The following is a 144,179-nucleotide window of genomic DNA, read 5'->3' as shown; positions in this document are numbered from 1 at the left end:
ATTATGTAGTCAGTCCTGAAGAGCAACACTCCATTTTATTTAATTTGGCCCAAATCTTGAGTTTAAATATAGTGAAGTATTGGCAATCAAGTGTCTTAGGTTTATTTTCAGGTGTGTACCAAATATTATGTAAAGCCATTTCATAGCAGTAATGACTTATATCCTATAGCCCTGTGTATTTGGACACTAGGGATGCTTTATCTCATAGGCTTGAGGTTAATTTACAAAATTAGCATTTATTTAATTAGATTGAGACTCTTCCTCCTTTTACGAGTATGTCCTATGCTTTTTCTAGAAAACTGATTTTCATAATGAGGGTTGTTAGGGCATAGGCTAGCTTAACACAGGATACTGTAAACCTCAGTCTTATTTTTTAATTTATTTATTTTTAATATGAATCTTCCCTTGTGATAAGTATGAAAGAGACTTGGGTAGGCAAGGCTATAGTAACCTTGTGGAAGGCTCTATATTTGCCTTTAGGCTGAGGAAGTCAGTCTTTAAATATACGGCTCCAAATGCCAGATATTTTTTTCACCACTTGTTCTTAAAAAGAGGTGATAAAATTTGTTAAATCCTGGCTAATGGGAGCAAAGGGGAAAGGCCTTTTGGAGGTTTTGAGGAAAGCTTTTCTTTGATAATAAAGAGAGGAGAAATGCATTCACACTGCTTGCCTTTTTGGATGCAGTTATATGAACACATGATGCACATATTTTCTGATGAGGGGAAAGCCAAGAAAATGGAAGAGGAGAAAGATGGGAGTGTGTGGAACATGGATCAAGCCATTTTATTGCTGGCTCAATCCACATGGAAAACGCCTACCTCCAAAACTCCTGTAAATTTAAGCCAGTGGTTCTCAAAATGTGATTCCTGGACCAACAATGTCAGCATTACCAAGAAATGTGTTAGAAAGTTGAATTCATTCCACTCCTCACCCCAGAAGCTTGCTGAATTAGCAACATTGGGTGTGGGACCAAGCATTCTGTGTTGTAAAAAGCCCTCTTGTTAATTCTGATACACTCTAAAGTTTAAATTACATATTGTCAGCTATTTTGTTCATTGTAATTCAAATAATCTCAATTTGATTATGAGATGAGACACTGTAAAATTATGACTTTTAAAAGATTATACTTTATTTTAGTAGTATTTCTTGACAACACACATTCCTACAATTAGAAATAAGTGAATTTAGCATTTAGTTAATGAAAATAGTTTAATTAAGAACCTATCAGAGAACCTGACTAGTAACCATGAGGACATGGGTTCGATCTCTGGCCTTGCTCAGTGGGTTAAGGATCCAGTGTTGCTGTGAGCTGTGGTGTAGGCCAGCAGCTGCAGTTCCAATCCCACCCCTAGCTTAGGGACTTCCATATGCCACAGGTACAGCACTAAAAAAACCCAAAAATCAAAAAACAAAGCAAAAACAAAACAAAAACTCATGCCCCGTGTTCATTACAGCATTATTTACAAAAGGTAGGATACAGAGACAACAGTGGATGAGTGGAGAAGGAAGATTTTTTACATATATACCATCAAATACTATTCAGCCATAAAAAAGCATGACATCTTGTCATTTGTGACAACATGGATGAAACTTGAGGGAATTATGCTAAGTGAAACAAGTCAGAGGAAGACATACTGCATGATCTCACTTATATGCAAAGTAAACAAACCAAAGCAAATCAAACAAGATCATAGATACAGAGAATAAATTAGTGGTTCCCAGGGGAGGGAAGGGTGGAAATGAGAGGGTAAATGGGTGAAGGGAGTCAAAAGGTGCAAACTTCCAGTTATAAAATAACTCATGTGGATGTAATGTATGGCACAGTAACTGTAGTTAAAAATACTGTAGGGAATATTTAAAAGCTGAGAGTATTTTAGAGAGCAAATGTAAAAAGTCCTCATCACAAGAAAAAAAAAGAAAAAAATTTTGTTAACTATGAATGGTGAGGGACAGTAACTAGACTTATTATGGTGATCATTTTGCAGTATGTAAAAATTTTGAATCACTATGTTCTATGCCTAAAAACTAATATAATATTATATGTCAGTTATTACCCCAACTGCAAAAAGAGAGCTTGTCATTTTGCTCATAACACCCATATGTGAGAATTTTCACATTCAGATATAAAGTTGATTTGATATATTATTATTTATCTCATTTTCAAAACTGGTACTTATATCTTTGCCTCTCCTTGAGGATTAGTTTTTATCTCAATGGGAAAAATTAGGGTAAATAGAAATACTAGCTATAACAATGTATAAAATATGCTATGAACAATCTCTTTGTAGACCAATAAAACCATCATTAGATTTGGGTGCAACATCCCTGAAATGCCTCTAATAGTATTCTGTTACTTCCCAGTATCACTCCCACATTCTTCTCAGTATTTTTGCATACTCTTCTGTAAGCTTACACTACCTCAACCGTAGCTTGATCATCTGCACAAGACCCCTCAATTGCTCCTCTCTGCCTACAGAAGTCTTCAAAGTGAAGACATGTACACTCCATATATTGTCAAGATTATAAAATGATGTGGGAATAATTAGTAAACATACTTTTTTTTGTTCACTAATAGGAAACAAATCTTCACTAATAATACATTATATCAACACATGTATCAATATATGGATCAATACTCATGTACTGTGTGGTCAATTTTCCAGCACAGCATATGTCATATACAATTTAAGAGCTATCCTGAAGAGAAAATGAGAGTGACACATTGGGTAAGAGGGGAACAGCAGTGCCTCCTTATTTTATATCTTCTGCTGTCAGCATACTTTTTGAAAAAAATTTTATTAGAGTATAGTTGATTTACAGTGTTGCATCAATTTATGCTATAGAGCATGGTGATTTAGTCATACATATTATTTTTCTCATGTTATCTTCCATCATGATCTATCCCAAGAGACTGAATATAGTTCCCTGTGCTATCAAGTGGGACCTCATTGCTTATCCATTCTAGATGTAATACTTTACATCTACTAATTCCCATTTATCCCACTCCCTCCCCTCTCCCCTTTAGTAACCAGAAGTATGTTCTCTATGTCTATGAGTCTGTTTCTGTTTTGTAGATTGATTCATTTGTGTCATATTTTAGATTCCCAAAGCAATCTACAGATTTAATGTGATCACTATCAAATTACCCATGATATTTGTACAGAACTAGAACAAATAATCCAAAAATTGATATGGAGCCATAAAAGACCCAGATTTGCCAAAGCAATCCTGGGATAAAAACTGAGCAGGAGGCATAACTCTCTCAGATTTCAGACAATATTACAAAGCTACAGTAATCAAAATGGTGTGATACTGCTAAAAAAACCAGACATGAGGATCAACAGAACAGAATAGAGAGCCCAGAAATAAACCAGATACCTACAGTCAATTAATCTTCAACAACAGAGGCAAGAATATAAAATGGGAAAAATACAGTCTCTCTAGCAAGTGGTGCTGGGAAAACTGGACAGCTGCATCTAAATTGATGAAACTAGAACACATCCTCACACCACGCATAAAAATAAACTCAAAATAGCTTAAAGACATGATACCATAAAACTCCTAGAAAAGAACACAGGCAAACATACTCTGACATAAACTATACAGATGTTTTCTTAGGTCATTTTCCCAAGGCAATAGAAAGCATATTGTTTTTAATGCAGTGTATTTGTACTGGTCTTCATGGTATCATTGATTATTTCATATAGCTTTAACTACATGAATTTTCATGAACTAAGTTAGTTAAGGTAGTCCTAAAAGAAATTTCAGATTGAAGGAATCATAAATAATATAAACATGGGTGAAAATGTTAATGTTGCATCTCTCCGTTTCGTTCATAGGCATTTTGTTAGCCTTGTTACAGGATAAAAACAAGTATGTTCCAATATGACACAAGGAGAAGTTACCAAGTATTTATTAAAATAATAAAGGAGTTTATTTAGCATATGTATTTACCTCTACAATTTTTAGTAATGTTCCTTACTCTACATGAATATTTGCCTATGGGTATCAGCCAATGATAGTTACAACTATCTCTGTAACATCTATTACAATGTATACTATATACACAGTACTGTTTTATTTTTTACTGATTTCTAAAAATTTTTGGTGTTCCCAATTTTATTCTGATTAATTTATTTAACTGATAGAGGGTATTTAGTCAAAAAAAGTGTGTAGGCTCTTGACTCACAGAATGAGATCAAAATTTCTTGCTTTTGGCATCTGAGCACAATCTGCCTTTCAATCATAATTTTCCTTTACTCTTCCTTCATGGTCTGTGTGCTGCTGCTTTATGGAAGAAGCTTCTTGCTCTTCTCCATGTCCAGCTCTACACGCTTTCTCAAACGAATCTCAGCCAAGAGTCAATGCAACTTCTCTGAGTCCTCATAATGCGAGTTGATACTTTATAGCCTTTTTAAGTTCCTTTAGGGCATAATTCATCATCTGATTCACTTTACATTTCTCTTAATGCATAACATATGCATTCCAAGAAAATGTGTTAGAAGAAAGGAAGACAGGAAGGAAGATGTATCAACTGTATAAGCAAAAAGATAGTTCTTTGCCTTTTCTGTCTGAAGGTTCAGGCTGATAAGGAGTTACCAAGCTATTCAAATTAATTCCTCAAATCATCTCATTTTGAAGCAACGCTGAGTAGATATGCTGTGAGCCACATGGGAAGTCCTTGAATCATCTCATTTTGAAAATGTACTTCTTTTTACACTATATTTCATGACTAGAGTAAGCTTAAAATATTACAAGGCTGCTGTCTTTCTGTCATGTAGTAACATATGAAATATTACTTTATTCATAAGGCTATCCCCGTATGATAGAAACTACTGAGCTACAGCAAACACAGAAAACTTAGTGGCAGGAGTATGTGGGTCAGAGACTTTTTTTGCCATCAAACCTAGGTGACAGTCCCAGCTTCATTGCTTACTCAGTGTGCACATGCCATTGTTCTCCATAATCTTTGTTCTCTAATGATCTCATCTTTAAAATGGCTATATAAATTCAAATAAATGATATGTGCTTGGACATAATATATTTCCTATATGCTACTAATGGAAACTTTAATTTCTTCTACTTACAACGATTCTGATACCAAATGTGTGGGGTTTTTTCCTCCACACCAACCAATTCTCCAACTTCCTTAATTCAAAGTAGGTGTCCTACAATTCAGTTATGACACTGTCTACTCAGAGTTACGCAGATTCCACAGGTTAAGGGCTCATTTTCATATGACTGACCCCAACTTCGGATGCCAGTTATAAATCCAAAGTTGTCCACTTGTTCTTCTGATAAACTGTCTATAAATCAATGGTTCCCATAACTCCTTCTTAGGTTTAATAATTTAGTATAATGGCCAAAAGAACTAAAAAGAAAAACTTATTTACATTACTGGCTTACCATAAAGGATACAATGAAGAGGGGATACAGATGAACAGTCAGAGGAAGAGGTATATAAGGGCAAGAGCTTCTGCCCCTGTAGATTTGGGGTGCACTACCCTCTTGCATATGTAGCATTCACCGACTTGGAAGCTTTCTGAAAACCATAGTTTAGGTATTTTTTTTAAATGAAGACTTCATTGCATAGGCATGGTCAGTCTCTGATCTCTAATCCCTCCCCCTTCCCTGGAATACTGGGAAGTAGGGCTGAAAGTTCTAAACTTCTAAGCATGTTTGGTCTTTCTGTTTATAGCCTCTATCCAGGAGCCCATCAAGAGTTGTCACATTAGCACAAAAAAGTGATGCCATCGACCGGGGAATTCCAAGGGATTTAAGAGTTCTATGTAACGTGAATTTATCATGCCAATTACTCTGTAAATTGCAAGAGTTTTAGGAGCACTGTTTCAGGAACTGTGGGTAGAGACCAAATCTATAATGCTTATTATGCCACAGCTATCTGTTTTGTTAATTATTCTTCCCATTTTATGTATATTTAAAGCCTAATTATGATAATGTATATACATAAAATATTTACTTTGATTTGTGTTATTTAATATGCAAAATTTTAAAGTTAATTAATTATCATTGGTACAATTAGCTTACATTTCATTCATAGTTTAAAAATTTTTTTGGCTATGCTCAAGGCATGCAGAAGTTCTCAGGCTATAGATTGAACCTGCACCACAGTAGTGACACAAGCGACTATAGTGACAAACCAGATTCTTAGTCCACTGCACCAAAGGGAATTCCAATAGCTTAATAATTTTATGCTTTGATTATTTTATTTTCTCAGGCTTTCTAATATAAATCATCTTTCATAATCAAAATTATTAGTTCTACAGCTTAGGTCTCCTCTAACATTCACCATATCTACCATTTGATATGCTGGGAAGTGAAAAAGAAAGGTTATACACTTGCAAGTAATAGGAGTTATAATGAAAAGAGAAAAAAATGAAAAAATAAAGGAATAGTGTCAAATTAATAATATAAGAAATTCCTCAGATCTGAAAGACACCAGTCCTCAGATCAAGTTTCCATTGACTGCCTAATAAAATAAGGAAAACAAAAAACAAATAGACACCAAGGCACATCTTTGTGTAATTTCAGCATGCTAGGACTAAAGAGACATTTTTTTTCTGCTTTTTTAGGGCTGTGCTCACAGCATATGGAGGTTCCTAGTCTAGGGGTCTAATCAGAGCTACAGCTGCTGGCCTACACACAGCCATGCCAGATCTGAGCCATGTCTGTGACCTATACCACATGTCAGGGCAATGCCAGATCCTTAACCCACTGAGTGAGGGCAGGGATTGAAGTTGCAACCTCATGGTTCCTAGTTGGATTTGTTTCCGCTGCTCCACGAAGGGAACTCCAAGAGGCATGTCTTAAAGATTCAAAAGATTCTATGAGTGGAAAACTGGTTCATTACAAATGATAGGAAATCAAAATGTCATTCATCTCTCAATGCTAACCTGTAACCTAGAAGTCCTTGAAATGATGCCTCTAAATTCTAAGAAAAATGATTTTCATTCTATAATACGATAGTCAGGCTCAATGTCAATCAATTTTGAGAGGAGTATGAACATAATCTCAAAAGTGTAAGAACTCAATAATTTAGCTCTCTTGTAATCTGTCTTAGGTAGGTTCTAGAGAATGTACCTAAGAAAAATAAGTGATAAACCCACATGTGCACAAAAAAGCATGCTACATAGGAAAAAGGCCCCCAATATAGGAGAATGAAAAATTGAAATTCCAGAGTAACCGCTATGTCTCAGGCCCAGAAATAAGTAATCCTTCATCTTTTTTTTATTACTCGAATTTATTACATCTATAGTTGTATAATTATCATCACAGTCCAATTTCAAAGGATTTTCATCCCACAACCCAAGCACATTCCCCACCCCCCAAACTGTCTCCTCTAGAGATCATAAGTTTTTCAATGTCTGTGAGTTTGTGAGTAATCCTTCATCTTAGAGCAGGTGGTTAGAGGACTGTGTGGAAGAACTTCAAATTTTCTAAAGCATTTGGATATTTTGGAAAATTATTACAAGGCATTTGACAGCTTTGATGGAACATCTGGACAAGTGTCAACAATGATATACAAACCACAAAGAAAAATTTTAAAAGCAGAAATGTATTGAGAAGGAAACATAAACTGTTTGGCATAGCAGTAAATAAACAATCTTTCCAAGAGTGTAATTGTATAAAAATTGACTAACGATTTAACCAAACATAATATTGCAATATTGGAATGCTGTGGGAGAGAAATTAGGGAGTTGGGGAGGTGGAATAAAAGAATTTAAGCCTCCAAAACTGAAATAGGAAGTCAATAGTTTCTGCCAAAAATAAACACCTACAATTTTTAAGTATTTTACTTAGAAAAAAATGGTGATGAATACCAAGAAAAAATAGCTAATGGATTTGAAAGCCATTTGAAGAGAGAATTCTGGAATTGATATTCTGGAGTTGGCTTCCTCCTTCCCTCCCTCTTTTCCCCACTTACAACTTACATGCATTCCTGAGACCATTAGGCAACTCCATATGCCTGAGGTCCCTCTGCATGAGATCTTTGGTTTGTTGAAGTTTTACAGTGTCCTGGTATCAGGTTCTCTTCTCTTTAAGCCTAATAATGATGTAGCCACTGGGGATGGAGACCAGGGATGAGGCCTGAAGCAGATTATAAGAAAAGCTTTGCTCAAGCCAACTGTGGCCCCAAGAGGCAACTGGTTGTTGAGCTGTTAGTATACTGGGTATCACAGATTCCTAGAGGAATGGGAAAGAGTTGAGCCAGTGGGCTGAACTGCATCTATATGTGAAGTCATGAGAGTATGAGGAGACTGGAGAAAAGATGGTTTCTTAAAGAGGCCTGTGCCTTTGGGATGGGGCAGGGTCCATGGATGACATTTTATTTTTCAATATCCATAGGTGTCTTATCATTTAGGATATTACAACAATGAGATCTAACCTAAATTGATCTGACATGGAAAAGCAGCTGCTCATCCAAGAAGACCAAGAGAGGCACAACAATCAGTTCAAAACACTTAGATGTAAGCCTAATGAAATAGAATGCCTAGGGAAATATCTGGATAGTTGAATTAACATAGACATTTGGGAAAACTCAAAAGCACAATAAGCAATACTTTTAGGAACTCATAAACATGACTTGGGATTAAAAAGTTATTTGAGTCAAATCATTATATATGATCATTGCTGAGACTCAATTTAATGCCCTTGAATAGAGAATCCTGGAGTTTCTCACAGCAGAAACAGGTGACATACACCACTTTTGCTTACAGCTCTTAACTGGATCAGTGTCATGATCCTAGTGAACTGCAGGGGGAGGGAAGTGTATATCCTGCAATGTGCCTAGAAAGAAGGAAGAAGGTCACAAGGGTGAACAAAGAAAGTTGCTATCACCATCTGAGGTCAGAGAAGAGTCCAACTAAAATGCATATTAACAGAAATCTCCAAAAGGAAATATTAGTGAACAATGGATAGGAATATAAAGATATAGATATCAATACAGAGACAGAAATACATTGATTAAAGAAAGATTGCCTGGGAATACATGACACAAGTGCTTATTTAGATCACTTAAAGCAGAAGATATATTTTGTGAGCGAAATTCTAACTACAAACTTCTATAAACCCTACCAGTGTGAGGTTGGGGAGGAAAGGAATAAAAATGTTCCAAATGTTTCACTCAACATGGGGAAGGAGAGGAGTATATCAACATGGTGGACAATAAGACGTCATGCTCACCTTCTCCCAAAAACATATCAAAAAAACACATCTAAATGTAAAACGACTTGCACAGAACATCTATTGAATGGTGGCAGAAGAACTGAAAGCTCCAAAAAGGGCAAGAAACTCTTGACTTAATTGGGTAGAACAAAAGAGAAAGAGAGAGAAAAGGAATCAGGGTGGGACTAGGATTCCTGAGAGGGAACCGTGAAGGAGAAAAGGAACACACACCCTGGGAAGCCACCTAACTGACTGGGAGATCAGTGGAGATGGAGAGACCTCAAAGTCACTAGAAAAGAAAAGCAGCTGGACTGAGGAGGGTAAGGTAGAGTGAGAGCCACACAGATCATCTGAACCATCAGCTGGGACACCACAGCCTGAGATGCTTGGTGGGGGCTGAGCACTGAGACTTAGGCTCCAGAGGTTAATCCCGGGGATAGGACTAGGGGTGGCTGTGTGGGGACAGGCTAAGTGACTAAAGAGTGCTGGACCATGGGTGGGGGAGCTGTGTGCTATGGGCTGGGGAGTGGAATGCCATGGCAGAGGGAACCCAGGAGAAGGTCTGGGGCCACAGGAAGCAAGGTGCATTGTTGGGGAGGGTGAGAGGAGGAGGGGCGGACTGCCATAGGAATCTCCCTGTACATGCTTGGGCTCTCAGAGGGTGGGGCACCTCTAGTGCAGGATACCAGTGGCAAGAAGCCACTTGCTTGATATGCAGGAGACCTGGTGCTTATACAGGCTACAGGTGGCCAGGAAATTTGTGTGGGCTAAGGGCAGTGGGAGCTAAGTGCAATGTGGTGCCTCTTGTGTGATCTACAAGTGGCAGGGATGGACCATGGTGGTTATCTCAGAGGCCAGAGGGAGGCGTGGCCTGCCATCACAGGGAGCCTCTGAGTGGTATCCACCTGAGGCCCCAGTCACCGCAGGGGTTGGCAAAAAAAAGGAGGGCACTTCAACCAGGCACCACATGTTATTGCTCTTGCCCCTCCCAGAAACACACCCATCCTGCAGCTGCCACTGCCAAATGCTCTGGGCAGTGCCCAGACGCTTGATCACTGTTCCTTCCCAGGAACCTACAACTAGGAGCACCTGGCACAGTACCTCTTGTGGGGGCTAAGTGCGAAGAGGTGCTTCTTGCATGGTGTGCAGGTGGCAGGGGAAAACCACCACAGTTATCCCTAACTCCAGAGGTGGGTGTGGCCCACCACCACAAGGGGTCTATCAACAGGCACCACTTTCAGCCCCAATCATCTCAAGGGTACCACAGAAGAGGGCATTGTGACCAAATACTATCTGTTGTTCTCCTACCCCTGGGAGCACACCAGCCCTGTGGCTGCCACTGCAGTACACTCCAGGTATTGCCCACATGCTTGATCTCTGTCACTTCCCAGGATCCTGCAACTAGGAGAAGCCTGTGCAGCAGCACCTCTGTGGGCTAAGTGAGACGGGGTGCTTTTTGCATGGTCTACAGGTGGAGGGGCAAACCACCACAGTAATCATTGACTCCAGAGGTGGGCTTGGCCCACTACCACTAGGGATCCCTGAACAGGCACCACTTGCAGCTCTAATCACCTCAGAGGAGGGCATTGCAATTGAACACTACCTGTTGTTTCTCTCACTCCCCTGGGAACTCACACACCCTGCTGCTGCCACTGCCAAATGCTCTGGGCACCTTGTAAATCTGCCTAGGCTCATTACTACAGCCCAGGGCCCTGCAACTAGGAGTAGCCTGCATCACCTTCCTACAGGTCCTTGCTGCTATTAAGAGCCCAGCAACCAGGCACTGACTACTAGCCCTGCCCATTGCCTCCTTCTCTCTGGAAACACACTCAGCACCCTAGGGATAACAGCCTGCTCACACCAAAGAAAGAGAGCAAAATATTGAAACTCCCATGCCAAAAATAAATAGTAACCCCCCACAAAAAACAAAGGGGCTCTCTTGCATAGAAGTAGCCCTCCAAGACTATAGTTTGGCTTCCCTAAACTCACAGAAAAAGAAAAACATAAGCAAGATGAAGAAGTTCAGGAAACATTCCCAGTTAAAAGAACAGGAGAGTTCACCTGAAGCAGCAAATGATAAAACAGAACTCTGCAGTCTGACAGACACTGATTTTGAAGAGGTAGTAAAAATACTGAAGGAAGTAAGGCTGAATATCAAGGAATTTAAGAGCAGATATGAATAGTAATTCAGATTCTTTTATAAAGGAACTAGAAAATATAAGGAGGAACATGGAAAAATTAGAAAATTCATTTGCAGAGATGCAAACTGAGCTAAAGGCACTAAAGAGCAAAGTGAATATTGCAGAGGAACGAATTAGTGACTTGGAAGATAGAATAATGGAAATCACCCAATCAGGACAGCAGACAGAAAACCCAATGAAAAAACACAAAAGCAATATAAGAGATCTATTGGATAATACAAAGCAGGCCAATCTATGCATAATAGGAATTCTAGATGAAGAAGAAAAAAGAAGAGGGAAATGAGAATATATTTGAGGAAATTATGTCCGAAAACCTTCAAAATCTAAAGGAAATTTATATCAGGATACAGGAGGCACTGAGGGCCCCAAACAACTTGATGCCAAATGCATCCACACCAAGACATATTATAATAAAAATGGAAAAAAAATAAGATAAAGAGAGGATTCTAAAGGCAGCAAGAGAAAAGCAAAGTGTTAGTTATAAGGGAACCCCATAAGGCTATCAGCTGATTTCTTTACAGAAACACTACAGGCCAGAAGGGAGTGGCAAGATATATTTAAAGTGCTGAAAAGAAAAAATATGCTAGAATACTCTATCCAGCAAGAATATCATTTAAAACAGAAGGGGAAATAAAGAATTTCTCCAACAAACAAAAGCTAAAAGAGTACAGCAATACTAATCCCATTCTAAAAGAAATACTCAAAGGGCTTCTCTGAATAAAAAAAGACATAAGAAGAAATAGGATGGAGGAAACCACAATTGGAAAGCAATCACTTAAATAAGCCAGCATACAGATCTAAAAAGAGGAAAACAAAAGCAAAAACAAACAAACTACTGTAAAAGAGATGATAAACACAAAGAATAGCAAAAGGACAAACATGAAGATGTTAAAAAAAAAAGAAATGAGTTCAAAATCATACATGTGGGAAGGAAAGGAAGAAAATACAGATTCTTTTTTTATTATTTTAATAATGTGTTTGAGCCAATATAACTATCAGTTTAAAGCAAGCAGATACAGGAAGGGGTTAACATACTTAAAAAAAAGGGCAACCACAAATCAAAACCAAACATTACATTCACAAAAACTAAAAAGAAAAGTATTTAAGCATAAAATAAATGGAATTCATCCAAACAAAAATAGGAAGAAAGGAGAAACATAGAATCAACTGTAAAACAAGGTTTAAAATGGCAATAAATACATATCTATCAATAATTACCTTAAATGTCAATGGACTGAATGCTCCAATCAAAAGACACAGAGTGGCAGGTTGGATAAAAAAGCAAAAACACACAATCTGCTGTCTATAAGAGACTCACCTTAGGGTAAAAGACACATACAGATTGAAAGTGAGGGGATGGAAAAGATACTTCATGCCAACGGATGAGATGGGAAAGCAGGAGTTGCAATCTTCATATCAGACAAAATAGACTTTAAAACAGAGGCCATAAAGAAAGACAAAGAAAGACACCATTTAATGGTTAAAGGATCCATTCAAGAAGAGGATATTACAACCGTCAATACATATGCCCCTAATATATGAGAACCCAGATACCTCTGAAAAAAACTAAAATACATAAAAGGAGAAATTTATTTGAATATAATAATCCCAATAATCCCATAGGAGACTTTTAACAGCCCACTCACATCAGTGGAAAGATCCTCTAGATAGAAAATCAATAAGGCAAAAGAGATCCTAAAGGACACAATAGAAAATTAGACTTAATTGATATTTTCAGGACATTACATCCAAAAAAATCAGAATACACATTCTTCTCAAGTGCACATGGAACATTCTCAAGAATTGATCACATATTGGGGCACAAAGCTAACCTCAACAAATTTAAGAGGATAGAAATTACTTCAAGTATCTTATCTGACCACAATGGACCACAATGAAACTAGAAATCAATCACAGGAAAAGAAATGAGAAAAAACTAACTACATGGAGACTAAACAACATGCTACTAAAAAAACCAATGGGTCAATGAGGAAATCAAAAAGGAAATTAAAAAACATCTCAAGACAAATGACAATGAAGACACAACCACTCAAAATCTATGGGATGACACAAAAGCAGTACTTAGAGGGAAATTCATAGCAATACAGGCCTTCCTCAAAAAGAAGAAAGATTTCAAATTGACAACTTAACCTACCACCTGAATGAATTAGAAAAAGAAAAAACAAAACCTAATGTCAGCAGAAGGAAGGAAATCATAAAGATCAAAGAAAAAAATCAATAAAATAGAGATTCAAAAAACAATAGAAAAAAATCAATAAAACCAAGAGGTGGTTCTTTGAAAAGGTAAACAAAATTGACAAACCTCTGGCTAGACTCACCAAGAAGAGGAGAGAAAAAAACCAAATAAACAAATCAGAAATGAAAAAGGAGAAGTCACAATGGATGCTACAGAAATACAAAAAACCATGAGACAATACTATGAACAATTGTATGCCAACAAATTTGACAACCTGGAAGAAATGGACAACTTTATAGAGACTTAGAGCCTGATAAAACTGAATCAAGAAGAAACAGATCAACTGAACAGACTGATCACTAGAAGTGAAATTGAATATGTCATAAAAACACTCCCTACAAATAAAAGCCCAGGACCAGATGGCTTTACAGGAGATTTCTACCAAATATACAAAGAGGAACTTATACCCATCCTTAAATGTTTCCAAAAGGTTATAGAAGAAGGAACACTGCCAAAGATATTCTATGATGCCACCATCACCCTAATACCAAAACCAGACAAAGAAAATATTAAAAAAGAAAACTATATGGCAATATCTTTGATGAATATAGATGCAAGAATTCTCAACAAAATTTTAGCCAATTGAATCCAACAACATATAAAAAAGATCAAACACTATGACCAAGTGAGATTCATCCCACATTCACAAGGATGGTTCAACATAAACAAATCAATCAACATCATACACCACACTAACAAAAGAAAAGCCAAAGACCACATGATCATCTCAGTAAATGCAGAAAAAGCATTTGACAAAGTCCAACATCCATTCATGATAAAAAATCTTACCAAAGTGGGTATAGAACATACCTTAACATAATAAAAGCCATTTATGACAAAGCCACAGCAAATAAAATATGCAATGGAGAAAAGCTGAAAGCCTTTCCCACTAAAATCTGAAACAAGACAAGGATGCCCATTCTTACCACTGTTATTTAACATAGTATTGGAAGTCCTAGACATAGCAGTCAGACAAACAAAAGAAATAAAAGGTATCCAAATTGGAAGACAAGAGGTAAAATTGTCACTGTATGCAGATGACATGATACTATATACAGAAAACTCTAAGGACTCAACCCAAAAACTATTCGAACTGATCCACAAATTCAGCAAAGTAGCAGGATATAGGATTAACAATCAGAAATCTGTCACATTTCTTTATACTAAAAATAAAATATTAGAAAAGGAATAAAAAAAATTCAGTACCTTTTAAAATTGCACCCCAAAATATCAAATACCTGGGAAAAAATCCGACCAAGGAAAATAAAGACTTATATGCTGAGAACTATAAACATTAATCAAGGAAATTAAAGAGGATTCAAAGAAATGGAAAGATAATCTCACGCTCCTGGTTTGGAAAAATTACTATTGTAAAAATGGCCATACTACCCAAAGAAATCTACAGATTCAGCACAATCCCTATCAAATTACCCATGACATTTTTCACAGAACTAGAACAAACAATCCAAAAATTTATATGGAACCACAAAAGACCCAGAATTGCCAAAGCAATTCTGAGGAACAAAAACCAAGCAGGAGGCATGACTCTCCCAGACTTCAAGCACTATTACAAAGCCACAGTCATCAAGACAGTGTAGTACTGCTACCAAAACAGATGGACAGACCAATGGAACAGAATAGAGAACCCAGAAAGAAACTCAGGCACCTATGGTCAATTAATCTTCAACAAAGGAGGTAAGAATATAAAATGGGAAAAAAACAGTCTTTTCAGCAAGTGGTGCGGGGAAAACTGGACAGCTGCATGTAAATCAATGAAACCGGAACACACCCTAATACCATGCACCAAAATAAACTCAAAATGGCTGAAAGACTTAAATGTAAGACAAGATACCATCAAACTCCTGGAAGAGAACGTAGGCAAAACATTCTCTGACATCAACCTTACAAATGTTTTCTCAGGTCAGTTTCCTAAAGCAATAGAAATTAGAGCAAAAATAAACTCATGGGACCTCATCAAACTGAAAAGCTTTTGCACAGCAAAAGAAACCAAAAAGAAAACTTTCAGAATGGGAGAAAATAGTTTCAAATGATGGAACTGACAAGGGCTTAATCTCTAGAATATACAAGCAACTTATACAACTTCACAGCCAAAAAACCAACAGCCCAATGGAAAAATGTGCAAAAGACATAAATATGAATTTCTCTAAAGAATATACACAGATGGCCAACAAGCACTTGAAAGAAAGCTCAAAAATCACTGATTATTAGAGAAATGCAAATCAAAACTACCATGAGATACCACTTCACACCAGTCAGAATGGCCATCATTAATAAGTCCACAAATAACAAATGCTAGAGAGGGTGTGGAGAAAAAGCAACCCTCTTCCTGCACTGATGGTGGGAATGAAAATTGGTACAACCACTATGGAAAACAGTATGGAGGTAACTTAGAAAACTATACATAGAACTATCATATGACCCAGCAATCCCACTCTTGGGCATATAGCTGGACAAAACTTTCCTTGAAAAAGACACATGCAGGGAGTTCCCGTTGTGGCGCAGTGGTTAATGAATCCGACTGGGAACCATGAGGTTGCGGGTTTAATCCCTGCCCTTGCTCAGTGGGTTATGGATCCGGCATTGCTGTGAGCTGTGGTGTAGGTCGTAGACATGGCTCGGATCCCTGTGGTTCTGGCATAGGCTGGCAGCTACAGCTCCGATTAGACCTCTAGCCTGGGAACCTCCCTTTGCCACGGGAGCAGCCCAAGAAATGGCAAAAAAGACAAAAAAAAAAGAGAGAAAAAGACACGTGCACCTGTATGTTCAGTGCAGCACTATTCACAATAGTCAAGACATGGAAACAACCCAAATGTCCACTGACATATGATTTGATTAAGAAGATGTGGTATATATTCACAATGGAATACTACTCAGCCATAAAAAAGAATGACATAATGCCATTTTCAGCAACATGGATGGAACTAGAGACTCATACTGAGTGAAATAAGTCAGAACGAGACAGACAAACATTGTATGATATCACTCATATCTGGAATCTAATATACAGCACAAATGAACCTTTCCACAGAAAAGAAATCCATGGACTTGGAGAATAGAGTTGTGGTTGCCAAGGGCAAGGGGGAGGGAGTGGGATGGATTGGGAATTTGGGGTTAATAGCTGCAAACTATTGCCTTTGGAATGGATAAGCAATGAGACCCTGCTGTATAGCACTGGGAAGCAAGTCTAGTTACTTATGATGGAGCATGACAATGTGAGAAAAGAGAATGTATACATGTATGTGTAACTGGGTCACCTTGATGTACAGTAGAAAATTGACAGCACACTGTAAACTAGCCCTAATGGAAAAAAACAAAATCAAAAAAAAAAATGTCGAAGGAACAAAAATTGGGAAAAAGAGAAGAACCTTATTTTTACAGTTTTATTTTACATGAGGAAGGAGTAAAGCAAATATAGGATTAGAAATCATGTTGAGAGAGGCAGTGGGTTTTAGTGAGGAATTGGTTGGTAATACAATAGAATGAATAATAATAGGTTTTAATATCTGTGTTTAAGAATGTAATGAGAGGGATCATAGCTCAAGAAAGGAAAAATATAAAATATTCAAATTAATTGGGAGAAATCTAGAAATCAATGAAGTAGCTGACAAAAAACATAAAGAAAAAATAGAATATAATAAATAGGGTAAGGTAGAATGTATAAAGTCAAAGATATCATTAATTATACTAAGTGAGAATAGACTAAAACTATCCATTAAAAGAGAGGCATAGGGCGTTCCTGTTGTGGTACAGTGGAAATGAATCCAACTAGTTTCCATGAGGATGTGGGTTTGATCCCTCGCTTCACACAGTGGGTTAAGGTTTGTGTCACCAGGAACTATGGTGTAGTTCACAAACAAGGCTCAGATCTGGCATTGCTGTGGCTGTGGCATAGGTGGGCAGTTGCTGCAGCTCCAGTTTAACCCCCTAGTCTGGGAACTTATATATACCACAGGTGCAGCTCTAAAAAGCAAAAAAAAAAAAAAAAAAAAAAGAAAGAAAAGAAGTAAAGAGAGAGAGAAATGCAAGAAGCATAGATTACAATAGAAAACAAACACAGATATGTGCTGTTTCCAAAGAAAACACTTAAAATGATGGTGATGCTGACAATGATAATAAGGAAGAGGGGTAGAAGGAAGAGAAAAAGCAGGGAAACAAAGGTATAGATAAGAGACGTGAGGTATCTGAAACCAAAAGAAAATAAAAATGTAAACTTATTATTGTCCAGCAAGGTGGGGTATAAAATTAATAGCACTAAAGAGAATTAAGAGGGACACTGTACTTGTTAAAAATATGAATGAAGAAGACATAATAAGTGTAAATACATCTGAAACAAATGATGAAGTAGCTGAAGATAAACAAAAAGTATTAGACTGTAAGAGTTAGAAATATATAAAATTGAAAAAAAATGCAAAATACTTAAAGATTTTATTAGCTTTATCTCAGCATTGCACAGAGTAATAGGTAAGATTTGAAAGTGGTTGCTTTCCTAAGAAGTACTGGGGTTTGTGTGAGGTCAGCAGAGAACTTCAACTATATAGTTACATGCCTTTAAGCACTATTTTATTTTTAAAAATTATAATTATAGGAGTTCCTGTCATGGTGCAGTGGTTAATGAATCTGTCTAGGAACCATAAGATTGTGGGTTGATCCCTAGCCTCCCTCAGTGGGTTAATGATCTGGTGTTGCCGTGAACCGTGGTGTAGGTCACAGACACCGCTCAGATCCCGTGTTGCTGTGCCTGTGGCGTAGGCTAGCAGCTATAGTACCCACTGGACCCCTAGCCTGGGAACCTCCACATTCCTCAGGTGTGGCCCTAGAAAATACAAAAAAAAAAAAACCCAAAAAACCAAAAAAGACAACAGTTAAAATCATGGGCATTTCATAAAAGTTTGTGTTTATTCCAAATAAGAAATAAAGTTTAAATTATGTTAAACTTATGACAAACCAGTAAGCAAATGTCTTTACAAAATTTTCACTTTAAGATAAATTTTTTTTTCTTTTTTGATGTTTTGAGGCTGAGCCTGTGGCATATGGAAGTTTCCTGGCTAGAGGTCGAATGGAGCTACACCTGCCAGTCTAATCACAGACACAGCAATGCCAGATCCAAGCCTAACCACAGCTCATGGCAACACTGGATCCTTAACCTGCCGAGCAGGGCCAGGATGGAAACTGCATCCTCATGGGATGCTGGTTGGTCTTGTTACCAGTGAACCACAATGGGAACTTCCTAAAACTTTTTTTTTTTTTATGTTTGGCTTAAGTTTTCATTTCTGTGGGCATGTTATTAAAATCCCTGTGGGCATTAACGAAATTATAAATCTGTTTCCCATCACTGAAGGCTATTTTGTCAATGCTTCTTTTTAAGCAACTAACATTTCCCAGAAGTAAACTAAGTTGCTACAAAAAGATGAATTGAGAGAAGACAGAACATTTCTTGGTCTTCTTGCCAGGCACATTTTAATTAAAACTTTAACGACATTCTTTTTTATGAGATATGTGGATGAATTCATGGAAATTTAATTTGATTCTTATTTCCCTTTATGAGTTTCTTTTTCAAAATTCTTCTGTTTTACATAATCATTTTTAAAAATGTGACTTCTATCAAATTCAAACTGACTTAATGAGGATGTTAATTGGAATTATGTTAAACTGGAGGAAATTACCATATTCATAACACTCATTATTCCCATCAAGAACTTTCTGTATCTCTTTTACAGTCCAACGTGGTTTTTTTATTTCTCAGCAAAATTTGATACTTTATACATTATTCACATATTTTTGTTTATTTAATTTCTATTTTAAGGTATATTTTTAATTCTTATGAATTGTTATTGCTACTTTATTAGATATATTTTGGATTTGTCATATTAGTTTTTCTGCCCCATTACCTTAATAAACTTGGTTTTTAAATCTAATTGTATTTTAGTATATTTTCTTAGGTTTTCTAGATAGACCATTAATCTTAAATATAATAATAACTGTGACTTTAAAAAATTGTTATTTCTATTTCTTGTCTTATTGCATAGGATACAATGAAGTTAAATAGTAATTAGCACAGCAGGTATCCTTATTATGAAACTTAAAAACTACTAAAAAAAAAGCCTCTAATGCTTGTTCATTAATGTGTAGTTGTTTGCTCATTTAAGGCAGATATGGTATTTTTAAGGGAGTGCCTATATACTGCTATGGATCTTTTGAGATGAGCACATAGTTTTTCATGTAGGGTCTATTTGTGTTAATGATTTATACAAAAATATTTTTGCATTTTAGAGAAAAAGGCCAATTTGATTGTAGTAGATTAATTTTTATTAAATTACCGAATTTGATTTATGTTTTATTTAGCATTTTATATTACATTTATGTATCATTCCATAATGTTTTATTTGTGGTACTTTGTCTATTTTTTTAATTCCAGGGGAAATATATAACATTCAATCCTACTGTGTACACTGAAAGATTATAATGAGTGGGGATTAGTCAATGTTGTATTAATATGAATTCACCGGAAAACATACTCTTTTAGAGATAATTTTTCTTAGATTTTCTAGTTCTATTGTCTGGCTTAATTTGATTTTCTAATTCTTGAAATATTTTTGGGAAATCTAATTTTGTCAGAAAATCCGTTAGGATGTAAAATATATTAAGTTCATGGATACTAGCATTTTATAACTTTAGAAAATTTTTACTATTTTTTCTTTTCTTTCTTTTATTTATTTATTTTTCTAATGCCCACATCCACAGCATGTGACAGTTTCCCACCCAGGGATTGAATCCCAGCCACAGCTATCACCTATGCCACAGTTGTCACAATGCCAGATCCTTTAACCCACTGCACTGGCTGGGATCAAACCCACACCTCCTTAGCAAGCCAAGCTGCTGAGTCAGATTCCTAACTTACTGGACTACAGCAGGAACTCCTCCAATTTTGTTTTCTTACTTCTTATTTCTATGTTCATTAAAGATGCTAAAATTGTTATATTTATAAATAGTATATGAATATAATACTTTCATTACATTACTAATTAGTTGTTTAATGAATTCAGTTGCTTAAATAATTTTTTTTTGTCTTTTTGTCTTTTTAGGGATGTACCTGCAGCATATGGAGCTTCCTAGGCTAGGGGTCGAATTGGAGCTACAGCTGCTGGACTACGCCACAGCAACGCCAGATCCGAGCGGCGTCTGCAAACTACACCACAGCTCATGGCAACACCAGATACTCAACCCACTGAGTGAGGTCAGGGATCAAACCTGCAACCTCATCGTTCCTAGTCAGATTCGTTTCCACTGCACCACAATGGAACTCTGTGAATTAAGTTGCTTAAATAAGTTTAAAGTTTTATTTTCCAAGTGTTTATTTTTATTTTTATTTGTGTTGTTAAATAACTTTTGGACTTACTGCGTTATGGTGTAAAAATATGGTCACATTCTTTATCTTCTTTGTGCTCACTGAGTTCTATTTTCATGAACAATGTCACAAATTTTAAAAATTGTTTCAAATAACTGAAAAGTTGTATATTTTCTATTTATAGAATGTATACGTATTATCGCCTAAGCTTTATTGTCCATATTATTTCATTTGTTTTTGTGTGATTTCTATATATTTTGTCTTAATTTTGCTATTATGTGGGTTTAAAAAGCTGTTCTAATTACTATCAATTTTGTTTTTGCATATGATAAATATCTTTTTAAAGTAATATTATTCAAACTTTCAACTTCTAAGAGAATATAGTTATATGTCTGTTAGAAATGAAACCAAAGCAAAGCCTGGATAAGAATTTTTGGAAAGCTAGAAAAATGGGATGGTATTGGGAAAACTGGATAGCCACATGAAAAATAATGAAACTGGGCCACTATCTAAGACTGCACAAAAATTAACTGAAAATGAATTAAAGACTTAAATGTAAGACTTGAAACCATAAAGCTCCTAGAAAGAAACATAGACTCTAAGATCCTATATAAGTCTTGGCAACAATTTTTTTGAATCTGACATCACAATTAAAAGCAACAAAAGCAGAAATAAACAAGTGGGGTTATAGCAAAGTAAAAAGCTTCCACATAGCAAAGGAAACCATGAAGAAAATTAAAAAGCTGCCTATTGAATGGGAGAAAATACTTACAAATCATATATATGATAAGGGGTTAATATCTAAAATTTATAAAGAACTTCTTCAACCCAGTAGGAAAAAGACAAACAATTTGACTGATAAATGGATAGAATAGCTGAATAGACATTTTTCTGAAGAAGGCGTTACAGTTGGCCAACAGGTACATGGAACAGATGCTCAATGCCATTAATTATGAGGGAAATGGAAATCTAAACCACAGTGAGATAATCATTTCACACTTACAGAAATGGTTAATATCAAAAAGACAAGAAATGACAAGTGTTGGTGAAGACAAAGAAAAGGGAATCCTTGTGTACCGTTAGTGGAAACATACATTGGTATAGCCATGAACAGTCTGAAAGTTTCTGTTAAAATAAAAAACAAATGAACACCATCTTTTAAAACTTCCTGAGCAGATAAAAGTGGTTTATACAATTAAAACTTAATTTGTCTTACTTTGCAAGACTAATTTGACCTGGGTCATTTCTTGCTTATGTCTCTAGAAGTCACAAGTGAAACTTAAACTGTTTCCCAAGGTTGATATGAGGTAACCACTAACCAATTCCCTATCATTAAAGAAAATTCTAATATTATAACCAGTCACTGTGAAGAATAAACAGTCACTGTATAAGCTTTTTTATGACAATATACCACTGTGCCTCATTCTATGTTTTGGTTTAATTGTTTCGGGTTTGCAAACCGTCTTTTTGATAAGTGCACAATAAATTTTCTGCTAATTATTACCTCAATGATTCATTGGTTTTGCTTTTATGTTATTTGCGAACTTGTGACATTCTCAAAAAATTAAAAATAGAATTACCATATGATCCAGCAATTCTACTTCTGGCAGTTTATCCAAAGGAAACAAAAACACTAATTTGAAAAGATACATCTACTCCAGGTTCATTGCAGTACCATTTACAGTGACGTAGATACGGAAAAAACCTGGGTCCACTAAAGAGTGAATGGATAAAGAAGATCTCTGTCTCTCTCTCTCTCTCACACACACGCACACACTAGATATTATTCACCCAATAAATAGGGAAATCTTGCCTTTTGCGACAACATGGATGTACCTAGAGAATATTATGCTAGCGAAATAAGTTAGAGAAAAGGAAATACTTTATGACCGCTCCTATGTGCAGAATATTTAAAAAAAAATAAATAAATAAAAGGCAACTCAGAACTGAACTTACAGATGCAGAGAACAAATTGGTGGTTGCCAGAGACAAAGCTGAAGTAGGAGAAATGGGTAAAGACGGTCAGGGTTAAACAAAATTTAACAATTTAACTATGAATTCCCCTTATATGAACTTCCAAACCCCTAATGTTTGCTTTAAGACTCTAAGATATTTATGTGGGAGAATAAATCAATTTTCAAGCCTTAATTAATATTATTTTTTGAAGAAGGAAGTTTATCTACTAACTTACCTCCCATTGCCTAGGAAAGTAGTTCAAAACTACTATATGTTACAGACATCTCTTTTAACTGCCATTTATTTTCCTAAAGTAGTATTTTAGTTATTGTCTTATTAGATTATTGTTATGGAAGTCTGGATATTTTTATAGGATACAGTGAAGACTCAAATCGTTTAATCTTGGAGGAAGAAAAAAAATATATTGGTAGAGAACTTACATAATAAGAATTCACTTCCATCATGTCCACCTTAACCCATAGAGAGTAATGAGCCTCTAAAAAGGTCATGTGCCAGCTTTATAGCTCTTGCCCTTGCCCACTATTTCAGCCATGCTGCACTAATTCTGTGCCAAAGCTTTATATAAGTTAAACTGACTGCACCTTGCCTTATCTGCATCCCTTGCACCTCTCACTTCCTGCCCTGCAGCTTCTCTGAACACACAGTGTAGGAAGATAGCTGGGAAGCCTGCAGAAATTGCTTGATCCTCAAGAATGCCCTGCTTGGAAATGTGGGAGAGTTAACAATCCATAGTGCAGCACTTTTATCAATGGAGAATAGGAGTCAAGAGATAGATAAACACCTCCTTCATTTGTGCTCTGGTTGGATAGTTCTGAGATAACATTTTATAAGGCTCCTTAGGAAGTTTGGATGGCATTGAGCACTGAGTCACCCTTAGTTGTAACCACTGTCATAACCACTCTAGAAAGAGAGAGAGAATAATGTTGAAAACAGATATGTCTAGCCTTTAGTATTTTAAAGTAATGAGATGACAGTTTTGAGTGCTATCTTTGAGTTAAAAGATCTTTTTCCCAATCATTTTTCTACATCTTACTGGTAATTTCCTTTTGGTTTCCATGAGTGACGTTAAAATTTTCCGTTGGAAGATTGATTTAGTTGTGCCACAAAGTAAAAGCCTGCTTATTTGGTTACATTTGATGCTGACCAAATGTTCTTTTGAAAAGTAATTCTCACATCTGCCAACTAAATTCTATCATACATCAAATTAGATGTTAGGACTATTTCTTGCCATCTGTATTCTGTAAACTCTTTGAATGATAATTTACCATGATTATACAGAATATATTTTTTAGATGAGAAATCTATTTTGTTTAATCTGTGAAGGATTTGTAATGTGTTATCATGATAATTATGAAGAGTTTTACAGTTAAAAAAATTAAGTGTGGTTGTCACTTCTCTAGGCACACAAAAATTTACACCTTCCAACACCTTGCAGTTAGGTGAGATCATGTAATTAGTTCTGGCCAATAAAATGTATGCTAAAATGATGTGTGCCACTACCAGGGCAATTAAATTAAAAGCCTCTCAGTGATTAGCTTGTGTTTTCCTTTCCTTGCCTGTGATGGTTGTGGATGTCCTGAGCTGAGATGTCAGAATCAAGGTATTAAAGCCTCCTGGATATCTGAGTCACTGCATGGTGGATAGATGCCACAGGAAGTAGCCTGAACTGAAAAAAACTTTTCATGGATGAGGAATAAAACTTTGCTGTCTTAAACCACTGAGATTTTGGGTTATTGTTATTGTTGCGTAGACCTTCTGATAAACACACTGAGAAATCTGCCAACTTGAGCTTTTATTTTGCAGTAGAGAGTTTATGGAGGTATGGTTATACTTATTGCTATTAAGATACTATTTTTGACTGGGTCTGCCTTTTAAAAACATGCTTCTCAATATACATATTATGGTGATTTAATAATTTATCTTCATATACATGATATTAATCTAAAATATACTTTATACCCAATGTTCACTTCACTGTTATCAATATGTAAGTGCATGGTGGCAATTATATTTGACCCAGAAATGTTGGACTCATCCATTTTATTTGTAACACTTGTCTTAGGACATGATTGATTATGTGAAATGTGCTCCACCCGTTGAATTTTGTTGTTATATTTTGTACTTGTCACATAGAATGCTTAACATGAAATATTTATGTCTCCCAAGGAGCTTTAAATATGCTCCTCAGCATTTGAAGTAGACAATGGTGGTAGTAAATATTTATTAATTGTAAAGCATGACACCACAATTTATGAGACGGACAACAGGCCCATGGAATTTCCATACTGAATGCCAATGTACACATGATGTGTAATGGATAATAATGCTGACATCTCTGAAAATGACTGCAAGCTCTTTTGAGGAAAGAATCTATAAATACGTTGAAAGACACTACTTAGCCCTTCTTTTCTGTTTTGTTTTCTTTTTTTTCTCAAAATTTGGGGGCATAGAGAAATAAAGATCTTCTCTACATTGTGCTCCTTTCCCTTGTGCCTAAGGCATTATTCACCCATATATTTAACTATTATTGAGTACCTAGTCTGTGCCAATATTGCTCTAGGTGATGAAGCAAAACATCTGAAAAATAATTTTCCTGCTCTCATGGACTTGTACTCTATGAGAGACCATCAACGAGACTACATGAAATGATTTCATAGAGTAATAACTTCTACAAAGCTGATGTGTTTTGGGGAGGGAACAAATAAGATTTCTTAGGGGAAGTAGTATATTGTTTCAGTCCACTTTCTCCCCAGTTTTATTAAGACATAATTGACATACATCATTGTCTAAGCTTAAGGTGTACAGTGTGATGATTTAATAGGAAGGTGCTGTTTGAACTTAAATCTGAATGATGAGATCCAACCCCTGTAAAAATCAGAACTTTAAAAACTTATTTTGGAGCCCATAGAGATCTAAACAAAAAAAGTGTGGTAACTATCAACTTATATTGTCTGATTTAAATCCTCTATGAGGAGGAACTAATCTGTATTATTACTTTTCCCTTTGGGATCAAGGAACTGAAAATGTGTTCCATCATCTATTCTTGGTAATAATTTCCAATTTTACATGCAGGAATCATCAACTCTATGGATCAGATCTATTTATTTTTGCATAGTCATCTCCATCTGCCAATGAGCATATTTGTACATCAAGCTTTACATCTTTATCACATTCATTTTTTTCTGCTAAAGTTGTCATATTTCTTACTCACTATTTTTCTTAATCACCTGGAGAACTACAATGCCTTCCAAATGTGCACCCACATCCACTGGTTCCACTCCAATTCATTTCTCACATTGCAACAAAATTAAATTCTTTCAAAATGTCAATTATATTACCATCTCTAACATCCATACACATATATCTGAGATTCTCTATTACATTCTCTCTTGCTCTTAGAAAGAAGCCACCAGATCCTAATGGGCTCTGGAAGCCCTACATGATACTTGCAGGAATTCCTGCCTGCCTCGGTCCCTCTGGAATGCAGGAATTGTTAACTTTCTTTCATGTACTGTGTCTCATCTGTCACAAGTGCTTTCACATGCTGCTCCATCTGGAAAGTTTTTCACACACCTTATTTCCTAATGATATCTTTAGAGTTTTCAAATTCTGAATTACTTTAAATGTTAGGAAACATACATAGAACAATAGAACAAACATTATTGTTTAGACATTATTTACTATATGAAATATTTTGTCAAATTTGTTTCTGAATTTTTTTAAAACACTGAAACTATTATAGAAACATTGAAAGGAAATTGTATAGCTATTATTTCATTGTTTTCCTTCCTAACTCCAAATCAATCACTTTGAATCTGACACATTCTCACTGTGATTTTATACCAAGAAGTTCCCTCTCTATAAAATTATAATCTTTATCTGAATTTGGATAATAAGTGTTTGGATAGAAGTTAGGGAACAAATAATAGCAAATTATCTGAATCTCTTTGGTTCTGAAATTTCAAACAGCAAGTAGTAAGAATTGAGACAGAGAAACTTTTATACAAAAATTTACCAGAATCTGTCAGTTCCTATGTTTGAAGAGCAAGAGTTAGGAGAGTGAGGGATCTTTGAATGTGCGTGTGTGCGTGTGTGTTTGTGTGTGTGTGTGAGAGAGAGATGCATCCTCTCATTATCTTCTTTTTGTATTACAAGTAATGGTTCAGTGACTATTTTCCCACATTTTACTTGTGCCTAGTTTAGAGTCTTTCTAGGATACATACTTATGAATACAATGACTAGGCTGAGGGCCTGAACATTGTCAGTTTTACAAACTTCTCTCTAATTTACAAATTTCTCTCTAACTGTCGAACTTCTCTCTAATGCAGATTTACCAATTCCTTTCCACTCAGAGAGGAACTCACATGTCTTTACTTGCATCCCAAAATTTGATCATGTCAACATGTTACATGTTTTCATTGCCATTACCCTGATAATTAATAAAATTGCATATTTTTATTAGTTAACTTTCTTTTTGTGAACTACCTATTCACTTGCTTACCCAAAGTTTTGGGGTTTTTTTCATATTAATTTATAGAAATTATTTACATCTATATATTAAAATATTGTCATTATATGTGTTTCAAATAACTTCTCTCTATGTCACTCTCAACTTAGTTTATGATATCTTTTATTGAATTTAATTTTTTTTAATATAGTTGAAATTGGCAGTTTTTTACTTATAGATTGCTTTTCCTCTTTCTTCTCCATTAATCTTACCGTAAAGTTCCATGAATATTCCCTTATATATACTTATACAAATTTTAGTTTTCCATAATTATTATGCTTTAATGTTGTATTTAGAACTAAAATTTATGTTCATGTATTACATGAAATAGGGATACATTTTTATGATCATAAATAAATGTATAAGCATCATCTATTAAGTAGTTGATACTTCTCCTCTACTGATTTATAATATCAAATCTGTCCTACATCATGAATTCTATATTTGATTCCATTTTTTAAAAAATTTATTCTTGCATCAATACTCAATATATTAGAACTTATTGTATAAAATGAGTTTTGATATTTGGTAGAGCAAGTTTACTTGTTCAATAATGTTTTTGCTATTCTTGGCCTTTTATTCTTCCATATGCATTTTTGAGTTAGATTATCAAATTCAGTAAAAACCTCTATTTGGATTTTGATGAAAATTACATTGAATTTAGAGATCAATTTGTAAAAAACTACTTAATTTTGATATGGGGTTTTTAGTGCATAGATATTTTTAAAATTTTGTTTTATGTCTTTAAAGACACTGTTTAGTTTCTGCAATAAGCTTACTTGCTTGCTTGCTTGCTTTCTCTCTTTCTTTCTCTCTCATTTTTTTTTTTTTTTTTTTGCTTTTTAGGGCCCTACCCTGGGTATATAGAAGATCCCAAACTAGGGGTTGAATTGGAGCTGCAGCTGCCAGCTTACACTACAGTCACAGCAATGCCAGTTCTGAGCTGCATCTGTGAACTACACACAACTCATGAAACGCTGGATCCTTAACGCAGTGAGTGAGGCCAGGGATCAAACCTGTATCTTCACAGATGCTAGTTGGGATCCTTACGGGTAAGCCACAATGGGACCTCCAAATTTCCTCAATAAATTTCTTGCACATGTTTTTTAAAGAAATATTTCCAGGTATCTTATAGTTTTGATTACAATTGGCGATAATGTTGACTTTAAAAATGCATTTTCTTAGTTTTTTTTTCTGATGTACTTAAATGTGGTTGTGTTAGGTAGGATAGGATAGGGAACCAGAGTCAGACCATTAACCGTCACCAAAAATGGGATGCCTGTATTTAAACAATAAGAACACAAGCAGGCACAAAATTAAGGGACCTTCCAGGAGACTGCCCCATGACCCATCCCCCATGCAGATGAGGTATCCTGCCAGCGACCAACCAGAAGATTGAATATGCCCCATGCAGATAGGCAAATACTTGAAGTCAATCAACACTCAGCCCTAACACACGTGATGTGGGACTGGGCAGGAAAAATCAGGTCTTCACTATGGTTCACAGAATGGGGTTATAGAGTGAATTTAAGGTGGGGCCAGGAAGTCGTGGCGCAGTGGTTAACGAATCCGACTAGGAACCATGAGGTTGCAGGTTTGATCCCTGCCCTTGCTCAGTGGGTTAACAATCCGGCGTTGCCGTGAGCTGTGGTGTAGGTTGCAGACGCGGGTCGGATCCCGCGTTGCTGTGGCTCTGGCGTAGGCCGGTGGCTACAGCTCCGATTCAACCCCTAGCCTGGGAACCTCCATATGCCGCGGGAGCGGCCCGAGAAATAGCAACAACAACAACAACAACAATAACAACAACAACAAAAGACAAAAAAAAAAAAAAAAAGGTGGGGCCAGTTGCTACTTGTAGGGTAGCTGCTTTCCCTTTGAGAGTGTACTTTCACTTGAGTAAACTTGCTTATGTTTTCTGACCTTTCTGATGTGTCTGCTGCTTCAATACTTCGCTGCATGCAGACAAGAACCAAGAAGACAATGCAGCTATAACAGTTGCTCTTTATACACAATTTACTTTTCAGATCTTCACTCAACGCATGTTGCTTTCAAACCAATATGACTTGCTCTACATATTTCCTAACTCTGGGTAACTCTTTTTCATATACTTGACACAGATGCTATTTGCCTTTGTTTTTACGATTACCTTATTAAATGCTATCCCTTGCACTAGACTTTATATTTTTGGTTACAGACCATGTCGTTTTTTTTTTTCCTTCATCTTGTATCTCCAATGCTTAATGGTATTGTTTTGCACATAGCATATATCTAACTTGTCCTTTTTGAGTAACTGACTATATGAATGAATGAATGGGTTAGTAGTACCATTTTTAAAAGCAAGTTATTAATTATGCTTAGATCCTCAGAGTATAAGAGAGATTAAAGGGAATTTCTCTTCAGCCATAACAGTTCAGTTCACACTGGAGACAAATCAATTAATGCTAAAAGTCTTTAAAAGACTGAAAATGATCACTATTTAAGACTTGAAATTATGTTTTCACTAGCTCCCGTCTGCTGATCATAACAACCCTCTTTAAGTAAAACTTGAAATAAAGAAATGCAAGAAGAGGAGAGAAATAAATGCTGTCCTTCATTTTAAGTGTCCTTTGATAGTAAAATACTGTGGAGTGTTTATGTAAATCAGCATGAATAACAAATGAAATTGTTCTGATCAAGACTACTAAAAGGAAGGCTCAATGAATTAATTGTAAACAAAGTACAGCTCTTCACAATGCAATAATTCTTAATTGGGTTGCAGTTGGATGAACTATAAAGAAAATGGTTTAAATTTAATTTTATATGATTTTACTGATATAATAACTAAAGTTTTAACAACACATCTTCCAATTTGGATTACAAAGGAAGAGGAGCACATTAACTGTTGTCAAGATAATTGTTTTTTCATCTACATGTTTTCCAAGCAGTAGGGAATTTGAGCTTAGCAACGACTTTTTTTTTTTAACCAACCAAATCTTCTGTTAATAGCACATAAAGGGGAACAAAATCTGCCCCCACCACCCCACAATATTTCTCCTTGGCATAAGGACTTTTTAACTTGATTATTTTAACAAACAGCAGACAAAGGAAAAGCTCTGCAAACCAGTAGAATTTATCCTTTTGTAATAGATATTCACATTTACAAGGAAAATCTCCATTAGTAAGAATGTCTTCTTTCCTGTAGCAGGAAGAGAAAGATGACTAAAACTCTAGAAAACCCTATCAATAGAGAAAGCCTGGACTTAAATCTGCATAAAACTATGCCTTTGTTTACTGTGCCTCGCCTGATAACCTCGCCTAATCTCCACCCCCCACACCAACATTTTTTGTCTTCAGCTGGAGATAGTATTTCAAGTGGTGGTTTGGGCTATTTCCAGGAGTTATTCTGTTTTCCTGGGTATATTCCATGTATACAGGAGGTTTACATGTTATAAAAGTTTTGTCCCTTTTTTTGCTGTTAACCCATTGTTATGTAGGAGAAAATGTCCCAATAAAATGTAGAAAGGAGAGACCCCGGCCATGATGACTAAGCAAAGTCTAGCCAACTGCCCCAACCAGTCCTCCCCCATGCATCTGCTTCTGTAAATTTGTTTCCGCATCTACTACCTTGCCTGACGTCACTCCAGTCCAACTAGCCAAGCATGGACCCGGAAGACGTAGCCCATAAAAGCCTTGTGAAACCCTTCTTCCAGGCTCAGACTCTGGAGAGCCATCTCCTCTGAGCCTGCCGGCGTAATAAACCTGAGTTCTCCAACTCTCTGAGTGCTCGCTTGGTTTCTCGCCGGGTAAAAGAGCTGATCCACTACAGCCACAGAGCTGCTGGAGCTGGTACGCTACAGCCACGGTGCTGTCACCAGAGCTGAAATGCTGCAGCACAGGGCTGCTGGGTATCTGCCGTAACAGTTTATTACCTGCAGGGTTTCAGCCAAAAACCTAGAAGGGTAAAGGGTTTTTTCCTCCCTAATACACTTAAAGCTACCTATTTGGTATGGATTATATTGATAAGACCAGCTATATTTTCTGGATCATGTGTTTTATTTTTTGTTCTTGTCTAATACACACACACACACACACACACACACACACTTCCTAGGAGTTTTGGAAAGCTTAAGGAAGAATTAACTCTCACCTTCCACAGGTACACCCAAATTCATATGCTATAGGATATTTAGCACTTTAATGAAAGGTCCCATGAGAAACTCATGACTACTGCTTTTGCTTCAGCTAGGATCAGCTACATAAACTCTGGGACTCAATGAACAATTAAAATGTGGGTCCCTTGTTCAAAAGCATTAAGTTTCAGGAGGTTGACAACAAAGCATTCAACAAAGAGTGGATCCCCTTTGAGTCCCACAGGTCCCTTCTCTTAGGGGTTCTGAATCTGCTTTTATAATCCAATACTGAACTGGTGAGGTTCACTTGAGCATCCTCTTTTTGGAGTTGATGCTGATAAAGTGCAAATGAGGAATGGGTTAGCTTCTTATATTGTTCCAGCCCCAAAGCATGAACTTTAAAAAATGATCAACAACACTACTCAGTGATCCCTGGGAATATGACAAACCTTTCTGAGGAGAGGCAGTAGTAAGCAGATGGTGATTGAAGTAATTTCTGTGACATGAAACATAATTATAAAATTAATTACACATGTATTTTGATTATAAAATGTATTAATTGTAAAATTCCTATTTCCTGTTTGTAAAAATTTTTAAGCTGAAGTAACTAAAAAAATTGACATTGTTCAGATCAAGAAGACTAATGTGAAAAGGTACAATGCAGGTACTATTGTAGCTGATTTCAACTTCTCGAAGCACTGGTGTTTTTTTTCTTCAAACTACTTTCCTTCTATTATGGATCACATCGCTATGTCAACTACTACAACTTCAATACGAACTGCCATTTTTTTTCTTTAAGCTCTCCTCCCTCCAGAAAAGAAAAAAAAATAGGGGGTGGTGGTGGTGAAGATCTTTAGAATTGAGCTCTGACCTATAAAGTGAAGGAACAAAGGCAGATGCTCAAAATGGTAGTTTCTGTTGCAGGAGAGTCAGTTCTTTTGAAAAGCAGAAGCCAGAACTATGGTCCTTTCTGTCTGACTTGGGTTAGGCTAGTTATGAAAAGTTTAATACAGCAGACAGAGTAGGGTAGAAAGGTTCTAGGAAAAGGAGTGATGTTTGATACATGAAATCAGGAATCACAGGTGATTAGTTTGTTCTTGGTGATATTCCTCCTTTTAGCAGGGTGCAGGTAGAACAGTTCAGTTCTGAAAAGAGAAAATGCCCAGAGCAGGCTAGGGCTAGGCCATGTCCAGAGAGGTTGGTCTACAGCATGACCTCTGTTTCATGAAAATCTGAAACAGTGGCCCAATCAGTAAGATGGCTGTGTGAAGAGGCAGAGTGATGGAAGAAGGGGGCATAGAAAGGCTGAATCAGAGAGAATAGCATGCCCGACTGTTCTTTAGGCATTAAGACCAGTGATCCTCAGAGCTAGGAATATTCCACCAACATTTATAGAACACTAGCAGGCATTGAGGAGGCATGTGTGAGAAAGACACATGACATGCATAGTCTTGCCTGTAGGTGCTCTGGATCTAGTAGGCAGAAAAGACACCAAGAGTTTTATTATAATAGGATAACAACAGGCTTAGAAGTATACACAGAGCAAGCGTAGCAACATAGTGGCATACAACATAGAAATCCTGGGATTTCAAGAATGATGTTACAACAAAATTTTAAAGAATGAATGGGAGGTCATTCTAGATAAATAGAAGAGCATAAGGGATGTCAGCGAGGTGTGAATCAGCATGGTGTATCTCAGAACCACAGACAACTCAGTATTTACTAAACACCAGCATTCCAGGCAAAGAAAGGTAGGGGATGGAGGGATTAACAGTCAGGTTATGGAGACTTGTTTGTCACACTGCTGGGCTTTGACTCTTGATATTTGAAATATTTTTAAAAGGAGACTGATAGGCAAAATTGCATTTTACATTTAATCAAAGGTAAAGAGATCTGAGTGGGGGTAGTCTGTAGGCAGAGAGACCTAGTCAGGAGGCTAGAGCAATGATTTGGTGAGAACAGGTGAAGGCCTGGACCAGGGAAGAAATGGTAGAAATGGAGAGCAAGGGACATATGTGAAAGAGATTTAGGAAGTAAATATATTGATTGGTAACTAAATTGGTCTGTGGCTTAATGATGAGCTTGACGGGAATATCTGAGTGGCAATGAAAAAGGAAAGGCTGACTATACCCAGCAGAATGTGTGTGAATTCGGGGCATGCAGCATGCTACTCAGTGTAGGCTGTTATGCTGCAGTAAAAACCACCAAAACTTTCAGTGGCTTAACAGTAAGTTTATTTCTTGCTCACAGCCTGCATAGATTGTGAAGGATTTCTGCTCCACACAAGCACTCAGGGATTCAGGCTGCCCTTGGCGACACCATTTGTGGCTGCTAGCTGCTGAGTAGAGTCCTAGCAGAGGGAAGGCGTGGGGTGTGGGCAGCCTGGAGAAGTGTACAAAGACACGTCTCAGCTCAGCCACAAGGTGACACACCTTTCTTTTGTTTATATTTCTTTGGTCAGAAATAACAACACATCCCCATCCAACTTACAACTTACGTAGAAGCCTGATACATGCAATCTTCAGTATGCCCAGAGGGAAAGAAGAACCAAATATTGATGGCAACTAGTGAATTACAGTGAACCCTAAGGTAATACTAACCTGTCTTGGTGTGAAGTTATGTAGCACAAGACTGGCTAAGTTTGGCCATAGTAAAATATCCAGAGCACTCACTTTGTAATAACTTGCTCCATTACAGGCTCTGTGCTAAACTTGCATATATTAAAAGAATTCAGTAATTTAATGCCTCATAACTACCCAATAATACAACAAACATAATGACTTTTTGAATTTTAAACTTGGAAGAGAACTTTCAAATGATATTCTAGAACAAGCCCTTTATTTTGCTGATGAAAAACTGATATCAAGAAGAATGAAATGAAAAGGTACAAATTTCCATTATAAAATAAATAAGTCCTGAGGAGAGAGTAGATTTTAAAAATTCTTATCACAAGAAAAAATATTTGTAACTATGTGTAGTAATGGATACTTACTGGATTTACTGTATATATGTGTGTGTGTGTGTGTGTACACACTGAAACTAATATATATATATATATATATCACTGATACTAATATAATGTTATACCTCAATTAAAAAAGCACACCAAAAAACCCTGAAAAACAAAGATGTTGACAGGCTGACAGACAAAAGTGAATAGTCTATGAGGAGGGGATCAAGGCATTTTTAATTATCACAAAGACTTAGACAAAAAGGAAAAGGAAGTTAGTTAAGAAAAAAATAAGAATTAAATAAGTATCAGATAACATAAAAAAGGAGTCACAGACTTAAGAATCTCACTCAGAATGAACTTTAAATCCGGTGTTTTTCCTCCATCACATTATTCCTCATGTTCCATGGTTTGGATCCCAAAGATTATAGGAAGGCTCTGTGGCATTTCATAAACTGGGCAAAATTACTGGTATAAACCTCTTGGTAAAGAGTATAAAGATGTACTTGTTATATTTTTTTCAATATTGATATAACATTTATGGCTTACTCAGGAAGACATGGCTGACCATGCAGTTTTCATAAATATCCCAAATGGCAAAGCATTATTTGTACAGAAAACACTGTGGTTTAGTGATGTGAGAAAAGGGTACAGTTTTCCCCTTATTAACCCCAAAAATGCTTATCAATGTATTCTCTATCTTTACCATTTAGAATTATATTTGACACTGTCACATCAAATTCTGACTAGTATACATGACTGGAAGGAAATACAGCACTCCTCTAGCCAGTTCTCATGGCTTATTGTGTTCGTTTAACCTAAGAATCACCATACTATGGCATTAACTAACTTCTTGATTCAAAATTCCTAACAAAATTGCAAAACGAAACAAATATTAAATACTAAATGCTGCAAGAGATTAAATGTATTATTTAAACTGGCACTTAGGTTGCGATACATAGTCACTGATAAAGTGGAGTAAAGGTAAAAGCTAGTTTATTTTTCAGTTGAAGAATACAGCAATTACTATATTAAAGTCTATAAGCAAGAAAAAGATTTAATTTAGGCAGTGATTTATAAAATGGATGAGTATTACTAAAGAAAGAGAAGTTATGAAATTAGACAACAAAGGGTTTTTATGAATGAAGGAATGTTTTTAGAAAAGCTTAAGTGAAAGATGGTACTTCACAAATTTTGGTTTTTACCTCTAAAGAGTGTGAAGATGCTATTTAAAGCTACAGAGTTATCAACATGGATATGAGTAGAATCAAAGAGTGCATGACTTTTTATGATATAGCAGGAATTGTAATGGTCGCAGTTCACTTAGGATAAGTTTTCTGAGGATAAATGTCATCCCTGGTGTTAATAGTAGGATAGCAATGAACTCTGAGAAACAGATGGAAAGAATTTGCAAATTGGATCAACACAAGATTGTGGTTTTATTATGTCTTTGGGCTTTAGAATAAAGGACTCAAATTATCCTTCGGCAGGTAAGGAATAAGGAAAAGACCAAGAATTATTATCTTCCTTTGAACATGAACTGGACAATAATGTAGATAAATGATGAGAGGTTACATTCAGTTATAAAGCTGGCAGAGCATCTAAGAACCTTCCAATTTCATGTTAGAGAACAGAGGGTTGGCTGAGCCCTAGGCAACAATACTCAAGACACCTGTCATGAGGAGGATTTTTGTCCTGACTACCCCTAAAGAATCTATGTGTTCCATTTCTTTTGGCATAGATTTGAATTGTATACTGAAACTGTGAAACAGAAAGACAGATTTAATAACCATTCCACTTAGTAAGTACAGCTGGGGCAGGTAATTAAACAGGTTTTCTCTTGCCAGCAGGCCTAAAGCAATGTAGCTCAGAGTCTTGGTCACACCACTGGACAGAGACGGAAAGCTAATATTAAACATGCCTTTTCTAGAAGGTCCATGTCAGCATTGCTGTTCTTAGCAAGCAGAAGTTATTAAATGGTCCTTGTCAGGCCACCAGGGGCTTGCCGAATGTTCAGTAAGACTGAATGTTGGATTTATACGCCAAAAAATGAAAAGGAACTAGACTAACTGAAAAATTACTATCATTATTATTGGTATTTAATAAAATATATTCATTGTGAATCTTTGATATAGTCATGATATGAATAACCAGTCAAACACTGGGGAAATAATTTCTCAATTTTCAAATATAGTTTTCTTTGAATTATGAAAATACACATTAAATTGATGTGAGACATAGTAGCCTAATTGTGTGGAGGCTGAATAGCTACGAAACACTCATAGGGAGATGAAAATCTATCTTACTTAAATAACACTTTGTTAGGAAAGGGTTTTTTTGCTTGTTTGAAAATGAAAAGTCAGAATAATTTAAACTTTTTTCATTTAAAAATATATCAAATATATCTTCAATTCAGTTAATGAATTTTCCTACAATTATTATTCCAGTTACAAAATATGCCCAAATGTTTTATACTTAGCATGGTGCATGCAAGTTGAGTTCATATCAATTAGGATATGCTATGTAACAAAATACCCACAAACTTTGTGTCTTAAAATAAAGGATTTTATTATACCTCCAAATTTTGGGGGTCAGAAACTTGGGTAGGACCTGATTAGGTTAGGTAATTCTTCTGCCCCACATTATGCTATCCTGGGTCACTTGGTGGTATTTAGCTGATGGTTGGTCTAGCCTACAGCATTCAGGACAGCTGGTACCTTGGTGGGGACAAGTGGAAGTTTGGGCCCAGCTGTGCCTCTTTCCTTCTCCATGGAGTCTCAGGGCTTTTCCATAAGGCCATTTCAGCATGTAATGGTTAGCCACCATTGCAGCTGAAATATGCTGCTTAGTTTAGTGATTGTTGACATCAATGCTACATCTAATCCTAATTTCAACAGGGTGTCAAAACTATAAATATTCTTTACGTATCGAACATGTAGGTGTCAACACATATTTATGGACAGCTTGTTGACATTTCTATTTTGTTCCCCTGTCTGGAAAGGCAACAAATCTAAGTACAAATTGGATCATTGTACCCTGCAGATCCATTTCCCAATGGGTGTGTATGGTGATGGTGGAGGTGGCAAGAAGAGAAGGAGCTTTGCTGGAGCATATTTTTCAGTGAATTCCCTATATTATGTGTTTTTCTTTGCTTTTTTTTTTTTTTTTTTTTGGTAGGGAGGGGGAAAAGGGTGAGAGGATTGTACATTCACAGACTTAAATAGTATATTTTTCACTTAAAAATTTGCTTTTAGTAAAGGTTTTTTAAATTAAGTGCTTTAAAACATTTAGAAAAAAATCCTAATTGATATGAACTCAACTTGCATGCACCATGCTAAGTATAAAACATTTGGGCAGCTGTGTAATATGAGATATCTATGATTTAAACTAGATGAGAACAATGCATAAATAAACAATTGGAACTGTTGCCTGAATATGTAAAAATAGAATAAAAATATAACTCTAAATCTATTACATAGTTTTAAGAGGAAGCTAAGTTTCAGGGATATTCACATAATAGTAAGCATTAAAATTTATAATGTATTTTTTAAAGTTTAATTATTTCAGTAGATAAAAATTTTACATGGTCAAAAATATATTAATATGTTATAAATTATGAGAAAAATGTCTTTAACTACCCCTATTTTCTTTCCACCCAAGTCTCACTTCTGTCCCACAGAGTGAATATTAGCAGATTATTTATGTATGTACAGGTAAACAGGAATATGTATTACCATTTTTCACTTTCACAAGAATGTAGTATTCTATACATGCCATCTAGACCTTGATACTTAAAAATAAATCTGTCTATATCCACACTTTGCTTTCTAATTTTTTCAGGAGCATAGTATTGCATTACATAAATGCAACATAAAATGTTTGCTTTTAAAAAATTTTTAGGCAATTAATAGCATAGTACTTACATTATTTAAAATACAAGTATATCCATGGAAAATTTACAGAAGTAAAATTAACTAGGTCAAAATAATACGCATTTGCAATTTTAATGGATATTATTAAATTGATCATCATAAAAGTTATGAATGTATACTCACTCTGGAAATGTATGAGACTGGCTTCTATATAGGCTCACTAACAGTGCAAAATAAAATTGTGTATTTTTTTCCAAATTGATAGATTAATATAAGTGGCATTTCTCTGTCACTAATGTCTATTTATTTTATTCTTATTGACTTTATGCTTTGCTTTTCATGTTTAAAAGAACATTTTCAAAAATATTTCTCTTTAATAGACACATAGCATCATACAGCATTTTAAAATTCAGGTTTTTAAAGTAGATAGCTTAACTCCACACCACAGTTCTGTCATGCCCATGCCCTACAGAACTTGTGCACATTAATTAACCTTTATAAGCCTCAAGTTCCTCTTCTATATAACAGGGTGTGATAATAACAGTGCTTTCCAACCTAAATGTCCACAGACAGATAAATGGATTAAGAAGATGTGGTATATATACAAAATGAAATATTACTTAGTCATAAAAAAGCAATGAACCATTGCAATCTGCAAGAACATAGATGGATCTGTAGAGTAGTATGCTAAGTGAAGTAAGTCAGACAGAAAGACAAATGATGTATGTTTTCACTTATATCCAAAAAACAAAACCATCAAATATAACAAAAGAGAAGCAGGCTCATATATACAGAGAACAGAACAGTGGTTGCCAGTGGGGCAAAATAGCCGAAATAGGTGAAGGAGATGAAAATAAATTACAGGGATATACTGTACAATATAGGGGATATAGTCAATAATATAACTTTGTATATTCTGTAAAAAGAAGAAATCACTGTGTTTGTTGTACACCTGAAAATAATATAATATTGGAAGCCAACTATACTTCCATAAAAATATTTTAATTTAAAAAAATAAGTAAAAGAACATTTACTTTCCTGTGAACTGTATGCTTGTATCTTTTTACCAAAGATCTATTGTTATTTTTCTTTCTCTTTTAGTATTTCTTATAATATTCTCTAATATTAATATTTAGGAAACTTTATATATTAGAGTTGAGAAATTTTTGACCTGATTTTGCAAATATTGTTTCTTCATTTTTTTTCCCCTTTGACTATATTTACATATAGTTTTTGGCCACACATAAGTTATTTACATTTGTATAGTTAAATCTATCCATCATTTCTTTAACGACTTTTCAATTTCAATTTACAGCTAGTCAGGAATTTTTTTCTCCAGTTTTTATGAGATAATTATACCAGTTTTCTTCTGGTATATATATGTATTATTTAAATACTTGCTTTGTTTGGAATTCATCTTGGCGTCTGACATGGGGTATGGATTTAGTTTACTTTTCTCCAGTTGTTCCAAAGCCATTTATTGAATAGTTTATCTTTTCCTCACCAATTTGATATGCTAACTTTATCATCTTTCAAGTGTTTATGTATATTTATATAAACTTCTGGATACTCTATTCTAAGCCATTGATCTGTTTAAGAGCCAATAACTCACTGTTTAATATTGAAGTTTTATAAATATATCATAAATAAATTATAAGTTTGGTCTTCCATATTGTCTTCCTTATTTTTTAGAGTTTTGCTCAAAATATTTCTGTTTATTTTTTCTATTTGAACATTATACATTATTTGTGATTATGATTAAGTATTTGACTAATTAAAACTTACCTTTTTCATTTAGGTTGTATCAAATTTATAGAGTAATTTAGGGATAATTAAAATCTTCTTGATTTTGAGCATCCTATCCAATGACATAGTATGTTACATAGTTTATGTCTATGTATTCTCCTTTGACGCTGCTTTAAAAGTTATCTTCAAAGAGATAGTTTTCATATTTGTTATTGTTATCCTTTTCTATTTAACCTTGATATTATAAATAGATTTTTTTCCCTAGAATTATATTTTCTGATTGGTTATTTGCATATATGAAAGCTCTTGGTTTCTGAATGACAATTTAATATCTCTCCAGCTTAATTAATTTTTTGTAAGAATTTTCTTGTTTACTCTCTTGGGTTCTACAGACAAACAAATATATCTCAGCAAATAGTAAAAATTTTACATCCTCCTTCCAAAATGTTTTACTTTTGATTTCTTCCTCTATTTAAATTAATTGACTTGTGAGCTGAGATAGATATATTTTCACCATGACTCTATTGACTTTTATTTCATTTGGTGTTATTAGGTTGGATAGTTTTTGATTCCTTTTTTTACATACAAAAATGACTTTCCATGTAACTCAACTAAATGTTTATCAAATGTGGTTGCTAAATTATTTCAAATGCTTTTTTTTTAATCTGTGGTGGTGATTTATATTGCTTATATTAATAGATTTCCTAATGTTGAATCATTATATTTGTGTACTAAAACTTAGTCATGGTAAAATTATCTTTAATTTTATTGCATTTTTCGTTTTTAGTATTTTATTTAGGATTTTACACCAATATTTGTAAGTTAGAATTCCCTCTAGTTTGTTTTTAAAGTAAAATCTTAACAGGATTTTAGTATCAATGTCATTCTCATTTTATAAGCTTGCTTTCTTTTTTATGCCTTAAGCAGTTTACTAGCATTTCAGTAGCCTGATTGTTCAATATTTGTTGGAATTCTCCTGTGAAATCCTTTGATTCTAGGAGGATTAATCTTTGATTATTTTCTCTCAATTGTTTTATGGAAATTAACCTTTTCTGGTTTTCTGGTTTTCAACAGCAATTTTGACAAATTATTTTTCTTAGAAAAAATATCCTGTTCTTCAGATTTCAAATTTATTTTATAATATTAGCACAGCACTTATCAGTCATCCAATTTCTTATACTTCGTGACTTTTTCGATATTTCATCATTTGACTTCCTATTATATGCTTTCTTACAATTGATCTTGATTAACTAGTGACTTTCATGTTTTATTGTTTATTTTTTCTTTGAAGAAGTAGTTTTGAATTTTGATTTTTTTTTTTTGGTCTTTTTGCTATTTCTTGGGCTGCTCCTATGGCATATGGAGGTTCCCAGGCTAGGGGTCGAATCGGAGCTGTAGCCACTGGCCTACACCACAGCCGCAGCAACACAGGATCCGAGCCACGTCTGCAACCTACACCACAGCTCACGGCAACGCAGGATCGTCAACCCACTGAGCAAGGGCAGGGACCGAACCCGCAACCTCATGGTTCCTAGTCAGATTCGTTAACCACTGCGCCACGACAGGAACTCCTGAATTTTGATTTTTATTTCATTAAATTCTAATTTTGTTTTTATTTTTTTTTTTATTAATTTTTCGTTAATGCTTTCCTTATGCTTGCTTTCAATTTATTTATATTCTTTTAACTGTTCTAATGTTACTTAATCCATTCTGTCTTTCTAACTGATAAACGTATTTAGGGCTGTGCATTTTTCTCTGAACAGTACTTATCTATACTCCATATATTTGAACACAAGGTATTTTCTTATTATCTTTGCTTTTTAGAAGTTTTACAATTTTGATTGGCACTTCATTTGAGCTGAGAGGTTTTTTTCTGTGACTAGATTTATAAACACCTACATTTACTTGTTTTGTTAATTTCTAATTTATTGCCCTTTTAATCACAGAATATAGTTTCTATGACCCGTCATGGTTAATTTACGTATCAACTTGGCTGGGTATGGACTGCCCAGGTACATTGTCAAACATTATTTTGGATAGTTTTGTGACAGTGTTAGATGAGATTACTATTTAAATGGGTAGACTATTAGTAAATTAGAATGTTTCCCATAATGTGGGTGGGCCTTATTCAATAATTCAATCAAGTGAGGGTCTGAATAAAACAAAAGGACAGATGGAGTTCCCGTCATGGCTCAGTGGTTACTCTGACTAGAAACCATGAGGTTGAGGGTTTAATCCCTAGCCTTGCTCAGTGGGTTAAGGATCTGGTGTTGCCGTGAGCTGCGGTGTAGGTCGCAGACGTAGCGTGGATCCCACGTTGCTGTGGCTGTGGTGTAGGCCAGAGGCTACAGCTCCGATTCAACCTCTGGCCTGGGAACCTCCACATGTCACGGGAGCAGCCCAAGAAATGGCAAACAAAGAAACAAACAAAACAAAACAAAACAAGAAGGACAGACAGATCTCCCTTAGGGAAGAGAGAGTTCTCCAGCAGACTGCTTTCAGACTGTCTACAGCAGATTGATTTAGGACTTGAACTGGAATATTGGCTCTCCTGGGTCTCCAGTCTACTGACCCACCTTACATATTTTGGACTTGCCAGCCTTCAAAATCACGTGAGTCAATTCCTTATAATAAAGTCTACATTTTATTGCTTCTGTTTCTCTGGGGAACCCTGATTAATATGCCACCCAAAATTTTAGTCTACATTTCCCTGTTATTTTGTTTGCTAAATTTTGTAGTTGTATGATGAATCCATGTGAACAATATTTTCTGAGTTTCTTCATTTGTAATTTTATATCTTTAAGACAGCTGCAGTTACTATAAAATTTGTAAATCAGCTTTCTTTTTCATTTTTTATTATCTTTTTTATTAGCTTTTAAGTTTTCCACTGTCTTCTGGCATTAAGTGTTCCTAGGCAGAAATCTGAAATCAGCCTTATTTACTTCCCTTATAAATATCTGGTTATTTTCCCTTGGTTGCTTTACAGTTAAAGTCTAGTAACTTTATTAACTTGTATGTAGCTGTTAAGCAGCCTACTTAGTTTGATTTGGCATAGAACCTAACTAATATTCATGAGGATGCAGGTCTGATCCCTGGCCTTGCTCAGTGGGTTAAGGATCTGGCTTTGCTGTAAGCTATAGTGTAGGCTCCAAAAGTGGCTTGGATCTGGCATTGCTGTGGCTGTGGTTTAGGCTGACAGCTGTAGCTCTGATTCAACCCCTAGCCTGGGAACTTTCATATGCCGTAGGTGTGGCCCTAAAATGAAAATAATAAATAAATAAATAAAGTTAATTTAAAAAAGAACACACTGAGGTATAATTTTTAGTGTAAGTACAGACTTCTAAGAGTTTTGGCAAATATATACAGTTGTACAATGGCATTGAGTCACATTTTAGAACACCTCCATAACCCCACAAACTTATGTTGTGTTGTTTGCAGTCAATTCTGCCCCCATCTCTAGCCCCAGGCAATTTCTGATCTATGTTATTATTACCAGAGTTTCATCTTTTCTAGAGTTTCATATAAATGAAATCATATAGTAGGTAAGCATTATATCTGACTTATTTCCTCTCTATTGTAAGTATAGTTTTTTCTCTTTTATTACTGGGTGACTTCACTGCATGGATATATATTTTATTTAATCTAATCTGTATAAATAGTTAAGTTCTATTACTTTTTGCTTGCTTTACTTATTTCTATTTCATATGTTGTTTATTGGATTTTCTGAGGTATCTATTTTGGTGCTTTTTCAAATTTCATTTTTCTATGTGTGATGTTTCTTTTTTTCTTACTCATTCCTGTCATCCACAAGTTCTTGTTGCATCTTTCCCTATTGTTCCCCTATCTCTGCCACCTGAAATTAGTCCTTTATGAATTTCTTTCATAGGCTAATGGTTTAATTCGACTTTCTTAATTTTTAGTGATATGCTTGTCCATGGTCTTTTTCTGTTCTATGGAAACATTTTCTGAAGACTGTGCACTCACTCATTCAACCATTCATCACTTAACAAATATATTTTTAATTGCTATACTGTAGCAGGCACTGAAGATATAGCAGTAAATAAAACAGAATGCAGTAAAAATTTGGGGAAAATATTTAAATATATCAAATTATAAATTGTGTTATGCAGGAAAATACAACCCAGAGAAGAGGAATAAGGAATGTTGATGTGTTTTAAACAATGTCACCTGTGAGGATTACTCTTGGGAGGTGATAGCTAATTAAAACTTGAAGGAGCTGAGAGAGTGAGCCACATTGCAATCTGGGGAAGAATATGCTAGGGAGATGAAAGAGCAAGACCAAAGTCTTTGAGGGATGAGTATGCCTGGAATGTTCTTGGAAAAGAAAGAAGGCCAAGGGATAGAGAGGTTGAAAAGTTAGAGGTAATGGAGTGTAAGATCACACAGTTTCTTGTAATCTTTTTAAAGTTTAGTTTTTGCTTGAGTGAGATGGAGAGAGAGCCCTGGGGTATATGGAGTGGAATATGAAAGAATCTGAGTATTTTTAATCTTTCAGTTAATTTTGTGATACTTACTACATTTTTACAGTATTTATATATTGATTCTGTGCTGTATCCTTTTTTAGTACATAACACTGAATAAGTTGGATTTTCCTAAACCAGCTATTTGTAGATTGTTCATATGGTAGTAGGGTGTGAGAAGATCTTAGGCAGCACTCCAAACTTCGCAAATTAAAAGTCTCCTCCTGCTGCCATAGAGACAGACCACTCCCAACAAATGTGGCTTCTTTGTCAATCTTAGTATACTCCCACAACAAGCCAGGTCTTCTGTTTCTTTTCATCAAGCTTATTCCAGAGGTCATGTTCTCTTCTGTTTAAGAGATGTAGCTTTTGCATTCCTGACCTGAATAAGCCTCTCACTGGCTGTTAATGCTGTCAGATAACCTTCTGGCCTTCTTATCTTGATTTCTTGCTTCATGACTTCTGACCATCTAACCTTCTTTTGGCAGCTTTCACATGTACATGGGAACGGCTTATTATAGCTGCATCCTAATTCCCCTGAAATTTGAGATGATAAGTTTCCTTGTTGTTTTGGTGTTAGTTTTAGGAGGACAAGGAGAATTGTCCTGACTGAGGTAGTGTGATTGTTAATTTATGTGTCAACTTGGCTAATCTATGGTACCCATTTGTTTGGTTAAATATCAGTCTCTAAGTGTAGCTGCAAAGTTATTCATTAGGTGTGATTAACATTTAAATCAGCAGACTTTGAATAAAGCAGTTTACCTTCCACAGTGCAGGTGGGCCTCATCCAATAAGAAAAGAGATTGAGGTTCTCTAAAGAGGAAGGAATTCTGCATTCAAACTGTCTTCAGACTCAAGACTGCAACATCAGCTGCTGCTGGAATTTCTAGCCTGCTGGACTTCCTACAAATTTCAAACTTGCCAGGCACTACAATTAACGTGGATCAATTCCTTATAATAAGTGTCTCTCTCTCTCCATCTCTCTATGTATGAATATATATATTTTCACATATATATGAAAAAATACACACACACACTCAATTTGCTTATTCTATTGCTCTGGAGAATCCTGGCTAATATAGGTAACCACATTTGTAATGAAAATTCAATCACTGATTTGCTGCAAATATTAGGGAAATTTTGTATAGTGACATCATTTAATAGTATTTTGTATTTGTCCAGTATTTATATAAGTTATAGGTTTTCAAAGGTGTATTTATTATTACACGTATAATTCCATAGGACATTTTTGGGAATTGCAGTTTAACATGTTGGGTAATTTTGTATTGTATTTTCACTCTTACTATAATATCTGAAAAGTGTGGTATTAAAGCAGAGGGGTCAAGGAGCTAAAGTTTTAAGAAGTTATCATTTCCAAAGACTATGTATGTTAGGCATCAATAATTAATAGATCAAGCCTGAAGATGGAGTTCATGCCATCTTTGAGCAGAGACAGGAAGATTTTCAGCCTCTTTTCTACCTAAGAACATACTTATTATTTTGTAATGCATTCCTTAACTATCATATGCATTTATAACCAACAACATATCAGAGATAGATTTAAAATAATGACATAACATATGACAGATACATAGTGATGTCATATATTCTAGATCTCGATTTTAGAATATTTCTTTTTTTTTTGGCTTTTTTTTGCCTTTTCTAGGGCCGCTCCCATGGCATTTGGAGGTTCCCAGGCTAGGGGTCTAATCAGAGCTGTAGCCACCAGCCTACACCACAGCTCACAGCAATGCCAGACCCTTAACCCACTGAGCAAGGCCAGGGATCAAACCTGCTACCTCATGGATCCTAGTCAGATTCATTAACCACTGAGCCATGATAGGAACTTCTATTTTAGAATATTTCTTAGGCATTCTTGTCATAATTATTAGAGCAGGCCTAAATTTAAATCTACATTCAGAAAATTCCAAGGATCCATAAGAAAAATATCTAAAACTTAATCATTAAAAATATAATTAGAGTATACGCTTTTAAAATTTTCATTGCTTTGTGTGATTTTACATTCTTGTTATGAATATAGACTTTGGCAGTATTACAGATAAATAAATAAATAAAACCATAAACAGTAGCTTTTTACATAGCTTGAATAACTACAACTTAATATTTAATATATTAGATAATATATAGTGAAATATAGTATCTAATGTATAGTTAGCTCTATGGGAACACATTTATTCATAACATATATGAGAAACTTGAATTTTTCAAAGGATCTGTGCAAAGCAGACATCTATCAATTATCAGAAATACCCCAATGGGTCACTTTTTTTTTTTTTTTTATTAGGGCTGCACTTGAAGCATATGGAGGTTCCCAGGCTAGGGGTCAAATCAGAGCTGCAGCTGCTGATCTACACCACAGCCAAAGCAACACAGGATCTGAGACACATCTGCAACCTACACCATAGCTCACAGCAATGCTGGATCCTTAACCCACTGAGCAAGGCCAAGGATCAAACCTATATCCTCATGGATACTAGTCAGGTTTGTTACCACTGAATCACGACAGGAACTCCTAGGCTTGTTCTTTGAAAGGAAGAACACCTCCTTACATATTCACACAAGACCCACTGCTTTGGGAAATTTCATATTCTTGAATCTGTGCTATGCATTATAACCACTGATGGACAAATTATTTTGATTAAGTGTTAAGTTGCCTTACATTTTCACTGTATTTATTTATAAAATTCTTGATGGCCATAGAGAGTTTATATAACTGACTGGTGAAGGCACTTAAACCTGAGGTTTCAAACATATGTGAGTGTGAAAGATTATTAGATGTAGGTTTCATACTTGATTATATGCTGTAAAACCTTCAGAACCAAATGTACTCACCAAAGAGATGACATTTTATGGACAATGGTTCATCCACACAAAAAGGGCATCCTGTAAAGAGAAGAAATGTAGTAAATAAGGAAATAAGCATGTTATCCTACCAATGATTAGATGAAGCATTCAGGTATTAGACTAAGATATGTAATATACTGGAACAAGTTTCAAAGGGATATTTGTTGTAATCTATGTGAGATTTGGCCAAAGATTTTCTAATTTTTATTTTGTTCTTATACAATATCATAGGAATCATGTGAAAATCCTAAATAAGTTATGAGATAGTCTCCATTTGGATGAAAAGAGAAACAAATTTCTCAAGATGGTTCTTCAACTTAGATCTGAGAGCCAGAATGTTTGTCAACATTTAAATGTACTGTAAAGAATATATAGTGGGTTATAATATTAATTTCTAGCCCACTTAAATGTGTAGCCAACAAAATGTTTTATTTTTGTCAGATATGCTCTGGACCTTATTTTATGTGTTGTTCTTTTTCCTAAAGGTCATGCTCAAGAATCTTCTGGCTTTAGAGAAGATAATGCTGGCTTTTAAAAGGTGTTTATGTTTACATATGCCAGAGGCTTTTAAACCTACTAAATTAGAATTTACCAGGTACCACTTTAACAGTGGCAAGATCCCAATCAAGGAGATTCTCATTTATTAGTGGAGTGGGCATGCAATTAAAAATGGGCTGAGCTAGTAGTAGTAATGTCTAGTATCTGCCATTATCAGATCTGTATTATTGCATAACCATTGACTTATGCTTATCTCAAAGTTCAGTCCTTAATATCAAATCTATTGATTGCTTCCAATGGCAGGAAAATGACCTGTAGTATGTGAATGTCCTGTTGTACTGCTTAATACCAGTATTGGTTATATAGCATCATGGTGTTCTCTCCGATTTTCTCAGTCCTGTTCTTTAATTTGGTTCTCTATTCTATTTAGCATCATGACACTCTCTTTCTATGCTAATAAATAACTTTCTACCTTCCCTCCTATCTCTGCCATCCTTCTACCCCCCAGCAACAGCTCAGCATGTTTACTGCTTAATCACTTCATGCCCAAGAACATGTGTGCTGTACTGAATGAGGCTTGCAATCAAATGATAGAGCTCTGTCTGATTATCATGCACAATGGTAGCCCAAGACATGATTTCTTTAATTATCTCCCCTGTGGTGGACATTAGCCCCTGTTTGGTTTTCAATTATAATATCTATATGTCTTAGTCCCCAAACATTCCTAAGGGCTTACTATCAGGAAAACCATAGAGAGGTTAGTCAAAATGCTGGAAAAGAAATTCCCTTTGATGACTTCCTTACTCTTCATAAGTTGGACTATTGTTAGGAGAGGGGCTGAAGGAACAAAGATGAATCAAACACATTAGATTTTTCAGTTAATAATTCTCAGAATTTCCCCCTGATAATAACAAAATTAAATACCATATTGATTTCTCTTACAAGGTTCTTAGGTAGTCAAGCATCATCCTTTTTCACTGAAAGAATGATCTTATTTTCTGAAGTCATTAAAATTGATTTTTTTTAGTTTAATTTGTTAGGTTACTTCTTTTTTAATTTTAATTTTTTGTCTTTTTAGGGCTGCACCCACGGCATATGGAGGTTCCCAGGCTAGGAGTCTAATCAGAGATGTAGCCGCCGGCCTACGCCACAGCCATAGCAATGCCAGATCTGAGCCATGTCTGCGACCTACACCACAGCTCATGGCAATGCAGGATACTTAACCCACTGAGTGAGGCCAGGGACTGAACCCACAACCTCATGGTTCCTAGTTGGATCTGTTTCTGCTGCACCATGAAGGGAACTCCAAGTTACTATTTTAAGTACATAATTCTTCAAGATCTGAGTCAGACTCTATTATAACAATATTATATTTAAAATAACTGATGTTATTGAAGTTTTCTCAGGAAATCTTCAATTAAATGTTGGTCAATGTGCATTCAGTATGTTTAAAGACAATAGCACATATCATTTTCTTTATTCTTTCAGTTTTCTGGACAAATTCATAAAAGAGAAAGAGATTTCCTGAAAAATGTTGAATTTGGCAAAATATTAATGTTCTTTTCATATTGTGTCCCAAAAGGAGCTTTTATGGATTCATCTACTTTGAGTGTCATGTTTTTATTGATGATTTTAGAATCATTTATATTTTGCAGGTTCTTTGTACATGTCATTAATAGGGAGCTGCTTCCTTGCTTGCATAAATGTTTGATTTCTTTTTCTAGTTAAATAGTGATCCAAATGCAAAATCTAATGCTTAGGGTAATCATGTGAATTTATGACCATCTCTCAGATGCTGGGCTTTTAGCAATGAGATTGAATAGATCATATTTCTCCATAAATGTAGGTTTTATAGCTGAAATAGATCTAATATTGATAATCTCTTTATGTAACTATTTCAAAATGCCATATGTGACTGAAAACAGCAGAATGGAAATAACTATGTTTATAGCAAACATAACAGGAAATTAAAGCAAGATACACAGTAAGCTTCTCACTGAAGTGAGCATCATATTAGTGCTATAGTGAAGCAGCATTAAGGACAGCAATCAGTAGGATGAAGGAAGAGACTAGAGGGCACTCAGATGTACAATGAAGAAATTAAAATGAGAAAAAGTATGATGGGTATTTTCAGATGCTCAGAATTGCCTAGAAGGGAAAACCTGAAGACTAAATTAAAACTAATTTAAACTAATTTAAAATCTGTTGATTTATTTCAATAGTTTTGTATGGAACAAAGAACATTTACTATGTCACATTTTCCCAGGATCTGCCATGGTCAGATCTGTATTATTGCAAAAACATGGTTCGAGGTAAAATAAAATTTCAATTTAGGAGACTTCCTTTATTCTAAAATGGTTTGTGACTTTTCCTTTTTCTTTGTCTGCATTCATTCATTTATCCCATATGGTATGCAAGTGAAATTACTTAAAGGGAAAGTGCTATAAGCTGAATTGTTTTCTGAAATTCGTATGTTGATGCTTGAACCCCTTATGTGATGATATTTAGGAGCTAAAAATTTTTAAGAAATAATTAAGGGTAGTGGCCAAATCAGATGGAATTGGTGGCTAAAAAAGAGGAGAAAGAGAGATCTTTATTTTTCTCTGCCATGTGAAAACATAGTGAAAAAATGGCAGTCTGCAAGCCTAGAGAGCCCTTTCCACAAAGTGACCATTTGGGCACCCTGATCATGGACTTCCCTGCCCTAGAACTTATATAAGAAAATAAATTTCTGTTGTTTAAACTATCCACTCTATGGTATTTTGTTACAGCAGTCTGACCAGACTGAGACAGAAAATGTATTCATTCCAAACACTATGCTCAGATGACAGGACAATTATTTACCATTTCATTTAGTTTTCTCACTGTTTCTACAGTGCTTAAATGTTTTAGCAGCCAAGATGGTGACAGATCCACAGAGGTTTTCTGAAGATGGTATTAGTCTGCATTTGTTCACCATCCTGCACTCTTGCCTCTTCTTAAAATACAGAGAAATTCTGTGGTTAAAAACAAACAAGCAAACATAAAAGCCTTGTTTGAAGTGTCAACAATCTCTTTTTTTTATAATGATTTTTTTTCCATTATAGCTGGTTTACCGTGTTTTGTCAATTTTCTACTATACAGCAAGGTGACCAGGTTACCCAGTCACACATACATATACATATATTCTTTTTTCTCAAATTATCATGCTCCGTCATATGTAACTAGATATAGTTCCTAGTGCTATACAGCAGGATCTCATTGCTCATCCATTCCAAAGGCAATAGTTTGCATCTATTAACCCCAAATTTCCAGTCCATCCCACTCCCTTCCCCGTGAAATCTCAACAATCTCAATGAGGATCAAATTAATTAATTTAAGGAACTGGTAGACACAAATATATAGATGCAAGGAACCTTTGAATTTTATCCTACAGAATTTAACTCTTCTAGTTATTCAACTTAAAACTCAAGTCTTAGAGTGTCTGTTTTAATATGTGTGGGATCTGGAAGAGACCCGAATGCATAGAAATATTTCTAAGGGAAAAGACGGATTTCTTTGAATTAGAATTTTGAAAGAGGAGATGATTACTTATCAAATGTACTCAAATACATATGAAAGTTGGTAGATCATCCAGTATGAGTACAATAGAGACCAGATTTTTAATCTCCAGGTTAAATTCTGGAGGTATCAAAACATTTATAATAAAGTCAGTTATTATTTTTAAGCAATCCTGGGTATCACAGCAAATGGACAGAGAAAAAGCATACAAACTATATGATAAAAATGATATTCCTTTAAATCCTGATATTAAAAAAGAACATTATTTTAAAATAAAAACTAACCCTTTTGTTTCATCACATTAAGATTTATTTCCAAGGTTTATGCACATATTCATTCATCATATATTTTAGATACCCTCTATACACCAAGCTGTCTTGCCAGGCTTTGGGCATGAAAAAGATACAAAGACGCATCCCTGCCTTTAAAATTTTTCAATTTCCTGTGGTTGCTCAGTGGAAATGAATCTGACTAGCATCCATGAGGATGCAGGTTTGATACCTGGCCTTGCTCAGTGGGTTAAGGATCTGGCATTGCCATGAACTGTGGTGTAGATCACATACATGACTGGGATCTGGCATTTCTATGGCTGTGGCACAGGCCGGCGGCTACAGCTCTGATTAGACCTCTAGCCTGGGAACCTCCATATGCCGTAGGTAAGACCCCAAAAAGACAAAAAAAAAAGTATTGTCAATACATGAAAATGGCAAATAGCTCTGAGATTTGGTAAATTGGAAATATGGACTCAAGAAAACCACAAAGACGTTTCAATGAAATTCATTCTATTGTATTTTTCAAAATTGAGTAAATACATTTCCTGTTACAAAAATCAGAAAGTAGATACTCCATTTAACAGAAAAAAATAATAGGTAATAGATTATTTTTGGCTCCAAAATCAAACTTAAGACTGTCCCATAAAAGTTTTGCCCCCTAAAAACAGTGGTAAAGGAACTATACAATCTAAGTCACTAGAACAAGAATTTTACAAAATACCTACAATTCTCTCTCTAGAGATGGTCTTTTCCTGCTGTATTTATTTATGGGTATAAACACAGAGGAGAGCTAGAAGGAATAGAGAAGCATGATACTTGTTCTACTTACTACTCTCTCTTTCTTTTCTTTTGTAAACTTGTTTATGTCCACAGCACTGGACACTTCTTCATGGATTTATGTAGTTTATGTGTACCATCTATTTAGATTTCAGCCTTCAACTTCTCTCGTAATTTTTGCCTCTCCTTTTGCTTCTCTATCCAACTCATTTGCTTCTCTATCCAACTCATTTCTTATGCTGAACTTTAGTCGGTACTGCCTTGGTTTGAATACAGTTTTAATCATCAATATTTTAATTTAATGAACCATGTATCTTTACAAATGCATCCTGCTACATTGTGATAAATTTATCAACAACATCTAATACTAACTAGATTAGGTATTTGTGACATATCTAAATGTTGTGCTAATTTAAGTGATTTCTATCCCATTATCTTAGTCACATTTATTAGATCCAACACTTCAATATTTTAACCTAGTTTTGCCAAAATCAAGACTATATATCATATAGATTCAGGCAGACCCATTTAAACTTAAATTTTATAGTTCTTCACTGTCGTCTAAACTTCTTATCTCATTTTAGGTCCCCATATTCTTCAGTTTTGGCTTAGCTCTGTTTAGTTTCCATAATTCACACAAAAGACACAGATAAAATAAATTATGAAACTGTTCACTGAAGAGCATTGTTTTCCTGTAGTCCTTTGCACATTTTGTGGATCTTCTGTTCCACTATGTGATGGGACAATGCACAGGGGAATTGTTAGAAGGATTACATACAAGCACAGGATAGGCTCTAGATTAGTTCCTGATTGACTTCATCATTTGGCTTATTTTTTGTTGACTTAGATATTAAAAAGCACTTCATCTTTTTAGAGTTGGTATTGAAGGAAAGGGATTAGGAAATAGATATCCTGGGTTCTGGTCTTCCCTTTGGTTCTACTTATATAGTTTGGGAAAACTCAGATCATCTTTGTGCTTCCTCATCTAAAAATAGTGCTTCTGGACTAGACTAATAATAAGCTGTATTTTCCTCTTATCTTTCTTCCCATTTTTCAAGAGCAGTTAGCATGAGCTGGCCATCATGTTTAGTTAAAGATTTATAACAATTTAGAAAGACTCATTGAAGACTCTGTGAAGTAATCAGGTGGTAAGCCATTATTCACTTTGCTCTCCAGTTGGTAAGTTGCTGTTGTTATACAAATTCTTGAGGAATTTGCTTGAAGTAACAGCTTAGATATCAGATATAAAATAAAGATGTTAGACCTTCAGACATTCCTTATGGTCTGTCTTATGGCTGACTCTGATATAAGTATTGGGATGTCTTTCTCCATATGAAATATTTAGAACTCTATTTTCATTTTTACTCTTCAACTATCTCATTCAAGTTGACTAAAATCTCTATATGAATGGTCACACTGAAGATCTTTGATGTTATTTGAATCATCTTCATTTCACCTTTTTTTTTTCCTGCTTATGTTTAGTATAGAGATAACTGGATTCTGGGGATAGATTTTGCCAATTTACTTCATTGTTTTTCTTCTTTCATATTAAGAAATTACAAAGAACAGACCATAGTGGAGAGTTCTTTGTATCTTTGATATTCAAAATCTAAAATTGAGGTGACAAGAAAATTATTTTGTGTGTATATTTTAATGTTATTGCATAATTAATGCATTCAAGTGAAAAAGGAATATAAAACATGTACATTAGAATATTCAAGTAACTCTTTTATTGTGGTAAAAACGAAGCTTTCAATAATTATTTTCTTTGTAAAAGAGAAAGAAAAGAAATCCAAGCATTACTACTATTGAATTATAAAACAACAAACTATCTCTTTCTCTGTGGCTTTCATCCATATAATTTACAGTGCAAATGCAATTTTTGTTCACAAATGCTTCTATATTGGGAGCTGTGTAGAAAATAGAATGCCCAGTTCCAATTTTCTTGCCAAACAAAGAAAACAAAATCCTTCCTCATCTTCTGTATTATGTAAGTGCCAATAACGCCTCTTTGATAGTAGCTTTGTGTTGTATTGTGTTTTTCTTTTAATTAAGATATATTGGGTAAAATAGTGCTTCATTGTATTGTACAAAATACTGAAGCATGGGCTAATTACAGCCTTCAATGGGATTCAGTATAGACCTCATGTTACTGTCTCATGCCTACGTTTTAGTGTTTAGCAAAGTGTTCTGATGTTATATTTACTCCTAGGGTTTTCTTCATTGCTTTTCTTCATCCAAATGAAAAGCAATGACCCCTACCTAAAATGTTAATTAAATGGCTACCTCACTGGTTATAAAGTTTTTATTTAAAAAATATTCTAACATTTTGGATGCCAATTTCAGTTTTGCCCCATATGGCCCTTTTCACAACACTTGTTTTTAGAGGGCATAATTTTAACAGAAGGCAGAATTCAAAGTTAGCAGAAAGCAGGTTGGGAGCCAGACAAATATGGAAGAAATGTCACCCTCATCTTTATTTAAACCTGATTAACCTTTTTTAATTTAGTCATTAGGTTTTATTGAAATGAACCAATATAGTCATTAGTTGTGGAAAGAGAATGGAATCAATTTAGACATTAAAGGGCAAAATCTCTAGAACTTCAAGGTAAAGATAAAATGGTAGGTTTCTTATTGCAAACCAATTATAAGGGAAAAAAAATGATACTATCCATATTGAAACTGCAATTTACCCAGAAACCAACCTATTTCAGAATTTGCAATAATGTAAAAAATTTCAAATAATACATGGTTGTCTGTCTTTTAGAAAAACTGATTAAATACTTATTAGTTAACCTCAAAAATGACTACAGAAAATATTCCATTGATGTTTCCTTGATTTCTGAGCATGGGGTATGACTGGGGGGGAAGTGGGGGTGTCAAAAGGACAGTTTTATCTCTTTTTTATGGCCTTGGTGAAATATCTTCATTTACAATTATGATGTGAGCAGTGTGTTTCAAAAAAAAATCCATTAAACCAAAACAAAATTTAGTGTACATTTAAATGGAATGCTATCAATAACTATGAAAGGTCCCGATTTGTGTTCTTTCTCTGACCCTTTTGTTTCTATATGCTTGCAATTTCTTTTGTCATGAATTTTCTGCAAACATTATTATTGCTCATACAAGTATCTAATCTTTTGTTGAACTATGCTGGATTAAAATGGTAATTGTAATTATTGTAATTGCCATTTTCATTCTGCATGCTAAATACAATGAAATCTAGTAAATTATTGCCTGAAAATGCATAATGTTTAATAATGTATTTTTAAAGTTGGTTCTGCCAACAGCAGTAATAGTGATGTACATTTATATATGTTATGGAGTGCTTACTATGTATGTTTATTTGGTGTCTCATTAAATTCTTACAAGTACCACATGGTATCATGGATACAAGTGACTTCCTTTTCTGTTCCCTAATAATGATACCATGAGCCTTTCATACAATTTCACATTTAATATTTATTTAGTCTCCCTCTCCACTAGGATGTAAAAATTTTAAAAATGAGGAAACTAAAGCTTTGAAACTAGTATATGGTCATCAGGGTTTCAAATCCATGAAGCTTGATTCCAGAGCCTGAGGTCTCAGCTGGTATATGTTACTGCCTTCCTTTATGGATAATGCTTTACTTAAGAGAGTCACAGGTTGGTGTTACAGCTCTCCCTGGAGATTTCTGAAAAGTAAAGAGTGCAGCATAAAAATTCTTATATATCATTTGGCCAATCAACATAGAGGCACAATACTGCACCAGAGTTTTTTTCACAGGAGAGGTATTTGTGCCATGGTCCTTCCATAGGGTTCAGTTTTTTTCTGTCTTTTTTTGTGTGTGTGTCTTTTTTTTAGGGCTATACCTACAATATTTGAGAGTTCCCAGGCTAGGGGTCAAAGAGGAGCTGTAGCTGCCAGCCTACAACACAGCCATAGCAACACTGGATCCAAGCCTCATCTGTGACCTACACCACAGCTCACAGCAATGCTGGATCCTTAATCCACTGAGTGAGGCCAGGGATTGAACCCACATCCTCATGGATACTAGTTGGGTTCATTACCGCTGAGCCACCAGGGGAACTCCAGGGTTTAGTTTTAAAAGCTAATTTAGATCAACCCTATACTCAATGAAAGATTATGTCCTGTATAATCTGGCTTCCTACTCTCTCCCTGACCTCGTTTCCTACTACTCTTCTCTTTGCACACTTTGCATACTTTGCACTTTGGCATGTTGTTTTTCCTCCAATTTCAACTACACCCTCTGCCTGGAATGCTCTTGCCCCAGGTATCTGAATGATTTACTCCTGCAGGACTTCCATTTCTTTCTCTAGTCTCAAATTCTCAATGCCCTGTCTTGCACACTACATATAGTGCAGACTGGGGGACCCTAATTTTGGCAGTTCTGGTCTGCTTTTCCGTATTCTAATTTTCTTTTTGCCTTCTAACATACTACATAAATTGCTTACTTGCTGTCTCTCTTCCCTGTTAACCATCAGCATTCTTTGTTGTTCTCCGATACCTCCCAAATTCCTTAAAATAGTACCCAACAAATGGTAGTCATTCAATAATACTTGTTGAATGGAAGAATGAAGACAGCACAAATATTTTTGATCAAGATAGAACTCAGTTAAATCTCAATATGTATTTTTGAGTGTGAATCTATAGGAATTCATGATTTATGGAATAATCGGATGTTTCTATATGATATAAGTGGAAGGCAGGAGTTTTGGACAGGCAAAAACAATTTGGTCTGCTAAAACAGATAATCATGGAAATAACAATTATTTATATTTCTCACAATTCTGGAGGTTGAAAGTCAGATCAGGGTGTTAGCATGGTCAAATTCTTGGTGAAGGCCCTCTTCCTGATTTATAGGCTGGCCTTTTCTTATTCCACATGATACAGAATCAGAAAGGGCTCTCTTTGTAACTCCATCCTGAGGCTCCACTCTCACAACCTAATTATCTTCCAACAGCCCCAACTCCAAACACCACAGCATTAGGTTTTCAATATAATGAATTTTGGAGAGACACAAACATTCATTCCACCGAACAAAGAAAGAACAAGTTGAGAAAATGCCCAGATATAGGAACAAAATAGATGATGACTATGTCCAATTAGAAATTCTGCTAAGCAACAGGCTTGGAGACACAACAAGGACAGATTTATGGAGAAATTAATTTCTGTGGAGCTCATTTATTTAATAAATATTTACTCAGTCTATAATATGTGTCAGACACATGTCTAGAATTTAACAATGAAAAAAATTTCTGCCCTCATAAGCTGAGGAGACCAGGGATGCCATGAGAACAAGTTAGCTGAATTCTACTAGGGCAGGATGTAATGCCAGTTATGTTCAAACAGGAATACCTATTGATTTCTTAAGTAGCTCAATATACAATGTGAAATGCACTATGAACAATTTGTATAGATATATAAATTAAACATTATATGTTTAGTGGTTTTTATTTAGATTTTTTGGTGTAACCTTCTTCTAATGATATGCTTTGAGGCACCTTTGAGTTCCACTTCTTTTCACATATACATCTTTTATTCATATTGCTGTTGTATGGATTTATTAACTTCTTACAAGTATACATAAATAAATGATATAACTATTAATAACAAAAAAGAAAATGACAAATATAAAACTGAGGCCAATATTTTTCATGGGGTGTGTGTATGTTGTGAGGTGTTGAGAGAAAGACAAAGGAAGGGATAGAGAAGGAACACATGGGAGGAGGGAACTGTCAGTGAATTCACTTGTTCTTGGGTTCTATGGTTCAAACATTTTTGTTACAGCCTTGTGCTTTATAATACCCAAATATGTTTCTTTTGTTTGTATCACATGTTAAATGAAAAAGTTTTATGGTTATCAATATTATTTCTTCTACACTAGGTATTTATGTTCTGATATGCATATTTGCCATGCTAGGTGTTAACTTTTCTCCTTTGTGAATATGTGCCTCTGTAGGTGCTTCATTTTATTTTCTTCTACTCCAGTTGCAGAGTTTCAGAAATATGCTGAACTTTCTGAAGGACAGCTAGTTTCTGGATAGAATTACTGGGGATTTTCCCCTGTATTAGTTTCCTAGGGCTGCTGTAATAAAGTACCACAAGATGAGGGGCTTTAAACAACAGAAATCTATTCTCTCACAGTTCTGGAGTCTAGAAATCAGAAATCAAGGGGTAAGAAAGCCATGCTTTATCTAAGACTCTAGGAGAGAATTTTTTTCCATGACTTTCTTTTAGCTTTTGGTGTTGCTGGCAATTCTTGGTGTTATGTGGGCTGTGTATACATCACTCCAATCCTTGCTTCCTTTGTTACCTGGCATTCTTCCTGTGTATCTGTGTCTTCTTTTCTTATAGGACATCAGCCTTAGAAGATTAGGGATAACCTTCAATGAGCATGACCTCATCTTAACTTGATTCCATCTGCAAAGACCTTATTACCAAATAGGGTCAAATTTGCAGGCACCAGGGGTTAGAAGTTAATCATACCTTTCTGATGTTCAAAATTCAACCCATAGCAATACTCATTTATGGGAAAGCCATTTACTTTCTGGATGGATTTTCATTGTTGCTGTAATATTTTATTTTTCCTGGAATTTTTCTTCCCCTGAGAGTGATAGTTGAATCACACCATGTTGAGGTAGGAAAGACAGGTCTGAACCCAGGACACCTACTCATGTATAGGTATTAGGCAAAACTCAAAGCCATCTCCTTGTTTTGCACTTAATTAGGACATGAAGCATGGAGGATTGGCATAAGAAGCAAAGAAATAAATTAAAACTTTGAGAGGCTGGAGGAAGATAGTGGACTAGTGGGATGTGAGGCTCACCTGCTCCCACAAATACATAGAGAATGCATCTACATGTAGAACTATTCACATAGAAAATTTGCTAAACACTGACAAAAGACCTCAGAATTATTATAGGACAAGAAAAACTTCATGAAACTGTATAGGACAAAAGAAAGAAGAAAGAAGAGAAAAGAAGCAAGACAGGACCTGCACCCCTAAGAGGGAGTTGGAAAGAAAAAAACCTCCTGTAAGAAGGTCAGCCAAGACAGAGGAGGAACTCTAGAGTATTAGAGGAGAACACAGCAATTGGTGTGAAGCACTTAAACAGAAGCAATCCTCCACAAATGGTCAGTTCTACAACAAGGTCAGTGCTAGGGCAATCAGCAACCACTTGCCAGTGGCAACAAGTGTTAGAAACTAAAACTCTAGCCTTAGAGATCAGACCCAAAGAGAGAACTGGGGATAAGTGTGAAAAAAAAAAAAGAAAAAACTGGGGTTTGCTGTGTAGAAACAGCCTGGAGGGACAGAGTATAGAGCAAGTGCATTTGAGGGCATAAGCTGAAATAACCCAGTAAGGCTTAAAGGCTGTGTGGCATTGTTTGGGGGTATTGGAGGGAAGGGGGAGGACTCACCACTACAGCCTTGTTCCCTGCATATGCTCTCAGGCTGTGGGACAGTCTGCTTTGGTTCTGGGAGCTACCTGGAAGCAGAGGTTGCCTAGCAACAGCTGGGGAACAGCCCTGCCTTAGTGTTAGGGGTACAGAGAACTTGGAACAGGCAGAGTAACCACCAGGAGGAATAAAAAGACAAGCAAAAACACACGAAAACAACTAAATGATAAGGAGATAGTCAATGTACCTGACAAGGAATTCACAGTGATAATAGTATGGATGATCCAAGATAATGGAAAAAAAATGGAGACACAAATCAAAGGGTTAAAAGAAATGTTTAATAAAGAGCTAGAGTATTTGAAGAACAAGCAAACTCATATAGATAGCACAATACCTGAAATGAAAAATATCCTAGAAGAAATCAATAGCAGGATAACAGAGGCAGAAGCATAAAAAGTGAGGCAGAAGACAGAATGGTGGAAATCACTGCCAAAGAAAATAATAAAGAAAAAAGAATGAAAAGAACTGAGAAGAATCTAAGAGACCTCTAGGACAACATTAAACATACCAATACTCATATCATAGCGGTTCCAGAAGGAGAAGAGAGAGAAATGGCAAGAGAAAATATTTGAAAAGTTTATAGCCAAATTTTTTCCTTAAATGGAAAAATTTAACTCAAGTTGAGGAAGCACAGAGAATCTCATACAGGATCAACTCAAGGAGAAACACAGTGAGACACACATTACTCAAGATAACAAAAATTAAATACAAAGAGAAAGATACTAAAAGCCACAAGGGAAAAGCAACAAATAACATACAACGGGATCCCCATAATGATAACAAACGATTTTTCAACAGAAACTCCACTAGTCAGAAGAGAGTGGGAAGACATATTTGAGGTGATGAAGAAGAGGAACCTAGAACCAAGAATACTCTACCCAGAAAAGTTCTCATTCTGATTTGGTGGAGAGATCAAAATGTTTTTAGACAAGCAAAAGCTGAGAGAACTTAGTACCTCGAAATAAACAGTACAATAAGTACTACAGGAACTTCTCTAAGCAGAAAAGGAAAAACCACAAATATAACAAGAACATTACAAATGAAAAGGCTCACTGGTAAAGGCAAAGATAATATAAAAGTAGGATATTACCACTGACAAATATGATATCAAAAGAAGCAAGCATGAGAAGAGGTAAGGACAAAGGCAGAACACTGAAAATGCATTGGAAATTAAGAGACCAACAAGCAGAAATAATTTTGTACACATAGAAATGGTTATATCAAAATATAACAGGAATCACAAATCAAAAAACTTTAATGGACACACATACAGAAAAGAAAAAGCAATCCAAATATAATACTAAAGATACTCAGCAAATCACAAGAGAAGTAGTAACAGCAAAAGGGAAGAAAAAAGACCCCAGATAACAATCCAAAACAAAAAATTAAGAAAACGGTAATAAGTACATACTTACTCATAATTATATTGATGTAAATGGATTAAATGCTCCAACTAAAAGACACACACTGGCTTAATGGATACACAAACAAGACCCATATATATGCTGTTTACAAGAGATCTACTTCAGATCTAAGGACACATATATACTTAAAGTAAGGGAATGGAAGAAAATATTACATGTAAATGGAAACCATAGAAACGTGGGAGTAGCAATCCTCATATCAGACAAAACAGATTTTAAAATAAAGAAGGTCATAAGAGACAAGGAAGGACATTACATTATGATCACAAGATTAGTCCAAGAAGATGAAATAAGTTGTAAAAATATAAGCACCCAACATAGGAGTACCACTTCTAATAGCCATAAAAGGAGAAATCGAGAGCAACACAGTAATAGTGGGGGAATTTAAAGTCCCACTTACGCCAATGGACAGATCATATAAAAAGAACATGGATGAGGAAATACAGGCCTTAAATGACAATTAGATGAGACAGACTTAACTTACATTTATAGAACATTCCATCCAGAGAAGCAGAATATACATTTTTCTCAAGTGCATATGGAATATTCTCTAGGATACATTACATCTTGGCCCACAGAACAAGCCTTTGCAAATTAAAAAAAAAAAAAATTGAAATTATTTCAAGCATTTTCTTTGACCATGATGCTATGAGACTAGAAATCAGCTTTAAGAAATAAACATCAAAAAACACAAACTCCTGGAAACCAAACAATATGCTACTAAATAACCAAGAGATCATTGAAGATCAGAGAGGAAATCAAAAAACACTTAGAGACAAAGTAATGAAGGTACAACAATCCAAAACCTATGGGACACAACAAAAGCAGTTCTGAGAAGGAATTTTATAGCAATACAATCTTATTTCAATAAAAAAGAAAAAACTCAAATAAACAAATTAGCCTTACACCTAAAACATCTAGAGAAAGAATAGATAAAGCCCCAGATTAGTGGAAGGAAAGAAATCAAGATTAGAGCAGAAATTAATGACATAGATATAAAGAAAACAATAAAGATCAATGAAACTAAAACTTTGTTCTTTGAAAAGATCAACAAAATTGATAAATCTTTAGCCAGACTCATGAAGAAAAAGAGGGAGAGTGTTCAAATAAATAAAATTAGAACTGAAAAAAGAGAAGTTACAATTGACACAGCAGAAATGCAAAGGTTCATGAGAGATTACCATGAGCAACCGTATGACAATAAAATGCACAACCTAGAAGAAATGGACAGATTGAATAGACCAAATCACAATCACTGAAATTGAAAATGTGATTGTAAAACTTCCAAAAAATAAAAGTCCAGGACTTGATGGCTTTATGGGTGAATTCTATCAAACATTTAGAAAAGAGTTAACACCTATTCTTAAACTCTTCCAAAAAACTGTAGAAAAAGGAACACTTCCAAGCACATTCTATGAAACCAACATCACCCTGATAACAAAACCAGAAAAAGATACTATAAAAGAAAACTACAAGCCAATACCATTGATGAACATAGATGTAAAAATCCTCAACAAAATATTATCAAAATGCATCTAAATATATATTAGAAAGATCATACACAATAATCAAGTGGGATTTATCCCAGGGGTGCAAGGATTCTTTAATATCCACAAATCAATCAAGTGTGATAGACCACAGCAACAAACTGAAAAATAAATAAAAAATATGATCTTAATAGATGCAGTAAAAGCTTTTGATAAAATTCAACACCCATTTCTGATAAAAAACTCTCAAGAAAGTGGGCAAAGAGGTAACCTACCTCAACATAATAAAAACCATTTATGACAAGCCCACAGCTAATATTCTCAATGGTGCAAAACTGAAAGCATATCCACTAATACCAGGAACAAGAAAAGGATGTCTGCTCTCAACACTTCCATTCAACATCATTTTGGAAGTCCTAGTCATGCACATCAGAGAAGAAAAAGAAATAAAAGGAATCCAAATCATACGAGGATGAGTAAAACTATTACAGTTTGGAGATGACATGATACTTTTTTAAAATTAGTCAATGACAGTTACTACATTTATAGTTGTACAATGATCATCACAACCCAATTTTGTAGCATTTTCATCCCAAACCCCCAGTGCATCCCCCACCACCCAATCTGTCTCCTTTGGAAACCATGTTTTTCAAAGTCTGTGAGTAAGGGTTCTGTAAAGAAGTTCATTGAATCCTTTTTTTAGATTCCACATACAAGAGATAGCATATGATGTTGGTGTCTCACTGTCTGACTAACTTCACTTAGCATGATAATTTCCAGGTCCATCCATGTTGCTGCAAATGTTATTATTTCTTTCCTTTTAATGGTCGAGGAATATTCCATTGTATATATGTACCACTTCTTCTTTATCCACTCTTCTGTTTATGGACATTTAGATTGTTTCTATGTCTTTGCTATTGTATATAGTGCTGCAATGAACACTGGAGCACATGTATCTTTTTAAGGCATGGTTTTCTCCAGATATATGCCCAGATATATGATCCAGGGATTGCTGGATCAAAAGGTAATAACACTAGTTTTCTGAGAAATCTCCATATTGTTTCCCACAGTGGTTGCACCAATTTACATTCTTACGAACAGTGTAATAGGGTTCCTTTTCTCCACACCTTCTCTAGCATTTATTGTTTGTAGACTTTTTGATGATGGCCATTTTGGATGGTGTAAGGTGGCAGCTCATAGTGGTTTTGATTTGCATTTCTCTAATAATGGGTGATGTTGAACATCTTTTCATGTGTTTTTTGCCATCTGTAAGTCTTCTTTGGAGAACTCTCTGTTTGATCTGCCTATTTTTTGATGGGGTTGTTTGGGCTTTTTTGGGTATTGAGCTGCAGGTGGTGTTTGTAAAATTTGGAGCAATTTTCAGTTGCTTCATTTGCATATATTTTCTCCCATTCTGTGGGCTGTGTTTTTTTTTTTTTGTTTAGGGTTTCTTTTGCTGTGCAGAAACTTTTAAGTTTAATTAAGTCTCAAATGTTTATTTTTGTTTGTATTGTCATTACTGAAGGAGGTGGATCTGACAACATATTGCTTTGGTTTATGTTGGAGAGTGTTTAGCCTGTTTTCCTCTGAGTTTTATAGTATCCAATCTTTAGTTTTTAATCCATTTTGAGTTTATTTTTGCGTATGGTGTTAGGAAGTGTTCTCATTTCATTCTTTCACATGTAGCTGTCCAGTTTCCCCAACACCACTTATTGAAGGGGCTGTCTTTTCTCCATTGTATATTCTTGCCTCCTTTGTCATATATTAGTTGACTGTAGGTGCATGGGTTTAATTCTGGGCTTTCTATCCTGTTCCACTGATCTATTTTCTGTCTTTGTGCCAGTACCATATGATTTTTATAACGGTATCTTTGTAGTATAGTCTGAAGCTAGAGTGCCTGATTCTTCCTACTCCATTTTTCTTTCTCAGTATGGTTTTGGCTATTCTGGGTCTTTTGTGCTTTCAAACAACCTTTAAGATACTTTGTTCTAGTTCTATGAAAAATGTCCTTGGTACTTTGATAGGGATTGCAGTGAATCTATAAATTGCCTTGGGCAGTACCAATCCAAGAGCATGGTATATCTTTTCATCTGTTTATGCCATATTTGATTTATTTCATCAGTGTCTTATAGTTTTCAGAGTACAGGTCTTTTATCTCTTTAGGTGGGTTTATTCCAAAGTATTTTATTATTTTTGATGTGATGGTAAATAGGATTTTTTTCCTTAATTTCTCTTTCTGATCCTTCATTGTTAGTATATAGAAATGCAGTCAAGGAATTCCCATCGTGGCTCAGTGGAAATGAATCTGACTAAGAATCATGAGGTTGTGGGCTTGATCCCTGGCCTCACTCAGTGGGTTAAGGATCCAGTGCTGCCATGAGCTGTGGTGTAGATCACAGATGTGGCTCAGATCTGGCATGGCTGTGGCTGTGGCTGTGGCATAGGCTGGCAGCTATAGCTCTGATCAGACCCCTAACCTGGGAACCTCCATATGCCATGGGGGTGGCCCTAAAAAAAAAGGACAAAAGCAAAAAAAAAAAAGAAAAAAAAGAAAAAGAAAAGAAATACAGTCAATTTCTGTGTATTAATATTGTATCCTCTGACATGGCCATATCGGTTGATGAGCTCTAACAGTTTTCTGGTAGCATCTTTAGGATTTTCTAGGTATAGTCATGACATCTGCAAATAGTGATAGTTTTACTTCTACCTTTCCAATTTGGATTCCTTTTATTTCTTTTTCTTCTCTGATATCCATGGCTAGGACATCCAAAACTATGTTGAGTAGTAGTGGCAGAGTGGACACCCTTGTCTTGCTCCTGATCTCAGTGGGAATTCTTTCAGCTTTTTACCAATGCTAGCTCTAGGTTTGTCATATATGGCCTTTATTATGTTGAGGTAGGTTCCCTCTATGCACACTTTCTGAAGTGTTTTTATCAGAAATGGGTGTTGGATTTTGTCAAAGGCTTTTTTCTGCATCTACTGAGAGAATAATATGGTTTTTATTCTTCAGTTTGTTAATGTGGTGTATCACACTGATTTGTGGATATTGAAAAATACTTGCATCCCTGAGATAAATCCCACTGATTATGATGTACAATCCTTTTAATGTATGGTTGGATTCAGTTTGCTAGTACTTTGTTCAGATGACATGACACTTATAGCTAGAAAATCCTAAGGACACTACAGGAAAACTCTTAAGAACTCATCAATAAATTTGGTAAATTTGCAGGATACAAAAGTAATATGTAGAAATTGATTGCATTTCTACATACTAACAATATGAAAAATCAGAAAGAGAAATATGGAAATCATCTTGTTTCCATCACATCAAAAAGAATAAAATACCTAGGAATTAACCTACCTAAAGAAACAAAAGACCTGTACTCTGAAAACTATAAGATGCTGAAGAAAGAAATCAAAGATGACACAGATGGAAGGATGCACCATGCTCTTGGATTGGAAAAATTAATATTCTCAAAATGACTATACTACCAAAGGTAATCTACAGAATCAATGAAATCTTTATCAAATTTCCAATGACATTCTTTACAAAACTGGGACAAAATATATTAAAATTTGTATGGAAATACAAAAGACTTTGAATAGCCAAAGCAAAATTGAAAAGAAAAAAACTTAACTGGAGGAATTAGGCTCTCTGACTTCAGACGCTATTACAAAACTACAGTCATCAAAAGAGTAGGATACTTGCACAAAAACAGAAATATAGAACAATGGAACAGGATAGAAAGCCCAGAAATAAATCAAGCATCTATGGTCAACCCATCTATGACAAAGGAGATAAGAACATACAGTGGAGGAAAGACAGTCTCTTCGGTAAGTGGTGCTGGGAAAACTGCACTGCTACATGTAAAATAATGAAATCAGAACACTCTCTAACACCATACACAAAAATAAACTCAAAATGGATTAAACATTTAAACATAAGGCCAGATATCATAAAACTCCTAGAAGAAAACATAGGCAGAACATTCTTTGACCTAAATCGTAGCAACAACTTGTTTCATCCACCTCCTAGAATAATGACAATAAGGACAAAAATAAACCAGTGGGACCTAATCAAACTCAATAGCTTTTGCACATCCAAGGAAACTATTTTAAAAATGAAAAGTTAACCCACAGAATAAGAGGAAAATCTTTGCAAATGATACACAGACAAGAGCTTAATCCCCCAAATACAAAAACAATTCATACAACTTAACAACAATAAAACCCCCTACAACCAACTCAATTGAAAAATGGGCCAAAAGACATAAATAGATATTTCTCCAAAAGAAGACAAACAGATGGCCAGCAGGCACATGAAAAAATGCTCAACATCACTATTCTTTAGAGAAATGCAAATCAAAACTACAATGAGGTACCACCTCACGCCATTCATAATGGTTATCATTAATATGTCAACAAATAACAAATGCTGGAGTGGGTATGGAGAAAAGGGTACCCTCCTTTACTGCCGGTGCAAATGTAAATTGGTACAACCACTATGGAAAACAGTATGGAGGTTCCTCAGAAAATCAAATATAGAATTATTATATGATCCCATATTTCCACGCCTGGGCATATATCCAAACAAAATGTTCATTCAAAAAGACACATATACCCCCATGTTCATAGCAGTGCTATTCACAATAGCCAAGATATATAAACAGCCCAAATGTCCATTGCAAGATGAATGGATTAAGAAGATGTGGTACATAAACACAATATAATACTACTCAGCTATGAAACATGACAAAATAATGTCATTTGCAGCAACATGGATGGAACTAGAGATTTTCACACTAAGAGAAGTAAGTTAGAAAGAAAAAGACAAATACCATATGATATCACTTATATATGGAATCTAAAATATGGCAGAAATGATCCTATCTACAAAATGGAAACAGATCATGAGCATGTAGAGCAGACTTGTGTATGCCAGGGGCAAGAGGAAAGAGAAGAAGATGGACAGGGAGTTTGGGGTTAGTAGATACAAACTATTACATTTAGAGCAGATAAGCAGTGAGGTCCAATTGTGTAGCATAGAGAATACATCCAATCTCCTGGGATATACCATGTTGGAATATAATGTAAAAAAAGAGCATATATATGTGTGTCACTTTTCTGTACAGCAGAAATTGGCCCAACATTGTAAATCAACTAAACTTTAATAATGATAAAAAGAAATAACTACTGCTATTTCACTGAAGACAATTGTTAATACATTATGTTCTTAATATCATGTGGATATGAATTTTCTACAGGTAATGTTTCAAAGGAAAATTAACAAATATTGATTTGAAGATATATGAGTTTAGATCTTTGATGGGCATCTGGGAATTATCTTCTTTTTTTTTTATTTCCTCCTTTCTTTTTCTTTCTATCCCTTCCTTCCCTTCTTTCCTTTTCTCTTTTTTCTCTAACAGTGCCAAGATGTAGATTCTCTGCTGAAAGCAAATTATTATGTCACTTACACTCAGTACTTAGGATATTTACCACTGTAATTCTTACATTAGAATTGTTTGGAATCTGGTGCTCAAGAAATTTTTAGAGAATTAATCCTCTGGCTCAAACTTTTCACCTTAAATTACCTTCTGTCACATTCCAAAATTCAATCACATGAGGAGATTTTTCTTATGTAAGTTTCTAGTGTGTGTGTGTATATATATATATATCATAATGTATCTATGAGATTAGTGTTTCACTGGAAATTTAGTCATCTCTATGTGCCATGTCAGTTAGAATTTAGATTGTCACTCTTATCGTGTAGGTGGTCTCTGATACTTTATCCTTTTGCAACCCCTAACTACTGTTTCTATTTATCATGCAATGTGACCACTGTATACTATTGCTTGACATCATTTCTGGTATCAATCAGATACCATATTTTTACTCCTTTAGAAATAAGACATACTATATTTTTGACACGTAAAATTGTAGAGAAAAGGTTTACATGGAAATAAAAATATTTATTCTTCTCTGAACCCGCATTTGGCTGGGGGCTAATTGACTCATTTTCTAAACTTATCGCTAAACTCTGTTGCCTTGTATTAGAGTTTGGAGGAAGGAAAAACAACACCCTAGGGAGAACACCCTCATATTCAGACAAAATATTCAAATCAAATATTAATTAAAAAAAAGGTTTCTCCTGCATAGGTCACAAAAGGTCATTCTGTGATTGTTATATTTTTGCTTTTTTTTTTTTGATCAGGGGAGGTACTATAATGAAATAGTACAATTGGGTGAAAACTATAATGTCTCATAGTGGACCCATGAGTCAGACACAAACTATGAGATCACTTTTATCCTGTTACTTACTAGGTAGTGTTGTTGACCAAGACAGACCTAGAGGAATTCACCAGATCTTTTTACCTCAATTACATCTATGTCCATAGGAATAAAATGCATTTTAGATGAGAGAGAGGTCATTGGTTCCCTCATCAATATCTATAAGTCTAATAGCTTCTATTTTTTCATAACAGAGTGAATGTCACACTGAGGCCAAAAAAGTTAATTACAGATGTGCATCTTTCATTATAATTTCTTTTGTTAAGATGTTTTTCATTATCCAAATAATCAACTCCATTTTCTAAAACTATATTCTCTGAAAAACATTTTAAAACAAATATGTGTGCAGTACTTGAAATAGTAGAGACCACCCTTACTCTTTGATGTACTGGAAGGTTGTCTAAATTGAATGCTATAAGTATATAATATTGTCACCAGGAAAACTAAAGCTATTTTATATTATTCACTGGTTGGATTTGTTAAGGTGTAGATTTTTTAAAAATTTTGATCTTTATAATACAGATTAACAACCTTCAGCTGAAAATGCTACAATCATCTTTCTTCTTAAAACACATAGTAAATATAAACAAGTTTAGACAATAAAAGCAAAACGAACAAAACACTAAAAAGAATGAAAGTACAATTTGCTATCACATTAATTTCTCTTAAGTATTTTTTTGTGATTTTAATATTTTTTATTGAATATTTATTTTTATATAACGATTTTTATTTGTTTACACCATAGCTGGTTTACAGTGTTCTGTCAATTTTCTACTGTACAGCATGGTGACCCAGTTAGACATACATGTATACATTCTTTTTTCTCACATTATCATGCTCCATCATGAGTGACTAGACATAGAGTTCCCAGTGCTACACAGCAGGATCTCATTGCTTATCCATTCCAAAGGCAATAGTCCGCATCTATTAACCTCAGGCACGCCATCCATCCCACTCTCTCTCCCTCCACCTTGGCAACTACAAGTCCATTCTCCAAGTCCATGATTTTCTTTTCTGTGGAAAGGTTCATTTGTGCTGTATATTAGATTGCAGATATAAGTGATATCATATGGTATTTGTCTTTCTCTTGCTGACTTACTTCACTCAGGATGAGAGTCTCTAGTTCCATCCATATTGCTGCAAATGGCATTATTTTTCTCTTTTTTATGGCCAAGTAGTATTCCATTGTGAATATATACCAAATCTTCCTAATCCAATCGTCTGTCAATGGACATTTGGGTTATTTCCATGTCTTGGCTATTGTGAATAGTGCTGCAATGAACATGCACCTGGCATGTGTCTTTTTTAAGGAAAGTTTTGTCCGGATATATGCCCAAGAGTGGGCCTGCGGGGTCATATAGTAGGTAGTTCTATGTATAGATTTCTAAGGTACCTCCATACTGTTCTCCACAGTGGTTGCATCAGCTTACATTCCCACCAACAGTGCAGGAGGGTCCCCTTTTCTCCACAGCCCCTCCAGCATTTGTTATTTGTGGACTTACTAATGATGGCCATTCTGACTGGTGTGAGGTGGTATCTCATGGTAGTTTTGATTTGCATTTCTCTAATAATCAGTGATGTTGAGCATTGTTTCAAGTGCTTGTTGGCCATCTGTATATCTTCCTGGAAGAAATGTCTATTCAGGTCTTTTGCCCATTTTTCCTTTGGGTTGTTGGCGTTTTTGCTGTTTGAGTTGTATCAGTTGTTTGTGTATTTTAGAGATTAAGCCCTTGTCAGTTCCATCATTTGAACCTGTTTTCTCTCATTCTGTAAGTTTTCATTTTGGTTTCCTTTGCCGTCGAAAAGCTTGTCAGTTCGATTAGGTCCCATTGGTTTGTTTTTGCTTTTATTTCTGTTGCTTTGGGAGACTGACCTGAGAAAAGATTTGTAAGGTTGATGTCAGAGAATGTTTTGCCTGTGTTCTCTTCTAAAAGTTTGATAGTGTGTTGTCTTAAGTTTACGTCTTTAAGCCATTTTGTGTTTATTTTTGTGCATGGTGTGAGGGGGTGTTCTAGTTTCACTGATTTACATGCAGCTGTCCAGGTTTCCCAGGATCACTTGCTGAAAAGACCGTCTCTTTCCCATTTTATGTTCTTGCCTCCTTTGTCAAAGATTAATTGACCATAGGTGTCTGGGTTTATTTCTGGGTTCTCTGTTCTGTTCCATTGGTCTGATTGTCTGTTTTGGTACCAGGACCACACTGTCTTGATGACTGTGGCTTTGTAATAGTTCCTGAAGTCTAGGAGAGTCATGCCTCCTGCTTGGTTTTGTTCCTCAGGATTGCTTTTGCAATTCTGGGTCTTTTGTGGTTCCATATAAATTTTTGGATTGTTTGTTCTAGTTCTGTGAAAAATGTCATGGGTAATTTGATAGGGATTTCATTGAATCTGTAGATTGCTTTGGGGAGTATGGCCATTTTTACAATATTAATTTTTCCAACCCAGGACCATGGAATATCTTTCCACTTCTTTACATCTTCTTTTATTTCCTAGAATAATGTTTTATCCTTCTCAGCATATAAATATTTTATCTCCTTGGTCAGGTGTATTCCCAGGTATTTGATTTTATTTTTAAGTCTTTTTTAAGAGAGAGTTACATCACAAACAGGAAAAATTCCTAGAGACAAAGTAATGGCAGAAAGGAATAAGAATGGAGAAAGTCAAACCATCCCTGAAATTGCTAACACTTGCATAATTGTAAAAGAGAATGTCTATAAATAAGCCCTTTTTGGGTGTAAAGCAAGAATACTTTCCTGTATAGAATGAAATTTATTGGAGGAAAATATTTTGCTGAATTGGAATTTAGTTAATGCTTTTGCACCTCCCAAATCAGGGTTTAAACTCAGGGGCATGTTTTGCAGATGCAGAAATAATAGCTTTCCTGGGTCCCTAACTTCTTTTTAAGTTTAATTTTTTGTGATTGCCTGCATGTTATATCCTTAATTGTTGTTTCCCTTTTTAATCCTTGACAACATTCCTTTACAGATGGCAAATTATTTTTGTCTAAGTTAGAAGAATAAAGGGAAAGAAGATAAATCCATAGGCCCCTTACACTTGCACTAACTCCATTTACCTGAACCTGCCTGACCCTTCTCTTTTAAGTTGCAGTATAAGCACATTTAGAGCAGGGATGAAAGATACCATAAATGGTTCTTGTAATACGTATATGAACCACAAATAAACTTGCTTCTTCCCCATTTTACCCACCTTGACCATCAATATATATGTGCATAAATATGTATAAATAGATACAGGTATTTAAAATGACATCCAAAGTGTTCTTTTCACCAAGTATGTTATGAAAACAATCCAAATTTACTGTTGAAGGAGACCTACATGATTTTGATAATCTCTCTATATATCTAGATTATACATGGATATATAAGTATATATTCTGAAGAAAGGAATCAGAATATAGCAGATTCTACTATGTAGCAAACACTACCCTGCACTGGAGGGTGTGATGTGTGGGAACAGAAGATCACTAGGGTTATCCTAGTGTAATCTTGGTATTACTTATGGCTGCATAGTTTTCTAAGACTGATTTTCCTGCTTTTCCAGGAACTCATGAGCTATTTACAATCTTTATAAAAAGAGTTCCCTTTTGCTTAAAGCTAGCTACAATGACTTCACAAGTTTATATTAATGGTAAATGCTTTGTCTACATATTATTAGTATATTTATAATTTGAGTAATCAGAATGATTTCTTCATTTAAAAAGTGTCCATTTAAACAATAATAAAAATTGAGCTGGAAACTTTGAATAGTCTCTGTGCCACATCTTCTTGTAACCAATCAACTGAAAACACAAAATTAATTGATGTATTAAAAAATTCTATAGGAATTAAACTGTACCTTATATATTTCAGAACTTGATTTTTATTTTGGAGGTCTGGCTTCAAAGCCATGTGACTGAATGCATGATGGCCAACTAGTGGAGTCCTCTTTGTGTTCACATGGATGTTTTTGCATGATGGGCTTCCATTTCTGTGCTGTGTTTCATGCTGTAGACATCAATATTTCTCCTTTTCCAGTGATGAGAGGAAGGTTTAAAATTTCATGTGGCAAAATGAGTTGCTTTCTTCTGGTCCTCTAAAAATGGCACTTGCTGCTGGCTATAAAACAAGTGTATAAGCCTCAAACTTTTTAGTGAATACCATAAAATACTTTCTTTGGTCATTTATTTACCTCTACTCTCACTGCAAGCCAGTTCCTTTCTTATTTAATAATTTTTTGTCCATTTATTTTGCAGATTCCAAATTAAGTAGGTAATTTTTCAGGAAATTACTGACTTCACAAATAATATAAAATATGCTGGTTATTTAACTTCTTTTCTCACTATTTTATTTGTAAAGATCAGCAACCATTTTAAACATATTTTAAAACTTTTAGGGCTAAAGGTATTTACAGTCACTAAAGAACATAGGTTAAATTATTGTCAGAAAGATAATGCATTTTAATCTGTTTATTTTCTATTCGTAGGATTATTAACATGGAATAGGAGGTAAGTTTTCTTCTATTTGAAGAAAAATAGAATGATAGTTGACTATACTGCCATCATTGATTTTTTTTTTCTTCCAGCTAGTACCTAGCTTGGTCCTAGTACATACTTACCTCTCATTAGATGCTTTATATATAGATACACTAAATTTAATTTGTTTTCTAAAATTCTCACAGTCTTCTAAGGATTCATAGCCCTCTAATTAAAAGGATTTACAGTGCTAGAAAGATTACTTATATATATATTTGACTTTAGGAATTTCTAGGTTTGTCGAGGAACAATTCCTCGTAGAATGTTCTGCAACAACCATATCTGTATATAAAGTTTTATTATATTTTATTTCATCAAGACCATCTTTACTTACGATATAATTATTACACATGTATCATTACAGAGCACACTACTAAATGTCAGGACTTCAAAGACAAGTTCTTAAAGGTTCTTATCCTAGGGATAGTTCAAGGCTAATAATGTAGATCTTAACAAATGTTGGGGAAAATTAAAAGAGGGATGCAGTTCCATGGAACTAGATGATGGGAGAAATTTTAAACATGAAATGAGTCTTAGCCAGCCTTATGAAGAAAAGGCAGATTTTAGCTGAGCATGAAGAAAAGATATAAAGTGTGAACAAATTATAAAATCAGGACACACTCAAGAATATTTTCAGGGATAATGCATTAAATAATTTTCCTTGAATAAGCTGTCTAATTAGAGAATGGTATAAGTAGGTAAATTTAGACCATTATAATAAGGAATTTAGATTTGGTCCTGGAGGCAGATGAGGATCATTGACTATTCTGATTGTATAAAATAATATTTTCTGCATTATTTCTTTAAGCTTGAAGTCTTTCTCAAACAATTGAAGTACTGTGCTTCTGTGATTTGAGTTTTGAAAAAGCCCATTCTTGTCTGCCTTTAGATTTAATTGTCCAGTTATCAATCATTTAACTTTTTAATTAGTTTTTTTAAAGGAGTATCTCTATATTTCATATTATTTGTTCTTAACTTGCAGACTTCATTGAAATTCTAATTTGTTTGGTAAAGAACAAAGAGATAATGAGTATCTTTTCTACATATAGTAGAATGACAAAATAAGTTGACAAATGTGAACTTACAAACAGTGGCAGTACATTATTTAATATATTGTTTCACTTCAATGAGAAATTTCTTTCTCAGAAACTGAATGCAACTTTTGATGACATAAGGAAAAGACAAAGAAACACAAGCAGCCAGAAGGTATGGAGTTTGATCTTTGGCTTTTCCTACCTCACTGTGACCACTCACAAAATTTCATGTGCAGTCTGCAAAGTCATTTGGAGTTCACCTAATCAAATTACCTCTCATATTACCCCTTTACCTATCCTAATATGTTGCTCTCCCTGAAAATACGGCATGATCAAATTTCCTATTGTTATACTCGTCTGGAGAGAGATGTATATTATATCCAATTCCTTCATCAATTGGTACACATTACCATAATAAATGGCAGGTTCCTCTTTTTGATTATGGGATAATGTTACTATTAGGCAGAAGGTCTTCTTTTTTTATCCAGACTTCGAGTAAACTATAGTTGCTTTAACAAGTAATAAATTGAGATATTCTTTCCCTCTTTTTAGAGTCTCAGTCTAAAAGCCATAGTCTGAGCAATTACTTTTTCCTGTCTTGAACATTGTAATAATGTTCTAAAATACTTCACTAAAAAAGATAATTTCATAAGAAAGTTGTAACTATCAGACTTTAACAGATTCTTTTTTTCATCCAAGGTGACTAATCTTTAATCAGCAAATGATTATTAGGCATTGTGGGAGAATTTCAGTACAGTGACACATGTAAGAGTGATACTTTCTAGGATGTTCTTTGATTATTATGTGTAATCCATTTTAGGACACTTATTAAATATATTAGCTTCATTCACTTTTCCTTGCTTGAAGTGGATACTTCATACTGTTTTTGATTTTAGACTAAACTACCCAATAGCTCCTCACTATTATTTTGAATCCTTTTGAGCCAGGAAACCTGGATAATGTTTATGAAAAAATATGTACTCAAGTGAGCTCTATTTTATCATCTACTTTAGTATCATATTAAAAATTGTGAAATATGGTTACCTTGTTTTCCTATTTGTAACTGATTTTTATCTATAGTTTATATTTACTACTATTACATATGAAATAATATATTCAAGAAGGAAACATAAGCTAATTTATCATAGTGTAATCCTAAAATGTCCTTAGGTTATTATAGAAAAACAACTCTGAGATAATAATAACAAAAATAATGAGTTAACATGTATTAACAGATATGATATTGCAGACAATGTTCTAAAAACTTTAAAAACATTGCATTTAATTTTCAAAAATGCTGGTAGGAACTATAACTTTTCCCATTTTTAGAAGGAAGAATTTAGATACAGAAGTTAGTATGTGACTATGAAAATAATTCGAAGCTGACTCCAAAAATTTATTTACCAGTTAATAATGTAAACTGTTCTATTAGGCAATTAACTTATAACATTGGCTAATAAAATAACCAAATAATCATATTACCATATAAATATGATTTATACGATAAATATTAGAATCACATATTTTCAAAAGAAAAGAAAAATAGTTTTCTATTAATTATGTTTTGATCCCCAGAAAAAAAAATTTCCTCACTCTCCAGTAGAAAAGAAAGGTATTCATCATGTGTTCCTGTAGAATTTATAGTTCCTTAAGGGGAAAATCTCTAACTTATACTGGATGTTCACAATGGTTACTGATAACAAATGTGCCTGTCACACTGGGGCTGAGGAAGTAGGAAGTTTGTGTCTGGAAGAACATGGAATAGTTAGACAGCAAATAATAGGTACAGGAAAAGACACATTACGGCTTTGGCCCCTTCCTCTTGCTCTTCAAATTTATTTAATATGTTGGTGATAATGCCCTTTGCCATCGAGCTTGGGAAATAAGGAGTAACTTTACTTCTTCTATTATAAACATCATATCTGCCCTTCTACTCAAACCCAGCCACCATAATTCTTCACAGAAGTCTTTTCTTCTTAACAAGAATTTATATGAAATAATTTGAACCCATTCAACATTTTATTAAAATTAAATATAATGTTTTTCTGCATTCCTTGAAAATATTGTTTAGGTCTCAGGGAGGGAAAATTACATATTAAAAAATGAAAATGAAGACTCTAATAAAAAGGCAGAGAAATATTAAGATAAGCAAGAATTACATGACAATAAGCTGAAAAATGTTTACATTAGAGATAAAAATAATCTAAGTAGCTTTGTTTAGATATTAAGTGGGAAAATCAATAATAATTCATTTAGTTACTTCAAGCCAGTGCTTTAGTTTTACTTGGTGTTTTTTTTTGTTTTTGTTTTTGTTTTTGTTTTTTTAGGACCACACCCACAGCATATGGGGGTTCCCAGGCTACGGGTCTAATTGGAGCTGTAGCCGCCCACCTACACCACAGCCACAGCAATGTAGGATCTGAGCTGCGTCTGCTACCCACACCACAGCTCGCGGCAACACCAGATCCTTAACCCACTGAGCAAGGCCATGGATCGAATCCACAACCTCATGGTTCCTAGGTGGATTTGTTTCTGCTGTGCCACAATGGGAAATCCTACTTAGTATTTAAATATTTCAGAATTCAAAAGTAATATATTAAAGATTATATTAGGATATTATAAACTTAAGAGAGGTTCACAGATTGTAATATAGTATTTTAGGATATTTGTAAGGGAGAGGAGATTTTTTTTTTTAGTTGGAATATTATTTAAAAAGGAAAAATGTGGCTTAAGTTAATTCCAATATATGACACATCTAAGATTTAATTATCCAAACTTTTTTCAAGTTAGTTGCCATCTATTTCAGTCTTTAAAATGTCTGAATAAGTTTCTAGATATATAAACTTAAACTGATAATTTCATTTTGTAATTTTTATTTTTTTTAAATTTTTTATTTTATTTTTGTCTTTTTGCCTTTTCTAGGGCTGCTCCTCCGGCATATGGAGGTTCCCAAGCTAGGGGTCTAATCAGAGCTGTAGCCGCCAGCCTATGCCAGAGCCACAGCAATGAGGGATTCGAGGTGCGTCTGCGACCTACACTATAGCTCGTGGCAATGCCAGATCTTTAACCCACTGAGTGAGGCCAGGGATTGAACCCAAACCTCATGGTTCCTAGTTGGATTTGTTAACCACTGAGCCTTGACAGGAAATCCTGAAACTGATAATTTCAGTATATTACAATCTTATTCAAGAATATATAAATTCAGAGTCTAAGTTTTAGTCAACATTCTCCCTTTTTTTAAAAAAACATTATAGTTGATTTACAATGTTCTGACAATTGCTGCTGTACAGCAAAGTGACTCAGTTATATACATATATATACATTCTTTTTCCTCATATTAACTTTTATCATGTTCCATCACGAGTGCTTGGATGTAGCTCTGACATTATTCTTTCTGATACTTATGATCTTATAGAAAGATTATTTGTTTATATTGTGCTAGGTGTCTTGAGGTAAAATGTAGTCAACAAACAAGTTCTCTCAGAATAACTGTTGAGAATGATGCTGGGTTGCCATGGCCAGTCTCGGCACCTTATTATCTAAGGGTTGAGTACATGTATAAGAACTTCAGAGGAAAGCAATGGATGAGATTATGAGAAAGAGGTTAGAAGGATGATACATAAGCATAAAGCAAGATTAAATGTGCTATCATTTTTCCACTTTGGGTGGGGTAGGGTTAGGGAAGAAAACAATCATACCACAAAGAAAGAAAGAAAGAGAAGAAGAAAGAAACATAGGGGCATTACAAAACAGTGAGAAACATTTAAGGAAATGGCAATAAATAAACACCTGTCAATAATTAGGTTACATTTAAATGGACGAAACTTTCCAATTGAAAGACAGAGTGGCTAAATGGATTAAAAATAAAAACCCTGCTATATACTGCCTATCAGAGACTCATTTAAAACTGAAAGTGAAGGGGTGAAAAATATATACTATGCAAATGGAAATAAAAGGAAAGCTAAGGTAGCAATAACTATATCAGACAAAACAGACTATAAAAGAAAGACTGACAAAAAAAAAAGAGGGGCATTACATAACAACAAAGATGTCAATCCGACCAGAGGATATAATTGTTATAAATATTTATGATCCTAATATAGGAAGAAATAAAGGAAGAAATAGACAGCAATACAATAAAATAATGAATTTTAATACCTCACTCATATCAAAGAATAGATAGTCTCAGCAGAAAATTGATCATATTCCAGTAAGGCAAAAACTGGCTTTAAATGACACATTAGAGCTAACTGATTTAAGAGTATTCTCTAAGGAAATTTCATCTAAAAAGCAGCAGAATACATATTCTTTTCCAGGTACACATGGCATTTTCTCCAGGATAGGACACATTTTAGGCCACAGAACAAGTTTCATTAAATATAAGTAGATTGAAATCATATCAAGCTTCTTTTATGACCACAACTATATGAAACTAGAAATCCATTATAAGATGAAAACTAGAAAAAACACAAACATGTGGAGGCTAGACAATATGCTATAAAAAAACTAATTGGTCACTGAAGAAGTCAAAGAAGAAATGAAAACTGGAGACAACTGAAAATAGAAACACAATGTTCCAAAGTTGTAAGACACAGCACAAGAAGTTCTAAGGGGAAACTTATAGCAATATAATCCTACCTTAGGAAATAAGAAAAATCTCAAATAAACAATCTAATCTTAAAGGAACTAGTAAAAGAAGAACAAAGAGTAGGTCCTTGTCAGCTATCTATTTTATATATAGTATTGCGAATATGTTAATCCCAAACTGCTATTTATCCCTCCCCGCCACCACCAATGCACACATTTCCCCTTTAGTAACCATATGTTCGATTTTTAAATCTGCATCTGTTTCTGTTTTGTAAATGAGTTCTGAAAACAACAACACTGCAAGTCAACAATATGCCAATAAAGTTAAAAAAGAAAGAACAAACAAAGCCTAAAGGAAGGGAATAATAATGATCAGAAACTAAACAGAAAATTAAAAAAAATAAAGATCAAAGAAACCAAAAACTGGTTCTTTGAAAGTATAAACAAAATTAAGAAGCCTTTAGCCACTTATTAAGGAAAAAAGAGAAAAAGAGTAAATACATGGAATTAGAAATGAAAGAGGAGGTTATAACTGATACCACAGAAATGCAAAGAGTCATAATAGAATACTATGAACAATTATATGCTAATAAATGAGACAACTTAGAAAAAAATGGATAAATTCCTAGAAATGTAAACTCTTCTAGAACTGAATCAAGAGGAAATAGAGAATCCGAATAGGTCAATTACTAGTAATGAAATTGAACCAATAATAAAAAAAAATTCCCCACAAATTCCAAGTCCAGATGGCTTCACAGGCTAATTCTACAAAACACTTTGAAGATTTAATACCTAGCCTTCATAAGCTATTCCAAAAATCTGAAGAGAAAGAAATACTTCCAAACTCATTTTATGAGGCCAGCATTACTCTGATACCAAAAGTGGACAAAGTCCTAAACACATAAAAAAGAAAATTATAAGCCTACATCTCTAGTTAACATAGATGCAAAAATCTTCAACAAAATATGTACAAACTGAATTCAACAATAAATAAAAAAGAGGAGGTTCCCAGGTTAGGGGTCTCATTGGAGATGTTGCTGCAGGCACAGCAATGCCAGATCCGAGTCACGTCTGTTACCTATACCACAGCTTACGGCAATGCTGGATCCTTAACCTACTGAGCGAGGCCAGGGATCGAAACTGCAATCTCATGGTTCCTAGTTGGATTCATTTCTCCTGTGCCAAGATGGGAACTCTGGTTTACAGAATGTTCTTTGATGGTAATTGCACTTTTTATTTCTTTAAAAAGTAATGTAAATGAATATGAAATCATGCCAAGTTTTTTCCAAAGGTGTTATGTGAGTATATAGGTAAAATAAAAACTGTGTTTTATTACCTTCCTATTTTTATATACATTTTTGAAATATTTCATGAAAATACTAAATAAATAAAACATCAATTCTTTTAATTACAAAAGAAGAAAGTAGATACATACACAAACACACCCACACACATCCAGCAGAAAAGAGAATTATCAAATAATTTCACTGAGAAGACAGAATACTCTTATCTCCATTTTTCTCTTCCCTTTTTCCTCTCTTTAGAGACAATAGAAAATAAAAATATAAGTATCTAAAGCCATATATTTTGCCTCTAAGCACTACTTTAACTTGCTACAATATATTTTGATAATACTATTTTATCATTTATTTTGAAATGCTTTCTAACTTGCCTTATAATCTGTCTGTCCTCCCTCCCTCCTTTCTCTTTTCTCTCTCCCACATACTTTGAGTTTTTAAAAAATATATAATTATTACTGATTTCCATTTAAATTCATTATAGTCAGGAAATATGTTCAGTTTTATTTCAGTCCTCTGATATTTAATGAGACTTGTTCCATGGATCAGCTGTAGGTGCATTTCGTTGAATGTTCTATTTGCACTTGATTATGATAAGTTGGTTGATAGTGTTGCTCAAATACTCTTTGACTTCACTAATTTTTTTTTTTTTTGGCCATGTTTACAGCTGGTGGAAATTCTTGGGCTAGGGATTGAATCTGTACCCCAGCAGTGACAATGCAGGATCCTTAACCCACTGAGCCATCAGGGAACTCCAATTTTTTAATCTTATACACAGCAAAATAATGGAAGAGGGATGTCATTGGCAGCATCTGTGATTGTGGATTTGTCTATTTGTTCCTTTAGTTTTGTAAAGTTTTGCAATGTGTATTCTAAGGTTCTGTATTATAATATATTTTCTAGAAAACACAACCTTCTAAAGTGCTAAGGGCATGCAATTTAGAATTTAAAGTCTTACTGGTTGCCATGGCTAGGACTTCCAAGACTATGTGGAATAACACTGGTGAAAGAGGACATCCTTGTCTTGTTCCTGATCTTAGTGGGAAAACTTTCAGTTTTTCACCATTGAGAATGATGTTAGCTGTGGGTTTGTCATACATGGCTTTTACTATATTGAGGTAGTTCCCCTCTATGGCCACTCTCTGGACAGTTTTTATCAGGAATGGGTGTTGAATTTTGTCAAAAGCTTTTTCTGTATCTATTGAGATGATCACATGGTTTTTATTTTTCAGTTTATTGATGTGGTGTATCACATTGATAGATTTACAGATATTGAAGAATCTTTGTGTCCCTGGTATAAATACTACTTGATCATGGTGTGTGATCTTTTTAATGTATATTTGTATGCACATTGCTAATATTTTGTTGAGGATTTTTGCATCTATGCTCATGAGTGATATTGGACTGTAATTTTCTTTTTTTTATGGGATCTTTGTCTGCTTTTGGAATCAGGGTAATGCTGGCTTCATAGAATGAGCTTGGGAGTATTCCTTCTGCTGAAATTTTCTGGAAAAGTTTCAGAAGTGGAGTTAACTCTTCTTTGGATGTTTGGTAGAACTCAGCCATCAGGTCCTGGACTTTTGTTTTTTGGAAGTTTTTAAATCACATTTTCAATTTCAGTACTTGTGATTGGTCTATTCATATTTTCTGTTTCTTCCTGGTTCAGTCTTGGTAGGTTGTACCTTTGTAAGAATCTGTACATGGGTTGTCCATTTTAGTGGCATACAGTTGCTCACAGTAGTCTCTTATGATCCTTTGTATTTCTGCAGTATCAGTTGTAACTTCTTTTTCATTTATAATTTTATTGATTTGAACCCTCTCCCATTTTTCTCAATGAGTCTGGCTAACAGTTTATCAATTTTGTTGAACATTTCAAAGAACAAATTTTGGATTTCATTAATCTTATCAATTGTTTTCTTTGTATCTATGTTATTAATTTCAGCTTTAATCTTTATGATTTCTTTCCTTCTACTAATTTTGGGGTTTGTCTGTTCTCCCTTCTCTAGATGTTTAAGGTGTAAGGTTAGGTTGCTTATTTGCATTTTTTCTACTTTCCTGAGATAAGATTGCATTGCTATAAACTTCCTTCTCAGAACTGCTTTTGTTGTGTCCCATAGGTTTTGGATTGTTGTATCTTCACTGTCATTTGTCTCTATGTATCTTTTAATTTCCTCTTTGATTTCTTCAATGATCCATGAACTGTTTAGTAACATATTGTTTAGCTTCCAAGAATTTGTGTTTTTTGCTGTTTTTTTTTCTTGTTATTTATTTCTAGTCTCGTAGCATTGTGATTGGAGAAAATGCTTGAAATAATTTCAATTTTTTAAAATTTATCAAGGTTTGCTCTGTGGCCCAAGATCTGATCATCCTGCAGAATGCTGTGTGTGCATATTCTGCTGCTTTGGGGTAGAAGGTTCTACAGATATCAGTTAAGTCTATTTGATCCAGCATATCATTTAAGGCCAATGTTTCCTTGCAGATTTTCTGTCTGGATGATCTGTCCATTGGTATAAGAGGGGTGTTAAAGTCCCCCACTATTATTGTGTTACTGTCAATTTCCCCTTTTATGGCTGTTTGCAGTTGCCTTATATCTTGTGCTGATCCTATGTTGGGTGCATATATATATCCTAGCCATGGCAATCAGAAAAGAAAAAGAAATAAAAGGAATCCAAATTGGAAAAAAAGAAGTAAAACTATCCCTGTTTGCAGATGACATGATTCTATACCTAGAAAATCCTGAAGACATTAACAGAAAACTATTAGAGCTCATCAATCAATTTGGTATAGTCACAGGATACAAAATTAATACATAGACATTGACTGGATTTCTCTTTTTTTTGGCTTTTTGCCTTTTTCTAGGGCTTCTTCCATGGCATGTGGAGGTTCCCAGGCTAGGGGTCTAATTGGAGCTGTAGCTGCCAGCCTACGCCAGAGCCACAGCAATGCCAGATCCAAGTCGTGTCTGTGACCTACACCACAGCTCATGGCAACACTGGATCCTTAACCCACTGAGCAAGGGGATCAAACCCACAACCTCATGGTTCCTAGTTGGTTTCTTTAACCACTGAGCCACAACAGGAACTCCTGAATGGATTTCTATACACTAACAGTGAAAGATCATAAAGAGAAATTAGGGAAACAATCCCATTTACCATTGCATAAAAAAGAAAAAAATACCTAGGAATTAACCTAACTAAAGAGACAAAAGACCTGTACTCTGAAAACTATAAGACACTGATAAAAGTAAGCAAAGAAGATACAAATAGATGGAAAAATATACAATGCTCTTAGACTGGAAGAATCAATATAATCAAAATGACAATACTATCTAAGGCAATATACAGATTCAATGCAATCCCTATCAAATTACCAATGACATGCTTTACAGAACTAGAACATAATATTTTTAAATCTGCACGGAAACACAAAAGACCTCAAATAGCCAAAGCAATATTGAAGAGAAAACACAGAACTGGAGGAATAAGGCTCCCTGACTTCAGACTCTACAACAAAGCTACAGTCATCAAGATGGTATGGTACTGGCACAAAACCAGAAATAAAGATCAATGTAACAGGATAGAAAGCCCAGAAATAAACCCAAACACCTATGGTCAATTAATTTATGATAAAGGAGACAAGAACATACAGTGGAGGAAAGATAGTCTCTTCAGTAAATGGTGCTGGGAAAACTGGACAACTGCATGTAAGAGAATGAAATTAGAACACTGTCTAACACCATACACAAAAATAATCTCAAAACAGATTTAAGACCTAAATGTAAGCCCAGACACTATAAGACTCCTAGAGGAAAACATAGGGAGAATGCTGCTTGACATAGATCATAGCAACTTCTTGTTTAATCTACCTTCTTGAATAAAGACAATAAAGACACAAATAAATCAATAGGAGCTAATTAAACTCAAAAACTTCTTCACAGTAAGGGAAACTATTTTAAAAAGGAAAAGACAACCTATAGAATGGGAAAAAATTTTTGCAAATGGCTCAGCTGATAAAGGTTTAAATATCCAAAATATACAAATAACTCATAGAACTCGACAACAAAAAATAAAGAATGCAGTTGAAAAACAGGCAGAAGACCTAAACAGACATTTCTCCAAGACATACAGTTAGCCAGTAGACACATGAAAAAATGCTCAACATCACTAATTATTAGAGAAATTCAAATCAAAACTACAGTGGGGTACCACCTCACACCAGTTAGAGAGACCATCACTACCAAGTCAACAAATAACAAATGCTGGAGAGGGTGTGGGGAAAAGGGAACCTTCCTACACTGTTGGTGGGAATGTATATTGGTACACCATTATGAAAAATGGTATGGAAATACCTCAGAAAACTAAATATACAACTACCATATGATTTAGCAATCCCAATCCTGGGTGTACATCCAGACAAAAATTTCATTGAAAAAGATACATGCACCTGTATGTATGTTCATCACAGCACTATTCACAAGAGCCAAGACATGGAAACAACCTAAATGCACACTGACAGATGAATGCATTAGGAAGATGTGGTACATGTATACAATGGAATACTACTCAGCATAAAAAAAGACAAAATAATGCCATTTGCAGCAACATGGATGGAAATAGAAATGCTCATACTTAATGAAATACTTCAGAAAAAGACATAAAGATATCATATGATATCACTTATATGTGGAATCTAAAATATGGCACAAATGATCTATCAAGAAAACAGAAAAGATCATGGACATGTAGGACAGACTTGTGTTTGCTGGAGGGAGGGAGGGGAATGGGATGGATTGGAAATTGGTGGTTAGTAAATGAAAACTCTTGCATTTGGAGTATATGGGCAATGAGATCCTGCTGTATAGCACAGGGAACTATATATCTAACTGCTTGCAATGGAATATTATGGAGGATAACGTGAGAAAAATAATGTGTACATATTTATGACTGGGTCACTTTGCTGTGAAACAGAAATTAACAGAATATTGTAAATCAATCATAATAAAAAATTTTAAAAATTAAAAAAAATTCCCAAGGGGGAAAAATATTAAAGTCTTACTGATAAATTGATTATCATTAGAAAATATTATACATTATTCTAAATATATTTTTTCATTTTTTTGAAGGTTTTTTTTTTTTCGAATGATCTCATGCTTTTTTTCTTGAGCTTAGGATCTGCATATTATATCTTCTTTTTTTTTTAACTCTGTTTTATTTTGCTGGGATCCCGAAAGTGATTTTGCTTTCCATATAGTTGGATTGTGGCTTACTGTTGCAATAAAATTTTATCTGGGCTGCTTATTTACTCTCACTGAGGCTAAAAGAAATATGTATTCTGGCTGTTTGAAAAGAGAAGGTGGTATGTTTAAGAAAAAAATTTTCATCACAATTTGCCAAAAGGTTAAGATTTTTTTCCTCCCAATACCGAGCTCCTGGGTTTATGATTTTTCCACCATGAACCTTCCTACTCTGTAAGAGCACCCTCCCCTCACATGATGTCTATTGCTGTGCTGGAATAGACACACTATCACACACCCATCTCAGCTTATTTCCTATATACCACTGAGAGCACCAATTTTATAAAGATTAGAAATGACATGTGCAGAAAATCTCAGTGATTCAGTTTGACTTGATAATCTCTCATAAAGTACAGCAAAAATGTTAATCATTCTTTTCCCTGCTCAACTCTTGAAGAAAAACCCTAATATGAAACTAAAGATAGTTCTTAAATCATCCTTAGTTTGGGGAAAGTGAAAGAAAAATATTTTTATTGGCTTTACCCCAGCCACCTTCTTTATTGTTTTGACCTGTGAATTCAGTCTTCTCTCTCCTAACAGTTATGTCTCTTTTCACGTGATCAGGCCATTCTGGAATCTACTATCTCTTTGTTATTGTCTGTTTGTGTTGTTTAAATAAGATTTTTATTTTAGAGTTAGATTTATAGGCAAATTGAAAAGATAGTATAGAGTTACATTATAACCCTCATCTAGTTTTCCCTATTATCATCTTTTATTAGTATTATATTTATCACAATTAATCAATTCATACTGATACATTATTATTAACTAAAGTCCCTCTTTATTCAATTTTCTTTAATTTTTCCTTAAACTCTATTTTCTCTTCCAGAATTCTATCTAGGAAACCACATTATATTTAGAAGACAGATCTCCTTAGGCTACTCTTGGTTGTGACAGTTTCTCTGACTTGTTTTGATGGCCTTGATAGTTTCAAGGATTATGGGTCAATCATTTTGTAGAATGTCTCTCATCTGGGATTTGTCTGAAGTTTTTCTCATGATTAGGCTGTGGTTATGGATTTTGGACAGGAAGACCACAGAAGAAATGTGCCATTTTTATTACATTATATCAAAAATACACACTATCAACAGAATTTATCACTATTTATGTTGACATTTATCACCTGTCTGATGTAGTGTTTGTCAGGTTTCTCCACTAAAACATTCCTCTTTTTCTTCCCTCTCTACCTTTCCATCTGTCCTCTGTGGAAGGAAATCACCAGGTACAGCCTACATATATAGAATGAGGAATTACTCTATACCTCCTTTGGCAGAATATCTGTACAAATTGTTTTAGTTTCATGCATGGGAGATTTGTCTCTTCTCTCCTATTTATGTGTTTATTTATATAAGTATGGATTCATGGATATTTATTTTATACTACTTGAATCCCCCATACATGGTATCTAGAAATTAGTCAAAATTACTCCTTAAATATTCCTAGCCAGTGTATTATGGCTCTAGCATTTCTGTCTAGGTAAACAGATCTTGGAGACTGTGTCTCCCTAGATGCTCCTGACTTCTTAGATTTTGGGATATGTTTGCCTTGAGACCTCAGTGCTCTAATTAGGCCATGAAAAGTAATTGGTTTTCAGAGTTCCTGTCATGCTGCAGTGGAAATGAATCTGACTAGGAACCATGAAGTTGTGGGTTCAATCCCTGGACTTGCTCAGTGGGTTAAGGAACCGGCATTGCCATGAGCTGTGGTGTAGGTCACAGACGCGACTTGGCTCTGGCATTGCTGTGGCTGCAGCAAAAGTTCCGATTAGACCCCTAACCTGGGAACCTCCATATGCTGCACCCCTCCCCCCAAAAAAAGCCAAAAAAAAAAGTAATTGGTTTTCAGTTTGTCCATCTTTTTCTTATAAGAGTGAGAGTGACAGTTCCTAAGCTTTTTCTCCATTGGAACTAAAATTTGGTATAACTTTTTTCTCAATGTATTTATTTTCAACTAGTCTCTGTCTTTCTATTCAAAGTGGGTTGGATCTTGCTTTTTAATCAGTGCAAGAATTTTTGACTTGTGTTTAGTCCACAACATGAAATATAATTTTTGTTACAGTTTGGCTTAATTCTTTTATCATGTTATGGATTTATCCCACATTTCTTTTTCTCTGTGTTTCCTTTTCTGGCTTCCTCTGTATGAGGACCTTAATTCCAATGTTTTCAAATTTATCTCCTATATTAACTTTTTAGTTATATCATTAGTGTTTCTCTAGTGATGTAGTTTTAAGCTTCCCTTCAAATAATATACTATTTCATAAACAACATGACAGTTTTTTATAAGAGTATATCCACACCTTTGCTACATATGCTATATATCCCACATTACATTGTCTAAATTATCTTTTATTTGCAATAGTTCATAGTCTTTTAAAGAAATTTAAATATTAGAGTTCCCATGGTGGCTCAGTATAATGAACCTGACTAGTATCCATGAGGGTGCAGGTGTGATCCCTGGCCTTGCAAAGTGGGTTAAGGATCTGGCATTGCCATGAGCTTTGGCATATGTCACAGACGTGGCTCTGATCTGATGTTGCCATGCTGTGGTAGGCCAGCAGCTGCAGTTAGGATTCAATCCCTAGCATGGGAACTTCCATGTGCTACAGATGTGGCCCTAAAAAGACAAAAAAAATTTAAATCTGTCTTTATATATAACGTTATACACAAACACACATGTATAGTTATCCTTTCTACTCATCTTCATTCCTTTCTTAAGAGAAAGCATCCATTATTCCCCTTACTAACATTTCCCTTCAGGCTGAAGAACTTGTAGTAGTGGAGGTCTCCTAGAGACAGATTCTTTTATCTCTGTCATGTAAAAAAATGTCTTGGAGGGAGATCAATATGGTGGAGTAGAAGGATTTAGTGCTTACCTGTCTCCCCAACCCCCAGGAATATATCAAAAATACATCTACATGTGGAACAACTCTCACTGAAAATAAACTGGAGGCTGGCAGAAAACCTCTTCTATAAGCAAGGCTGTAAAGAAAAATCCACACAGTGTCAGATAAAAAGGGAGGAGAAGTTATCACGTCAGAACTGTGCCCCTAGCAGGAGACACAGAAGAGGAGGAGGAGATCATAGACTGGAGGGGGTGGTTCTTCCTGGGAGTGAGAGGTTCAAGCCATATATTAGGCACCCTAGTCCTGGGTCTAACACTGGGAAGATGAGCCCCCTTGGCTGGTTTGAAAACCAGTGGGGACTTACCAGAGGACTGTAAGAAATCAATATTCTGCTCATGAAGAGCACACACGCTTGCTTACTCCTAGGAAAAAGTTGAAGGAAGCAGATTGAACCTGATGCTTTTGCTAGTTTCCTGCAACTGGCCCAATATTCACCCAGCTTGCACCGGGTGCCTGTTCTAGCTCCTCTTGCTTTGGTCCAACTCTACACTAAGGTAGAGGTTGCTGTTGCTGATGAGAGTGTGCATATAAGCATGGATAGAGCCTTCTAGAACCTGGCCCTGCATCTGATCAGGGTGAGGGCAGCCACTGTCAGGATACACAAGGAAGTGGCAGTTTGGAAGCAGCCTAGGGCTGCTGGGTATCATAATACTACTGTAGAATCATGTGACCTGGTCTACACCAGGGACCTGTACCAGCCCTTCTTGTTCTGGTGCTTTCTCCATTGGGATAAAGGTGCCATTGCTAGGGGGGTTGCATACATCTCCCAGAGGTAGAGCCAGCACAAACATGGCCTTGCCCCTGAAAGTGGTTGTTGGAGTAAGCACACAGAGGCAGTGGATTGGAAAAGGCTTGGCCTTCTGACTGGCTTGACTTCAGCATGCACCCTGGCATGTACCAAGTATCCACCCCAGCCCTACTTGCTCTAGCACTGTTCTTCTTTAGGGCAGAAATGCCCTTGCTAGTGGGGAGATGGCACACTTAGAGGTAAGAAAACCTGCTCAGCACTGAATCTCAGGACATCTGATTCAATACCTGAGACCTTTATCCTGGCCCTGATAAGTGGTGATGGTCTTTGAGCATAGCGGAAGCCCCTGCTCACACCTAGTGTTGGCTCTATCTCTTCCATATCCAGTCCCATATCCCACCAAGTTAGTAGCTGCCAGCACATCCTGGGGAAAGGTGTGACCCATGCTTACTTCAGATCTCCCACCAAAGTCACTGAACACACAAAGATTGCATAGGAGTGACCCTACACAAAGATACCCCATTAAAAACTAAGATAGATAATGGTATCACCTCATTTCATAGAGACAGAGAAAGTTAAACAAAATAGGACAGAAAAATTTGTTTCAAAAGAAAGAACCAGAAAAAAAAAACCTGAAAAATTCAGTGAAAAGGAGATAATTTACTATAAAGAATTCAAAACATTTGTAATAAGAATCTTCACTGAATTGGGAAAAGAATACATGAATACAGTGAAAAATTTAACAAAGAACTATAAAATATAAGAAAGAACCAGTCAGAGCTGAAGAATACAATAACTGAAATGAAAGGCACACTCATTAGAAGGAATAAATAGCAAACTAGGTGATATAGATAATGCCAATATGATCTGGAAGTAAGAATAATATAAATTGCCTAATTAGAACAGCAAAAATAAAAACAAATTTAAAAAATGAGGATAGTTTAAGGGACCTCTGAAAGAATATCAAGGTACTAATATTTGAATAGAGGTAACAGAAAGAGAAAAGAGAGAAAAGTGTAGAAAATGTATTTGACAAAATTATGGTTAGAATCTTCCCCAAGCTGAAGAAGGAAGCAAATTTCCTGAACATGATGAATCCACTCAGACACACACTAAGACATATCATAATTAAAATGTCAGAAGTTAAAGAAAGAATTGTAAATGCAGTAAGGGAAAAACATACAGTCATATACAAGGAAATGTCCATAAGATTATCACTGTTTTTTTTTTTTTCTATAGAAAATTTGCAGGCCGGAAGGGAGTGGCATAATATATTTAAAGTGCTAAAAGGAAAAATTACAATAGGATATTTTACCCAGTAAAGTTACCATTCAGAATTCAAGAAGAGACAAATAACTTCTCAGACTAGCCAAAAAAAAGTCCATCAATACCAAAATGTCCCTACAAGGAATGTTAAAGTGGAAAAAAAAGAAGACTACAACAAGAATTTATAGAAAAGGAAAAATCCCACTATTCAAGGCAAATGTATAGTAAAGGCTGTGGACTAACCACTTAAATGAGTATGAAGATTAAAGGATGAAAATTATAAAATCAAATATAACTACAATAAACCATTAAGGGATAGAAATGAAGATATAAAATATGATATCAAAAACATAGGTGAGGGGAGTAAGAAATGTAGTTCTTTTGGAATGCAACTGAACATAAATGATTATCAGCTTAAAACAAGTAGATATAGAAAAAGGTTACCATATGTGAACCCCATGATAACCACAAATCAAAAACCTGCAATAGTTACAAAAAACAAAAGGTACACAACCATACCACTAAAGAAAAATATCAAAGCACAAGGGAAGAAACTAAAAGAAGAAAAGAGTAGAAAAACTAAAAAACAACCAGGAAACAGATAACAAAATAAAAATAAGTATATACCTATTAATAATCACTTAAAATGTCAATGGACTTAAGGTCCCAATCAAAAGACAAAAGATGGCTGATTGGAGAAAAAATGAGACCCATCCATATGCTGTCTATAAGAGACCCATAGCAGAGCTAAAAATACACAGACTGAAAATGAGAGGATGGAAAAATGCATTTCATGAAAATGGAAGCAAAAAGAAAGCTGGGATAACAATGCTCATATCAGACAAAGTAAACTTTTAAACAAAGTATGTAACAAAAGTAAAAGGAGGGCAATATAGTGATGATGGGTAATGGGACAAAACAAGAAGTTGATATAATACTTCTTTACACATATACACCTAATTTACAAGCACCTAAATATTTATTTATTTTTTGCTTTTTAAGACCACACCTATGGCATATGGAAGCTCCTAGGATAGGGGTCAAATTGGAGCTGCAGCTGCCAGCCTATGCCACAGCCACTGCAAGGCAGGATCCAAGCTGAGTCTGTGACCTACACCACAGCTCATGGCAACGCTGGATCCTTAACCCACTGGGCGAGGCCAAAGATTGAACCTGCAACCTCATGGTTCCTAGTTGGATTCATTTCTGCTGTGCCATGACAGGAACTCCCTTTAAAATTTTTAAAGTGAAAATATCAAACCTTTAATTGTAAAGCAAATATTAACATCCACAAAGGCAGAAATTTACAATACAATAGGAGGAGATATTAACATGCCACTTACATGAATGAATAGATTACCCAGATGGAAAATAGATAAGGAAACATTGGCCTGAAACATGTTAATCCATGTTTATAGACTGGAAAAATTAACATAGTGAAAATGTCTATACTACCCAAAACAATCCGAAGATTTAACACAATCACTATCAAAATACATATGATGTTTTTCAGAGAACTAGAACAAATAATCCTAAAATTTATATGGGATTCTAAAAACCTCAAATAGCCAAATAAATCCTGAGAAAAAAGAACAAAGCTGGCAGTGTCCTATAAAGTGTCCTATACCTTGACTACAGACTATACTCTAAAGCTAAGAAATCAAAACAATGTGGTTCTGTCACAAACACACACACATAGATCAATGAAACAGACTAGAGAGCCTAGAAGTAAACTCAAACACCTATGGTCAATTAATTTGGTACAATAGAAGAAACAATATACTATGGAGAAAAGACAGTCCCCAGTAAGTGGTACCTGAAAAACTGGACAGCTACATAAAAAAGAATGAAAATAGGAAGTTCCCATCATGGTTTAGCAGTTAACGAACCGCACTAGCATCCTAGAGGATTTGGGTTTGATCCCTGGCTTTGCTCAGTGAGTTAAAGATCTGGCATTGCTGTGAACTGTGTTGTAGGTTGCAGATGAAGCTCAGATCCCATGTTGCTGTGGCTCTGGTGTAGGCCAGCAGCTATAGCTCCAACTGCATCCCTAGCCTGGGAACCTCCATATGCCTCAGGTGTGGCCCTAAAAAGACAAAAAAAAAGAATGAAATTAGAATAGTTTCTCACACCATATACAATCATAAACTCAAAAGGGGTTAAAGACCTAAATATAAAACTGGAAATCATAAAATTCCTAGGAAAAACATAGGCAGAATACTCTTTGGTATAAGCTGCAGCAAAGATTTTTGGGATCTGTTTTCTAAAGCAAAGTATCCAAAAGCAAAAATAAACAAATTTTATCCTATTTAACTTAAAAATTTTTTGCAGAGAAGAAAATAATTGACAAAAGGAAAATAAAACCTAGTGAATGGGAGAAAATATTTGCAAATGTTATATTCAATAAAGGGTTAATATTCACAATATATAAATACCTCATACAACTCAATATCAAAAATACAAACAATTAAAAATTGGGCAGAAGACTTGAATAAACATTTTTCCAAAGAAGACATACAGCTGGCCAGTAGGTATGTGAAAAGATGCTCAATATTGCTAATTATCAGGGAAATGCTAATCAAAACCACAGTGAGATATCACCTCACACCTGTCTGAATGGCTACTGTCAAAATTACCACAAATAACAAATATTGGCAAAGATGTGAAGAAAAGCGAACTCAAGTGTGTTTTGGTGTAAACTGGTGCAGCCTCTATAGAAAACAGTATGGAGGATCCTCAAAAAGTTAAAAATATAACTATCACATGATCCAGGATTTCCACTCCTGTGTATATATTTGAAGAAAACAAAAACAGTAATTTGAAAAGATATATACACTCCAATGTTCAGAGCAGCATTATCTACAATAGCTAAGATACAGAAGCAACCTAAATGTCCAGTGAATGGATAAAGAACAAGTGGTATATATGTGTCTGTATGTGTATGTTTATATACATACAGTGGAACATTACTCATCCATAAAAATGAATGAAATATTGCTGTTTGTAACAACATGAGTGAGCCTAGAGGGTATTGTGCTTAGTGAAAAAAATCACCCAGAGGGAGACAGATAATGGATGTTGTCACTTACATGCGGAATCTAAAAAATAAAACATATATATTAAATAAGACAGAAATAGATTCACAAATATAGAGAGCAATATAGAGAGGAATGGAGGGAGGGATGAATTGGGGTAGGATATTAAAAGGTACAAATTATTATGTATAAAATAAATAAGCAGAAATGACATATTGCATAGCACAGAGAATATAACTTTAAATGGAGTATAACCTATGAAAATATTGAATCACTAAGTAGTACACATGAAGCTAATATAATATTGAAGATCAACTATATTTTAATATAAAATAAAGAGAATGTCTTTATTTTACCTTTAGGGAGAATATTTCTGGTGTAGGACAGCAGCTATAGCTCCAACTGCATGCCTAGCCTGGGAACCTTCATATGCCTCAGGTGTGGCCCTAAAAAGACAAAAAGACAAAAAAAAATGAAATTAGAATAGTAGAGTAGAAAATCCTAGGTTCATATTTTATTTTTTTTTCAGCCTTGTAAAGATGTTCTTGTCTTTTCTCTTAGCCTCTCACTTTTTTTTCCTGTTGAATAGGACTCTGTTGCTATTTTTAATATCTTTCCTCTAGCTGATTTTAAGATGTGCTTTTTATGTTTAGTTTCAGCATAAACTAGACAGATTGACTGTGATGTGCCTAGTAATTTAAAAAAATGTATTTATCCAGGATGAGATAATTTTTGTGATTGGTGGGCTTGTGGGTTGATGTCTCTCAATTTTCGGAAGGTCTCAGCCATTTTATCTTTACATATTTCTTCTAACCTATTATCTTGCCTTTTCTTTTCAGGGTTTTAATTATGTAGACAATTTGATATTTTCCTACTGATCAGAGACTCTCTTTTCTTTAAAATCATTTTTTTTTTAGTTTGGATTTTTAATCAGTTTTCAAATATACTGGATTCATTATTCTGCTGTGTCTGTTGTTAAATGCAACAAATGAATTCGCTTCTGATAACTGATTTTTCTTAATTTATACAGTTCCATTTATTTCTTTTATATATTCTTAATATTTTGTCATGCATGTTTTGTACCTTTTCCAATAGATACTTGCTACAGTCTAAATATTTGTGTTTCCCCAAAATTTACATGCTGGAATTTTATGCCAAGGTGATGGTAGTAGGAGGTGGAGCTTTGGAGGGGAGATTGAGTCATGACAGCAGACCCCTCATTAACAGAGTTAGTGATATTATCAATGAGACTCCAAAGTGCTCACTAGGCCCTTCTTTCTGCCTTGTGAGGGGACAACTAGAAAGTGCCATCTGGGAAACAGGAAGTAAAATCTCACCAGGTGCTAAATCTGACAGCATATTGATCTTAAATTTGCCAGCATCCGGAAACTGTGAGAAATAAATTTCTGTTATTTATAAGCTACCCAGTCTATGGTATTTTTGTCACAGCAGTCTGTGTTATGACAATAGTTTCTTTATCAGTTAACTAGTATCATGTGTAATTGCATCAAATCACACACGATACTTCCGTCAACTATTCTTTCTACTGTTAGTCACTTAAAATTTTTTTTTTTTGCCATTCTTTGGGTCTTGCAAGCTTTTCATTTTCTGGCAGATATTTTGTATTAAATAACAGTAGGGACTGAATTATACAGTACTTACTTCCAGAAAATACTGTATGACATTTTCTTTCAGGCTGCTAGAGCTGGAGGCTGAGCCAATCTGAAATGTTTTTAAAGTGTATATAGGCATTGTTGGAGCTTTAGTTCACTACTGACTTAATATATTTTGAGATTGCGATAAGGACTTTCTTTTCTGTAGAACAAAGGATCTAAGTGAAATGAGCTATGCAGTCTTGAGCAGAGGAGTGACAATATATGACTCATGATTCAAAAGTTTTACATTCTCGGAGTTTCCATCGTGGCGCATTGGAGATGAATCCGACTAGGAACCATGAGGTTGTGGTTTGATCCCTGGCCTTGCTCAGTGGGTTAAGGATCTGGCGTTGCCCTGAGCTGTGGTGTAGGTCACAGACGCAGCTTAGATCTGGCGTTGCGGTGGTTGTGGCATAGGCCAGCAGCTACAGCTTCGATTAAGCCCCTAGCCTCGGAACCTCCATATGCCATAAGTACAGCCCTAAAAAAGGACAAAAGACCAAAAAAAAAAAAAGTTTTACATTCTCCCAGATGGTATGGCTAATGAAATCGTGCTTTATTGCCCTATCATTTTCTTTTCCACGTGATCTATTTCAGGATTCTGTTTAGCAGTCTGTGGTAAAGAAACAAGAATCAAGTCTCAACTCACAGTTATGTAAACTCATGGAATGGGGACGAGCTAATTGGTGCCTAAATATCTGGATACCATGTGCAAGAGATGCAAGACCCAACTTGCCAGACTCTAAAGTCTTTCCATATTTAAATAAAGGAAAAGGATAACCTGTCATCTTTTTATATGTGAACAAACTGAAGTATGAGACATGAAGAAGAGCTTTTGATATTAAATCCACATTTTTTCACCATTACAAAATGCTACCTTTTCATAGCTTTGGAAAAGAAGAAAAAGATGACTTAGACTTGGCATGAGCAAATTTTATTCGTACAGAAGCAGATGATAAATATTTTGAACTTAGTAGTCTATTGTCTAGCTTTCACAATGCCTCAACTTTGAGTTGTAGTGCAAAAGCAGCCTTGGACAACATGTAAACAAACAGGTGCAGTTGTGTTTCAGAAACTCTTAGTTTACAAAAACAAGTGGCTTGGCAAGTCAAATTTGGCCATTGTGTTGCCAATCCTTGGTTTAGATTATGTTGTTAAGAGAAAAGGGGAGGCTGCAAAACACACAAGTTAGAAGTTATGCTGCTTTTTTTAAGCTCATCGTTCCTGGGTGACACTGAATAGGAGAGAAATTACGCAAATAAGAAAATAAATATAATTAGCTTTCAACTGCACCATGTTCCTACATACAGCTCTTCTGCTGCCTAACGAAGAATATCTTTGGGAGATTGCAAGTTAGTTTGTCTTTTTTCACAAAAGAATATTTGGATCCTTCTAGCATAGATGGGTGAAAATTAAATATATGTTTCTCAAAAAAATTATAAATCTTTTCATAATTTTCCAAGGCAATTACAGTTTTGAAAAATATATTGGAGGAAGGCAAACATTTATAAAATTTTGAAATTAAGTATTCAAATGTTAGTATTTCTGAGATTATTGCAATTAATGGATCATATTAATATAGCATCTTTATCCTTCCATTTTCCTTACAGTGTAGTTATGAATCACATATATATATATATGTATATGAAAGGTTACTTCTATATGCAATATTATGTATGTATTTTAAACATTCTTGATAGGGAAACTGAGTCACAATAATGATTTATAAATGCCTAAAAAAGATGTTAATGACAGGCCTGAGTAGCAAATTCTGATATCCTGGTACTCAAATTCAAGGTAATGGCATTTCCTCTAAATCAGAATATCTGTAGTCTCAGATGAATCTCCTAAAACAGACAAGAATCCCAGGGTTTGTCAGTGTCGGATATGAATAATAACTTGCATGTGTACATTTGAGATGAGGACATATTTATCATTTTCTAAAGCTGAGAGCCTATCCTTTTGACACTCACATTTAGCACAGATGTTTCACATACTTGATTATTATAGGTTAGAGTACTTAGGTAGTAAACAAGTCTGTCAAATCTTTTCCTTGGCCAAATAACTTTTCTTAGGGAAAACTGTCACTGAAGGAGATGATTAAGTGTCCCTAGTGGCCTTCTACCCCACTTCTAAATGCAGGTAGGATATTTGCTAGTTATTACCTAAATCTTTGCTGATAATCACAGAAAAAATGGCATAGAAATCCAGTCATTAGACATATCCTTTGGCTAACCCCTGAGAGAGGGTTTAGTTGAGTCAAGATACATTATCTGTAATCACATTTGGCAATTCTGCCTATGTGTATATTTTTGAAGGCTTGGACTGGAAGAAAATAATTAGTTAGCTCTGTACATGTTAACCTGAAAATTAAAAGCAATGTATAGTCCCTACTATATGTTATCACAGACATGCAAAATTTTTGATTGTTTGGTCATATAATCATTTGAATATAGATAATACACTCGCCCCTGTGGTGTATCTTTAACACATGCTATTTAGAGATCATAATCATGGGAAGAAGCTCGTGTGATACACAAGAAATATTATAGTACTGTCCCACAGAATATCCATTTATGGGAATGTCCAATGTTAGAACCCATGTTAAGCCCTAATTTGAGAAGGAAATGAATTTCCCATTAAAATATAACTTTAAAATGAATGTTACTTCACTGCATAAAATGCTGATCTTAGGAGACATATGCAGAGACAGACATAAGATGATGAACAGCTGAATTTGAAAGACATTTATATTATATAACAGTCATTTATGCTACATATTAAGGCAAGCAGCTAGCATTTTACCAAACATAATAGAGGGCACCACTGACAAGACTCCATGCTCTCTACCTGATCTTGACAAAATTTATATGTACAAACTAAAAATTTAGGGTCACAGTAATGAACAACCTGAAATGAGAATCAAAAATATTGCTATGAGGAAATAGCACTCTAGAATCAAGAACATAACTTGGGATTGTTCCAGAATATTTATCCAAAAAAAAGTTAGTGAAGAGAACCTAGAAACACAGTTTAGAATCACTGTATAGTACTTGTAATTCATGTATGTAAGCTTACGTGATAAAAAATAATAATTGTTCTCAGAGAATATGTGATCAGCATTTGTTAAGTCCTTTAGTTTTTTTTTTTTTTTTAACATAATATACATTGTGAAACAAGTTTCTTACTTATTTTTAAATATCTCAAACTGGAGATTCTCTCAGTAACAAAGCTTCTGATTCCCAGTTAAAAAAAGAAAATAAAATCAAACAAATAAATGTATTGGCATTTTACAGAACTTTTTCACTGAGGGCTTCTCCTCAGGTGTGCTGCATGTGTACTTAATCTTAAAGGAATTGGTTATCACTCATTTATAAAATACAATTTAATCAAATATCTCAAAACAAATGTTGAGGGACTGTGTTGGCAAATATAAAAACATTTAAGCTATTTCAATATAACAATATTTTCCTTAAAACAGGAAATTCGACCTTTAAAAAAATGTAACCAAAATTGGAAAGCTGAAAATTTTGGTTTGATTCTAAACTAGGGACAAATTCTATATTTTCAAAGATTTTATTTCTGAAGATTTTGTTATCTTTAGCAATAAAATAAAAGAAAGGACATATTTCAATACTATTTGAAGCTTTTGAGATTTTTTAAAATTAGCTTTTAAAATATTAAACTATTTTTCTTGCTTTAACTTATTCATTATACAATATAAGTTCCTGGAAATCATTGTAATAAGGACTCATTAAGATTCTTTTATTGCAAATTTTAAAATTACTGTTTGGAGAAATAGAGATTCAACTTATCTCACAGTTTCTTTTTTCTCAATATTATTGAGAAAAATATTGAAAAAATTCGTATTGATCTTAAAATATAGGCATCGTCTTTGAGCATATAATATATATAGAACTCACTCTCAAATTCTGATAATTGTTAAACTAAAAAATATCCCTGCAGTGTCTTCACATAAATATAGAAGAAAATACTTGCTCCATTTTTTTTGGCTTTATCTCTAACATTCATTTCTCACTCTCACATCAAGCAATATAGATGCCTTTTAAATTAATGAAAATGTGTGACCCTATACAAGGAAAAATTAATCACCTGAAATTTATGTAATATATTGCTATTCTGTATGTACCAGAACAAAGCAACTTATTCTTAAAAAAGGATTGATTTTGATAGAAAACTAAGCCCCTTAACATAGTGATTCTATATGAAAAGATTCAATATGGAAAATGACAGAGAAGAAACTGCCTTTGTGAGGCATCAAGAGCACTGATTTTGTCCGTGATCCTTTTTTCCTAACTGAATGAGCAAAGTTTGTATTTCTGATCCTTCCTAGGATTATGAAATTCATAAAAAAATGAGGCACAAAGTCTTATAGCATATATTCCATTGGCAGAAGAACATTCATGATATTCAGTCTACTAATTTAACTTTTAATATATTTTAGAAAACCTTATAATAAAATACTAATGCAAAATGTAATAAAATGAAATGAAGATTAACAAACAATAAAAATTCAACAAATTAAACTTGGGTAGCCAGGAACAAATTTCAGAAAAAAACAAATGAAACCAAAGGGTTTACCAAATGTAGCAGCAGCAAATGAGAAAGAGGAGCAAGAATAAATACCCATGAGACTTTTTGTATGGGCTATAGCTCAAAAAAATTAACGATAGGAAATAAAAGAAGAATATGTCTTTAAAAATAAACTGTAACATTAGAAAGATAACATTAAAGTTGAAATGCAAGATAAGGCGAAAACATTGATGGAAGACAAGAGAATTAATACTCTAGCACAGAAAGCCAATATTTCAAATCAAGGTGGTTTATAGAAATGCATGATTAAAGGCAAGAGAATCTAAAAGCTTGTAGAGTAAGATACAGAAGTTCAGTCATCCAAAATAGTTATTATTAGTGCAAATGAAAAAGGCCAAATCTGTAAGGAATTAAAACTGGGCTTTAAGATCAGAGGTATGTGCATTTTAATTCCAAATCTGTCATTTCTTCTCTGTCTGATCCTGCTATTTAATCTTTTTAGAGCTCAGATACCTCTTGAGAAATAGGCCATTATAACTCTATTATAGAATTTCTGAGATAATTAAACGTGATCATATGTGTAATGCACTTAACAAATGCTTAGCAAATAACAATCACCCATTTTTTTGGAAGGGTTGAATAAATTAGTTGGCAAACTTTTATTTTAACAATAGTGCTTCCTCAGAAGGGATATAAAGATAACAGAATCTCTTTTAGTAGAAATACACACACACATAGCAGATAAAATATTCCTAGACTGCTACTTGTCATGTTTGAAAACTTTAAATTTTTAGCTTAAGGATGAAGAGCAGATTTTATAAACTGCCAAGGATGCAGGAGATGCAGCAACAAGAAGGTCTTGAAACATTATCCTCCTCACTTTCACTCTGGAGACAATATACTCAGTGCTAAGATAAAACAGCAATCACTGCAAAACATAATATCCCCCCAATTTGGTTTTTTCTTTCTAACTTAATTGTTTAATCCCACCATAGCAAAGTTAAACAGAAATAAAAATATCTCAGGACTCACAAAGGATGCTTATTAAACATTAATTATAAAAAAATTATGTGAGGCAATATTAATGGCATGAAGTAAAATGATATAGAAATTAGACCAATATGTGAAAAATGGAAAAATCATAAGATTTAAATTCACAGTTTTCCTCTATAAGATACACTTAGAAAGTTAGTAGGATAAGGAGAAATTTAACCTGAGAAAGACATTCGGTTCTTAATAAGTAAATTCTAAACATATTTAGTAAGAATAAGTCATGAGGGAAAATAAAGAATGAATGAGAATAAACATTTACATATAAAATTATATTGTTTCAGTGATTAGCAAACTATCAAAAGTAAATCTCAGGTTAATTATGTTATAAATATACTGCATAAAGTTATAGATTAGATTACAAATAAATTTTAAGGGATTTAGAATGTAGCATCTACTTGAAAATACATATAAATAAAAGGAGATTATAGATAGCATCATAAGATAAAATTTAAATGACACAAGGAGAAATTATAATATTTAAAGCAATTGTTTACAATTCTCATGTAATTAGAAACATCTCTTACAGTATTTCAAAAAATGCAAGCACCATGCCTGCAAAAGATATGTTCAAAACTAAAATTAAATGTCACAGATATGAAAAAGAGTGTGTGTGTGTGTGTGTGTGTGTGTGTGTGTGAGAGAGAGACAGCGAGACATGCATACATGTGCACATTTGATAGATACAGAAAGAAGTAACCTGGAAATATGAGTGCAATATATTCACTGTCATAGCTTTTAGAGATTAATTAGAAGAACATTATAGCTTTAAATATTTTTTTAAAGAGGAACAAGATAAATATCACAAATATGGTTCTATTAAAAAATTTAAAGTAGAATAAAGTGCCAAAAGAAAACAGGAATTATTTGGTGCTTCCTACTAGTTTCTCTCTTCCCTAAATGCCATGGCCAGAGCTCAGTTTTGTTTTGTTTGTTTGTTTTTAATTAAATTTTATTAGAGTACAGTTAATTTACAATGTTATTACTCTCAGGTGTACAGAAAAGTGAAGCAGTCTCATATATAAATACATCCATTCCTTTTTCCCATATAGGTTATTACAAACTATTGAGTAGAGTTTTCTGTGCTCTTCAGTAGGTTAGAACTCAGTTTCTTGAACATTTTTTTTAACCTGTCCTGCCCCTATAAGTTTTCTGTAGAAAACCTTGAACTCTCCAGAGAGTTCCAGAAACTACAGGAAAGCAGAGCAGGCACATACAGACACTCTACTTCACTTTGATTTCTCTTTATTCATTGTTGAATATGATGTCTTTGGGCCCATGAAAGACAAAAACAATTCATACACATTTTGGAAAAACCTGGAGTCAGTTTTCCTTAGTTTTGTCACATGGGCAGGTTTTGGTCTCCGGTGGGAGTGAGGAGTCAGTGGTATCTTGGATAGGAAGAATGCTTAGGATGCAATCATGAGACTATCATTTTGGGAAAATTGGGCAAAAATAGTCAACTGAAGTTCTTAACTCATAGCCTAAGCTACAAAGATTTGAACCTCATCAAATTTTATCTCTGCAAAGAAGATTAGAGATATATTTGTCCATTTTGATACATAATTTGCTACCTTCACTAGGAAGTATAATTGTGGGGTGATAGGTTCTTGCTATTTTTAGTTTAGGTTTGTTTTTGAGATCCAATTATATTCTGATCTATTTTATTTCTGAAATTCCTTCGGGAGGTTGGTGATTATGAGTTAAATTATTTTTTTTGTTATTTTAATTTCATTATAATAGGCTTTCAGAGCTAAATTATCAGAAATACCCTTTCAATATTAACATAATTCTGCATATTAGAAGCTTAGTGGGCTTATTAAATCCTTCAGAATGTTTGAAAAGCAGGTTATTGCAACACATCTCACTTTTGTGTGCATGCCTTATTTTCTCAACTATTAAACTAATATAAGATCATTAAATAAAATCTGAAAAATAGTTAATACCATAAAGTAAAAAAAAAGCAGCCATGAGCCCCAAATCTAGATAGTATCCATATACAGAAAGATTGATAGATATGATAAAAAGATACCTATAAATAAGAAACAAAGCATCAATTATACCATAAATAAATGCATTTTAGTATCAAGTTTAAGAAAATTAAGACTGTATTTTGTCAATGTTTCTATGTTATTAAATATTCTACTTCATTAGACTGTGATTCCATAAATTATTTAACCAGCCTTCTATTGTTTGGTATTGATATATTTACTAATTATTATTATAAATAATGGTTTATATCTAGAAGTGAAATTATTAAGTCAAAACTGTGGCCATTAATGTTTCTTTATAATCAGTAGGAAAAGCAGGATAAAAACAAGTTTTAGAGCTGCACATATTTAGTTTTAAAAACTAGAAATTCCATTTGTCTGGCTCCGTTAAGACAAATCTTTAAAATTGAGGTGTTGCATCTGTAAATAAGTATATTGTTAAAAGATCGAAATAAATTATATGTTCAATTAAATTTGTTTACTTTAAACAAATTTAAATTAAAAAATCTACTTGAGAACATGGCACATAGTATACACCTAAATGGTAAATATTTTTATTTCATAAATTTATTTACCTTCTAACCATCATATTTTTGTGAATGATTTTTTTTATTATTATTATTTTGGGAGTTCTCATTGAGCCACAGTGGAAACGAATCTGACTACTAACTGTGAGGATGAAGGTTCAATCCCTGGCCTTGCTCAGTGGGTTAAAGATCTGGTGTTGCCGTGAGCTGTGGTGTAGGTCGCAGATGTGGCTCAGATCCTGCATTGCTGTGGCTGTGGTGTAGGCTGGCAGCTGTAGCTCCAATTTGACCCCTAGCCAGGGAACTTCCATATTCCGTCAGTGCGGCCCTAAAAAGCAAAAAAAAAAAAAATTATGTTTATACAGTAATTTTAACATCAAGCAGCTTATGTTATGTAATAAAATCTAATTTCTTTTTTATATTGTTTCCATTTCCTTTTCAGTTTAAGTTCTTCCCCAAATTGAAATCAGGATATAAATCACTTATATATTTTTCTAATTTCGTGTCTTTATTTTTTTTTCCCAAGGAAAAGTATTGCAAAGCAAGGTAAAGATGAGTAGAGAACTAGGTGATGTACATTCCCAAGAATGTACACCAATAGAAGTTTCCACTTGGCTCAGTGGGTTAAGGATCCAGAGTTGCTACAGCTATTGCACACGTCACAACTGCAGCATGGGTTCGATTCCTAGGTGGGGAATTTCCACATGCCACATGTGCGGCCAGAAAAAAATAAAAAAGCACACACTATATATATATACACACACACACACATACAACAATACATATATATGCAAAAGTATATGTAGTGCAGGTGTTTTTTTCTATACTAAAAAAACCCCCTACAAAATGGATTTCATTTCAGCATGATGTATTAGAGAGACATAGAGTTAGGAGACTTGTATGGAGTGCTGGTTCTATTACTTAGTACCTGTTTCTTTTTTGTACACATTACCAAAATTTTCTCTAAGTTTCAGTTTCTTCAACTCTAAAATGGGGATACTATATGATTGGACTAATGTGATGATTAAATGAGATAAAATAGTGCCCTGAGGTTACCCATACTGTTCACTAGGCACTTTACTGTACATGGTATTAAAATTAATATGTTAATCTAAAAAGGTGACTCACCAAATTCAGTATGCAGATGCTATTTTGTAGAATTATATACTATACATCTGTTTGTAAGTGTATGCACGTTTTCAAGTATACAAACATATGTATTAATAGAAGTAAAGCCATAAGTTCTCTTGCATTATTATCCTTCATTTTAATATCTAAACATTTAAGAATCTCAGTTTTCAACTATGAAATTGAGCAACAGAAGTTAGCATTCTAGGATGAAAAGGCCCTTAAAATGTCACAAGTATCTAGTGGGTCAGGATGAAAATGTTATTTATTTTTTTGGCCATGCCTGAAACATATGGAAGTTCCCTGGACAGGGACTGAACCTGAGCCATGGCAGCAATTTGAGCCACAGCAGTGACAATGACAAATACTGAACCCACTGTGCCACAAGGCAACTCCATGATGCAAATGTTCTTGATTATTGATTCTCATTGGATGTGCTATTACCTTTTCCAAAGGGCTTAAAGACTGGTCCTGCAGCTCTGCTTCCTCTCCAGGATATTTTTGATGCTGCTTCCATATTTTTATTGGACCAAGTCCATACAATCCACTTTTGCATTCTCATTACCAATTCTAGGAAGAATTGAACTGGTTTTTAATTTTATTTGATAGACAGCCTAGTTGGTTTAATAAATAGTTAAGTGTGTATGTTTTCATTTGTATAATGTTGGATTTTCCTTTTACTATTTCTAAAAACATTCTACGTTTTCATTGGTTTTGTATTCCCAATTAGTGAGGTGCTAGATGTCTGATTTCCTAGTAAACTCAGTGGGTGTTAACTTTATTTAGATCCAGATTATGCTAAATTCATTTTAGATTATGGAATTCAACATGATTATAATATAATCAAATGGTTTATTTTAAGTTAAAACTTCCTCTAAAATCAATATTGAAAGTAGAATTGCAGGCAAAAGCAGAATGAATGAGAAGGTATTGTTATAACAGAATGCCCTGAGGGGGATTAGTACATTTCAGAGAAATTTGGGTTTTGAATAAGAAAATAATCCCTAATAAATCTCCAGAAATGGCCACATTTACTTCCAGAAACTGTATTTCTGGTGAGTTACTCATTCTATTTTTTTATCACCTTTGTATTTGGCTGTATTATCTCTATTCAGATAGAAAAAAAAGCTTTCTTTCAAAATCTCTCCTTTTCATTTTTAAGGGCTCATTTTAACAGCTTTTTCTTCTACCTTGAACAATTTCTAGCAAGACTTCTCTTTCCACATGTTTGCTAGATGAAAGGGTTAAGCTTTTATCCTTGCCTTATTCCTTTCTAGCATAAAATTCTTAGCAAGCATTTTAGTTTCTTTTCTACCTCAAAGGATAATTGAAAAGCAGAAATATAAATTACAAACAAACAGTTTTGTGACTATTTCTTACTATACTTGTTGATTTAATGCAATCTAGGATGAGATTTTAGGTAGGGAAAAATGATGTAATACTGTATTTTACTTTTGAGTATTTTAAGCAGTCTTTCTATACTACTCAACAGTCACATGATTTCCAATGCTGTTTAGACTATGTAGAATTTTATTGTAAAATTTTAATTTATAAAACTTTGAGTACAGAGATGCCATTTGGGGGGAATATTTCTTTTATTCTTTCTCTCATGAGAAAAGGCAGATAAAGCCATAATTGTAAAAGTTTTGTTTTACGATCTATAAGAAGAACATTGAAAGGGTTCTAGATACAAATGCCAGTCAAGAGTTAATTTTCCGAAGTTCCCGTCGTGGTTCAGTGGTTAACGAATCCGACTAGGAACCATGAGGTTGCGGGTTCGATCCCTGGCCTTGCTCAGTGGGTTAGCGATCCGGCATTGCATGAGCTGTGGTGTGGGTTGCAGACGCGGCTCGGATCCCTGCGTTGCTCTGGCTGTGGCATAGGCCGGTGGCTACAGATCTGATTGGACCCCTAGCCTGGGAACCTCCATATGCCGCAGGAGTGGCCCAAGAAATGGCAAAAAGACCAAAAAAAAAGTTAATTTTTCCAATCCAGGAGCATGGAATATCTTTCCATTTCTTTATGTCTTCTTTAATTTCATTGATTAATGTTTTATACTTCTCGGCATATAAGTCTTTTACCTCCTTGGTCAGGTGTATTCCAAGGTATTTGATTCTTTTGGGGTGTAATTTTAAAAGATTGCATTTTTGTGTTCCTTTTGTAACATTTCGTTGTTAGTATACAGAAATGCGACTGATTTCTGAACGTTAATCTTACATCCTGCTACTTTGCTGAATTTGTTAATCAGTTCAAGTAGTTTTTGGGTTGAGTCCTTAGGGTTTTCTATGTATAGTATCATGTCGTCTGCATACAGTGACAGTTTTATCTCTTCTCTTCCTATATGGATGCCTTTTTTTTTTCTTTTTTTAAAATTTATTTTATTTTATTTTCCCACTGTACAGCAAGGGGATCAAGTTATATACATTTTGTTCTGTTGCAACATGAGTATCTAGATATAGTTCTCAATGCTACTCAGCAGGATCTCTTGTAAATCTATTCTAAGTTGTGTCTGATAACCCCAAGCTCCCGATCCCTTCCACTCCCTCCCTCTCCCATATGGATGCCTTTTATTTCTTTTGTTTGTCTGACTGTTGTGGCTAGGACTTCCAAAACTATGTTGAATAGGAGTGGTGAGAGTGGGCATCCCTGTCTTGTTCCAGATTTGAGTGAGAAGGCTTTCAGTTTTTCTCCATTGATTATTATATTTGCTGTGGGTTTGCCATAAATGGCTTTGATTATGTTATGGAATGTTCCTTCTATACCCACTTTGGTGAGAGTTTTATCATAAATGGATGTTGGACTTTCTGAAATGCTTTTTCTGCATCTATTGAGATGATCATGTGGCTTTTGACTTTTCTTTTGTTAATGTGGTGTATGATGTTGATTGATTTGCCTATGTTGAACCATCCTTGTAAACCTCGGATGAATCCCACCTGGTTGTGGTGTATGATCTTTTTTATACGTTGTTGGATTCGGTTGGCTAAGATTTTGTTGAGAATTTTTGCATCTATATTCATCAAAGATATTGGCTGATAGTTTCCTTTTTTGGTGGTATCTTTGCCTGGTTTTGGAATTAGGGTGATGGTGGCATCATAGAATGTCTTTGGGAGTGTTCCTTCTTCTTCAACCTTTTGAAAAAGTTTAAGGAGGATGGGCACCAGATCCTCTTTGTATGTTTGGTAGAATTCACCTGTGAAGCCATCTGGTCCTGGGCTTTTATTTGTAGGGAGTGTTTTTATGACATATTCAATTTCATTTCTAGTGATCGGTCTGTTCAGTTGGTCTGTTTCTTCTTTATTCATTTTTGATAGGCTATAAGATTCTAGAATGTTGTTCATTTCTTCCAGATTGTCAAATTTAGTCCCAATATGATTCTATATTTTCAAAATTCAAAAGTATTCTTGTGTTCACAAAAGGTGATATTTTATATACTCTTCAATGGATATCTGTAATAAAATGTGTCCTAGCATAGAACTTATCTGAACTCAATGTCATAAAAAAAGAAATTCTTTCAATAGTTTTCCTTTCTTTAACATATAAAATAGGTTGCTTTTATACCCATGTTGAGTCTGTTTTATTGGCTAGTGATGGGTAGTTGGTGGTTTTTTCCTATATATTCTGATTTACGAAAATTTCAGAATAAAATAAATTATAAAAGACAATGTATTTATATTTTATACAGAAAAATAAAAGATCACTTGTTTTCTCTCTTAGTCTCAGATTAAATTACTATATGTATGAAACATAAAATCATAACTACAGAGGTTCAGAAATTACTCAGGTTTATAAATAATGAAACCGAGACCCAGAGAGTATTTTATTTGGAGTGACTTCTTAGAGAGAGAATTTTTCCTACACATTTCTGCCATCCATGATTAGGTATTTTCTCATCTATTTTTATTTTTTCTTTGTCTTTTTTTTTAATAGTTATTTCCCCAATACATTTTTTTTCCTACTGTATAGCATGGTGACCCAGTTACACACACGTACACATTCTATTTTGGCACATTATTATGCTCCATCATAAGTGACTAGACATAGTTCCCAGTGCTACACAGCAGGATCTCATTGCTAATTCATTCCAAAGGCAATAGTTTGTATCTATTAATCCCAAGCTCCCCAACCACCCCACTCCCTCCCCCTCCCCCTTGGCAACCACGAGTCTATTCTCCAAGTCTATGATTTTCTTTTCTGTGGAGAGATTCATTTGTGCCTTATATTAGATTTCAGATATAAGTGATCAAAACCACAATGAGATACCACCTTATACCCACTAGGACAGCTAAAATCAAAAGAGAAAATTACAGGATGTTGGAAAGATGAAGAAAAACTGGAACATCTGTACACAATTGGTGGAAATGTAAAATGGTTAAACTGCTATGGAAAACTATGAAGATTCCTCAATTAAAATTCCCATATAATCTGGCAATTCAACCCTGGATATATACCCCAAGTAATGGAAAACAGAGACTCAAACAGTTACTTGTGCAATAATAATCAAAGTAGTAAAAATATGGAAGCAATCCAAGTGTCCACTGGCATCTAAATACAATGGAATACTCTTTAGCCTCCAAAAGGAAGGAAATTCTTTAAGAAAGCAAGACAGAGAAAGACAAATATCATATGATATCAATTATTTGTAGAATCTAAAAAAAGTGATACAAATGAACTTGTATACAAAACAGAAATAGTCTTACAGATACAGAAAACAAATTTATGCTAAAGGTGATAGCAGGGGGGTACCTGGGGTTGATGGGTGTGTGGGAGGGAGGTAAATTAGGAGTGTGGGAATAAATATACATACTACTGTATATAAAACAGGTAAACATCAAGGGCCTACTGTATAGTATAAGAAACTATATTCAATATCTTTTAATAACCTATCACAGAAAAGAATCTGAAAAGAACATACACTATAACTGAATTACTTTGTTGTACACTTGAAATTAACACAATGTTGTAAATTAATTATACCTCAATAAAAATATGTCCTATATGTAAAAAATAGGTTTCAAAAGATAATGATGACTAGCCAGGCAAGAGAACCATGAGGAGCCATATCAAGAGTCCAAGAAACTTATTATCACCCCATATCTGACTTCACGCTATTCTAAACACTTGGCCATTTGCTGTCTCTCCCAGATCTGGGCTCTGCAGGATTCTATACCATATATGTGAACAACTGATTAGACATTTGGTGTTCATTCAACAAACTTTTCTTCTAAGCTCTACTATGTGCTTTTAGTGAAAGGGATATGAAAAACTAGTTATAATATCAGTTACAATAAAACTAGAGTTAAGTAGACTTTCAGACTGAAGATGGAAAGAGGCTTGATTCCAATTTAAAAATTAAAAAAAAAAATAGGCTTCAAAGAAAAGGCACTCAGGCTGCTCATTAAACACCAAGGCATTTGAAAATGGAATCTAAATAGGTGCCTAGGCTCAGAAAATTGCATCAGCAAAAGTGTGGAGTTGTTCAAATGGAGAGAACAGGAAATGGCAAGGATTATGGCTTGGTTGAGATTATTTCATGGAGTACCAAAAAAAGCTCCTGGTCTCTTTGGTCTTTGATGTGTATTCCAAATCCTTCTAGTATTGAAGAGAAAGTAATCTGACTTCTTGTCAATATTGAGAAACATGGATTATTTTCAAGTTCTGAGTATTTTCCTTAGGGATTCCAAAAATCAAAGTCTATGTTTTCCATAATTTCTCAAGCAGCCTGTGTACTGTGTGTGTGTCTAGAACAGGGAGCAGCCTGGATGACATGAGTTGAAACATGTTCAAAAGAATTCTTGGCTGTTAAATATATAAGGTTATCTTCTCATGAAATTATAAGCTTCACTATGGAAAGATACCTTAGTGTTCAAACAAAAATTTAATTCATTGAAGGAATTGGAAGGCAGTATTTTGACCACAATCACATTTAACTGGTAGTATTACATATTTATTTTTTAATTAGGAGATGATTTTTCTAGAATTCTCCTGTTATAAAAATATAAAATCCAAGTTCCTCTGAAGAAATAATCATTTCAGAAACACACACACAATAAAACACACACACAGATACACACTTTTTCCTTTTTCTTTTTCTCTTTTCTTCTTTTTTTAGAACCCAGATCACAGAAATGCAACAATCATATATTGTTATTCACCGCTTACTCATATTTTGACCCATAAGTGGCTTTCTGATTACATTTTTAACATATTTATTAGTAATATAATAAACAGTTCTAATGTATCATGCATTCCAAGAACTCAAATACTTCTAAAAGTTTACATTACCCATTCACCTTTCCCTTTATCTGTAGCTTCTCACCCAGGAGTACCATATAGCCACAAGTTCATGCTTATTATTCACTTGTTATCTTTTTAAAAATATTTTTTATCAACGAAAACATAATTCTTGACAAATATATTGCACAATTTTTCTTAGTTTTAGCTTATTAAAGGGGGCATAATGTTATATTAACATCTTAATGTAAGATTATTTTGTCAGCTAATTAAGTATAATTTGAAAAGAGGAGATCAGAGCCTGAGGGAATAATAATAAAAACCTATTCAACAAAAATTTGTGAAACAATTAACATTTGCAGGCACTGGGATACAAACACAAAATATAATTCTTTCTTTAAGGAATTTTTGAGTTGTGAGAAATAGATATTAATAGATAATTGCAATAAAATATAATAAGTATTATAAGAAATATTTTTGTAAACTACTATGGGCTTAGGGAGAATTGGAATTTTCCTTAAGTCTTTAAGTATATTTGGGATATGATTATGAAATGGGAAACATTTCAGGTCGAGGGAGACAACTGTGTAATGCTACTGAGGTGACAGTAAGGCAGATATTAAGCAATCAAGAAATTGTGAAGGATCAAATCAAGGAAGAAATAATTAAGGCTAATATATTAGTAAGAGTACTAATGGATTACTGGTGAGGAGATTCAGAAAATGGTAGTAGTTCCCATCAATACTATCTCCACTATAGATTCTATAAAACTTGGTGACTGATGGGAAATGTGAAACAAGGAAAAGCCAAGGATTAGAGAGACTCCTAGGTTGTGCTCCCACAGATATCCAAAGGAAAGGAGTTGATAGGGGAATTAAGTTTCTTTTTCTATGTTTAACAGAATTTATTTTACCTAATTACAAAGGTAGTGTGTTTTCATTGTAGAATATCTGTAACAGATTTGTAGCAAAGCAATCTGGTACTACTTGAGCAATTTTAGTATACACGTATTTCATGACATCTGAATGTGTGTGTGTGCACGTGTGTGTGCACGTGTGTGTGTGTACCCACACAGAATCATTAGTGGGAAAGTTCAAGGAAGCTCACTGCAGCATTATCTGTGGCTAGGGAGGGCAGAGAAGGAGGCAATCTGAGTATTCACACCTTGAATCAACAAATAAAATAGGCAAAAAATGTATTTTTAACCTACAAAAAAAGTAGTGTTTTTTTTTTTTTTTAATATGTCTCATATTGGATCTTGGTATTCTTTAGTCTTATCACAAAACTGGCCAGATGTGACTTCATTGTCTAATCCATGACTCTCACTCATATGGAGTCACCGTGTGCTGAAATCTCATTACTGCAGAGTTTCCTTGCCATTTGATGTTAGGCGTAACATGGATGTAATTTGTCTGGAAGCTTTGAGGACTACTATAGTGGGTCCAGGCCTTACACTCATATGCCCTTCCTTTTTTAAATAACAAAAGCAGTTCACAGGCAACAATCTACCTTTTTGTCTGTGCCCCACAACAGTTGCCTGGGGTCTGGTTCTCATAAAATTATCCTGACATTCACAAAGGAAATGTCCTTTGAGTTTTGACTGTAGGGTGAGGTGACCCACCAGATGTGGTATTCTGGTGTGGTTTGAAGGAAGCATACAATATTTACATTAACCTTTTCAGGCCCTTTCCCATGTGGGATTAGCAGCATGGCAGTTAAATAAAGATGCTTAGTCATCCAGAATCCTGTAAGCACTTGACACCATGTCAAGAAATCTACTCTACACCATGTGACTTGGCCGTCCTGGATGTGGTAGAGATGCATTCTGGTAATAAGAAGCCAATGCTATTTGAGTACCTATCTATGTCAAAACATTATTCTGTTTTCTTCCCCCTCTGGAAACATACTTTTACCAAACCAAATTATGAGGTGACTGGCCACTAATTGGAGAGGGATGAAAATTTCATCCCAGTTTTATGAATTTCTCGATGCAAACAGATTCGTCAATTATTTTACTTATTTCTTGGGTTATGATCATGCCGATAGAACATTATAGACAGGGCAGACTAATAAACACTATCCCTTCAAATTGTTGAATAGTTCACTAAGAAAACTTTATACCAACAGAGAAATTCTCTTTTAATCTGCTTTATGCTTTACTGTAAATGATAAGCTATGGAAATATGGTAATACTAGCAGTTTATTCCAAGAAAGAATAAAGATAATTTATATAGAGGACAACATTTAAACAGGAATGCATTTATTTCCTTAAGAAATGAAAGACAAATTTAAACACCTGCCTTTTCTTGATGAGAGTTTTGGACTTAAAATAGCATGTGGTTTTCTTAAAACTTGTTATTTTTCTCTGTCTTTCCCTTTTAATTTATCAAAAAAGAACATAGCAGCTATTTGTAGATTTAAATGTTCCAGTGCTTTAAGGCAACACAAACACCATTTTACAAATGTGAAATTTGTCATAATGCTCAAGTAATGCTCATGAAGGTTTTCCTTTGTAAACATTTGTGACAGCTTAAAAGTAATAACTCCTATTAATAAGCGATTTAATGTATCCCAACATGTATCTAGGCCCACAACTATTATGTCAATAAACACAGCTAATCAGTTTAATGTGCTCTAGGCATGGCCTAGTAAATGCATACAAATATAAAGATAACAAGGAAAGAAGTCTTTATCTCTTCTATTGTGGGTTTATTCCCAGTGGTGACAGGCTTCAAGATATCCCCATGTGAAAATTCTGTTCTTCTTTGTACCTGTCCAAAACGTCTGTTCTTAAGTTTACTCTTAACAGTGGACTATTCTGGAGCCATTTTTATTTCACTCAAAATTTTTCAGTGTTTCTTGCTGCCTCTGCATTGTCTTATTTTCATTTCAGTGTGTACTCCACCATTCTTGACAGAAAGACTAAGGTGCAAGAAAGAAGGGAGATGGGGTGGGGGAGGAGTAACAGGATAAGAGCTCAGATTATCTATGTGTTGTACTTGGCTGGAAATAAAATACTCAGAAGTTACTATGGCTAAAAGATGTATTTTTTAAGTTGGCATTTAAGAATATAATCAGGAGTTCCCATCGTGGCGCAGTGGTTAACGAATCCGACTAGGAACCATGAGGTTGCGGGTTCGGTCCCTGCCCTTGCTCAGTGGGTTCACGATCCGGCGTTGCCGTGAGCTGTGGTGTAGGTTGCAGATGCGGCTCTGATCCTGCGTTGCTGTGGCTCTGGCGTAGGCCGGTGGCTACAGCTCCGATTCAACCCCTAGCCTGGGAACCTCCATATGCCGCGGGAGCGGCCCAAGAAATGGCAACAACAACAACAACAACAATAACAACAACAAAGGACAAAAAAAAAAAGAATATAATCATGTTGAATATATGTGCATATGTGTTTTTGTCGGTGTATGCACTATGTATTGTATGTATGATATCTACAGATACAGCAACTTGAATGCTAATTTAATCATGAATATTTTGGCATTACAAATGAATGAGAAAACTATTGATCATTGTCTGGAGTCTTATCTAGGGACAATGATAGTAATTAAAGATAACCATAGTTTACCCAATAGTTTCACTATGCCACTTGTTTTATAGATCCTCTTTTAAATAGTTCTCACATATCATTCACAATAACAGTAAACACACTGTTATTGCATCTATTTTATACGTCAATCAAGTACGATACAGAATTTTGTGTTCCCAAACCTGCTTTTTTCTCCCTATAGCCCATTAAAAGAAAGGCTCTCTGCGGATAAAGACACATGAGACAAATGAAACACATCTGTAACAAAGAAAACTTCATAATTAAACAATGAAACTTGGCCCACAGCAGCGACAAAAGAATAAACATTGCAGGTGCTCTAAAATGGAGAAATTGGAAGTTAACTGAAGTATCATCCTTCATGAAATTTCAAGGCTGGACATCTCTCTAGGATAGTGTGTAGATTTTGTTGGGAAGAGAGTCCTAAGGCAGGACTGATGGATTGAGTCAGGGAACTCATAGAGGAGGAACTCTGGAGAGCTCATCCATTAGAAAGTCTGCATGGCTATAGTAAGACTTGGGGGTATTAGCAAAGACCTCTTTTGCAATATCTCTGGCCCTTGATTGAATTTTTAATTCTTTAAGAGTAAAATTATTTTCTTTCTAAATACAGATTGTTCCTGCAACCCTCTCTAGATATTTCCAGCATAAGTATAATGTTATAGAAAGAAGTGAAATAATTTAACTACAATCCCACCGCCTTGCCCAATTTCAATTTGAATTCAAGTCTGACTCCAAAATCTATCTCTTTAAAACCATGCCCCATTGTTCATAAGGGACAGTTTGTGTCTTTATTGATCAATCTGCTATTATAAAGGGTAGATATTACCTGTTATGTAATAGGCAATCCACCAGAGAAATGAGAATCTCTCATGTGTCACAGAGAAGAGCTTTTTTAAGCCTAAAATCTTTTTTTCATTTGTTCAGCTAGAGAATAAGTTATATCTGTTTATAACCCTCTGATTAAACGTCATGGCAAAAAAAATATTGTTAAGTCTACATTTCTATAAATGAGAGCATTCTGAGAAATCTCATTGTTTTCAATAGTAAGTGTACAGTTATTTTTATACATAGAAAAATTAATAGTACACAGACTTAAAAGAGGTAGATGGAATACAGCTGCAACCATTGGCAAAGAGGTAGAATTTCAATTCTTGTCTCATGGCAAGAATAGATATTTGTGCTGCATCTACTTGACCCAACATACTTTTGTCTATTTGAGGTGCATTTAAAAACAAATATATTTTTGAACATGAGAATTATAGTTGCTTTAGCAGTGATAATTGAAAAAACACATTTTTAATAGACTTATCCTAAGAGAATGCTATAAATTTTCCTGGTGTTAGTATTCTTACTACAAGTCTCCACCTTTTCACAAAAATCAAAACCTTTAGGACGCTGAAACTTCTATCCCAGTACTACACCAACACTGAACAAAAAGGATAGCTTTGCTATGAAAATTGTTCAGAGAAAGTAGGCTGACGATAGCTCTTATTTTATATAAATGGCAAGTGACACATCAGCATTTAAAAGTTATGTCATCTCTTAATTTTTTTGGCACAGTGTCATGATTAGAGTAGGTGTTCAATAATCATTGCATTACATTGAAACCAGCAGTGTGTACACCAAATAAATAATTTATGGTAAGAGAACTAGACAGCTCAATTTCTTCTGATAAATCCAGCTACAGTGGCACAATCCAATTAGGGGATGAGAGTCAGGAATACCTATTAATATAAATTTCAGTGCATTTATACCTAAGTCATTTGGACAAAAATCATAATCAAATTTACTGAGTGTATTTCAACAAAATATCCTTATGTAAAAATATAGGTAGTATATACATACACAAAATAGAAGACTAGTACATTTAGTAGTCTATATGACATCTGGGAGAGTCCGTTCTTGTAAAGCATGAGAATGAGAGAAACTTGAAATAGCTTCTCCTCCCTCAGCGTCTGGATGAATGCTAGCTCTGCTCTTCTGACCATGCATTTATTTTTCTTAGGTCTTGTTGTTTTGTTTTGTTTTGTTTTAAATATGGAAGGCCAAAAGGAGCTCTATCCAGGAAAGGAAGGTGTTATAAAAGGATGTGAGAGATAAGATTTCCTGCTGGGCTTGGCTTGGTTGTGCAGCTTCTGGGTGTAAGTGGTAAAATTAGAAATACCTGTATTCTATTTTATTTAAAAGGAATCCTCTGAGACAGAACTTGGATGTTATTTTCTAGCTTATCAATGTACACACATACACAAACACAGAGTCATCAAATATGTATTCTATTTCTCCCAATTGCCTCATTATTGACATTTGCAGACATGATTTGTGTTCTTTTGTTATGAGCTCCAATTAAGCCTCTATTGCTATAAGTGACCTGGCTTATTATATTAGTTTAGTTGCTTACAGCACACACACATTCTCTAAGAATGCTAAGATTACAATACCAAGGGCATTAACAAATGAGTATTTAATACAAGACAAGATAGAATTAAAGTGACTTGTTTTCAGGTAGGGTTGATTGAATGAGAAGCAAAGATTGCTTTAAAGTATGAACTGTGTGACTGGTAACACAATTAATTATCTCTTCAAGAACTTGTTTTAGCTTTATGATTATTCTTAGTTCATACAGCTCCCATGTAATACTACTTTGAATGTCACATACAGATACTTCACAAAACATATCTGAAGTTTTGGCACAACAACATATTTATTATTAACACATTTTTCTTTTTTTATTCTTAATTTTTTTGCTATCTACTTTAAATATATTATCTCACATTATTCTTTAATTCTCTAACTAGTGGAATCTAAGATGAATAAAAATTTGTTTTTCCATCTAGAATGTGAGCCCTTTGAAGGCAGGGACCACATTTTAATTTGCCATAATGCCATATGTAAATTGATTGCTCAACTGACTTTACTGAAATGAATGTTTATTTTTCTTGTCTAACTCAGGGAATAAAAAGATATTTCTAATTTCACAAGTGTATTTACTTTTTAAGTTCATTTGCACACGATATGTTGGAATTAATATATTATAGTTGTAATATGTGGTTTAGCAATGTTTTTATAGACAGTTTCATATCAGGAATTTTGCTAATCCTTAAAAATACGTATTTAAATTACCAATTGACTGACATCCAAATTGAAGCAAGTATCTTGCAGCAACTGCAAAGAGGGAATATTTCAACTCAACTGTGTTGCTCTTGTTTAAGCAACAGTACTTGATTATCTAGTAAAAATATTAGTTATGCTAGATTAAAAGAATTGAGGCTGTTTTGCTAATTAAGAACTTTAGTAAGATTTACTCAGCTATACCTTATAGATATCTTAGTTTCAAGGAGCTACAATGTTGCTTAATACCAAATATTTAAAAATTTGTTTTTACATGCTTAATATCTGTGCTTAATATGACCCCCAAGGCTTTGGATGTCTGTAGAGACTTGCAAATAATTATCTAACAATATTGGTATAATAGCATAGAGTGGAAATACTAGGGAGAAAGAAAACTAAATCTTCAGGGCCTTGGGTTGATTTCCATCTTGCTTTTTTCTGTAGAAAGAAAAGTGGATATTTCTTGTAAAGCTAAATACAAATTTTCTTCTCAGAGCATTATTCTGGAAAAAAGATTTTATCTCTTCTCTATACTAGAGTACCAGGACAGTGGCCACTCTTCTGAGACTGTTGGATTCTCTCTCCCTTATACCATATACCTATTTCTAGTTGAACATATTTTCTTCTTGGGGAACAGAACCTGATGTCCTATCTACATAACTTTCTTGATAACAGCATCCATTAAGGATTCAGAAAATCATGAACATTTTCTCCTGAAATCATAGTTTGTCTCTACTTTCTGAATGAGAGAAAGGATATTAGGATATTAATGTAGAAGGATATGGAACAGACAATACTAATATTTATTTCTAAGTTTCTAGTTGATCTGATGCCAAGTAACATAGCTCTGAAAATACATCTAGGTAGCCTCTTTAAAAATATTTAGAAAATCAAGCAATAAAATTAGGCTGCTACCTATTAAATTTAACTAAAAGGGGTCTAAAATTTTATATCAATGTAGAAATGATTTCAGGAATATTAAATTGACTTTAATTTGTAAGCTTTGGGGACATTTATTATAAAGCAATGGCTTTATGTGCATGAGAATACCAGAAGCGTATGCCTCAGGCCGGAAGGAAACAAAGTAATTCTGAAGGACTCAGGTCTTGCCCATAAGAGTAATGTGAAACAGATATTTTCCTCAGTTGTGTGATCTTGATCCTCTCTAGTAATCTCTCTGGGCTTCTTTTCCTTCATCTGTGAAATGAAGGGATTCGACTAGATGATTTTAAACTACTTCCAGCATTCATGATATGTATTCCCTTTTGTGGATTTTCCATTTACAAAGACTGACTGAGGTTGTACTCAAGAGAGAGGTAATTCCATACAGATTAGACCTCAAAACGTGCTTTCCCTACTTCTACATCATTTCCTGCAGGACCCTGAGGTAAAACTAACTGATGGTAGAGGTATATTGATAGTTAACTGTAATTTATCAAAGATATTATTTCACTGGCCACAGTTGAATTGCGAATCACAAATACATTATTCTTGATCATTGTTGGGTTAAAATTTCCTCAGAGAATCATCATTTAAAAGTTATTAAAGTCAGTATCATGATCCAGAAGCACAAATCAACCTTTCAGGATATTTTTCTTTTAACCTATATTTAAGTGCTGGAAAAAAAATAAAATTTAATCCATCGAAATTAGGCCAGTTTAGGTTCAGTGAGTTCAACAAAAGGATGCATGGAATGAAAAAGAGAGGGAAATCAAAAAAATAAATTTAATTTATTACATGTTAAGGCATTTAACGTGATATACAATATATTTTGATGTAACGTATTTTGATTAGTCTAAATATGGTCTGTTAAACATGTTTACATTGGAAATATTATTTTAAAAAATAAAAATAACACATACAAATGTTGAGGTCTTTAAAAGTGAATGAGAATATTTCATAGTTGGATTTTTAAAGTTCATTTATATTCAACATTTTTGTGAATACTTGGGAACAGGTAATAAGCAACACATTTTTATTTGTGGATGGTAACTTGGATGATGTTGCATACACAGGAGAGGACAGGGAAATAATCTTAATAAAGAACCTGGAGGCATTAGAAGCATGGTAAAGAAATGATAAAACTGAGATTTAAGTTGTAAAAATGCAAATCATTACACAAGGGGAGGAAATAACCTAATGCAGCTACTCTTATGGTGGGACAGACCCAAGAAAACAGTTAGAGGCAAAATAAATCTCTGGGTGATAGTGCAGAGCAAATGAGATATGAACCAGCAATAATAATAGGCAGGAAATGTTCCCTTGTGCTTTTGAACCATAAAGAGGCATTGTGGCATAGGAAGATTAAGGGCATGGCACCTAAACACTGGATTTAGCTTCTGCTACACATCAAAAAAAGTTGGCATGAATACACAGTTAGACACACAGCTGCTTAGGAGTCTGACTGCTAGGAAGCTGCCTCAGTAGAATGAATTTCTGTTACAGGTCTGTAAAATAGAGTCCTTTTAAATGGATATAGTGTAATGGAATAAAGCAAGAATCAGTGACTGTCCCTATGAACTATGTCTCATTCCTAGGAATTAAAGAGAAATTCCACACAAATTGCAGGTGAACTTCATTCTTATTAAACACAACACAGCCTTAAAAAGAAAACTCAGGCCACAGAAATAAGCAGTTCTAACACATCAAGATAATTTAAAAAAATCTAAGCAACCAAGTTGGTATTTGGCTTTCAGTCATATACCGCATAGTAACCACTGAGTTTATATTTGTAGAACAAATACGTGAATAAACAAAAAGTAGAAATGTTTATATCCATTTTGCAGATGAGAAAAGAGGAGGATCTATAGAAGTTAATATTTCCTAACCTCACTGAGGAAACAAGGTGTAACATCAGAATTTAAGTATGGCTGATGCTAAAGTTCATGATTTTCCCATTAATAGTTTATTGACTCTGTAACTGACCCAGTGACCATCAGTCTCTTAAAGTGACCTTATGTCTTCTTATCTGCTTTTAAAGACTCTCTTTGGATTTCTATTTTACAAAGCCTTTGATTATGTTTTTCACTAGCTTTAATCAGCTCCTGTTAGGCATATCATAGAAAGAGTATCTGTAATTGCTTGTTTCCAAGTTTATATACATAAAAATTAGAAACCATGGAAATGTTAGATTTTTACAAGTAAAAATTCTCATGTGAACAAATTACAATGTCAAGACATGGAGACTATTATTTATGCATTATTCAAAAATTGCATTATTCTTGATGTTAAATGCAGTGACCATGGAATCATCACAAGAAACACTAATGAAATACCCCTTGCAAGATGGCCTACATTCATCAGGGTCTATATGTAAAGAAAATGCACAATTTAAAAATACAGTCTTCGTTCAACTTTCCGGTTTTCTTTCATTATGAAAAGTAATTTGGTATTTGTGTATACTTCTTTAGGTAGGCCTATATGATTTTTTAAGATGAAAACAATATAGGGAGCTGAATGATATTTCTTATTCATCTTGCCAAATAGCACAACATAAGCACCTTGACTAGACAGAATGACTATGAAACAGACATGGTCCAAAATAAGCAATGTTCTATGGGCTTCTTAATTTTAGAGGCTGGTCTCAACTAGGGAAGATAAAAACATTAATATGTCAATTTCATAAAATTAAACTTGTACATAATTATGTAATCCTGATTAGTTTAAGAGCTAATTGTTCATCCCTCCATAATTTGCTGCATCTGTTAACAGATAACACTTTGAAAGAGATCATCAAGTGATTTAAGTATCTTCATGGGGACAACCAATATGAAGCTACTTAAAAAAAACCTCACTTTGCCTAAATTTAATAAATATGTTTTTAATTTAAAACATTAATGCTATAAGCCACAAATGAAAATTACACTGTAAAAAAGTATGTTCTGTTTAGCATTACTTGCTTTGGATAAAAAGGGAGAAAACCTCAAACATATTTATGCAATGAAAGTAATTTTTAACAAATGAGTGAGAAAGCCTTGACCTTTGAAAGAGCATTTTTTAAAAGATATGATTTTATGAAAAACAATTATCTTGGTGACACGTACCAGTGGAATCAGGTTGTCTCTTCTGATTCTTGATATCAAAGCAAAAGGTACTTAGAAATCATTGAGATATGGTCAAGGTCAGGGTGTTGAATGGCTCATCTTGTTTTTTTCTATTTATTTATTTATTTATTTTTGAGAACATATTAAATTCAAGGTAGTTCCTGAGCAAGCAGCTGAATTTGGAGCCAAACAGGTAAGCCAGTGTCCCAGAGGCCTCCCTAGTTGTTATACCCATCAGCAGCAAATCATTGAAAAGGAAGTCACCTAGAAAATCAAAGTATTGTGTCTTGTAAAAAAGATTAGTACACAGAGAGGGGCAGGCATTTTCCTTTCTTTGTCCAGCAAATTTTAATATCCTGGCTTTGTGATTAGTAAATTTGCAATTAAACCAGCCTACATATAAGCTATAAGAAAATGTGATAATATTCTCTTTATCATTCAGTGATCTAGAGTATGACACATGTATGGGATGGTTAGAAGTGGGAAGAAGTTAAAATAGCTGTGATAGAAGATAAGTCTGAGTGTTGGGGAAAATGCTGAGGCCCAGACATTAGAACAAAGGCTCAAGGTCAGAGTGGGATAAGCATGTGATTCTTCTCAATTCTGACGGAGAGAGGCTGGTATTTCTTGATTTCTGCAGGCCTCTGCTTTCTAAGGTTTTTTTTTTTTACCACAGCCTCAGGACAAGCCTGTGATGAAAATGATCATCAAGGGCCCTCAAAATAGAGGAGAAATTTGGATGCTGAAGAAGAGCCAGACAAAGCTTGGCAAATAGGTAAGAAAATGGCACTTTAGTCCTTAACCTCATATACTGGAATGTCCTACCTAGTTTGATTGCAGCAAAATATACAAAAGTCAATTGTCAAATACATCTGGAAAGGTGCCCAAGTGTTCAGGTACTGAGGCAAGTGGAAAAGGAGCAAAGGATTATCTTGGATGTGCTCTCTGAAGTGTTAAGAGAGATTGATACTGGTGAAAATCTAAACTAAAATGCTGAATCTTTACAAATTGTTAATTCTATACATAATATAAGAATTGTCAGGAATGAGGCATTACACCTGAAAACATTCCTACTGTTATCCAGGGCTTTTAATATTGCAATTTTGTGATGTTCTGAGAATAACACAATAATTTAAACAAGTTAAACATTATTAATATTAATGACTAATGCACATTTTCCTATAATAATAGTAAAACAGTTGCATTGATTTAAAGCAAGAGACCCAATATAGGAAACATCAAAATACATGTGTATTGTTTGTTTATGTATGTTCCCAAGCGTGTTATTGTTGCTGATACTATTTTTTTTAAGGACAGACGCCTTGCCCTAACTGTAGAGGTTCTAATATAAAACAGGTATGGAATATAACCTATGTATCTGAGTTTTGCTTTTTAATATCTTAAAGTGATACTAATATAAAAACAGGTTTCTTAACTATCATTTGAAAGCAGATTATGGAACTAAAAGCTTGACCTCTAGAGTAATATTGGCCCAAATAATAATTCTAGATATACTAGCCAATCAATTTACTGAATCTTAGATTTCTTGATATTAAAATTGGGCTGTTGATAGAAGCTACTTAATAGGATAGTTGTAAGAATGAAAAAAAAATGAGTAAATCAAAACCACTCCCTGGTGTAATAAATGCAGTCAATAAACATTTCAAGAATGAATGGACTAGTAATGGGTATGCATTTTAAAATATGGATAACTGATAATGATTAAAAATAAAGTAATGGAAAATAGAATGTAGCATCAATATTTTGCAGTAAAATATCATATTATTCATCTATATATTAATATAGTAAAATACATTTTCAAAACAACTTATTTAAAAATAAATCCTACTATTTAAAAAATAAGAAAGTAATAAATGATCCAAATGCTAGCAGGGCTTTTATTCATCTACTAAAATTCAAATAGTACAATAATAGAAAATAATATGTAAGGTACTATTCTGATGAGCTACATTGGGACAATTTATCTATCATATATGATTCTCTTTTTGTGACCCTGTCTTGTCCAGCAAGCACCTGCTGTAGAAACAACAAAAACTGCTCTAAATGTTGGCTTTTCATCATCAAAATTTATTCATTCATTTTGGTGGGCCCTGTGTGACAAGAGAGCATGTTATACATTTTATAAATGTTTCATGCACTCCAGAATAAAGTTTAATTGTAGTTTACGGTGTATACAAATTGATGTGTATTATTAACTCCAAAAGATGGTACACATTTATTGATCAGTCAATAATCAAGAAAGGTGTGTATCACTGTGCTTCTATTTCTTCTGTTTTTAAGCACTATTAAGCACTTTTAATGTAAAAAAGTGCATAATTTATATTTATATTTTAACCTAGGTTCTTTTATCAATAAATTTACTCTTTGTTCAATGTAATAGTATACTACTAATCAAATTTTAGAATAATCTCAACCCACTACAATGTATTTTAAATACTGGTCAAGTACAATAAAATCGGGACCAAACAGGAAGATGCTGGAAATAAGTTCACATATTCTTTTTTGGTGGAGTGGGTTACATGGAGGAAATAAGTAAATTCTGATTAACACCACCTTTATTTTTTATATTCTTTTTTGCCACCTCTGTGGCATATCTAAGTTCCTGGTCCAGGGATCAAACCTTAGCTGCATCTTTGACCTACGCCACAGCTGTGGCGACACCGAACCCTTAACCCACTGCGCCAGGCTGGGATTGAACCTGTGCCACCACAGAGACAATGCTGCACAGACGACAATAGATCCTTAACCTGCTGTGCCACAACGGAAACTCCTAAAATCATCTTTAAAACACCTCACTCATTAATTTGGCAAAATCAATGAAATTAGGGTGGTGTACCATGAGAGATGTGAGAAATATTCATACACCTTCACATATCAGGCAGTTGGGTAATCACACCAAACACAGAATCTGAGAATATCAAAATTTCTCACTAACTCATCCTCTTATTAAATTAGTCAAATAACTCTTAAAAAAGACAGCACTCAGCGGAACTACCTGCCCTGCCAATCTACTGAGATATCCACAAATACAGTGATTTAACTTATTCAGAGATAACCTTCATGGGAACAATATTTCTTGTTAAGAACCTGTGCCTCTATTCCTCTCCAAGGTACCTCAAAAGTTGAATGACTAACTCATATAAAACATTAATATTTAACATCCAATCTCATGTTTAAGAAGAACCTACAAAGAATGTTCAAATAAACAAAAAGAGGAGTCAAGGAGAATCCACCTTCAGTATTTTAGAGAAAATATAAAGCCTAGAGCAAATGCGTTTATAGGTAAATAAGCAGAAATAACAGTAACAAGAAAATCAAACATTTAAACAAATTATATATATATATATATATAGTTTGAACTAAAATATATAATAATTATGTCTTCAAACATAGATGACTAGCACACATAAAAATAAGATTAATTGCAGGATATAAAAGAACACATAATTCACACTTTCAAAGTAATTAAACTAAATGTGGAAGAACAAATAGAATGGGACATCGAAATATTTTACAGTGGGTATAGAAGGAGCAAACCTCAACATAATATAGAACATTTTCAACAAATCTACAACAAACATAATACTCAATAGTGAAAAGCTGAAAGCCTTCCTGCTAAATTCAGCAACAAGACAAGGATGTCCACTCTCACCATTGCTATTAACATAGTATTGAAAGTCCTAGCCACAGCAATCAGACAAGTAAAAGAATAAAAGATAGCCAAATTGGAAATGAAGAGGTAAAACTGTCACCATTTGCAGATGACATGATACTCTATATAGAAAACTCTAAAGTCTCTTCACAAAACCTATTAGAACTAATAAATGAATTCAGCAAGGTATTAAGATACAATGTTAATCTACGGATAAAATCTAGCCAATCAAAAATAAATTCAAAAGTGTCTCATTAACTGTGGACAATTATAATGAAAGAGTACTGATTCTATCCATGTAAATAAATGTAAATACCTAAGATAATTATATGGTTTCAAAATGGGAAAGAAGTTATTAATTATAGAAATGAAACCATATTTAATAGGATTAGGGAGAAATATCAGGTGAATATTTTCCATTTCCTATGATCCGCTTTACCGCAAGTTTTCCCAATGGAAATATGGAAATCAGATGAGTGAAATCTTTTATTGGCCTATTATCCAGACTACACTAACTAGAATCAGGTCATTCAAATTAGTCCTAAATGGCTATTAGTGAGGTTTAAATAGCCTATGAACCATATTTCAGCATAACATTTTATTTGTATAGATATGGCAACTAAAAATCTAGATTTATCTGTATATTTTCATAACTGAAGCATTTTTCTTTAACAAGTGCATCTTCAACTTAGGTAGGCATTCCCAGAAATAGAATCACTGAACTATAACTGAATCCTCGTTGTTTAAGTATGGAAACAGAAAGCAAAATTGCAGACCCAACAAAGAGAAGAAAATGTAAGCATATCTAGTCAACACTTGTAAAATCCAAAGTATTTAAGGAAAAAAAACACAGCTTTCCCATAGTTTTGGTGTCTGGTTTGACCATAAAGCCATAAGACATTTTACTTTGTTTTAAAATAAATTATCTATTAGAAGAATGTGTTAGTTTTCCAGGCAAGAAATTGAAGTCTCACTCAGTTTTAGCCTCTGCATCTTGACTTAGTGAAGACTGAAAATGAAGAGTCAAAACAAAATTAATGGATTGAGATCATAAAAAATTAGCAAAAGGCTTTTATTTGATGGTGGAAAAAAATGAAACTTGGTTAGTTTCCTCATGAATCATGACGTTGTTATCCAAATGTGAAAAGCTCACAGTAGCAATTGTAACATCATTAGTGGTTCTCTTGGCCTTTTGTTTGTTTTTCATCTCTTGGATTCTTGCTGCTCATTAAGATCCAGTTTGTATTCAATGACTGTATTTTAGTTTATAGATATATAATTGTTCAGAAACAGAAATGTGCTCAAAGTATCCATAACTCATGTCTTTCGCTAAACAGTGAAAACAAAATCTTTCAATGTTGTTTTTTCATTTTATGCTAAGCAATACAGAAATATCTCCTTTTTGCTTTCTAATGACCTGTCACTTATTCTCCTGGTTCCTTTCGACAATGAAATATGGGGAAGATTACAAAATAAACAGGTTTGATGTTTTTGACCATACCTATTTGGGAGTAGCTTAAAATAGTAAATTGAATATATTTACAAGTATATTTACATATACTTGTATGTAGATAATTGAAACTTATTTTCATGACAATAATATCAATGTGGAATTTATAGTTTTCCAAGCTGTGTGAAGGATATTAGTAAATTACCTCAGATAATCTCTTGTGTGGAATTGAAGATTTGGATTTTTATGCTAATAGTTGATTAATAGTAATGCTATGCTAATAACTACTAGTTTATTATATTTGTATTAACCCCACATGAAGATTAATAAATGTAACCAGTAGGTTAAACAAAACTGACTAATGAAACTAAATATTTAATTAGGAGAAAACCTTTCCCTGTCAGTTTGTAAAAGCTTTATAGTCTTCCCATGGATTTTCTCCTTTTGCTTAGCTAATAGTTTTTCAGTACTTGAATATACTTATTCAGTTTGAATATACTTATTCAGTTCACCAAACAGCATATGCAGACCCATAATAACAATCATAATTTTAAGCTTGATTTTGTATGAAATCTAAATCTTCCCTCCCGCCTCCTATTTCAGCCAGGGGGCCTCCGGTGAGATAAACAGATCACAGTTCCTCTCAGTTCACTACGTTTTTGTCAGCTCATTTCCTTTCCCATTCCTTGTTAGTGTCTTGTTCCCAGACTTCTGGAGAGAAGAGAGGGTAGAACAACAGGTAAAGGGTTATAACCAAGATGGCAGTGGATGTTTTAAATGTTTCACTTTCGGGTTTACCCTCCTGCTATGGTTCCTGCTATACCCCTCATAGCTCCAATTGCTCTGATGCAGGCTGAACTATTCCTCAGTATCAGTTCCTTGTAACTTTTTTTGGCATCTGGGGGTCAACTCTACAACTTCATCTTCTAAGATTTTAATTTATCTTAGGAATTTATCTTGCTGTACCTGTGATAACTTCATGGCAGCTCTCTGCAAGTCTGGTGGTGCACATCTAGCTCATGAGAAACATGCTTTCATCCTTTCCATTGGCTAATTTTGGCATTGCAAAAAGACCTCAATGCAGCAGCACTCTCCTGGTCTACCAGCAAAGCCCTGCCTTCCTGTCATATTATCTTGCTAGAAATGAGACCACAAGCCACAATTAACTACTTTTTATAGCTAGGAATAAAACCCAGTACTCTAGGCCTGTCAATTATGGGGCATCTATTGCCTAGACCTTCAAGTGGTCCCTTTGAACACCTGACGAGGTCTGTAATTAGAAGTTGGCCTCTTGGATTTGCCCAAGTCTTCTGGGAAGATGCCAAGAATAGTATTTTTCTAGGTGAAAGCCTATGTAGAGAAAATGAGTAGGGATTCAGAAAGTCTGGCAGAGCCTTCAGACCTGAGGCCAGTGGGCTCTGAGTGAAGGAGAGTAGGGGAGAAGGTTGGATTGAACATTCACACACTGGTGTAGTCAGATGGAGGTTTGGCAAGGCCATGTTGGAGTCCTCAAGCTGCTGTTGTCTGTGAAAGGAGTCCTGTGACTCCAAAGAGTGAGTTTTTCATAGTTTCTTTGAGTCACTGCTGAAGAGTCGTCCATGAGAGATATGGCTTTCATATAAACCACAGCACAGCAGCTGGGATTACACTTTCTCTGGTTGGAGGTTTGAGAAGCATATTCTTGTGGATACTGGGCATACCCCCCTTTTCCCCTAAAGCGTAAGAGTATGAACTGATAGTTTGGAAAGACTCTTTCTAAATGTATCTCTTTACTAACATCCTCCACAAAGGTCTGCATCTCTTATTCTTCATATTTTCAAGGTACTTAAAGGGACAAGAGTACATAAAGGGACAAGGTACATAAAGTACACAAATCATGGAGTAGGTATTTCCCATTCCATTTGAAAAACTCTATGTGGTTATTTGGTCTTGCCATCCTGTAACAATTTTAACTGGAGGCCCTCATTTGACACTTTAATTTTCACAGTCTGTGACATATCTATTCTTGAGTCAAGTGAAAATCGTTAAAGTTTGTCAAGTTATTTTCATCAAAATTGAATCTGATGATAAATTATTTTTATTATTATTAAAACACTACTTTTTACATGAGAACACATATGAGGGTGCCCAGAGAAGAAATGTTTTTTGGCATACCTGTTAATTAAATGTGTTAATGTAACTCATGAGGAGGACATTACACAAAAGTTTCTGTTTGTTTTACATAGTAGAACGTTTATATCAATTTAATGCAGTGCTAGAAAAGTAAGCTTTACATATTTATCCATTCCCTCTCTTTAAAATGTGAATAAAATATAAGAAGCCATTTTTTTCACTGCCTTTCCTGCTCTTACCTCTGAAACATACTGATTTATATACAGTTTTACAAATGCAAATATATTCCAATCTGAAACTAGTAAATGAGAAAGCAAATAAAAATAACTTATTTTAAATGTTAAGAAGCTAATGTGTAACACATGAGCTCTTTGTAATCTAAACTAAAATAAATTATGGGGTGACAGACTATTTTGCAAAAAAATTTCAATTTTTGTTAATTTTCAAAAGCTACCCCAGGTTAGAATAAATTGACAAAAAGAAAATAAAACCAAACAATGAATTACTTTTGAACTCTGTCATCTTAATATCTAGAGAGACTTAACACCTCATTCAGTCACTGGCTTTGGTGCACAGAACACAGAAATTGAATGTTACTTATCCAAGACAATGGCATGTTTTAAACTGAATCTGTAGTTAGCCTAAGCAAGTTTGAGTGCTCAGAACATGAAACAACTTCCTAAATTATTGAATGATTTCTAGTAATCCCAAGGTAGAAAACATGACATGTTTCAGCATTAGTCTTAACATACAGGTTGTAGTCAAATTTAATAGAGTGTTGCTGGATTATTTCTAAATTCTATTCTCCAAATAGACTGGCAAAAAATCAGCATAACTTGGGATCTGATCAGAATAACCGACAGTTTAGGAACTCATCTGGAGGTATCTTTTTATATACTGAGACAATTCTCTATGTATGCTTGCAAAAACAGATGTATAAGTCACAACTACAAAGTTGAAATCTGATAGAGCTCAAATTCTAGGTGGTTCTAAAAAATAAAATAAAATAAAATTCATCTTATGAATTTATATATCAATAGCATAAAATTCTAATTGCAAAAACTAGCAAACGACATGCAAAACAAGTTAAATTTTCCTTTTTGGCTGGGTAGACAATCTCAGAAATGGAAAAAAGAGGACAAAAATGTGTTTTCTTTATCTATAAAGGATGGACTACCTTGCTATAGAAAAAGCTTATCATGAGAACGATTAGAAAAGTTCAATAAAAATTTAAAAACCAGTTATTTAAAGTTATGAGGAAGCTGCTGAGGTAAAAAGTACTAAAAGGCCAAGATTCTAGAAAAAGAATGGAAATGAAGTGAGGTGATTTTCTGCATTTCTGAGTCATTTATGATTCTAATCATTTTAGTACATTAGTTAGAGGAATCCAGTCTTTACCTGGATAAAGGGCAACTTCTGGGAAACAGTGATACCAACAGAACTTTTAGTAAGATCTAAAACTTGAGAAAAATTCAGAACATGAGGGGCGAACCAACTGTAGTTTTATCTCTGAGCAAATCTGGTTCAGTATGACAAGCTGGAGCTGTGCAACCTATAGTCTAAGAGACAGTCTGGAATTCTAGAAGCCCTCCAATATAGTGGCCTTTTTATTTCTCTGATCAAAGTATTAACAAATTTCAAACAGTATAGCAAAGGATCTTCTTGCATCTTGTACATGCTTCTTTCCTTTGTCTTAATCCAAATACCTGGCTCAGTGTCACTTTTATTTCCATGGAAATGTTGTTAAATCTAGTTTCCCCTAAGTGTAGATCAGTACTACACAATCAGCCCCACTTCCATATGGCACAGGAAGTTCCTGGGCCAGAGACTGAACCTGCATCACAGCAGTGAAATAGCCTGATCTTTAACAACTAGGCCACCAGAGAACTCCAAGTGTCATCCACTTTTAATGGCAGCAGGTTATAAACTTACATTTCCAACAGTCAAATTTTTAGAATGACAGTTAAGCTACATTTTCCAGCTACATGATTAACCTACAGAATTAAACACATTTCTGAAAACCAAAAATAAACATAATAAAATTTAAAAAAAATAGAATATGAGGGGCCAAGATCTCAGTGAGAAAGGATAAGAAAACAGCCTGACACACAGCTAGTTTTCACCTCCAATTATTTACCCAATTCTGAAACTTCTCACTGTGTGGGTCTTAAAAGCCGAGAAGAAATATTTTGAAAAGGACAGCAGAGTTTGCTGCTGTCTCAATGTGCTGTCTTTAAAAGTAGAGTTTGGGGCATTCTTTTGTGGTGAAGTGGGTTAAGGGTCAGTGTCACTACAGCAGCTTGGGTCACTGCTGCAGCACACGTTAAATCCCTGGTCTAGGAAGTTACACATGCTACTGGTGTGGCCAAAAAAATGCAGAGTTTGGGACTTAGCAGAGAGAGTTTGTGATGAACACACCAGGGTTTCAGCTGAAAGTCTTAGAGGTTCTTCACTTCAGAAATAACTATGAACCAGAGGTATTAGGGCCATATGGAAATTACTACCTGATTTCATCTCAGCTCACTCCCTAATCAGTTTATAATCATCAGACACTATTCTGTCTAGCAAAGGGAGAGCAAAATATTCCTAGAGAAATATAGCACTAGAGATTTTAAAATACATTATGTCTAGCATTCAATTAAAAAATAATTGGAGACGTCAACATGTCTCCAATAAAAAAAATACTTTAAAATAGCTATGATTAATAAGTCAAAGAAAGTTGTCAAGGACATGGAGGAATACATGAAAAGATGGAACATTTCATTTAAAGAAGTGGCATCTATGAAAGAGATTCAAATAGGAATTATAGGCTTGAAAATGGAAATATCCCAAAAAATGCATAATAGATGGTTTTATAGGGCACTAAACACAAGCAGAAAAGAGTATTAGTGAACTGGAACACACAGGTGTAGAAAAAATCCAAACTGTAACATGGAGGGGGGAATAAAAATACTGAAAATAGCATAAGTGTACAACATATAATGAAAAGGTATAACATACATGTAGAATTGAAGTTTGAGGAAAGCTTAGAGAGAAAGATTTGCATACAAGTAATAATTTTTAAAAACATAGCTTGAATTTTCCCAAACCAATGAAAGATATAGACTGGAGAATCTCTTTACACCAAATGAGATAAATACAAAGTATATCATGTCTAGGCACATCTAAAATTGTTGAAAGCTAATGACAAAGAGAAAAATTTTAAAGCAGCCAAAACTGGTGAACAGGTTATCTTCAAAGAAACAACAAATAATATTTACAGTCAAATTGATCAAAATTTATCTACCCAGCAAAAACATTTGTAAAAGTAAAAATATAAAACAAAAATTAAAAATAAGATATAGTATACATCTGCATACATGTAAATGAAGGAAAGTTCAGGAAAGGAGAGACTCACATAGATGAATGTTGACTGGACAGAATAATAACAATAATATTTGTGCTGTTGTACATGTATATATAGTTAAAATGCATGAAAACAATGTGAAAGGTGGGAGGCTGCATTTGGAGTTAAAGTGTTCCATTTGGTAGCACTGTAGAGGAAAAACTAAACTAACAATTTACATTAAGTTATAATGATTCAAGAATGGATACTGTAATCTATAGTATAATAATCACCGAAATAATAGGAAGGGAAGATTTAACAAAATAATATAGGGAAAATAAAATAGTTAAAACAAGAAAACAAAAACAGCATATTAATCCTAAAGAAAACAGAAAAGGTTTTATAAGAACATAAATCAGGTTAGCCAAAAAGAAAACAAATATTAGATAGTAAATATGAACTAAGATATATCTTTATAATTACATTTAATGTAAAAATACTGGAAGAATAATACTGTTAGAATGGACTTTAAAAAACTCTCTATATTGAGCTACAGAAGGTATCTAGAAATTTCGGAGATTAATCCCTTGTCAGTTGCTTCATTTGCAACTATTTTCTCCCATGATGTGGGTGTCTTTTCATTTTGTTTATAGAGTTTCCTTTGCTGTGCAGAAACTTTTAAGTTTAGTTAAGTCCCATTTCTTTATTTTTGTTTTTATTGGCATTACTCTAGGAGGTTGATCTGTGAAGATATTGCTGTGGTTTATGTCAGAGAGTGTTTGGCCTGTGTTTTCCTCTAAGAGGTTTATAGTATCTGGTCTTATATTTAGGTCTTTAATCCATTTTGAGTTTATTTTTGTGTATGGTGTTAGGAAGTGTTCTAAGTTGATTCTTTTACATGTGGTTGTCCAGTTTTCCCAGCACCACTTATTGAAGGGGCTATCTTTTCTCCATTATATATTCTTGCCTCCCTTGTCATAGATTAGGTGTCTGTAGGTGCATGGGTTTAATTCTGGGCTTTCTATACTGTTCCACTGATCTATTTTCTGTCTTTGTGCCAGTACCATATGGCTTTGATTACTGAAGCTTTGTAGTATAGTCTGAAGTCAGGGAGCCTGATTCCACCAACTCCATTTTTCTTTCTCAGAATGGCTTTGGATCTTCTGGGTCTTTTGAACTTCCAAACAAACTTTAAAATACTTTGTTCGAGTTCTGTGAAAAATGTCCTTGGTAATTTGATAGGGATTGAATTGAATCTGTAGATTGCCTTGGGGAGTATAGTCATTTTGACAAAATTTATTCTTCTAATCCAAGAGCATGGTATGTCTTTCCATCTGTTTGTGTCATCTTTGATTTCTTTCATCATCATCTTATAGTTTTCAGAGTCAGGTTTTTTTGTTTCTTTAGGTAGGTTTATTCATAAGCATTTTATTTTGTTTGATGTGATGGTAAAATGGGATTGTTCCCCTAATTTCTCTTTCTGACCTTTCATTCTCAGTATTTAGAATTGCAGTTGATTTATGTGCATAATTTTGTATCCTGCAACTTTGCCAAGTTCATTGATGAGCTCAGTTCTCTGGTAGCATCTTTAGGATTTTCAAGGTATAGTATCATGTCATCTGCCAATAGTGATAGTTTTAGCTCTTCCTTTCCATTTTGGATTCCTTTTATTTCTTTTTCTTCTCTGATTGCCATGGCTAGTACATCCAAAACTATGTTGAGTAGTAGTGGCAGAGTGGACACCCTTGTCTTGCTCCTGATCTCAGTGGGAATTCTTAAAGCTTTTCACCATTGAGAATGAAAAAAAAAATAAAAAAATGGGCAGAAGATATAAATAGACAATTCTCCAAAGAAGACATATGGATGGCCAGAAAACACATGAAAAGATGTTCGGCATCACTCATCATTAGAGAAATGCAAACTAAAATCACTATGAGGTATCACCTTACACTGGCCAGAATGGCCATCATCAAAAAGTCTACAAACAATACATGCTGGAGAGGGTGTGGAGAAAAGGGAACCTTCTTACACTGTTGGTGGGAATGTAATTTGGTGGAACCACTGTGGGAAACAGTATGGAGATTCCTCAGAAAACTAAAATAGAATTATCATTTGATCCAGCAAAGCCACTCCTGGCATCTATCCAGAGAAAATAATGACTGAAAAAGATACATGTACTCCAGTATTCACTGCAGCACTATATACAATAGCCAAGACATGGGAACAACCTAAATGTCCATCAACATAGGAGTGGATGAAGAAGAAGTAGTACATGTACACAATGGAACATTCCTTAGCCATTAAGAGGAAAGAAATAACAGCATTTGTAGCAACATGGATGGACCTAGAAATTATCATGCTAAGTAAAGTCAATCAGACAGTGAGACACCAACATCAAATACTATCACTTACACGTGGAATCTAAAAAAAAGGACAGAACAGTACTTTGCAGAACAGATACTGACTCATACACTTTGAAAAACGTATATTTTCCAAATGAGACAGGTGGGTAGTGGGAGGATGCACTGGGTGTTTGGGATGGAAATGCCATGAAATTGGGTTGTGATGATGGTTGTACAACTATATATGTAATAGAATTCATTGAGTAATTTTAAAAAACTATAATATGCTACTCTTTAGAGAAACATTTTAATATAAGACTATAGCGTAATTGAGATCCAAAAGATTGAATAGCAGATAAACCTTGAAAATATAAAGTAAAAAGAGTAAATTATGTGGCTATAGAAATATCAAAAACAAAGTTTAGGCAAGCATATTGCTTGAGATAAAGAGTGAAATTTCATAGTGATAAAGAGGTAAATCAATTGGAAAATACAACCATTCTAAATGTTTATGCAATCAGTACATAGATTCAAACTATATACAAAATTGGCATTCACATAACTTCAAGTTTATTTGCAGTTAAAACCTATCAGTAAGGATTTAGAAAATACGAACAATACAGTTAACATACCTGACCTAATTAACAGACTTAATTGTTATGAAGTGTGCCCTGTATATAATTAACACCAATAGCAGACCTAATTGTTATATAGTGTGCCCCACATTTATCAATGACAAAATTCCAAGTATTTTCAATGGCATGTGGTGCATTTACCCAAAATCATAGGAGATAATCTCTGGAAAGTAAAATTTTATGATCTTACCAAGGAATTGATTCATGTTAAATCTATCAGGTATCCTAGCAGAATGTCCATTAACTTAAGAGTGTATATTGCACAAGGAAAATGAGCAAAGTTCTGTGGCACTTTTCTATCCTATGAGTTAACACTGCCCATGCAATTAAAGAAGACTGCAACCTCGTGATGAATGTCACATGGGTTGCTGTTTTTGCCAGGGAAAATCAATGTTATTTCTTTTACTTTAAAAAATGTTATTTGTACAGAGGGAGGAAGAAAAAAGTATTTTCTTTTTAACTAAAAAAAGTTTAGTTACAAGTATGTTTATTGCTAGTTTCTCTTCTGGTTGTGCATATATAATTTATATTGCTTCAAATAGAAATTCTCCTTGATGTTGACACTAGGATTAATGTGTCTATCAGGCAGTTAGCCAAATTGCCATTAATAATGCGAAGGTCATGGGGTCTACTATTCATTGGCCAATGAGTATTGTATCATGTTATGTCTATAATAAACCTCTCAGCTTGGCTGGATATTTTATAAAATATGTGTGACTACAATGGCAAGTAAAATATAAAATGTAGATGGATCAGCACAAACAATTAGAAAAAACTGTTTAAAGAACATGCCCTTTGAATCAATAACATCATCTTTGTTTAATAAGCACAGCCCCTCGATTTATCAGAAAAGACTAAGATTCATCCCTCATTAACAAAGCCTGTGCTGCAGGCTTTGTTTACTTAAGAAACCAAATTGGAGCAAATGCTTGTAGGTTGCACTTGTATGTGGTCTTGATAATTTGCAATGAGCAAAATATGTTTGCAGCCTTGACAAAACTAGAAATCGTTTCATATGAAAGAAATTATATAAAATGAAACCAGCTCGATTTTAAGAAAAGTCCATAATTACTTGTTCTTAAAACAATCATCTGTAAAGTATGTTATTAATATAATACTGGTATAAAATAGAGCTAAATATCCCCTGTATCATTACTTTTGGGCTTTCCAGGGTCAAAGTGACATCAACAAAGATAGATGCAGAACACTGAAATGTAAGATTACATAAAGTTTAAAGAAACTGGTAAAATGGAAAAAAATCAGACACCTTAGTCTGAAGGAAGATATATTTGATATGTAAGTCAAATAATTAGGCATCTATAGTTCATACACTGTTCGGAGAATTAATTTCACAGATTTGTCTCTGGAAATATATATTAAACTAAGAACCCATTTTGAATTCTCTGATTTCTTGTCTGAACGTATCTTTGGCTAATGCACAGAGATGTGGATAAGACTTGACATTTCAGTTTTTAATTAATTACTCCACTAAGTATCTTACTTGAATGTACTACAGAAAGTGAAAGTAAGTACTTTTACTAAAATGTCATTATTTTTCACAAACTATACCAAAGGCCAGCTTAATGGGTTACAGTTTAACAAATAATTAGACTAAATTATCAAATGTCAAAATAAATGAACAGACATGTCCTTCGATGTGTTTTCTTTATTTAAAACACTACTAATTTGCACATAGGCCAATTTGCCAGATTGGCAATGTTCAGTCGTTCTTTCTAGCATTCATCTGAATCATCTTATTTCATCTATTTAGGTGCTATTTCCAACTTAAAAAATTGCTTTTCCTAAGGTAAGATGCTGTAGTTTTTCTTCTGCTGAAAGGAAATTTAAATTTATCTGATAATTTCCTGCTGTGCAATAAAGACTATCTTTTCTATATGACATGATTTAAGCAATACTGTTAAAAACTTACCTAACCAAAATCAGTTCCCTCATTGACCTGAATTTTTCTCCATTAATTTCTAATGGTTTAAATGCCTAAGTGTATATGTGGAGTTCCATTTCCTAAATTATGCATTCAAAATAAGGGTATGTAACCTTTTACACTTTATCCATTATCTTCTACTATTTAGTCTATATAAAGTTAACATCTGAATTATTTGCAGTTCTTCAATGACCAACTTCTCATTGATTTCAGTTCATTATTTCTAATTCATTCTTCAAGCCATTAATACTTGATTTATGAACCCATCAGCATAGAGTAAATGATTTTTCTGAAGTCATCAATGTTCTCTATCAGTCAGCTTTTGATTCAAAAAAGCAGGAAATTTCAGTGATATACAACAATATGCACTTATTTCACACATATTTGTAACTTGCTGGTGTGGCTCTGCTGCTCTTGGCTGGGCTGAGGGGGCAACTCTAAGTGTAGATTGAGTCTAGGTATGCATGCTTCATGAGTCTTTTATACTTGGACTAGCACACTGGCCAGAGGATAGTCTTTTCATAATGATGGCAAAAGTACAGCGTAAGTCAAGACATGACAGGCCTCTTAAGGCCTAAGCTTGGAACTGGTCACTCTCATTCCTATGCATATTTAATTGGCCAGTGTAAGTCCCACAACTGAGCCCTATGGCAAGGGGTTGAGAAGTACACTCTATCTTTTGTGTCACAAACTACAAAGTTACAAAACAAAGGTCATCAGTATCAGGAATGGTGAACAATTGCAGCCATATGGCCAAAAGGATGATTTCTTCTAAGATGCCTTCCTTCTATGTACTCTTAAGAACTAATAGGTTTCTTAACCTCAGTTCTATCCTGATTTTCATTTACTCATTATTTTTTGTCTCTTGCTTCTCAGAAGTTGGCACTTCATAAGCCTCCTTATAAAAATCATTCTTTCCTCATTCTAACCCCTCTCCTCAGTGCTCTCTTGCAGTTATACAGTTTTTATTGGTACATAGATTCTGAAAACTTTTAAATCTACAATTTTAGCCCACATCTTTCACTTGAGTTTCAGACTAAAATTTCTAGAACTCTATTAGGACAACCTTAAAGGACACTGCAAATTCTAAACTCAGTATATCCACAGCTAAATTATTGTTAGACATTCCAATTATGCAGCCTATGCTGTTTTCTTTAAATATCTTAATGACATCATCTTATACCTAGATTCTTGAGTTTGAATTCAGAGAAACAAACATAGCAACTTCCCCTTCTAAATCCTCCAAATTTAATCAGTTGCTAAATCCTGTTGAGTCTACCAAATCCCTTTCCTAATATTTCCACAGTTCTTCCTCTAATTTATTTGACAAATTTTATTATAGCTAAATTGTTGTCAAGGTATTGTGTTAAGCCACTTTAAATGCTCAGAAAGAACTTAGTCTCATATTGGATGTAAATATTACGATGATGATAAAGTCCTCAACAGTGTCCAGAATATAAACGGATAATTTTTAGCAGAGTGAAGCAGGGACAAGGCAATGTTCTAACTAGATTTTTGGAATGTTCTAAAAGATATGTGAAGAACAGAAGATGGCAAGGAAGAAGTGTCTTCAAGATAAAAAAATTAATTAGTATGATTACAAAAGAAATTGGGGTATTTAAGTTTATATCTCAGGAAACTTGGAATATAGACAATATCCGGCCTTCTTCTGATTGTATGGGACCAATTTTAAAATAGGTTAGGCAGACACTTCTTGTCCTTCATATTTGATGGGATATTTATATATTGAAAGCACAATTTATACTGGAATTGCAGAGTTGAGAGTCTACTGGCAGAGACAATGACTAATGAGGTTAGTGCTAAGGGGGTTTTAGCAGTGGTGACACCAGTGTGCGTGAATTATACAGGCACCTATTTTACAATGTGACATTATTTGTGGTGTTAAGTTTCCAGTAACTTTGTTTCATACCAATTTTCTGTGCCAGCTTTTAAACTTCCTGGTAGTCTCAGGAGCTGGTCAATAAACATGCCTTCAATGTATTATTTTTTCGTTGAAGTTAATCAGGAACAGTGTTACTTGTTTTCAACAAGGCCCTGTTTTTGGTCAGACTTTCTAGAAGCAGACTTCCAAGTGAGGATTGCTGGGCTAGAGATTTATTAAGCAATAGCAGTTAAGGTTAAAAAATGTGTCAGGCAAGACAGGGTAAGAAGAAAGTAAGCATAGACATGATCTGAGGAAAAGTCCTACAGGGGGTGAGTTTAGACTCCTCCCCAAGGGGACAAAGTCCCACCTCAGGGGTATTAAATCTCTAGGCACTTCAAGCTGTCTGCTTATGTAGGCAAAATATCTTCAGTAATTGAATGGCAGTGCTACAAGGAAAGTTAAAGGTGCAGGCCATAAGCAAAAATACAGAGATTCCAGAGGTACAGAAGAGTAGCCCACAGAAATGGCAAAAAGAGAAGGTTTTTAGATGTTAAGTGCTAATGGCACTTGTAGACTAAATGGGTAAAAAAAATTTTTTGGACTTAAGATAACATATTTTCATGTAAAATTAAATGAATCTTCAGTTGGTTTTCTGCCCTACTTAGAGGTGTAGACTGAGGAAATGCTATTAGTACTCATGAATTCTCATCTAACAGACCATGATTTGTAGTGAGAGACGACATGGAATAATGATTAAGAGCATGGACTTTGAGATCCAACTGTCTTGGCCACTTTCTATAACCTCTTCGTGTCCCAGTTCCTGCATGAGTAAAATCAGGTTAATCATAATATGTACATCAAGGAGTCTGTGTGACTACTGATTTAGTTAATATTTTTATAAAACTTAGGACAGTATTTGGCTCATGATAAATAGTAAATGGTGTTTAATAAATAAATGCAGTAGTGAAATACCAAATTAAATTATCATCTGCAACCTTCTAACCGTTTCTCTGGTATAGAATATTGCAAATGACATCAATCCAAGGTAGGTGCATTAGAATGCTGGGAGCAAAAAGTTGTGAGCATACAGAAATATATTTTGGCCATCTGACATTAAGCTTTTTTCTTCTTGTTGGAGGTAGGGGTTTCATGTTTTGGGTCTTGGAGGGAAGAAGAACATTGCCTCCCTTTTTCCTTTCTCTCTGTTGGTAAAGTGTAAGTGTATTAATCAGACTCACAAATCAGATACTTTGTTTCCAGGACTTTGATTTAGGATGTAAAGACTAAATTTCCTGGGACAGGTTAGAACATTCATTGAGGCAGTGGTGGTGTTAAGGGTAGGGCTATACCAGTAATAGTATTTGAAAGAGACTATTCCTTTAGTCTACCTTGGCTATGTTTTTGGCATCTACTTTCCACCGATTTCTGCTCATTTTCTGAGTCTGGTTCTCCAGTCTTCCCAACTGCTTTGTGATTTGCTCAAGATTCTGAAAATAAAGTTCTTTTATGTTTTAGTTAGCTAGTCTTGATTCTGTTATTGCAGACAAGAACCTATGTGGTCCACAGCTTTGTCTTGGAAAAGTACATGGAGAAGGAAAGAATATTAGAGAAAATGTATAGAAACTATTTAGTGAAAACAATTTGTCTTTGTCACAGGTCTGCATATGTACATCATTGTACTTGGAATATACTATGAATTTCTAAATTTGCTAAATATTAAAGACTATTTAATTTTCCCCTTCATAGTTGGCAATGGACAAGAAAATGTGTGCATTAAATATAGCTTTTATTAGATCATTACAAAAAAAAAACCTAGTAGTATGTATTCTTAAAGTTGAAAAAAAAATTGAGTTTAGTGTCACTATACTTTGAATCAACGGCAGGTAAAGTTGTATATTTTGGGGTTATAGTGCCTATATTTAAAATCTGGGTCCATCATTTACTACTTTATCAACTTCACTGAGCCTCTGTTTATTGACATAAAAGGAACTATAACTGTAAATTCTTTATAGGGTTGTTTGAAAGCTTAAATTAATTATATGTAAAGAACTTAGAATGGATCCTACCACATAGTAAGTATTAGAGAAGGATGAGTTCTTCTCCATTATTACTATTGTTGTTGCTATTATTATTATTTGCTATTTAACTTGTACTAGTATATAATATTGTCTCAAAATTCTTTTTATAACTAAAATTACAAAAACATATCCGGTCTTATAATCTATAAGCCAAATCTCTAGTTAATCTGATCTATATGTAACAATGTCATTTTAGTTATATATAGGTCTTCTTTAATAAATCTTATATTGTACAAATAATAGCTATTACTTAGAAAGTAGGCTTATAGGACTTGGGGTTAAACATTGCCAAATATTCACTTTTGTCAACTAAGAATTGTTTGTGTTTAGAAATGTTAAATATAGAAAGTGCATAAAATTAAAAAAGAAATTGGCCACACATATATCCCCATCAAAATTCTTTTTTTTATTTTATTGTTTTATTTTTTGTCTTTTTGCCTTTTTAGGGCTGCACTGGCGGCATATGGAGATTTCAGGCTAGGGGTCAAATTGGAGCTGTAGGCACTGGCCTACACCACAGCCACAGCAATGCCAGATCTGAGCCACATCTGTGACCTATACCACAGCTCATGGCAATGCCAGATCTTTCACCCACTGAGAGAGGCAGAGATCAAATCCGCATCCTCGTGGATGGTGGTTGGATTTGTTAACCACTGAGCCACAATGGGAACTCCTATCCCTACCATATTTCTTATATTTAAATCTGAGGCTTCCTTTCCAATATGCTTATAAATATGCCTAAAGTAGTTACTATTAAGTACATATATAATTTGCACATTTAAATGAAATAAATCATTTTTATTATACAAGTATTCCATGCAGCATTTTACATTTAATAATATTTTAGATGGATTTTTAAGAATTTCAATGTATTCCTTTTCATAACCCTAAATAGCAAGTTAACACTGTAATATAATATTGTTAATGTAGAGACTATTTTGACGTAGTCTGTATTATACTAAACAAGACAGGATATTCTGTATGGATAAACTAAGTACTTTATCTGGTGGCAAGAAAGTGTATAGAAAATTTCAAGGTCAGAATTTACACTATTTCCCACTTCCAGCGCTCAAGCAGCATTTTAAAAACACACTCAACACATTTTATCTGCAAGGAAATACCAATCTAGGGAAGGAAATATTTTCAATTCTCAATTCTCCTGACAGCTTCAAGGGCAAAGTATAATAGAAGTGTTCTGGAAATTTTAGGAGATGTAACAAAATGAAACAAGAGCTGTGCTTCAGAATAATAAACAAGATAGTATGGCTCATAAATGTATCCTAGACCTAAAATACTGGTGTCATTCCTATGTGTTGAGTCACTATTGTAGAGGAAGTTTTCCATTTTATTTATCTGGTAGTAGTGATAGGTTGAACTATAACAAACAAACCAAATTTAGTTTATTTAGTTACTAATACATGCTAAAGGTCAGCAGGCAGCTCCTGTCTCTGACTTTCTTTAATATTTTCACATTTTTTTTCATACCTCTTTGAAAATTAGGGTGTAGGAATAAGCAGATCAAAGGAAAGATTTAGCTGACAAAGAAGTGTCCTAACTCACATGGGTGTTGTTACAAGTATTTCTTTAAAGAGTTGTACTAAAATTTAAATATTAATAAAATATGTAAATCCACATCATAATTCTGTAGTCTCTGGTGATCATAGTGTGGTGGCAATAGATGTGGCAATAGAGGTAATCACCCAGACTTGAGTTCTAAACCCAACTTCACTATTATTTAATGAATTTGGGCATAATATTTAACCTCTCTAACTTCTACCTATTGAAAAAATGTTGAACTGTCTATAGGTATAGATGTATATAAACATTAAGGCACTATATATACATGCATATGTGTGTATATATACAGATATCAGGTATATATATATGTGTGTGTGTGTACACACATACACCAGGTATACATTAATTTGTAGCATCTACAACTATCAGTGTTATTGTTGATTCCTGAAGAGCCTACTGATACTTTATTAACATGTAGATCTGGTGCTAGTTTGTCTTGTTACAAAATAAATGAAACAACTATTATAAAATTATGTTTTGAAATCATTTGAAGAGAATTTCCTTAGCCTGAGGAAGGAATTTATAGTACATATTATATTTAATAGTGATATAATAAAAATATTCCCTTTGATATTTGAGAAAAGGCATAAGATCATCTAAAACATTTAGTTTTTAATGTTTTTTTCTGAGACTTCTAGCCAAAGCAGTAAATCAATACAAATTAATGAGATAGAAAGATGAAAAAGAAAGAAGAGATAAAACTACTTATTTGTGGATGATGTCACTTTTGGATATTTATCTATAAGTCCAAGAGAATTAACTGGCAAGTATAAGAACTGAAGTTTTATTAATCCTCAAAAACTAGTTTGGATTTTAAGATTGACACCAATAATATCTTGGTCCACAATCAGTTTTCCTTGACATAAATGAATGAGTGGATTATGCTATTTAGTTTTTCAATGAAAGAATATCAGGAATAATAATTAAAAATAAAAAAAGCTTCATTGCAACAATAAAAATTATAGACTACCTATCAATGATTTTTTAAAAAGACGCAAGATCTATTTTTTAATGATAAAAAATTATTTAAAAGCAAAGAAAATCTATATAAATAGGGATATATAGTATGTTCATAGAAGTAAAAATCCAGCATCATCAAGAAGAAAATTACTAAAAAAAAATAAATAAAAATAAAAAAGAAGAAGAAGAAAATTACTATAAAAGCCAAATTAAGTTCCAAACAAACTTTGAATAGGCTTTGGTAAAACATGACAAACTGATCTTGAACTCATATGGAAAAGGATCAATAGCCAATATTCCACTAAAGAAGAACTAAGTAGTTAATTATCCTACTATAAGTGAAGATGTCCTAAAGATATCTTTTAAAAAACTGTATTGACACAAGAATAGATGACTA

Source organism: Phacochoerus africanus, chromosome 4 (genome assembly GCF_016906955.1).
Source record: "Phacochoerus africanus isolate WHEZ1 chromosome 4, ROS_Pafr_v1, whole genome shotgun sequence".
NCBI classification, from domain to species: domain Eukaryota; kingdom Metazoa; phylum Chordata; class Mammalia; order Artiodactyla; family Suidae; genus Phacochoerus; species Phacochoerus africanus.
The sequence above is the reverse complement of the archived record's forward strand: the minus strand, read 5'-3'. Positions refer to the sequence as shown.